This window comes from Ictalurus punctatus, chromosome 19 (assembly GCF_001660625.3).
Source record: "Ictalurus punctatus breed USDA103 chromosome 19, Coco_2.0, whole genome shotgun sequence".
Classification (NCBI taxonomy): Eukaryota; Metazoa; Chordata; class Actinopteri; order Siluriformes; family Ictaluridae; genus Ictalurus; species Ictalurus punctatus.
In genome coordinates, this window is record NC_030434.2 from 21,631,536 (window position 1) to 21,775,714 (window position 144,179).

The 144,179-nt window shown below is 39.4% G+C and overlaps 5 protein-coding genes across 7 annotated transcripts in view; 4 read left to right on the forward strand and 1 right to left on the reverse strand.

Moving 5' to 3' along the window:
- Nucleotides 1–26,489: 26,489 nt before the first annotated feature.
- sult4a1 (sulfotransferase family 4A, member 1) lies at nucleotides 26,490–45,513 on the reverse strand. Of its 2 annotated transcripts, XR_006984108.2 has the most exons (8): nucleotides 45,204–45,504; nucleotides 40,703–40,833; nucleotides 39,315–39,395; nucleotides 39,091–39,217; nucleotides 38,467–38,561; nucleotides 35,949–36,087; nucleotides 33,046–33,183; nucleotides 26,490–30,471 (listed from the first exon to the last, which is right to left on the reverse strand). XR_006984108.2 is itself a non-coding variant. In NM_001201179.1 (7 exon segments), coding segments are annotated over 7 exon segments (855 nt in total). In that variant the 5' UTR covers nucleotides 45,373–45,513; the 3' UTR covers nucleotides 30,199–30,358.
- Nucleotides 45,514–48,618: 3,105 nt separating this feature from the next.
- Nucleotides 48,619–63,481, forward strand: pnpla3 (patatin-like phospholipase domain containing 3). The gene is made up of 9 exons (XM_017493703.2): nucleotides 48,619–48,896; nucleotides 50,681–50,913; nucleotides 51,310–51,375; nucleotides 55,527–55,736; nucleotides 56,128–56,188; nucleotides 58,468–58,647; nucleotides 58,863–58,995; nucleotides 61,493–61,594; nucleotides 62,888–63,481. Exons 1-9 carry the CDS (start codon nucleotides 48,710–48,712, stop codon nucleotides 63,099–63,101), a joined length of 1,386 nt encoding a protein of 461 aa, XP_017349192.1. The 5' UTR covers nucleotides 48,619–48,709; the 3' UTR covers nucleotides 63,102–63,481.
- A 1,462-nt stretch (nucleotides 63,482–64,943) lies between these two features.
- Nucleotides 64,944–90,121, forward strand: ttll12 (tubulin tyrosine ligase-like family, member 12). Its single transcript, XM_017494798.3, has 14 exons — nucleotides 64,944–65,140; nucleotides 65,331–65,470; nucleotides 67,964–68,162; nucleotides 71,655–71,814; nucleotides 73,189–73,322; nucleotides 74,906–74,982; nucleotides 76,434–76,550; nucleotides 76,703–76,900; nucleotides 76,997–77,108; nucleotides 79,191–79,342; nucleotides 82,917–82,998; nucleotides 83,622–83,690; nucleotides 88,992–89,130; nucleotides 89,898–90,121. Exons 1-14 carry the CDS (start codon nucleotides 65,009–65,011, stop codon nucleotides 90,047–90,049), a joined length of 1,863 nt encoding a protein of 620 aa, XP_017350287.1. The 5' UTR covers nucleotides 64,944–65,008; the 3' UTR covers nucleotides 90,050–90,121.
- Nucleotides 90,122–106,727: 16,606 nt separating this feature from the next.
- Nucleotides 106,728–125,512, forward strand: LOC108279970 (uncharacterized). 2 transcript variants are annotated; one of them, XM_017494668.3, is made up of 3 exons: nucleotides 106,728–106,864; nucleotides 109,725–109,992; nucleotides 120,016–125,512. In XM_017494668.3, exon 3 carries the CDS (start codon nucleotides 120,036–120,038, stop codon nucleotides 125,058–125,060), a length of 5,025 nt encoding a protein of 1,674 aa, XP_017350157.2. In that variant the 5' UTR covers nucleotides 106,728–106,864; nucleotides 109,725–109,992; nucleotides 120,016–120,035; the 3' UTR covers nucleotides 125,061–125,512. The 2 variants fall into 2 exon arrangements, with proteins under 2 accessions (XP_017350157.2, XP_017350158.2); XM_017494669.3 differs by lacking the exon at nucleotides 109,725–109,992.
- A 17,190-nt stretch (nucleotides 125,513–142,702) lies between these two features.
- camk1da (calcium/calmodulin-dependent protein kinase 1Da) overlaps nucleotides 142,703–144,179 on the forward strand; it is an 80,060-nt gene continuing 78,583 nt past the window's right edge. The window contains exon 1 of the mRNA XM_017494447.3: nucleotides 142,703–143,343. Within this exon, the coding sequence (XP_017349936.1) occupies nucleotides 143,249–143,343 (95 nt within the window). The 5' untranslated portion in view covers nucleotides 142,703–143,248. The remainder of the gene's footprint in view (nucleotides 143,344–144,179) is intronic.

A 144,179-nucleotide genomic window follows, 5' to 3' on the forward strand; every position in this document is an offset into this window, starting at 1 on the left:
AACACACTGCCTCCGATGGCTTGCCTTCTTCCTATAGTACATCCTGGTGACATCTCTTCCTCAGGTAAGTGACACACACACACACTGAGCCGTCCACATGATGTAAAAGAAAATGTGATTCATCAGACCAGGCTACCTTCTTCCATTGCTCCATGGTCCAGTTCTGATGCTCACGTGCCCATTGTAGGCACTTACAGTGGTGGACAGGGGGTCAGCATGGGCACGCCGGTGCATTGTGTGTTCTGACACCTTTCTGTCACAGCCAGCATTAACTTTTCAGCAGTTTGTGCTACAGTAGATCTTTCATGGGATCAGACCAGACTGGCTAGCCTTCACTCCCCACACGCATCAGTGAGCCTTGTGCGCCCACGTCCCTGTCACCGGTTCACCAGGTGTCCTTCCTTGGACTACTTTAATCAGATACTAACCACTGTGTACCGGGAACACCCCACAAGACCTGCTGTTTTGGAGATGCTCTGACCAGGTCATCTAGCCATCACAATCTGGCCCTTGTCAAAGTCTCTCAGAACCTTACGCTTGCCCATTCTCCTGCTTCCAGCACGTCAACTTCAAGATCTGACTGTTCACTTGCTGCCTAATAAATATACCCCACCCCTCGACAGGTGGTGCCATCGTAATGAGATAATCAATGTTATTCACTTTGCCTGTCAGTCATTTTAATGTTATGGTTGATCAGTGTATGTGATAACAGGAACTAAGTTGTTTCATGGACATTCCACAACATTAAATATAACTATAAATAGATCAAAAGTATGACATGTTCACAGACAAATTCAAATATGTGATTGTTGGAAAACTGCCACGATTTAAAAAAAAAAAAGGAATAAAAAGCCGTTGTAGGAAATGAATCCACAGTAACCTCAATATAACTCCGTCACTGATTAATTTCCTATAACAGCATGCCCTGTTGTGATTTACTCCTTATTTATACAAGTACAGTGAAATTCTGCAGCAGAGAGAAAGAACAGCTCATACTTTTACTTTCTGTACTTCTTCTCTTATCATTATCACATTTATCACACACACACACACACACACACACACACACACACACACACACACACACACACACACACGCTCACACCCAGACAAAAGCACGCACATTCCAAGAATTTTTTTGTCTTCTGCTGTTTTGATTCAGGTTTAATTGGTTAAATACTCAGGAGGACATGGTGTCATTTTCTCAGTAGCTACACGCAGCACCAGCAGCACATAATCTCCAACTCCTGAGGCTCCATGTGCAGGCTGGAAGACTGACAGTAAACAACAAAATGGAATTTTCCTACATTTCATCCTCACTGATTGCTTTTATATTGCACTGATTATAATGAAACAATAAGGATTTATGACGATGGTGATACTTGAAAACTTCAATCACAGTAATCAGATCTTATACATATTAGTTACAGTGATTTATAACGCAGTGCTGTTGAAGTCTCCAATCTGATTGGTCAGAAGGTGTTGGTTAATGTTCTATAACAACCTACACAGGAACTTGTATGGCCGACATTCCACATAAACTGAAAACTGAATAAAAAAATGATTAATTATTTCATATGGTCGTTATTTTTTTCGTCATATTAACCTCAAGAGAGAGGCTGGTGAGGGAATGACTGTTTACAGCTGCTATAACATATAAGAGAAAACAGGAGCTGACTTGTTTCCCGATCACACCACGACGTTAAACATAACTATAAATGGATTAAAAGTATGACGTGTCAATCATAAGTAAATAAAAACTGGCAAATTCCTGTGGTATAAGAGTAAACAGGACTTCCAGATGTGCAGGCATCCATCACACCAGCGCATAGTTGATTGTTTTCGTATAACATGACACTCCTTTTCCATCCATCATCCATCCATCCATTTTCCATACTGCTTATCCTACACAGGGTCGTGGGGAGCTAGGAGTCTATCCCAGGGGCCTCAGGACACAAGACAAGGGGACACCCTGGATGAGGTGCACAGGGCACATTCACACGCCACGGACAATTTAGAGGTGCCGATCAGCCTACAATGCATGTCTTTGGACTGGGGAAGGAACGGAGGAGGAACCCCCCCAAAGCATGAGGAGCACCTGCAAACTCCGCACACAGGGTAGAGGCAGGATTCAAACTCCCAATCCTGGAGGTGCGAACGTGTTAACCACTAAACCCCCCTGCCCCCCCTAATGCCCATAAGGACATGTCACATTATCTACAAAGAACTGATGTGGCTGTTGGTTTTCATGCAACCAAGCACGAATCCACCTGAGTTCACCTGTTTAATCAGGTGATTGGGCTTCATTTGACTATCAAATGACTATGTTATTGTTTTCATTTCATTCCAGTTATTTTTCTTCCACTATTCGGTTTGTGTGTTTCCCCCATTTCATGTTTTTAATGGTCAGAATGGTAGCAATGGTCCTAACCCTGTTTGAACTTTTCATTCTCTAATTAAAACTCAACAAAGCGTCGTCTGTTATAAGTCAGTGGGCATCTTAAATCGGCACACCGAAATAAAATTAGAGTATGTCAGCAGGGATACAAACTTTTAGGTTTCCTGAAAAACAGCTGCTGTCTCAGTGGTGGTAATATTTAGGCCATGATGTAATATCACTAAATGAAATTAGTTCTGCTTTGCAGATAATGCTAAAACATTTCTTTCTCTCTTTTTTTTTTTTTTTTTTACTATACAACAAACCAAAAGGGGGTGCAAACTTTCGAATTCAAACCCAAGATTTACAACGAAATCTCAGTTGTTTCCATCGTAGTCCCTTTACATAACTCAGAAGGCGGTGAGAACCGTCTGTCCACATTTCAAACCACATTCAGATGGGAAATCAGTTATTAAAACAGTCTAGCTTTGAGACAGGCACGTACCTCCAAATATGTGCCTCTGAGGAAAGCTGAGTGTGTGTGAGTTTGTGAGTGTGTGTGAGTGCGTGAGTGTGTGTGTGTGTGTGTGTGTGTGTGTGTGTGTGTGTAGGCCTCATCCCATCTATCTCTCAGAAGATGTTGTCTTTAGAGTCTGTGTTTGTGGCTTACAGCAGTGAGCAGTTGGGGTTTTTGTGTGTGTGTGTGTGTGTGTGTGTGTGTGTGTGTGTGTGTGTGTGTGAGCCCAGGACTGATTTCTTCTCTCTGAGACCAAGAGCCTGTTCTTGTTCATACACCAGACTCTCTGGACAAACATGCACCAGTAGCACAGATGAACATGAATATGAATATAAATATGTGGGGGAAATGTGCACCTTCTGAGTGTGCTGACACAATGTTATTCCTCTCTCTCTCTCTCTCTCTCTCTCTCTCTCCGTGTATATGGGATATAACAACCGAATATGAATACATTATTCGAAAAGAACAGATCATGTGTTCTCACAAGATATGAAAAGGAGGCACAGGATCGGGATCAGTTTGAGGGTTCACAGGGCGTCTGGTTCAGACTAGAGGACTAGGAGTCTGTGGGACATAACAAAAGATTTTGTATGTGTGGGAGGTTCTGACTTTCATGCACTCGCGAGTGAAGCTCGCATGACAAAGAAAAAACATTTATTAACGTGCATACTGCTGTCAAAAAGGAGAAGCAGTCGGATGTAACGCTGCAATCCATTGTACTCAGAACGCGGATCTCCGAAATGGAAAAGTGCAATGGAAAGGGCATTAAACTTGGGAACTCTGGGCCAAACTCGTGTCAGAACTGCACATGACGTCACAACATTATAGCAGCACACGGTCAATGGTAAACATATTTCCACATATTGCATCATTTTATTTCCTTGATAAAAGTTGATTTTACTTCATATGTTGTTTTTGTGTTGTGAAAAGATGCTTTAACAGCTCTGCAAGTTTAGATTTGTAATATAATTCCATTGATTTCAGCCCAAGTTTACTTTTAAATCCAATAAGACCATTGTGACAGACGAACAAAACATGAACAAAACATTTGCCCTATCGTGTACACCACGGGTGTCCGATCTTATCCACGAAGGGAACCACACCTGATTCCACATGTTTAATCAGTCGATCTTGGCTTTCATTAGACTCAGGCGTGGCTTCTGCTTGGTTGGAATGAAAACCGGACACCCCGTTATACAGCGCATGCAGAAATAAGTCACGTTGAGCTTCTTTATATGTTTATTACATTCAGAGACTAGCCATACAAATGGGCATCCATGTTTTTCCAGGCTGAAGCACTAGAACCTGTTTAGATCAGAACGATCGTCTGCATATAAGCACACATAAACGTAAACGTGAACCAGGAAATCTGATCAGATTTACAAAACAACATGGAACAAACAGGCCCATAATCCAGAAGATGAAGCACAATGCTTGAAGACACACACATGGAAATGGGAAAAAAAAAACTCGCAAAGATATCATTTTTATTAGAAAATATTGTGGACAACTACAAATTAAAATAATAACTGCGACAGTCCTGTGCACATCTGAGGAGGGAGGGAGTGGAGATAGTGGACACCTACAAGTTTCTAAGGGTGCAACTCTATAACAAACTGGACCGGTCAGACAACACTGAGGCCCTCTATAAGAAAGGACAGAGCAGGATGTTCTTTCTGAGGAGGCTCAGGTCCTTTAATGTGTGCACTAGACTGCTACGGATGTTTGTTATCTTCTTTGCTGTGGTGTGCTGAGGAGATGGTATTGGGACTTGTGGGGCCAGCAAACTGAGCAAGCTGGTGAGGAGGTGGGGGATAGAACTGGACACTGTGGAGGAAGTGACTGAGAAGAGACTGAGAGGGAAGCTGAAAGCTATCATGGACAATCCTTCCATCCTCTCTGTGCTGAGCTAAGGAGGCTCAGGAGGCTCAGGACCACATTCAGCCTCAAAACATCTGGAGGGCTCTTCCGTGCCATCAGTCATCAGACTCCACAATGCAACAATACCCAGTACCCCCTACTCCACTGACTGAGTCTCACAGAGACACACACTCAACAGTTAATTGTCATTCCACAGATACAGCACATGAACTCTAGCATATGTATATACACACTGATCTATTTGATTGTTTCTATTATTTCTATTGTATAGATATTTATGGGAATTATTTTCTTTCTTTGATGGTACTCCTCCTACTTGTGCTGCTGTGTCAATCTGATTTTCCCCTACAGGAATCAATAAAGGTACATCTTATCTGATTTTATCTTATCTTGTCTTGTCTTGTTTAATTTAATTTTATTTTATCTTATCTTATCTTATCTTATCTTATCTTGTCTTGTCTTGTCTTATCTTATCTTATCTTATCAGGTCTTATCTTGTCTTGTCTTGTCTTATCTTATCTTGTCTTATCTTATCTGATCTGGTCTTGTCTTATCTTGTCTTGTCTTATCTTGGCTTGTCTTATCTTATCTTATTTTATCTTATCTTATCTTATCTTATTTGGTCTCGTCTTATCTTGTTTTATCTTGTCTTATCTCGTCTTGTCTTGCCTTATCTTATCTTAGACACAGATACAGATTTTAACATTGCATTACACCCCTAATATATACAGCATATCCAAACGGTTGACAGTATTAACTGACTTTTTGTTATTTTATCTATTTTATTTATTTATTTATTTTGTATTTCACAGAATTCTGTAATCTAGTGGCAATTAAAAATGAAAAAGAATCAAAGTACATGTGCAACAATGTTTCTGGATGAGCCCAGATATGCGTTTTCACATGTGCAGCTCATATAATAATCATCCACCCTGCCTAATGTTCGCGTGACTACGCTAATTTAAAATACGCACTTTTGAGGAAACTCGTATTTATGTTTACAAAGAGGGAAAATCATTTATGATGCATTACTCAAGAGGGTCTCCATTTGCATCTTGCCTTTTGAATACATAAAACCCTCATAATTTAATAATACAAATCTGACCCATTTTACATTCAATTACCATACACACAACTTCTTCCAGCTTTACAGCTTTAGAGAAAAAAAATAAAATAAGCTGCTCTGGAAATATGGCTAACTTTTTTTTTTTTTTTTGGCTGGCTTCATTTTAATGGAGTTTTTAGATGATACAAATTAAAATGATGTCCTGCTGCTAGCAGGCTGCCTCCAAACAACATAATTAGCTGGAACATCTAGAAATCAAAATTATTCAGTGTGTTTCTGTTCTTCTGGTGGGGACTAATGAGATACAGGAAAGATGTAAACTATATTTGTGTGGCGAATAATTTCTCCGATGACTCATAAAGCATGCAAAGTGATGATTTTTCCGAGTGCAGTTTGCGCATGTATATGTGTGTGTGTGGGTGTGGGTGTGTGTTGTCTTAAGTACATGGTATATTGTAGAAGAAGGACTGAGCAGTGTCACTGTTGAACCTTAGCGTACATTAACTGTATATTTTAAGAGCCCCTGTGTCTGCTTTACATTCAGGATAATGTTGCTGTCTTTCAGGAAATGCAAGGATGTTGAATTGTGTTGAATTCTCTAATCTGATTGATCAGAAAGTGTTCATTAATTTTCTATAGTAATCATTTCTGTAGTAAAAGGGATCCAATTCCCAGGGATGGTGTACGAGATGTTTATTGATCATTTATGGAAAGAGTCTCCGCTGTCGGCACTTTTTGACGGTCAGTAAGTTTTCTTTAGCGACGACTGTTTATAGCTGTTATAACGACAGGACCTCACTTCCACAACATAAAATGCAACTCAACAGATAAATTAATTGCAAAAAAATAAATAAATAAATGCAATCACTGGAAAATTGCTGTTGCTATAATTTTCTGTTGTGCGTCTTTACTCAAAGCATAACATGCAACATGTTTACTTTTTAGCAGTTGCTGAGAGAAGGTCAGTACAAGTATCAGCGCCTCTCTGAGTGGCCTCAGGACAAAATCTCCTCTACTTTTATCCAAATGTATACGTCCCTCCTGTCAATCAATGGAACAGAGCAGCTTTTACCCACTGGTACTTTTTAAGACACATGTTTCTGACTTTGAGGTGATGATCTGTGCATAGAGCGTTTGAGGAAAATGGCTTCATCTAAACTTCCATCAAAAGTCTAATATCGTAGATATAGTATTTATTACTCATAGTGTAATTAATTCATCTAGTCATTTCAACCACTTTGTCTAATTGGCCTTGTAGTTCATAGATATAGAACCTAAGAAGCCCCAATGAAGACTTCGCACACATCCGGTACTGTCCAAATGAAATAAATGAACTCTTGGATGGGAAAATGCTCATGGCAGCCACTTTCAGGATCTTATCACTCTTAAATGCTGAGAAATATCAAACCATCATTACTGAAGAGACTACTTGATGGATACTTTGGTTTTGAGATGCTTTGCGTTTATTGGTTTTTATCGAAATTCGAGTTTAATATAATATAGGTCAGGGTCAAGTTGAAATCCTATGCACCAGGGGTCATCAACTGATGGACCCTGGAACTGAGCTCTGGAAAACTACAGTAGCAGAACTGATCAGTTGTATGAAAAACCCGGCTGTATTTCAGCGACTCAGCTACTTTCAACGTGAGCCATTGCAGCTTCTGTAGAAGTACCTCTGTTGTGGCCAATCACATGCATTTATGTCAGTTATTTAGTTAGTTAAAATTCATAGGCAGGAACTGTTCATCTGTACACAGGGTTGCAGGGAGCCTGGAGCCTATCCCAAAGGACTCGGGGCACAAGGTGGGGGACAGCCTGGACAACCCAATGCAGGGCACAATCACACACACACAGAAGTTCATCTGTTGATTTCGACGAAGACTGAAGTTTCCAGAACACAAACTGGAACTCGACTTGCTATAATTGGATTATAGATTATAATTGGATTATAGCATCGGCCTCACTCTCACTTCCCAGTGACCACCATGATCCAGTGGCAAGACTGAGTCAAGATGACTGAAGATGGTCCCTGGGCGCAGTGATTTATACACCCATTCATACACTTCGGACACTTTGGAAATGCATGTCTTTGCACTGGGGGAGGAAACCGGAGTACCCAGAGGAAACCCCTACAGCACTGGGAGAACATGCAAACTCCACACACACAGGGCCACGGCGGGAACCGAAGCCCCGACCTTGGATGTGTGAGGCGAACATGCTAACCACTAAACTGCCGTGCGCCCATACCACACACTCACACTCACACACATTCAAACACACAGTCAAACACACACCGGACAATTTGGAAATGCCAATCTGCCTACAATGCATGTCTTTGGACTGCTGGAGGAAAACAGAGTACCCAGAAGAAACCCCCAAAACATGGGAAGAACATGCAAACAAGAATCTAACCCCCAACCCTGGAGGTGTGATGCAAACATGCTAACTACCAGGCCACCATGCCCTCTAGCCCTGAACTAATCACTCATTAATCATTCAGATGTACCTGTCAACATTCAAGTCTGTTTTTTTTTGTATCTGTTTCTCTTTCATGTACTTACGTTTAACTTATACTTACAACATTTCAAAAGAAAAAAAAACTTCTACCTGGTACACATCTCTTCATTTCTCTATAGTCACATATCTGTAAGGGCATAAGATAACTTTTTAGCATCAGACAGCTTTAAGGATCCAAATCTAAACTTTGACAGGTTTGACAGTGAGAATGCGACCTAACGTGCATGACTGTGATCTATCCGCTACTACGTAAAATTTGTATTTATCACAGCAGTTTGTAGCTAGCTTGCATCATCATTACTGTCATGCTAGCAAGCTGTTGCTAGTTAGCCTTAGCTAATGTTCTCCCACGTTCCTTGGTTTGTTGGTACAAGAAGCACTAATCTATAATCAATGACTAAAATCAGTGTCATTTGAGGCAGACATCTTTTTCTTTTGTGAATCTTTCTTCTACTTTAAGAGTTGATACTTTTCTACTTTTTTTCTGAAGTAAAGACTTTGAAGCTGTGCTTCAGCTTTTACCCAAGTATTTATTTGCATGAGTAATTGCACTTTTACTTGAGTAAAGAATTTCAGTACTTTTGCCATCTAAAAACTAGCAACTGTGATGTACATGACTCAGTGTTTCAGACTTACATCATAATGACTTATCATTCGATCCATCACAGCTAATATTAGCCTGCAATTTAGTGACTATCAAGCGGTTTAGCATTGCAAATTGTATAGTGTTCATAATTCAGTAGCTAATTTTTAGGAACATCACATTTATTTATATATTTTACTATATAAGAGGCAAAACAGATCTCTCCAGGTTTCCTGTATCATTAGTGAATACTAGTGAAACTAGGGGGTGAATGGTATTACCATGATCAAGCCCATTTGTTCTTATCTTCTGATGAAACCCTTTCATGGATCTATTCTTTATGCAGTCAAACTTTGACAAAGTCTATATTTTTATAGGCTAGAGTTTACTGGCTGGACGTGACATTGTGGAAGTATTCAAGTAGCAGAGTACAATGAGACTGCAAAAACTAATAGAACCATTCTCAGCCATCTAATCCATGTAAGATCTCTGCTTGGCCAACGAGCCATTCCACGAACAGCGCAAAGTAGACAGGATTTACTGAAGTACTGGCATAGTATGGTGATGTTTCAGCTTCTGACTTTCAGTCATTTGGATTTTCACAATAAATTATTGTTATTGCAACCACAATACTCAACAAAATTAAGCATGACGTCCAAACTTCATTGTTTGTGCATACGGACTGAATTCGATAGTGTTTCAAATGAAAACACTGGTTTCCCAGTGTTTTCGGGGGCAAAGTGGTAAGGTGAATATTTGCTGAATGACACAACTACAACTACAGATAAAGATAGTACTATAACAAAGCAATAAATCAATTAGATAGGAGCTTCTCCTGCCTAACATGATTGAAGTACACCTGTAACACAATGAGCCAAAACTATATGAGCAGTCTGCTCTGCTGGCCATTGAGAGGAAAAATGGCCAAATCACTTGAGAAAACTCTTTGCTGGTGTGACAAGGTAATAGACCACTTCCTTTCCTTAAGAAAGAAAAAGTTATATTCAAGTAACATGACAGCTTGCAGGATAAATAAATTTTTTTGATAAATGTCTGTCCTCTGACTCCTGCTCTGGAGAAATAGATTCTTTCAAGATACAAATACTCCTGTTACGTCTGGATGCAATGTCATGGGTGGACAAATGATAAAGTCACCTGTTTGGGTTTCCCAGAAACCTAATTGACCAGGATGAAAAGTGGTAGATAATGTAATGTAATAACATAATGACAAGCTAGTAGAATAGTACATCAATACAGACAAAGCGAAATGAACATGTATATGAGTTCCCAAGGAACAACTCTGTGTAGCCAAAGGCTCTAATGTAGCACACCATGTTTGCAAATGTATCTGGTTGTAGTCTGAATTGTGTGTTTTATTTTATCCAAAAAAAAAAAAAAAAGTCGGACGGCAACTGGGTCGGCTCTTCATTTATTCTCTGATAACACAAATGAGCAGCCTCTTTGAGTGAATCGCCCTTACACTGTGCTCTCTCCCATTCAATTACAATGCGAAAGGGCAAGAATTCATTCAAGTAACAAATGAAAATAATATAAAACAAAAACCATACCTGATAACACATATAAGCAGCCTCTTTGAGTGAATTGCCCTTACACTGTGCTCTATAAAATAAACATGATGTGCGATGGTCACCATGTGCTATCATTTCCACATTTTAAAACAAAATACAAAAAAAATTACTCAAAAAGGAGGGTAAAACAACAAAAATAATCACACAGGTAAGTAAAATAACATCATACACACAGATTAAAATGAGTATATATGTATATAAATGATGACTTAAATAAAGATGAAACAAGGTGATCGAGAACTCAAAATTAAACCTACCTCTCCCATTAAATTACAATGCGAAAGGGAAGAGGAGGAGCCAAAACAGGAAATTACACAGACCAATGACATCATGACAATTAAAAGGGAAAGTACTCACACAAGTAGACAGCTACATCAGGTATACATTTCCTTTTGTGTAATTCTACACATTAAATTTATGGAATACTTTCCATATCCGTTACACAAATTCAACAAATAGTCAGTAAGTCTTTGGTGAAGGTTTCACCTATAAGGCTGCAGTGTTCTCTCCTTGCATGGCAAGTTTTCCAGGTCAGGGTCGCCATGATTCTTGAGCCAATCCTGGTAACACTGAGTGTAAGGCAGGAATAGACCCTGAATAGGATGCCAGTCCATTGCAGGGCACTGTGCACATACATTCAGACCTAGGGTCAAGTTAGCATAGCAAATCCAACTACTGGCGTGCTTTTGGACAGTGGAGAAAACTGGAGAACCCAGAGGACACTCACACAGACATGGGGACTGTCATGTTGCGGAACGTAATGGAGGTTAGGACGGATGCAAATTCAGATAAGAGCTTTATTAGAGTAGAGATATCCAAAGCAGACAAATCCAAAACGTGAGACAATAGCATGGTCAAAAACAGGCAATGGGTCAGGCGATCGGCAAATGGGCATAAACGAGGCAAAACAGAATCGAAGAACGAGGGCGAGAACAAGATCAAAACTATAACACATGAAACGAGGAACAAACGCTTGGTATATGGAAAATTCATGTAATACTTTGCGACAGACAAATAGACATGAGGGGTTTAAATGACAAACATAATCAAGGGTGAACACAAAACAGCTGAGACTAATGATGACATACAGGAAACAAGCAATGACAATACAAGGGCGGAGACAGGACATAAACCATAATAGATGCACGTGTAGAAAGTAAACAAAGTGAATGTCACTGAACACCCGGAAACGCGCTTGCTCTTCGGAGCGCGCTGCATGCTCCAGCGCTTAGCGCGAGGGGAAATCGTGACAGGACAGGGACAAAAATGCGATCAAGGTGGCAATGCTGCCCACTACACCACCATGATGCATGAGTTTAACATCTAAATTTATTTCCATGGGGGTGTTACCTTAAGATGTCATGAGGGGACAGTGCACAAGGACTTTGTTTGCTGACTTTGCTTTTTTATGACCATACATAGCAATGAGAAAGATAAATAGCATCATCATTGCATAATGAATCCATCATCATTGTGGGTTGAAGAAATATTTTAGTTTTACAAGCATAAACCCATTGGGAGCAGTGCACTAGCACACTACCTACTGTATACTGGAATACTCAATTAATGGCCATACTCATTGCTATGTTCTGTCATACACAGCCCAATATTCTCATATACATCTGGCAAGCCAGCAACTTCATGATCTACATGCACACATTAGCACTCGGAGCACGTTCTGGCCTCTGACGTTCCTCTCCCTTTTGTTAGCACAGAGCTCTGTTGGAGCCAAGGCTAATTACATCGTGCTGTTATGTCGATCTCTTGTTTGATCTCTGGCTCATTGGATTGATTATGAAGACGAGACGAGGCAAGGTGAACTTATGGGTGTGACATTGAGGCTCCATCACCTCATACCTTTCTTGAATAAATATTTGGGTTGCCAAAAAAAAAAATTGAGTGGAGGGTGGAGTGGTGTAGATATAGTTGAAAAGATGTAGTTAGAGGATGGACCTGAGGCTGTTTACCAAGACAACCCCAGAGATGGAGACATCAAAGACCAGCAGTGTACTCTGACACACACAAACATACACCAACCAACTTAGACATTCACATTTACCCGCTTGGCTTGGCCACCACATTTCTGCTTCTGAATATGTCTCTTTGAAATCTCATAATCCCTCGCCTGCCGATGCACTGTGTGTGTGTGCGTGTGTCTTCTCACTTTGTTGGTTCTGCAGTGACTGTGATCGCAGCTGGACTGTCGCATCAGGGTCTGAGAGTCAGTGCGCCTCAGCAAAGGCAATGACCCAATTAACAACAAAGTCAACTCATCGGGTGGCCAAACAAACTGCTTTAACAAGGAACAAAGGAGGTGGGAAGCTGGTCCACTTCCGTTTAGTTGGGAAGATTAAAAAAACAAAACAAAAAAAACTGTTCCTGTTTCCATGGCGAAGACACCCCCGTGCACAGCGTGAGCCAGTGCCTTTGTGTGCTCTACCTTCGCAGGAATTAGTCGTAATTAACAAGGCTACTCACGAGATTATTTTCTGGGCAAACATTTTAATTAAAACTGTTCCCTCTGTCACATGCATGCTATATTTCCACTTAGTGCCAATTTCCCCAACTCTGTCCTCAAAAACAGACAGACAGGAGTCTAGGACCCAGGTGGTGCCAAGCGGAAAGAGAACGGTGGAATGGGAAGACAATGTTTTTTTTTAAATTCGATGTCTTCAGGCCTGCATGATCAGTCTATCTCCTTTCTTACAGGTTCAGTAATATGTTGGTTTGCAGGAGTTGGGAAGTAAGTCCATGATGGGCTTGAAGTTGAGTTATTCCTGATCCATACCACAGGTCAATCGCAACCAAGGATTGTAGATGTCCTAGATTCAGGTCTTCAACAATTATCTTTCTAAATTATCTTGTGGGATCAAGAGTGATGGCTGGTCAAGCATTATATCATGAGGTCTCATTAATGGCACAATTAGAATGATGTGGGATGAATTATTTTTCTATTTGCTCTACAGACATCTCTCATAAGCTGCATGAATCTACAGTCTGGAAAGAAATCAGCTCAAGTCTTGTTCTCTGTACAGGTCCTGGTGGGTCCTGTTATGGCTACTTCCCCCAAATTCTAAAATATTATTAATTTATCTCTTCTTTTTCTGAGCTGGGTTTTCATGCTCATCTGAAATGCGGTGTGAAAGCTCTGACTCGGTAATGCCTGTCTGCTTTATGGCTGATATGATGTTCTCTTTTTCCCAGCTTGACAATACAATACTACAAACCTAAGTAGTCCAGTTTAATTTATGTAACCCCTGAAAAGGGGTCATATTAATGTAGTGTTTAAGGAATAAAAATTTGGGCCTCTGACCTCTGAAGGTGTGCAAGACGTTAGCAACAGATCCTTCAAGTCCTGTAGGTTGTGAGGTGGTACCTCCATGGATGGGATGTGCATAGATGCTCGATCGGATTAACATCTGGGGAATTTCGAGGCCGGGTCAACACCTTGAACTCTTTGTCATGTTCCTCAAAATTGCACTGTGTGTTCTGACACCTTTCTATCATTAACTAGCATTAACTTTTTTAGCAATTTGTGCCACAGTAGATCTTCTGTGGGATCGGACCAGATGTACTAGCCTTCACTCTCCACGTGTATTTATGAGCCTTGGGTGCCCATGACACATCACAGATTGTTCTTCCTTGAACCACTTTTGGTAGGTACCAACCACTGTATACGAGGAAAACCCCACAGGACCTGCTGTTCTGGAGATGCTCTGACCCAGTCGTCTAGCCATCACAATTTGCCCCTTGTCAAAGCACCTCAAATCCTTACACTTGCTCATTTTTCCTGCTTTCAACACTTCACCTTCGAGAACTAACAGTTCACTTGCTGCCTATATATATATATATATCTGTAACCTTCAGACTGTCTTCAGTTAAGACTTTATACAAACACAGCACTTTGCAAGTAAACAGAACCTAATGACTCTCTAAGGCAGTTATTGATGCACAAAGCCCACTTGAATGGCAGCATATCATCAGCTGCAGAGCTGCTGAGAGTTTGGGGCCAGCTGTCGGAGTTTACAGTATTTGTGCTATAAATGTAGACTAATGAGAGACCTGGTTGAGAGCTGAAAGCAATTAGAGGCTGCGGAAATGAATCTGTCACTGCTTATACCCATGAGCCTCGTCAAAAACTCGTCGAGAAAGATTTGACTGCCAGACACAAAGTTAGTAAAAGTCCTTGATGGAAACAAGGGGTTTTTGTTACTTTTAATACATGATAAGGTGCCAATGTCAGGGGGGATGCAAGGGGATGCCATTCCTCCTGGTTGAAAATAATGACAAATCGTAGCAATGTAAAGCTGTCATTTCTTTTTTTTTTTTTCAATCCTCTTTGGATTTGTGTTGTTACTGATGTCTCATTATTGTGAATACCACACCAAGATCTGTTCCTTGTCCTTAAGCTGTCACATTAGTAATGTGTCTGGCTATCAGGCTGCCAGGGTAAAGTTTTGTTTGACAAGTAAAGCATTGTTTTAAAATGGGGTTCATGGCATTTCCAGAATAATTTAATCCATTCGACTAACTAATTATTCTTTTATTTACCTTAAAGCATACTATTCATTAGCTACAGTGATGCTAATAGAAAAGTAGCATACTGAGGAAAATAAGTCTGGAATTGCCAATAGGTCCTGGAGGTTTACATAAAAAAAAAAATAATTTTTCTTTGCTTACATTACTCACAATGCCACTCGACTACCTGCTGATAGTGGTGCAGTGGGATTTACCCTCACTTCATTTCTACTTAAACAGAGTGATGCAGCAGCACTTTAACCTCTTTAGTCTTTCCAGTTCTCTCATCTTCACATCTGTACACTCTGCTCAACTTTCACACTAATACGACCCTTAACGCCATCATGCTCTTCATCTCATACACTGCTAACTAGTCAAGCCATGGCTCCTGTATAGCTATCGTATAAAAGCACTGCATTCTGGAACTTTGAGTCCAACATTTGAGGCACTACTTCTATGTTGGATTTCTCATCAATATGATATTGAACATCACTGGGGACCATGGTGGCTTAGAGGTTAGCATGTTTGCCTCACACCTCCAGGGTTGGGGGTTTGATTCCTGCCTCTGCCCTGTGTACACGGAGCTTGCATGTTCTCCCCGTGCTTCGGGGAGTTCTCCAGTTTCCTCCCCCAGTCAAAAGACATGTGTTGTAGGCTGATTGGCCTCTCTAAATTGTGTGTGTGTGTGTGTGTGTGTGTGTGTGTGATTGTGCCCTGTAATGGGTTGGCACCCCGTCCGGGGTGTGTCCCCCTTGTGCCCTAGTATAGGATCCAGGCTTCCCAATTTAGGATAAGCGGTACAGAAAATGGATGGATGGGTGGATGAACATCACTGGACAGTGGTCAGTTAATAAATAAGCTCTTGCTCTCTTTTTTGATTTTAGGAGCTTTTAGTGAAACTTGTCCCCCTGTGACATCAGTGTGGCACACAGCCACTTACTTCTCATGGGAATAACAAAAATACAGCACCAACAAACATATTAGCACCAGAATTGCTAAGCACATCACAAATATTTCAGTACAAATATATTTAATGTGTTTCATGGTAGAGTTTGTCTTCATGTGCTTCATTAGTATTCAGATTCAGATATACCTCCAATCCTTCCTGTTTTCTGAATTCACCATCCCATTTTATATATATATATATATATATATATATATATATATATATATATATATATATATATATATATATATATATATATATATATATTTAAATTTGACCACTGCTTAGAACCATCCTGGTGCTTTATAATCTATGCCTACTAAACTTTCCCCATGTCTTTATCTTTCTTTCTCACTTTTTTGCATAATTTGTGGTGAGTCTTAAGTCCCTTACAGACCTCATGCTGCTCGATCTGTGCATCGCGGATGTAGTTGAACAGATGGAAGGCTCTGGTCAGTGCCTACAGGTTGACTCTGATCTGTGTGAGCCCTGGGAAGATGAACACATGCTCTCAGCCTCAGCTTGGGTTTCATCTCTCCAATACTCTTACACCTGGAAGTGAAGTGCATGAATAATCACACAATCTCACAAACTAACAACTTTACCACAACAGAGATGGATGAAGATGGAGAGGGAGAATGAGGAGTAGAGATTTTGATAAACTGAGAGTTCTGGAGATATGTTTAAAGCCCAGATCCAGCAGCTTAATCAGTGGAGTAGATGGAAGAATCAAGTGGCTTTAGCTGTGGGTGGGAAGTTGGCAGTAATGGGCAGTGTAAGTGTATCTCGTCCCTCAGGCCTAACCGCACAAGCCTCAAGGAAAGAGGAACAGATACTAAATATACCTTGCTGGCTCCTGGGTAATCACATCATATCCTCGCCCAAAAGAATTCCCGTTTTAATTGAACTCTTATTAGGTCCGCCGCCAAATCGCCGTGAAAATGAGTGTCTCCTCCCAGATGTGCTGTCAGTTGCCACCAACCGCTCAACTCAACCCCCCACCATCAAGTTAGTGCAAAATGAGAAGCAGGCCCCTGTGACTGGGCGATCAAATGACTTGTATAATCGTGCATTTTCACCTCGGCATCGGCATCGCCCAAGGAAGACGATCTCCTTTATTCTTTTTTTTCTTGGACAGGGGAATATGTGTGTTTAGGTGGAGACTGAGGAATTCTTGGTTCTTTGTAATAACACGTTCAATTGTATCCAACAAGCAGAACAATTACAGTTGCATTAAGTAGGCTTGGTGCCTCAGTATGGAAAAAGGAGAAGAAACTAGAGATCTTATGCTTAATTGCTTTCTTTTCTTTTCTCTTTTTTAGGTTGAATAAAAAAGAATTTATTACGATAGATATCAATACGATTTCAGGCCCAAAAGTTTCTGAATTATGAGGTAATTAGAAGTGTGTTAAATTCACCAAGGGGAAAGAGAAGGATATCTTGAACAATTAATGAGCTGAAAGACGAAGATCTCATCTAATCTCTCACTCACTATCGTGTTTCATCCCTTCATCACATGTATTCCCTTTACTCTCGAATTCTCTCGCTTGCTAGATCTCGTAGATGCCAGATTTTCATTAAGTGGTTGTATCCTGGCAGGGTTGAGTCTCCACCTGGCATTTTGCCATGCAGAGTGTCTGCGTGTCTGTTTGTCTTTGTGTGTGCTTGTGTCTTTGTGTAACTGTGTGAATTTGTTGATGGCCATCAGAACTCAAATGCTTCCATGGCTGAAGCTGCGAGTGCCAAGCCAAAGACGTCCATAATTAAACAGGGATCAAGTCTTGAGGTCTCTAAGTGTGAGAATTTGTGAATATGTTGTGTGTAGGTGTTTGTGTGAGTGACACAATCCTATCTGATCAAAACATCAAGGTTATTCTGAATCCGAGGAGAACAAAATAGAGGTCTGGACCCTGTTTTTCACGTTGTAACTTCAGCTATCACTATGAATTAGTCAAGACAAATGTGCATACACACACACCCACACACACAAGTGGAAACAGACACAAAAGGAGAGACCCGTTGTAAGATGTCATCTTCCAGTGATTGATGGCATCTTGGGGTTCAGTACTAAAGTTTTACTGTAGTTTGTATCAAAGTAGTTCAAATAATAGTCCAAATAAAAAGTGTACTGTGTATGTACCTGTATGAACCTTCTGCCTCATCAGACCAATGAAACAACACCCCCTGGGTGATAGGAGATGGAGAACAGTGGCGGATAGTAAACTTCCAGATTGTCGTGAGATACCAAATGCAGAAAGCTTCTTGATATTCCTTGGGACAGCCCACTGGTGGATGGCCTCTACTTCTGTGGAGTTGGTAGTCACCCTTATGATGCTGACAAAGTAGCCCAGGAACTTGATTTTGTGCTGGAGGAGACAGTCTTTGTTAGGGGGGTGGTTGAAGTTGGTGGCTTGGATTGTAGAAAACATGTCCCTGAGGTACCTGAATGCCGCGCTGATACCAGGAGCACCATCTCAGATAGTCTCTTGAAGGTGGCCTTTAGTAAGATGCCAAGACCAGAAAGTTCACCGGCTGCTGTATGTCTGTGGGACAGGCCACTGCTGGCTGCCTCTACCTTCCTGGTGTTGGGAGCCACCTCTCCACTGTTGACGATGTGGCTGAGGAACTTGACTTCTCACTGAAACACACTGCACTTCTTAGGGTTGGTGCTTTGTATTGAGGTGAATACTTCCCTGGAGTAGTTGAATGCCTAATTGACACCAGGGGTATGGATAAGCAGGTCATCCAAGTACACCACACATCTGTCTTACGGCAGGTTGAACAGCACCCACGCCATCAGCCTCTTGAAGGTGGCCGTTAGTAAGAAATCAAGCCCAGAACGCTCCATAGCTGCTTGATGTTCCATGAGGCTGGCCACTTCTAACTTCCTGGGGTCAGGTACCTCCCCTCGACTGCTGATGATGTTGCCCAAGAACCTGCCTTCCCACTTCAGGAGACTTCACTTCTTAGGCTGGAGTCTATGGTTTGTACTTTGAATTGTGCCAAATAGTTTTCCGGGGTGATAGGTTGTCTCATTGACACTGGAGGCTGAGCAGGTCATCCTGAACGAGCAGACCATCCAAGTACTCCTTGCAGCAGTCTATTGGTCATCACCCACTCACTCCATTAGTCTCGCAAAGGTTACTGGGTCATTACAAAGTCCAAATGGCATGACCCTGAACTGCCACAGCCAGGCCCCTAAGGTGAATTCTGTCTTCTCTTTCACCTCTGTAGCAAGGGCTACCTGCTAATAACCACTGTGTAGATCCAGGGAATTGAATCACTTGCAATGTGAAGCAGCATGTAGGAGCCTTTTTGTTTGTATATCACAGCAAATATGAGTACAAATGAAGATTTCTTGATTTATGTAGCTGGAGTTTTTTGGGTGGAGGACCGCAGTGATAAAATCATGATAGAATATTGATAAGTGACGCCTGTGTGAAGAGGAAGTGTCTGTGACGAAGTACTTTATCACTCATTCATGTGTGTGTGTGTGTGTGTGTGTGTGTGTGTGTGTGTGTGTGTGTGTGTGTGTGTGTGTGTGTGTGCGTGTGCGCCTGTGTGTGTTAGCTCATTAGTCATTACCCTAAGCAGCTGTTCACAGAGATGCATGACCGCCCATCTGTAATAAAACTGCAAACATACTCATACACAAAAAGGTCTGTTAGTGATATTTGTGAAGGGAAAGGAATGGAGCCTGAATTTGCAGAGTGAGAAAATGAATAAGAGACAAACATAAAGATAACCAAGCCAAGGGAGGAGAACTGAATAAGAGGGGGAAGTAGAAAGAAAGGAAAAGACAGAGCGCCTCTGAGGGACTAATTTACAATCTAATTTAATTCAATAAATTCCTTAATTATATTATGAGGGGGGAAAAACAAAATGACCTACTTAATATCTGGAATAAATGCAAAGGAAATACATGAGTGTAAACCTCTGGTGCTTGGTAGAACACTCTGACTGACACCGTTAAACAAACCTGAGATACTACAGGCGACTCAAGCCGACTTTAGGACTCTTGTGAGTCATTTCAGTGAGTCATGTCATAGCAGGAAATGGTTTTGTCTTCTGTTCGGCTGCAGATCCTTCACACTGTGTGTTTTTTCTGTGGTGTGGTGAGTTAAACTTGGACTTTTGCCAACAACCTAAGCTGTAAAGGTGCCCAAGGGTCATACAGAAGCTTAAAAAGAGAACAGATGGGGGCAGAGGAAGAACCCCCCCCAGAAAAAAAAAAAAAAAAAACATTCCGCTGTATTTGTGTATTATCCCAGTATGGCGTATCTGACAGTAAACAAGTGCAGTGGCGGTAATAGAATAATGATGTGTGTATCCTCAGGTACTCCTTGTTGACTCGATTGCCCCTGTGATCATAAGGTCAGACCCCCTGTGGATTCATGTAAATGTAATCATATGCATGTTTGAGACCCCCACAAACCCTCACAACTCTTAAAGTCCACTCCAGAACTATGTGTGCCCACCATCAGCTCAAAACATCACTATTGCTCATTTTTGCTCATTTTCCTGACAGGTGCCAACAATTCTGGAGTTGTAGAGGTGTAACTGAGTTAAACTAAGTACGCCAGAAATTCACAAGTTTGAGAAATGCTGCACCAGCAGGATTCTATCATCTATTAGAGCTGGATTATTACGTTATGCTTTTCGGAAGTTGCTCTGGATAAGAGCATCTGCCAAATAAATAAATGTGTTCTAAATAGAAACATGGTGCTGGTCTGAATAATTCATAGCATTGTTATGAAGTTATGAAATGAGTTAACTCTTTCTATTTGTCAACTGCAATATGCGTAAGTGACTAGTATTTTCCTATACGCCACATTGACCCCAGTAAAATACTAAAATGAGTAAATAAATGTATAGAGATCCAGCTACTTTTCCCACAGATGTTCTGGGTGAGCGAGTGACATGACTGAATTGTGACAGCACACTAAGATATTACTTTTTGCAATGCAGTTATCATGAATCGTTAGAGTATGGCTGTAAATAAGACATTAATTTGAATTTGTTATGGGTTTTTTGGGTTTTTTTTTTTTTTTACAGTGGTGCTTCACATTAGCATTTTGTCTCACATCACGGACTCTGAACCCATTCTGAAGACAATCGTCTTTAAACATTGTGTTTTCCGTATTGATTTAATTTGAACAAACCGCGTTGTCAGTTCACGAATCAAACAAGAGGAAGTCAATGTGCAGAACCTCTGACATGGTGGCGTGGCATGAATGAACATATTGAGACTACGATTTAATAAGCAATTTATTAAAACAAGGCATTGTAGATCGTGGTTCTGGAACATCATACTTAATACTTCAATGATTTAATCTGTAAGACCAAAAAGAAATTGTCTGTTCGCTTTGAGCATTCTCTGAAGTGCTACAGGATAATGGTATCTCCATGTCACTGCACCAATGAATTCAGTATGTCTTTGTGTCATTCCAAGATTGAAGTAGATTGAAGTGTAACATTATCAATCATCTCTTTGCTTAGGTTCCTGTGGCCACAGTGGTCTAATTAAATGTATTTCTCGTGGCCTCGATATATTCATTTGTGGTCACCTCAGCAGCTCGGTATAAATTACATTTGTAAAAATCTGCAAAAGTCTGGATCTACTACAGAAGCCATGATTGTTCATGTTTAAAAAAAAAAAAAGAGTTGCTCAATAATTTTTATTTCATATGCTGACTGGTTCTGCAGTATTTTTTCTGCATGCTCAGTTCAATCCACTGAAATGCATTGCTGGGTCCACCGGTTGATGACCAGTGGCATAGAAGCTGGACGTTCACATCCCATTCATCACACAAAATGAATCTTTAACATGAAAATAACTCTTTAACATTTGGATAAGATAAGATACGATAATATTTTATTAATCCCCAGACGGAGAAATTAGGGATGACAAATTGCAATAATGGTAAAACGTATACATACAGTACGCTTGTGTTCATATCGGTCCTCGGTTATGCCATATACGTTAAGATACGTAAAGCATCCTTTCCTGATTAGCATTAAGTTGTTTAAGATTTAAATAATTCCACAGGAAGGTAACATGGGAATTTGTGTTTAGAGATGTGCCACTCGGGGATTATGAAAGCTCTTAACCTTAACACACACTACGCAGTAAGTACACTAAGTCCCTCACACGTATATGTATGCAGACACACACATACACATACACATACACACACACACACACCTATTTTACTCATGCATAATCAAAGCACAGTCTCGTATGGAGTGGCCTACATCCTGAAATGCACTAATCCATTGTGGCTAGTCCCCTAAGAGTCAGTCAAAGTGGGTCTTATAATAGAGCGCATAGCTTTTCATTAACACGTAGCCTGTGTGTGTACGCTGCTAATGGCAGAGTCTGGGCTTTTAACACTGGTGCATTCACAGAGGACTCGGGCAGATGGCTGTTCTGGCACTGACTGACTCCTCTCTGCCATTCAGTAATGCGCCCGCACTGACAAGACAATGCATTAACTCATATTTTACTGTACTACCTGCAGGCAAAGTGCCTCTACCTCTGAGGCTCGCATCCTCTTCGCTTTTCCCTCCCTCTCTATTTGACAAATCGCTGCAATTTATTTTGCATCAGTTCTTTGCATTTTAAATAATTGATCAGTAAGACCTAAAGCACGGCTTTAAAAAAAAAACATTCTGTTCGAGCACAAGACAGATGAGAAGTGGGGGGAAAAGTTAAAGAAAATGCCAATGGCAGCTCATCTCGACGAGCATAAAGAGACTTAAATTAACGGCATCCAAATGTCAGAAAAATAGCAGCTGTTCGTGTGAGAACGCAGGCTCGCCTGTAAAGTAAACTTTCCCCAACTCCCCCTCTCAGTGTCTGGGTGGAGGCAGGGATGAGAATGCCGAGGATATCGTTGTGAAGAGACGGACTGAGGCGAGCAGTCAAACTGTCAGATGGAGGCAGCCAGACGGAACAAAGACAAAGACAATTACGACCGAGCGGCAGGAAAATCTTGTACGTATACGTGTACTCTAACGTTTGGCATGAGGCGCCCGAAAACTATACCGAATATGAATATACGCTCGCTGGCCAATTTAATAGGAACACCTGCACCCCTGCCAATTATCCAGTCAGCCAATCGTTTGTCAGCAGAGCAATGCATAAAATCATGCAGAGCTTCCGTTGGAGTTCAGGATGAAGAAAAAATGCGATCTCGGTGACTTGGCATCGTCGTGAGTGCCAGACGTCGTGGGTTTGAGTATTTCAGAAACTCCTGGGATTTTCATGCACAGCACATTTTCTGTACAAAATGGTGCGAAGAACAAAAAACATCCAGAGAACAGAGGTTCCATGATTGAAAACGCCTTGTTCATGAGAGAGGTCAGAGGAGAATATCCAGACTGGGTTGAGGTAATCTATGGTAACGTTGAGAGCCACTCTTTACCAACCGTGGAGAGCAGACAAACATCTCAGAATGCACAAAACGTTGCACGTTGAGGTGGATGGACTACAACTGCAGAAGACTAAGATCGGGTTCCACTCCTGTCAGCCAGGAACAGGAATCTGATGTAACACTGGGTGTAGGCTTAATGAAACTGGACAGTTGAAGATTGGAAAAAGCCCAGGCGATGTTTAGTGTGTGTATAAGTATGTTCTGACATATAAAACAATACTCTCGGTAACCAACTGTGAAAAATGGAGGATATGATTCCTTTACAAAACACACACACACACACACACTCACACACACACACACACACACACACACACACACACACACACACACACACACACACACAGGTGTAACCTATGTGCAACATTCAATCAATGCGCATTCCAGAAAGGCAAATGGATACAGGAAGCCATGCTGACAGATTGCATACACAAACACACAGTCAGGTTCCACCAGGAAAGAAATCCAGGAATGACTGTTTTGCATCTCACACATCCACATCCTCAGTCTGTCTACAGCACTCCGGAGGGAACACCGAGATACACACAGCGAAATTACAAAGCAATCCTACTGCAGCATGGAAATTAAATGGAGCGAGAGGACAGGAAAAGAAAAACTGACTTTGAATCTCATCCTATGCCTGCTTGGGTTGGAGTATTGTTTCTGCGTGAGTCATTGCGCATTTGGTAGGAAACATTTACACTGCAATATCCATGGTTTCAATTTGGATGATGGAATCAATTTGATGACTGACTCTGTTAATTGATTGATTATGGTAATTAGCTGGATGTGTTAAACATCGCAAACAACAATATATCTATGGCAGCACTACTCCACAACTAGGTCTTGGAATCACTGAGCAGGGTCAGAGAAGAGATTAGGAATGTATCATGATCTTTTACACCATACACCATGATTTAATACCTGAAATATGTCTTTAGAGCTATCACAATCCTTCTCGATATAGCCTTTTCACTTACCCTGCCTTCTACTGCCCTCTAGTGACAGAGAGAGAGAGTTACTTGGCCATTTTAGATATACATAGTTATTAGGATTTGTATTGTATTGCTGTGCATCATGCAGGCTGTTGCATCATGTTATCAGTGTTATCACATTCATTAAACCCCAGTGTTGCTGAATTATCGATTCATTTTCTATAACAGCAGCTCTGACAGGACGTCCGGCTGTAAGGCATAGCACAGGATGATATTAATGCGCTCGTTCTACTATATGTTTATAGTTCATACAGTAAGACCTGTGTGGCAGACGCGCCATGGATTCATCGGATTACGTTTTCTGTAATGACACATTTATTTTGTGCATTTGAACGGAGTCTCCAGTATCAGTGCTTTGTAACCATTAGAGGTAAAACTGTTTTTACGGTGTCTAAGAAATCAGGATGTTAACAACTGTTTATAGCTGCTATAACGTAAGTGATAATAGGAACTAACTTCATGATCTTTCAACATAACTGTAAATGGATTATTTATTTATTTATTTATTTATTTTTTTAAATGATGTGCCATCCTGCAGTAAATAAAAATCCACATTGGCAAATGTGGCTGTTAAACATATACAGAGGCATCCTTCAAAACAACCTATGCGCATGCTTCGAACAAATAACGTAAAACATGAATAAAACCTTGACACTACTTTCATCGGCGTTTCCTGAAGATCATCGGGAGAAAAAAAAAGGGTGTTTTTTTTTTTTTAGTTGCTTTTATTTGCGATTATATTTCAAATAAACAGGGTTGATGATAGGTCAACCATTTACTCAACTTGCTATATTGTGGAATTAAACACACACACACACACACACACACACACATGCAAAAGGCTCAAAGATGTAACTTTATTAATAAACCATCAAACAGGAAGAAAAACAAAAAGAACAATGTACTGAGTGACCCTCCACTCTCACCCAGAGTTTAACCCAGTGGCGTATAGCTATAGCACGGAGTGTGTTGGCCTCAGAGTACACACTAGTACACACCAGTTCTGCGAGATGCTTGGAGTTGTAACTGATAGCAGGGTGTTACTGCAGATGTAACAACACAGCAGCTCCAAGACCGAGGCGTTAGGTCTCACTCTATACTAAAATAAACATATTTAGCGTAATGTTTGTCCTAATATGAGAAGTGCACAAAATGATATTCTTAAACAAAGCTTTCATTAGAAGTGTATATACAGTGGGGCTCATAAATCTGTGACCACTAATGAAAATGTTTCTATGTTGCAACAATTTTCATTACGAATGATATTATTGACAACAACTTGAGTGTAGAGTAGAATCTTAGAAATATTTACATGAATTTTAGAGTTTCTTAATATTTGGTACGTCCCCTTAATGACAGTGTGTACTCGAGCTGGCACGGACTCCACACGTTTGTGTAAAACCTGATGATTTTACGCAAAATTTTAGTCCAAATGAGTTCAGAGTGTCGTCTGAGAGATTAGACATGAGGAAAAGCTGATCTTTGGTCAGATACAAAGCAGTTAACATGGTCAATATCACGAGTTTGCTTCCATTTAAATAGCGACTTAGAACTATAGTGCAGAATCATAAATATTCAGTATCCAAGGTATTGAACATTTACTTTCTTTGTCTTAAATATTTTAAAATTCTAAAACCTTCTGTTTATTTCCAATTTTGAATGAAAACGAAAAGATATCAGTGTGGTTTCAGACGTTTGGACCCCACTGTAGCTAGTTGAAATTATACTGGATTGAAAGTTAAAAAGTCAATCATCCTCAAGCAATGAAAAGTAATTGACTGTAATTTATTCTCTTGGTTTCAGTATGGTCTTACACTTGCTGCTTTATAACTATTCGCATTACTCAACGTGTATAAAAGGTTAGGTTTAGGATTAGGATTTGGGGGTGGGATTAGTGTTCGTACCTTTTCTTACAACTTAATTGTATGAAACTGAACGAGATCCAGTCACATGTTCTCCACCTGAGATCTTGTTCATCTAATGATAGCATTTATATATATATATATATATATATATATATATATATATATATATATATATATATATATATATATATATGAATTATTATGTTGTGGCTACAAGATAAAGAAGTCGTGGCCATGAATAATATAACCATGAGTTCATCTGTTATAGAAGATCATACTTAATACAAGGCCTCCGGTTAAATATTTGGTGGAAATGCTCGTTTAAAATTCCCTTATGGTGATGTGAGCTAGTGTCAAAACGCCAGTGACTCCACAATGTCTTTATTCTTCATTTCAAGCCTGAAGTCTTACTGTGTTTGGGCTCCTGTGACCACACTGATCTAAATCAAGAGATTTCTTTGACTCGCTCATTTTATAATCAGTATTTGCAATGAGTTAAAGTACACTGTGTCCAAAAATGATCTTAACACCTTCTATCCGATGTAAAAAGTCAAGCAGGAGTTGTAGAAATACTAGGATTGTCCCGTTTGACAGAGAAGCACATTAAACTGTGCTCATGGCGCTCGCAGTGATTGTTTGTAACTTTGTTACTTTAAGAATAAACACATCTGTGTATATGTAAATTTCCCTGAACTGTAATTCCACGCACGTTTATTTAATTTTCCATTTGGTATTAAAGTTGTAAAGATCGTTTTCGGACACCTTGCACTCCGTGGCCGCAAAAATGGATCTCCAGAAAATATATGAATTCATGGTCATACCATATTGAGATATCATCAGCATGTCACCTCAGCAACTCTGTTAAAAATTCTTTTTAAAAAAGAGACAAGAATCTGAGAGATTTTCAATAGGTGAAAGGTTTCAATAAAGACGTAAGGTGTTTTTCAGTCAGGATAGAAACTGTGATGATGTCATTAACGGCGTGTGTCGGGGAGCCTCGAGCTCTAAAATGGCGTGATATGAGTGCTGGTATTTTAGTCATCTTTGAGTAGGGACTTTTACATGAAGCTGGCATAATGTGTAATATCTTGCATGATATTAACGAGCTTGACCGAGTGTTTAGAAGAAAAACCACGTATCTATGAATGACACACTATAGTGTAGTGTATTTCTGTGTAAGCTGTCCCACTCTCCAGGGGTGGACAAATCAGATGACTTATCTGAGCTACTCATTTTCTATTCATCACCAGCGGGTTCTTTATTTTCTCCTCTCATTCAACCAACTGAGAAAGAACCATAGCTTCTCAGTCCTGACTTTCACAAAGATGTTTTTATTTGTTGCGTATATTTAAACGCAATGTGCTTCTCGATCCTCGTAACTAGAGCACACACTACTCGATTTTTACTGTTGTGCATGGATGGCAAGCGACCTTTTCAGAACTTAAAAATGAAGTGCCATGTCATTATTTTGACTTCAACTGGACCAAAGAACTGGTTATTTCAAAATATTTTCTTGTAATTTCGGCTTAATATTTCGTTATTTCAAGACATTGTTTTAACTTAAGATCTCGTTATTTTGTTATTTCAACTTGACTCATTATAAAGGCATCATATCAATAGGTATTATATCGTTATTTCAAGTTGTTATGTTATTTCAAGATATGCAATTATTTCTGGATAGCTCATTTGAAGATGTGTTGTTATTTCTTCTTATCTCAGTTCAAGATAATTCGTTATTTCTGGTTATGTCGTTTCAAGATAATTCATTATTTCTGGTTATCTCGTTTCAAAACATGTCGACATTTCTGGTTATCTCGTTTCAAGATATGTTGTTATTTCTGGTTAGCTGATTCTAGATGTTATTTCGAGTTATCTTGTTTCAAGATATATAATTATTTCTGGTTATCTCGTTTCAAAACATGTCGCTATTTCTGGTTATCTCGTTTCAAGATAATTCATTATTTCTGGTTATGTCGTTTCAAGATAATTCATTATTTCTGGTTATCTCGTTTCGAAACATGTCGCTATTTCTGGTTATCTCTTTTCAAGATATGTTGTTATTTCTGGTTATCTCGTTTCAAGATATGTTGTTATTTCTGGTTATCTTGTTTCAAAACATGTCGCTATTTCTGGTTATCTCGTTTCAAGATAATTCATTATTTCTGGTTATCTCATTTCAAAACATGTCGCTATTTCTGGTTATCTCGTTTCAAGATAATTCATTATTTCTGGTTATCTCGTTTCAAAACATGTCGCTATTTCTGGTTATCTCGTTTCAAGATATGTTGTTATTTCTGGTTATCTTGTTTCAAGATATGTTGTTATTTCTGGTTATCTCATTTTAGATGTTATTTTGAGTTATCTTGTTTCAAGATATGTTGATATATCTGGTTATCTCAATGCAAGATGTTATTTCGAGTTATGTTCTTTCAAGATATGTAATTATTTCTGGTTATCTCATTTCAAGATAATTCATTATTTCTGGTCATCTCATTTCAAGATAATTCATTATTTCTGGTCATCTCATTTCAAGATGTTACACCATAATTTTGAGTTATCTCGTTTTAAAATATGTCATTATTTCGAGTTTCAGGATTTGCAGTTATTTAGAGTTCTCAACCTGTTACATCAAGATATTACATTATTATTTCAGGTGATCTAGTTTCAAGATATGTTGTCATTTCGAGTTATCTCGTTTCAAAAAATACCTCATTCCTTAATGAGTTACTCATGAATTCAAGTTAACATATCATTTTGAAATGTTTAAACTCACAATAGAGCAAAATAAAGTATAGCTTAAAGCTGTCGTATAACTTTCCTACTTATAGCCAAAGTGTTGACCAGCGACTTGCTGAAATTTTCTCGAGGTCACAAACAGGATGTCCTACATTGGACACATTCTAAAGAAGGATAATGACTAAGGCTGAGTCATAACCAGCCAGCTAACTAGCATGTCAGCTACAACTTTTTAGCCTAACCAGTTAAATTACTGGGGAATCGAAACCTTTGACTGGGTAGCACACCAGCGCTTTTACTTGCCCAGTGACTCGCTAATCAATTTAATTATTTGTCCACCCCCGCGCTGTCTGTCCTAAACTTTTATACACATGATGGAATTGAACTGGAGATGCTGAACTTGGAGCAGAAAGCATTATCCTGACTCTATCAACACAGAGCTTGCACAATATACCAGGCTGCTGTAAATGATAAAATATTGCTTAAAAGTGTTGATGCCACTCATACGCACACACACACACACACACACACACACACACACACACACACACACACACACTATAAACTGCTAAGTATGCATGCACATGTGTAGAAACATAATCTGTTATGCTGTTCAGTTCAGCAAACATAAACGATATTTATCAGTGTATCAATATTCTCAGAACACAACTAAGAAACAAAGATGATTGACTTTACAAATATTTCAATCTGTCAAAACTTTCAGTGCTAGGACCCACACCTGTGATTGGCTGAATGCGTATACAATATAACATCTTGTCATCAAATGATTTTTTACGAAAAGCTAAGAAATCAAGCAAACGTTGGAAACATTTCCAAACATCTCTCAGACTTTGTAATGAGGTTTTAGTTTATAGAATATAAATGATGTATTTCCCATATTTGATAAATATACATTTCATAAATGGGTACTATAAGAAGAGCTCTATACAATATGTAATGCACCAAGCATTTTACTCACACTTGTCACCAGGCTAAAGCATTAAAGCATTGCTGATGCACTGTATTACACAAAGACGCTGCAAACACACTTGATGATGAAGCTCCGGGCGGAAAATATTTTTACATATCGATTTTGGATCAAATTTACCTTTGCAGTGTTACATGTGCTGATTCGATTCTTCTACCAAGGAGCAACTTTTTTTTTTTTTTTTAAACACATAAGCTAAGTCAGGCTGGAGATGAAATTGGGAAGGAAGGGAAAGGAGGGTGAAGAAGTGGAAGGTGTATAAGGGGCCATTCAAGCAAGTGCAGACAGTGTCAAGCTGAGCAGGTTGGTCTGATTGGTTGAGTCCTGATCGCCATGTGGTTCACTCACAGAACAAAATCAAAGGTAAGATCAGATTTCCCCATCTTCTGTCGGTACACAGCATCAAACTTGTCGTTCATGGACACAGTGAAGATGTCCTTCCACAGGCCCACGCGACCTGAAGCAACATACAGACTGTTAATTAACACACCCTTATATCTTCTACAGTCATCATACTGAATTACACCAAGCTTCACGTAATGAGGACGTAAAGACAGTCTGGTATATACAGTATTATTATAACTATTTATACCACAGTACTGTTGAATTTCGATTCCATCGTTTCGATACACTCTCAGAAAGGATGTGTTAATATCCTACACACTTTTTGTGTTATTACTATTTCAGCGCATGTGTTAAATTATCCAGTAAATGTGTTACAAAAAGAAGAAAAAAATTCACACGAGTGACTAACACAACACGGGTTAAATTACTGTCAATCACTTTGCCTACTGCGGTGCCGACATCATCACTGGCATCAACTCTGAACTCGCCTCAAAGTGAATGTTTGTTGCTTTGAGCTTTTGATTGTGACTGTGGAGTCGGAGTCCTGTGGCGAGGAAACTAAATGAATAATGACCAAATGACCAATGACTAAATGACCAAATGACCAATGACCAAATGACCAATGAACAACGACCAAATGAAGCTTTAATCCCTATTTAGCATTAATGCTGCTGAAAATGCCTGGCCGAGTTTGTGATATTTAAACAGGGAGCTCTAGAAAACGTATTCATTGGAAAACAGTAACTCAGCGAGTGATAATTAACTTTACCTTTCGCTACGGCTTCAACAGTGAATATCATGTACTGCTTCCTCACTGTTGGCGTTGTGCTAGTAGTGTCATGTCTTTATGATGGCTGTGAAATATGGACTGAATTTATTCTATAATTCTCTGGCTCTGCATCATCTCTGAGGCATCTTATCCGAGTTAGGATTAGCTAGCTGGATGCTGTCACCAATCGTAGTAGGAATGAGTGACGCTAACATGAGTTGATAACATTACTTTAGCATACAGCTCACAGTAATGTTAGACATTCCCATGACCTTTTTGAAAGTTAATGATAATGTAGCATTACAGCTATTCACCATGATGTAATACAGAGAGTGGGTTAACGTTAACTACATTTAGCAAGTGGTTTGGACAAGGCGAGCTGTAGTAAACAGCATTAGGAGGATGGGTTAGGGCCGTGTTTCTTCATGCATTCAGTGAATGTCAATGCTGGGTAACAGGTGCAGACAGTCAGTGGCTAACGGAACTTCGCTAGCTCAGAAATGTCGAGGCTAAAAGTTCTTCACAAGTTTAATGTGACAAAAAGAGAGGATGGGAATTACAGTAGGTTGGGATTCTGTAACATAATTTCTCAGTTAAAGCCCAAAGGCATTTTTCCCTACTTTCTAGTGAACAACTAACCAACACTCGTTTTGCTCTTTTACAGCTTTTCAAATGGAAGGGAGTGGAACTCCTGTCTTGCCAGATGGACGGGAGATTTGTAAGAAGATGCACCGACTCTAATTCTTCCATCTGTCAAACGTTTTAATGATTTTAATAAACACCGCCTGAATTTCATGCAATTGTTTGTTTATTTTCTGAGCATTTTAGTAGAATTTTAGCATACATACAAACTGCATTTTAGGATAATTGTATAAAGTATAAAGGGGGAAAAAGTATAAACAACACATCTGGGGCAGTGGTGTCTTGGTGTTTAAGGCTCTGGGTTACTGATCGGAAAGTCGGGGGGTTCAAGCCCCAGCACTGCCAAGCTGCCACTGTTGGGCCCTTGAGCAAGGCCCTTAACCCTCTCTGCTCCAGGGGGCGCTGTATCACAGCTGACCCTGCACTCTGACCCCAACTTCCTAACATGCTGGGGTATGCGAAGAAAAGAATTTCACTGTGCATATGTATATGTGATCAATAAAGACTCATGATCTGTGCTGTTTTTGTGTTATGTTTTAAGACATCTTTGTGTGTAAATGTACTAACACACAGCATGTGTTAAATGTACTAACACGCTGATTGTGTTGAAAGCAAGACAAAATGTGTTGTCCTTAAATAGACACACAGATGTGTTCAAAATGAACACGTGTGCTTTAAGAGTGTAGTAACAACTTGTACAAGGACTTCTATGGCAGACGCTCTACATAAACAGATTAAAAAAACATTAATTGTTTACATGTTTTCTTTGAGAATATGTTGGGGTTTTTTTAATTTATGGTATAAAGTTTTACAGTAAAGTAAAATTAAAGCTGTAGCTTTTAGTTTTCCAGGTTTGAGGACTTTTATGTTTCTCAGTAACATGGCGAGTTAGTAAGGGAATGGCTGTTTATAGCTGCTGTAATGTAAGCGATAACAGGAACTATATTGAACTATTTTTAAGAATAACTGGATAAAAAGTATAAAGTGTCGTTACTGAATTTTAAAAAGTAATCACTGGCAAGTTGCCGAGGCGTAAAAGAAATAAAATACCTCAGAGCATGCTGTTATTGGTCAATAATAAACTTTGAGGTGTTAACAAGCGCTCAGCCACACCCCCCTGTTGATTACTTTCCTGTAGCCCCAGGTCCTTACACAGCAGATTTATTACAAATATCAATAAATATATTGATATTAAAGGCAATAAAGACATTCATACCACTTGTTTGTAAAGAAGAGCCAGGTATTAGTAGGTGTTTCTGTCTCACTCACACTCACCTTGGTTCTCACTTCCCCTGTCTCTCTCGCTCTCTCTCTTTCTCTCTCTCTTTCTCTTTCTCCATGCTCATTGTTTATCTAAGACCCTACTGCATGCTCATCACTTCTCACCATCAAGACACGCAAAGAATCCATGCACTAAAGGAAAAAAAATCAACAAAACATAAAAAACCACAACAACAACAACAAAAACAATACATAATGAAGCAGTAAATGCAAATCAAATCAACAAAATGATCCATTTCAACAAAAATGTTCACAAATAAAGCATGTAATATATGAAATATTGGGTATGGTATTGGGAGGTATTGGGAGGTGGGTAGAGCCGGCAACATTTTTACATTAAAACTACTTATAAAGATAATTACTGAAGTAAGAGTGACAGTAGTAATGTTCATAATGACTTGAGTAAGAGTAGTAAAGTATGCAATGAGAAGATTACTCGCGTAGCAAGTTACTAGTTACTTCGGAGCTGATTAAAATGAAGGGAAAATCCTGGAGCTCAGACTACATGGAGAACTGGAAGTCACACCTCTCCGTGAAAGTCTGTTCCGTTTATACAATATCAAAAATGGGTTCAAGACGAAGCAGCATATCCCAGTCCTGTGATGGGTACAGTGACACAGAACATGTCATTTCCAACACAAAATCTCTATCCTGCCTCCCTCAACACGCTCGCTTCTTCCCCCTCTCCGGGACCGAGCCGCTAAAAAAATGAGTGTTTGCTGCGTCCGCATCGCAAGACTCGTGATCTCAGTACACATGATATAAACTAATTATTAAAACTAAATATATTCATTAAGGTTTAACAGTGATGGAGGAACACCACCGAATGGAAAAGTACATTTCTGTGATTAAAAATGAACTTGAGTATAAGCGTGGCCAGTTAAACCTTCACTGTAAAACCGGATAAGTCCATTTAACTCAAAAAATTTGAGGAAACTAATTACCTCAAACATTTTAAGTTGATAAATCAATTTCTTTAAGCCAAATGCACTTAAATATAACAAAAATGTAACTTTTTGTTTTATTAAATTTAGAATTTTTTGTTATATTTAAGTGTATTTGGCTTATAGAAATTGATTTAGCAACGTAAAAATTTCGAGGCAAATACTTTCCTCAAATTCTTTGAGTTAAATGAACTTATCGGGTTTTACAGTGGACTCTTAAAAGTAATTTTTTTTCCAAAAAGTAACTCCAGTAAATGTAGCGCGTTACTACCCACCTCTGCATATACTGTATAACTATCCCAGTGAACACCAAGACATGTACATTTCCATGGAATGGACGTCAGGGGGACCTCTGGAATTCAGCCAGAGGGAAGGTTTGTAATATATTTTATCTATAAAGATTTAGAGAAGATGAATAGTATATACACTACCGGTCAAAAGTTTGGACACACTCATTTGTTATTTTTATTTTTCCTCCACATCTTAGAATAATAATAATAAAGTCAAAACTCTGGAGTAACACAAATGGGACTATGGGAATTATGTTCTGATATAAATAAATAAATAAATAAATAAATAAATCTAAATAATTGAATATTTTAGCATCTTCAAAGTAGACGTTCTTTTCGCCTAGAATTTCCAGAAATGTGTTCTTGCCGTTTTCTCGACCGATTTCTTGAGGAATTTCCCTGAGATGTTTTTAAAACAGTATTAAAGGAGTTCCCACCTACGCTGGACTCTTATCGGCTGCTTTTCGGAATATTTCGCTCCGAGACGTCCATTTAAAAAAATATTTATTTGTAAATAAAATGTTAGTTTTCTAATGAAAGAAATGAATATGTTGGAATGATATAATCATAAACATAACGATATTTTTTTCTACAACACCAATTTCAAACATTTAATCATATACACCTTCAGATCAAAAGCTTTTTAAGATCATGAGAAACATTTCAGTTGAGTGTCCACAAACTTTTGACCGGTAGTGTATGTATACATTATTGGTGTAGACGACTAATACCAGTCATCAAATCAATGTGGACCAACTAAATTTGAGCAAAAATCCTTAAACTGATGCTTAGTAATAAAAGTCCCTGTTTGTTTTTTATTACTCAGTGCTCACCGGGTAAGAACCATAATCCGAATGTGCAAAAACTAGTAAACTAGAGAGGTTTATTAAAATTTAATAAATACATTTATAAATTAAAGAACCAATTAAAAGCTCAAAATCAAATAAAATTCAAAATGGTGTCTGAATATTGTGTTTTATGATTAAATGAAATCATTTACATCCAGCGTTACACTTTGTCGCCACATGATGGCGCTGAAGAACAAAAACATCAGAGCCTCTGGTTCTTACTGTTTTTATAGTCAACTTTCCGTCACCTTGGAAGAAGCCTCTTAAATAACTTATGGATTGTTCCAGTATGTTCGATGACCCCTTATAGGTTTGACGGATTGAGTTAATATTACCGTAGACCATGTTCTTCTCTTTACGTGCTGCCAGTGGTCTCACACGTGACGAAGGCGTTTCACACTTCTGAATCATGAGGGAATGTGGTCAAGAGCATGTTTAAAACTTTACTTAAATGTTCTGCTTTGGCCTGAAATGCTGAGCTGTTTTCAAATGTGAATGGTAGTGTGGATCCAGGACAGTCTGCAGCTACTGGAAAACCAAATCTGGGAATCTTTGCCCCTTTCTCATACAGCAATAGCTCTGACAGAGTAAATATGATATGACAAAGCAGCAGTATGTACAGCATTCACAGAAACATGTATATATATATATATATATATATATATATATATATATATATATATATATATATATATATATATATATATATATATAAACCTCTGCCCAGATGTCCTTACAGAATCCCATCAAATGTGCCTTAGTCTCTGTCTGTGTGTCTCTCTGTAGGTCTCTCTGTCTGTGTGTCTGTGTCTCACCCCTGCAGATGGACAGAGCCTCTGAGTTACAGCACTGCTCAATAAGCTGATTGCAGCTCTCCACCATGCTCTCCAGCTGAGCCTTATCACACGAGATACCCAGGAACCGTGCCAACTGTTCCACCAGCGTAGCCAGGTCCTGCAGAGAGAGAGACAGAGAGAGAGAGACAAACAGAGTGAGACAGTTTGAGAAGGACAGAGAGACAGAGAGATAGAGAGAGAGAGAGAGAGAGAGAGAGAGAGAGAGAGAATGCGCCAAAAATAGAGAGACAGAGAAAAGTCTGAAACTCTTGGTATAATTCAGTAAGTCACTAGCACATTCATTACTGATCCTACTTAGCCTACGTAATCATACACGCAATATAATTTTAAAATCCGTATACATGTATATTATTTCAGTTTTTCCCCATGGTAAGTTTCTTTTGAATTGTTTTCTCAGGATATATGTTTTATCAAAAACAACACAACAAAACGTCCCAAAAATTCCGAAAATTTCTTTGGTGTCATATCATATCATTCTATGTTACGGTTTTTGAATGTAGCTAGCATTGTATATATGAAAAACCTCTACATTACACATTCATAACATCCTAAACATTCATTAAATAGTAATATTAGCATGAAATATTTGTTGCTCTAACTATAAAATGAAATAAATCTCAGTCACTAAAATGCAAGTGAATATCTGAGGTGTGGGGATCAAGGTCTAGCCAAGAACGTGTGTGTGTGTGTGTGTGTGTGTGTGTGTGTGTGTGTGTGTGTGTGTGTTTTTCTACTGATTAGGTATATGGTATAGATACTGTTATTGTATAGATCAGGTGCTGCACTGTACACTGTGTACACTTGCGTAGTTTTCACTTTGAACTTCTGATTCAACATGTTGGCTTGTTGGTGCGTTTAGAAACTTTAACCTTCTGTTTATGCACAGTCTCCATTTCCACTTCAACTGGGTGCTAAGCAACAAAGATAGACAGACAGACAGACAGACAGACCGACAGATAGACAGACAGACAGACAGACAGACCAATAGATAGACAGACAGATAGATAGATAGACAGACAGACAGATAGATATATAGATAGAAGCACAGACAGACAGAAAGACAGACAGACAGACAGATAGATAGATAGATAGATAGATAGATAGATAGATAGATAGATAGATAGAAGCACAGACAGACAGACAGATAGATAGATAGATAGATAGATAGATAGATAGATAGATAGATAGATAGATAAACAGACAGACAGACAGATAGAACCACAGACAGACAGACAGATAGACAGATAGATAGATAGATAAACAGACAGACAGACAGATAGAAGCACAGACAGACAGACAGACAGACAGATAGATAGATAGATAGATAGATAGATAGAAGCACAGACAGACAGACAGATAGATAGATAGATAAACAGACAGACAGACAGATAGAAGCACAGACAGACAGACAGACAGACAGACAGATAGATAGATAGATAGATAGATAGATAGATAGATAGATAGATAGATAGAAGCACAGACAGACAGACAGATAGATAGATAGATAGATAGATAGATAGATAGATAGATAGATAGATAGATAAACAGACAGACAGATAGAAGCATAGATAGATAGATAGATAGATAGATAGATAGATAGATAGATAGATTTTTTATGCCAGATAGGGTTAGTTTAAAAATACTCCACAGCCACCAAGAACTTGTTTCATAGCAAATAATGAGAATGAAATCTAATAAATGTTCCTCAGATGAAGGCACACTGTAAGTGCTAGAGTGTGTCGATGATGTCCAGAACCATTTCTATGTTACGATACAGTGTATTGAAAAGATTGGGAGAGTGAAAGGGGGATTATGGTGTGGACAACGTCCTTATGTTAGAAATGCGTGACATTATTTCCCACACAAAAGCTGAGGAAAAAACAAAAGAAGAAGACAAATGCGTCTTTCTTTTCCAATACCCGAATGTTTTGGGACAGGTCTCTTGTGTGGTTTTTTTTAGTTAGTTGGGCTGGAACTTTGGCTGAAACCTGGCAACCCTGGTTCATGATATTAGCTCTTCAGTGTTGGGGAAACACACCTGCTGTTTCGAACACTGCTGAACAAAGGTACGTCTTCTGTGTTTGTGTGTTAACACTGGACTTTACTATCATCACTATTACTGTTCCTCCCCATAGATAAATCCCAACAGAGAAACAGCATATTATAAACCTCATTCATAAACATATACCCTCTTATCAACAAAAAAAGGGTTCTCAAGAAAACGTTGATGTATAGAACATCTGAACGTTTTTATTAAGTTATGTTATCTAGTCGATACTAGATATCAGATGCACTAATAGTCTTACAGAGAAATGCCTGTGTGTTTTTCTGCCTATAGGTTTTGTATATTGACCTTTGGAAAGTCCAATAGCACAACAGTGATAAACAACCATGCTGCTCTGTGTGTGTGTGTGTGTGTGTGTGTGTGTGTGTGCGTGTGTCTGTGTATGTGGTAACAGACTTGTAATACATGTACCTTGTACATATCCTCATGTTTTAGAAAGAGGACATTTGAGTCCATGCGATGTTCCCAGAATTCCTGCACATGCTCAAACCAGGAGCCATATCCTACTGCAGAGAGAGAGAGAGAGAGAGAGAGAGAGAGAGAGAGAGAGAGAGAGAATGAGTGAGAATGAGAGAGAGTGAGAGAGAGTGAGAGAGACAGAGAATGAGAGAGAGAGAGAATGAGAATGAGAGAGAGAGCAAGAGAGAGAATGAGAATGAGTGAGAATGAGAGAGAATGAGAGAGAGTGAGAGAGACAGAATGAGAGAGTGAGAGAGAGAGAATGAGAATGAGAGAGAGAGCGAGAGAGAGAGAGAGAGAGAGACAGACAGAGAGAGAATGAGGGAGAATGAGAGAGAGAGGGAGAGAGTGAGAGAGAGAGCGAGAGAGAGAGAGGGAGAGAGGGAGACAGAGAGTGAGGGAGAGAGAGTGAGACAGAGAGTGAGAGAGAGAGAGAGAGTGAGAGAGAGAGAGAGAGAGAGAGAGAGAGAGAGAGAGAGAGAGAGAGAGAGAGAATGTGTATGGTCAGTGTTTTCCTCATTCATTCCTGTGCTTGTTTTGAGTCCATCAGCCGGTTTTGGAGTGTAGCTCACTCACACTTGTCGTTCATAAAGCGGCGACAGAACTCCTGAAAGGTTCCACGGTAGCTCATGGTTCTTAAAGAGCGGTGAAACTGGTAGTAGGAGACCACCAGGTCTTTAGGATTCCTGGCCATGTAGATAACCTGAAGTACATACACACAAACACACACTCACCGGGTCAGTGCAGGACACTAGCATCAGTGTGGACACTTAAGATGGCAAAGCGAGATGTGGTTATACCTTCCCCTCGCCGTTATGCATGGCCGTGGGGAGGAAGCGGTACGGCAGGTGACTTTTGATCAGGCGAGGTGATGTCAGCTCCTGTAAAGTCAAACCAAAAGCAAAACTACGAGTCCATTTTAGCTCGAAATCCTGACACACCGCTTTTACAGCTGAAGCACAGATTCTCTTGCTCTGTGTTACATAAACAAAATGTGTGGTGTAACTGTTTAAAACAACTTAAAAGTTTGCACACCCTTGTTCAATGTGAAAAAGAGTCATTTAATAGTAACACGTTCTGTCTATTTAACTATGAATGCCCTCATAACCTGTTATAATGCATTCATATATACATCATATAAACAATATTATATTTATTTGGAATTACTACATGTACAACATTTTCCTGACAATCTCTTTGCCATTATTCGTTTGTTTAAATAAATAAATAAATAAATAAAAAAACAAGACATATCTTGTAATGCTCTATAAGGCTCTATAAAGGTGCTATATGTGTTATGAATGCTACTTATAGAAACAATTCATAAAGCATAATAACAATAGCTATTATGTCTAATGTATTTTTAGAAGTAATTGTAACGATGTTAATAAAAACGCCATATAAATGCATTATAGCATGATATGAATGTGTTCATTGTGCATCATCACTATGCCACTGTAACCAGTTTAATTTAACCAACAAGACATTTGGTATATTAGGCTTCACAGATGCTCATCATTATTATTATTATTATTATTATTATTATTATTATTATTATTGCCTTTAACCTCTTTTGCATCTGTTCTAACCCTGTCATATGTCATACAATTTCCCCCTTTTTTTTAATCACTGCACTAATCAATGCACTCATGATGGTCTAATCAAATATTTTGGATTTTGCAAAGGCGCATGGTGACTTAGTGGTTAGCATGTTCGCTTCACACCTCCAGGGTTGGGGTTTGATTCCCGCTGCAGCCCTGTGTGTGTGTGTGGAGTTTGCATGTTCTCCCCGTGCTGCGGGGGTTTCCTCCGGGTACTCCGGTTTCCTCCCCCAGTCCAAACACATGCATGGTAGGCTGATTGGCGTGTCTAAAGTTTCCAAAGGGTATGAATTGGTGTGTGAATGTGTATGTGATTGTGCCCTGTAATGGATTGGCACCCTGCCCAGGGTGTAACCCCATTTTGTGCCCCATGCTCCCTGGGATAGGTTCCAGGTTCCCCATGACCCAGTAGGATAAGCGGTACAGAAGATGGATGGATTTTACTTTTTTTTTAAGTTTTGGAGTGCAAGATTTTTTCTTTTTGTTCCTTGTTTTTTTTGCCAGAGTTCATTATTTTGTTTTGGACAAATCCTGTTTAGTAATTTGTGTGTGTGTGTGTGTGTGTGTGTGTGTGTGCACGCACATACCTGAATGATATCTAAGCCAGGCTGAGGATACTCCAACACTGGAAGTTGCTCATCAATATTCATGAGTCCAATTTCATCTGGGTCCACCCCCTGACTCACAAGATACACTACCTCCTGCAGCAGGCTCGTACCTTCGTGACAGAAAAACGTTTTTAGTTTTTTGTTTTTTTAAAAAAGACAACTATATATTAATGTATTCACTATATACAGTTTATTTTACACGTGTCTCAGGAGCAATGTATTTAGACAACATACTAAACAGGAAGCAGCTAACTATTATTATTATGTAAAAAAAAAAAAAAAAAATCTCTGGGATCTGCGTAGACTTAGTCTAACTTGTGTCCTATACACGAGCGTGATGATTTAGCACATATACACTTCACAGTCAAACAAGTTATCTCCTGTTATAGAATACATTATAGAATACATAAACAACTGTTCCCTCACAGGCATTCATGTTTCTTTATTTAATAAGAACTAATTATTTAAAAAATAATAGTTACTAAAACACACACACACACACACACACACACACACACACACACACACACACACAAACTTCTCCATCCCCTTGTCTGAAAACATAGTAGTAAAAGTTACAGGTTTATTGCTGACCTTTACAAAGCACTGACACTGGAGACTCCTTCCATAAATGCTGAATAAACATTTCCATACAGTTTCAAATCAACAATTAATTGTTGTTCTTTATTAAATAACAACACATCACAACAACCATCTGCTTATTATTCGCCCTGTTATGGAATGGTGACACCAGGGGCACCGCTAGACCCTTCTGTTCAATAAACAATAAACTTTCCTATTTGTTGATCGTTATCATTTACATCATTTGAATGATTTAAAACGTGAAGGCTGACTGTAACGCTAGTTGCAGTGAAAATATCCCGTGCATCCTCTTCAATCATAAGCCCCGCCCCCTCCACTGTGCTCCCCCTCCCTTCGCGTTTCCCTGTGGAAACCTCGACTTGCAGTCAGATAATGATTCATAATATGATATTGTAGCTAATGTGAGGTAACTACCAGGCTAACGCTTATCGCTGTGTTAATGAGTAGTGTGTCAATTTGTAGTCATTTGTAATTTGAAGTACTTTTGCAAAGATTCTTGGAGGGCCTGTGCGCCAGTAGTGATCAAACTCTAGAAACGCCCCTGGGTGACACATTCAAGGGTCAAGGTTCCTGCCTTGTGCACAATGCACATCCACTGCAGTGGATGAATGAATGAAATATGTATAGAAATCTGTCCGAGATAAAATTACACCTTTAATAATTACACATCTTTATGCTCTTTGAAGACATGATGCATTCAGTATTCGATAGTAATCAGTACATTCAGTATAATCAGTATAATCAATTCATCTACGTGGGTTCTATTTCAACCCTACTTCCAAACTGCTACAGTGCATTAGCCATAGCCATTTAGTGTGTGCTAACAGCTTCAGTAAATGTGCTCATTTGTGTCTAATGGCTAATGTAGAGGCTTTCTATTTCCCACGCATGACTTCACAGCCATCAACAACAGGACCTATTTTTTCCTCAATGCCACTGTTGTTGTTTTTTTCTCTCTCTTCTTGGATACACACACACACACACGTTCCTAAATTGCAGAAAACTTTAGCTTGAGTAATGGTTTGCTGTAACTGGTGCTGGTGTGAGACAATGAGACAATCAGCTCCATACTCACTGGCAACTGCCATGAAAATGTCTGCACAAATTTCTGTGTTGGTTTGGATGCTTGTTAGGGGTCATTATCTTAACTGCTATCATATTAACGTGCAACGATACCCCTCCCAGCAGTAGAGGATCATATCCCTTGAGTACTAGTACAGTCCCTCGTTCACAACCGCTTTCACTTCCTGGTTCACTCATATACAATCCCATGCAATCTTCAGTGTTTTTTGAGACGTCTTGCCAACTGTCCTTCTTGTGTTGTTTTTGAGTGTTGCTCCTGTTTACCCATATAGATTATAGATTGCCCTTGTGTCTATGCTTGCTATGACTATTTGCATACTGCCCATTGTCTCACTGACTAAGTTGAACTATTGGAAGTTTCTTGAAACACCAGATGGTGCGACTTGGACGCACCCAGGGTCATAGGGTGTATTAGGTTTTCAATCATCATACACCGCCACCTGGGTAACTCAGCCATTAGTGATCAGGCCCCGGTTCGTATCCATGTGGCACACTACACCATCTCTTGATGCATAGCCACCTCAATGCTTTTTCTACATCTTCACTGATGTTCTTATATGTATGCAACCCTCTGATGCCAAGGAGAATGAGTGTCCGATATACAGACCACCCTACAAAGCCCCTGCGGCCCACCTCAACGGGCTCGCACTGGGCCTTCCACCCATGCCTTCTACATTCCTCTACCAGTTTGAGATATATTTGACCGTAAACACAATATAAGTAAGATTGGGATCAGGTGATTTCAGCCCCTCCCTCAGATAGTTTTGTCCTACACAGACTTGCTCTTTATCTTTCTTATTTGGAGTCTCTCAGTCTGTATTTGCCTCTTGCATTCTCTCAGATCAGGTTCTAGCTCGGCTGTAGCTGATCTGTCTGTGGTTATATCGAGGCTGTATCAAAGTCCCCAGAGAAACCAGGCTACCTTCCTTCCTGAGTAATTTTCACATTATATGTGCAAGCAATGAAATAAGTGCTGAGAGTGAACCTCCTTAATGTAGCTGCCACTTCCTGTTTATATCAAGTTGCATATTTCATAATGCGCAAGGTTGATATACAAGATATAGGGGCCTTATACAGACACAATTCCCCAGTGTTTAATTAATCCTACAACATTAAATTGGCTCATACGCTGCATTAGCACTCCTACACTGGAGCCCTTACAGAAAAATCACATACATTTCTCATGTTATCGTCAGGGGGCTTTTTTGTTGTTGTTGTTTTGTTTTGTTTTCACGTGATTAGGTGAGTGGGAAAAACACGGTATACCCTGAAATTGCACGTGAACCCAAGTAAACACAAGCGACAAAATGTGAACCTTGTGATCACATGTTAAAAAGGAATTATAAACATGAGAACATAACATGAAAAATTAATGTGACAATAAATTAAACAGCCAAAAAAATCACGTGAACATAAGTAAATGATGTGTATAAATCACAGGTGAAAATAAATTAATCATGTAAAATCATATGTGAAAATAATCACAGAATTAACGAATCCAGCAAAGATCACATTAGCATGAATTAATCGGGGGTTGGGGGTTTGATTCCCGCCGCAGCCCTGTGTGTGTGGAGTTTGTGCATGTTCTTCCCATGATACCGGGGTTTCCTCCGGGTACTCCGGTTTCCTCCCCCAGTCCGAAGACATGTATGGTAGGCTGATTGGCATGTCCAAAGTGTCCGTAGTGTGTGAATGTGTGTGATTGTGCTCTGCGATGGATTGGCACCCTGTCCAGGGTGTACCCCGCCTCGTGCCCCATGCTCCCTGGGATAGGCTCCAGTAGGCTCCCCGCGACCCAGTAGGATAAGCGGTATAGAAAATGGATGGATGTATGGATCGACCACATGCAACCACAAGATAAAACCACATACACTACATGTGAAAAAAGTGTGAAACATTGTTCACAAACCACGCACATACAAATTCCACATACGAACCATGTGATTAATATTATTATTATTCACGTGACCTTCATAGGATTTTTCTGTAAGGGAACTGTAAACACTTTCATTGTGCATCCAGGCTACATATCGCGGAAATGCTGGGCTTAAACTCCCAGGAGGCTTTGCGCTGAACGGGACCCACCCGAGCTGGCTCAGGTTGTCATATCATCACCGCGCGTCACGCAGACTCTCCGCAGCAGCCCCGCATCTGAGCGCGCGTTCATGACGCACGGCAGGAAAAAAAGAGATGTAAACACTGGACTAGCTTTGGACGGAGTGTGTCATTTCACACAAGCTCTTAATCTTCTCTTCGACTCCTTTTATTTCATCCGAAACGAGTCTCTTGTCTGGTGGAGGGAATAAACTTTCAAATAAAAGTCATTGGTTTTGACTCCAAAGTTTAATGACGCAATTAGTACCTAAGTGTACAAAAAAACACTCTCTCAAATAGTGTATATCAGTCTCGCGTGGAAACAAAAAGAATCAAATGATAAACCAAAACGAATCATTCGATTAAAAACAAACACACAAACAAACAAACAAACAAAAAACAATGTAAGGCTTTTCGCATTATATAGGCCTACTGCGTCAGAAAAAAACCCCAGTAATAGCTGACTATAAATACACACATCTGGACAATATTATGCAAGCAGAATGAAATAAAATGCATTGCTACACACGTGGTTGTTGTTGTTATTGTTGTTGTTGTTGCTGTTTAATTGACTAATTTGATTCCTTATAAACAACAACCCTACAGCATCCACCCATATAAGCAGCACAAGACAGAAGGCATTATAACTCTACTATGAATTCATCCAGCAGCTATTCCAGGACACAGCATGCACACATACCTGATTTCGGGTAAGTAACAATCCATATGTCACTACTTCTGAGGGAGAAGTTGGCGATCTCGTCCATCTTCCCTCGACAAAACGGAGGAAGGCGGACTCCATCATGCTCGAAGTATTTGCTCTCGTACTCTATCGGGGTGCTCGGCGTGTCCACCTCGCTTTCTGCCATCTTCACAGCCAAGGAGTCGGATGTCAATGCAATTAATTCCTTTTGTGTTTATAGAGAAAAAGATGCATTTGAGATCACGTAGCTTAGTCTCGGTTGTGATGGCGAAGACGTGCAGGACTGCAGGCGCCTTGATCTCCAGCCAATCACATGCTCCTGAAGTGATGTAATGCCACGAATCTCTCTCTCTCTCTCTCTCTCTCTCTGCGCTCAGCATCAGCACCAGCCTGAGGGGCGTGGCCTCAGCCGCTCACTGGCTTCAATCCGGAAGTGATGTTCAATTATGACAGAATTGCTCTCCTCTGTTTTGAAAGCTGAAGAACACGTAGATTTAGCTTATCCAGAGTAACCTTTCTCTCTGCCAAGCTGATGAATAGACTGATATCAGACTGTCCTGGTACTGTATGTGCAATATCTCCAACTGTGTCACTTCCTGCATGCAGTGATACAGTTTATTATTATTTTTACTGGCTCAGAGTACATTAATTTTTTTTTAAAGTACTGTATGTGCAATATCTCCAACTATGTCACTTCCTGACTGCATGCATTGTTTACAGCTTATCTTTGGATTTTTTTTATTCTTTTTACTTGCTCAGAGCACTGTCGTGGAAATTAGACACTACATGCAGACTCGTCCTCTGAGGTAAAAAAGTTTATTACAGAAGGATGAATACAGGATAGAAGAATGAGAGCGCTCTGAGGCGCTTGTGCTGAACATCTACTATATATATATGAAGCACACGGCAGGATACACTTATACGTACCGATAAGGAGCAGTGTGAGGCAGGTCAAACAGGCTTTGTTTCAGGGTCGAAGCCTTAAAAGAAGAACATGCTTGTGTCTCTGTAAGTAGATAAACATTCTGTACTAAGCTAAACGTCATGATCTTCTTTATGATGTTATCCTCAGAAGAACATGAACAGAACAAGAACAAAACGGTTACAAAGTAAAAATGAATAATTTCCCTCACAAGCACATTGACATTATCTTGAATGGTCTCTCTTCTGTGTTCACTGTTTACAGTTTGCTACTTTTTGTAATACGTAAGAAGAACTCGTTGATCATTTTTGCACCGTGTCCTCGTAGGAGTGTGCAACTGTAGCACAAGAATTTCATTGTAGTTGCTTAAAGCACTCTTTATGCACAGAAAGAGACAATAAACTTGAATCATGAAACAATACCTTACCTCATATAAATAAGACAAGGCAAGGCACTTTTATTTCTAACTCACATTTTCAAAACAGCCACTGCTGTGCAAAGTGCTGTACAAAATCTAACAAAATTAGACAATAAAATACAAAAACTGACAAGAAAAACACACAAAGTAATAAGATTACATTGATCCAAATGCCAGAGAAAGAACGTTATGTTTTCAGTGAAGTTTTAAAACTATCAACATTGGAAGACAACCGAATGTGTACTGGCAAATAAGAGCAAGAGTACCTCTACTGTATATTGCTTATACAGCATCCATGAGAATGTGCAATCTAAAAATAATCATTGTATAATGAAGCTTGTGCAGATGACAATCTAATCTGGAAGCCATGATTTAATGTTAATGTTAATGTTAAAAAAAACCCTCTTTTTATTTATTTATTTTTTTTTACATAATAGTGACTATACTGTGCACACACCCATTTATTCTAAGCACAGGCTATATAGGAATATAAATCCCTTAACAATGTCTAGACTTAACAGCTGAAAAGAAACCTCCACTCTGAAACACTTTAAATATGTTTAAATTGAAATACGTGCTAAATAGGTGGGTAGTGCTGTATGTTTGTGATTCCTGTGATTAATTAGGTGCACTAATATGATAGTGATATTGTTATTGCTAGCGATAATAGGAGAAAAAAGTTTCACTAATCTCAAACATAAGGGATAACAGTCAGGTTTTGCTCCTAAAAACAAATTGCACAAGAGTTTCTTTTCCCATCATTTTCCAGCAACGTTCAACGTCATATTAATGACGAATCCAACGTGAAAGTAGTGGAGACGCTGGTGCAAATGTTGGGCTGCGATTCAGCTATACGATGCTGAGTTACAGCAGAGACTCTGCTTGGCTCAGAGTGATCTTTCAGATGATGAGTGTGATGGTGTTGATGGTGGCATTAGCATGAAAGTTGAAGCTTTGGAAGCTGATCTGTTTGAGCTGATGCATCGCTCTCTTTAGGTAGATCCCACTACACCATCCGCAGGTACAGTTGTGCTCATAAATTTACGAATAAGCTGTTTCACATAACAGATGTTTACATATAATCCAACAGGCACAATAATAACTGAATTTACACAAATGTACTAGTTCAAAAGTTTACATATGCTCGGTTATTAATACCGTGTGTCGTTACCTGGATAATCAACGACATGATGTGTTTATGTTTTGTGAGAGTTGATCACGAGTCACTTGTTTGTCCCGAGCAGTTAAACTGCCCACTGTTCTTCAGAAAAATCCTCCAGGTCCTGCACATTCTTTACTTTTCCAGCATCTTCTGCATATCTGACCCCTTTCCAGCAGAGTTTATATGATGTTCAGATCCATCTTTTCACACTGAGGACGTCTGAGGGTCTCGTACACGACTATTACAAAAGGTGCAAACGTTCACTGATGCTCAAGAGGACAACACGATACATTAAGAGACAGGGGGGTGTAAACTTTTGAGCAGAATGATCTTTTGTTAAATTGTTATTATTTTGTCTTCTGGGAAACATGTAAACATCTTATGTAGCTTATGAAGGGCAGAAATAAATGAACAAAAATAAGATCTTTAAGCAAAATAATAAATATTTACACCAATCATCCTGTTCAAAAGTTTACACCCCCCTGGCTCTTAATGTATCCTGTTGGCTTCTGTAATGGCAGTGCAAAAACAAAAAAGATTACATGATACAGATTTACATGAAACAATGAACATTTAGGTGTTTTCATCGCCTTAACATAACTGATCCTAATAATATTAAGCTAATGAGTGGCCTGAGTTGTTCTCCAGGATCATATGTGGGCTCTAAGGTGACAAAACCATGGCAACAACAATAAACGCCCCCTACAACATGAGAGTTTTTTTATTCTGATTTGTATCCAATGTGTACATCTGAAACACGTGAAAAGAAATATAAAGCCTGTGATCAAAAGAATCACTCAGCTGTTCACATTACACGTGTTTTTTTCCCTGTAAAAGCTGCTCTGTATGGGGTGATGGGAGGACGGTGGGCGGAGAAAGGGGCTGATCATTGGCGGCTTCCTATTAGCTGAGCGGCTCATAACGCGATATGGACGGAAAGAAAAACAGGTGCAAACCACCGCGTTATTGAGAAGCACGAGCTGGAATCTTCATCTGCGGGGATGTTGGACCTGGGTGCGGGGTGGAACCTGTCGTTCGCCGGTTGCGGGTTTTTAGGGATTTACCACCTCGGGGTGTCCAGCTGCCTCCTGGAGCGCGCGCCTTTCCTCGTCCACCGAGCCAACAAGATTTACGGAGCCTCAGCTGGAGCTCTCAATGCAGCTGTGCTCACCAGCGGTGTATGTTTAGGTATACTGTACACACACACACACACACACACACACACACACACACACACACACACACACACACACATTTTGAAAGAGTAACACATAGGGATCTTCTGCGTCCTTGTTTAAAATCCATTACAGAAACATCACACAAACTTCACACGTGATCAATCACATTTTCACGCTTTAATACATATTTTTGTAAATGTGTACTAATTTTCGTGATTTTCGCATGTTAATGTTTATTTGTTTAATTCTCATTTTAAATGTATTTTCATTTGAATTCTTCACATCCTGTACAGTGCATGTGGAGTTATTGGATGTGATTTTGTTTTCCAGATTCATCCAGATTTTATTTTCACTTGATTTTTCACATGTAGTGCATGTTTTTACTTTTAGCACGTGATGTTCCCCTCATGATCCATTAATGTATATGTTCATCATGTGAAATTACTATTATTATTATTATTATTATTATTATTATTATTATTATTATTATTATTATTTACGTGTTTGCTTTTCCATGCAGGGCATGTGGTTTTATTTTTCCACTTTGTTTTTTTTTTCTCCCACATGATTCCTTTATTTTCACATGTTCATTCATTCATTCATTTTTTTTTTTTTACATATAGCCTATGGGGTTTTTTGGTCCTATTATTGTGGGTAGTTTATCCTTGTGAGTAGCTTATCCTTGTGGGTAGTTTATCCTTGTGAGTAGCTTATCCTTTTGGGTAGTTTTATTGTTGTGGGTAGTTTATCCTTGTTGGTAGTTTATCCTTGTGGGTAGTTTATCCTTGTGAGTAGCTTATCCTTGTGGGTAGTTTATCCTTGTGAGTAGCTTATCCTTGTGGGTAGTTTATCCTTGTGGGTAGTTTATCCTTGTGAGTAGCTTATCCTTGTGGGTAGTTTATCCTTGTGGGTAGTTTATCCTTGTGAGTAGCTTATCCTTGTGGGTAGTTTATCCTTGTGGGTAGTTTATCCTTGTGGGTAGTTTATCCTTGTGAGTAGCTTATCCTTGTGGGTAGTTTATCCTTGTGAGTAGCTTATCCTTGTGGGTAGTTTATCCTTGTGGGTAGTTTATCCTTGTGGGTAGTTTATCCTTGTGAGTAGCTTATCCTTGTGGGTAGTTTATCCTTGTGAGTAGCTTATCCTTGTGGGTAGTTTATCCTTGTGGGTAGTTTATCCTTGTGAGTAGCTTATCCTTGTGGGTAGTTTATCCTTGTGAGTAGCTTATCCTTTTGGGTAGTTTTATTGTTGTGGGTAGTTTATCCTTGTTGGTAGTTTATCCTTGCGGGTAGTTTATCCTTGTGAGTAGCTTATCCTTGTGGGTAGTTTATCCTTGTGGGTAGTTTATTCTTGTGGGTAGTTTATCCTTGTGAGTAGTTTATCCTTGTGGGTAGTTTATCCTTGTGAGTAGCTTATCCTTTTGGGTAGTTTTATTGTTGTGGGTAGTTTATCCTTGTTGGTAGTTTATCCTTGCGGGTAGTTTATCCTTGTGAGTAGCTTATCCTTGTGGATAGTTTATCCTTGTGGGTAGTTTATTCTTGTGGGTAGTTTATCCTTGTGAGTAGCTTATCCTTGTGGGTGGTTTTATTGTTGTGGGTAGTTTATCCTTGTGGGAGTTTTATTGTTGCGGGTAGCTTATCCTTGTGGGTACTTTATCCTTGTGGGTAGTTTATTATTGTGAGTAGCTAATCCTTGTGGGTAGTTTATTGTTGTGGGTAGTTTATCCTTGTAGGTAGTTTATTCCTGTGAGTAGCTTACCTTGTGGGTAGTTTATACTTGTATGTTTTCATGTTGCAGAAAAATGTTGTGGGAACGTGATCGACGTTGCTAAGGAGGCCCGGAAGCGCAACCTTGGCCCTCTGCATCCCACGTTCAACCTAGTCAAAGTGATGCGCTTGGGCCTTCAGCGAGACCTGCCTGAAGACGCACATACACTCGTCAGCGGCAAACTGTGTGTGTCTCTCACACGCGTCAGTGATGGGGAGAACGTGCTAGTCTCTGAGTTTAACTCCAAAGATGAGCTCATTCAGGTGAGGGAGCCTTGTCAGTGGAGACAGAGAGATTTCACTGTGATCATAAAACTTACAGTCGAGTGCAATTTTTTTGTTACCATTAGGACAAAACAAACAGGGCAGAGAAGTTTAATTCTAGTGACAATACATTGAGTATGTTCACTGCAAGTGAAACTATCTTGAATATACAGGTGTATCTTGAACGTATGCAATATTTCTCATTATTCGATTGCAATAAAACGTACAAGAATAATAGGCCTGTTTCTAGACTTTCTAGACTGGAAAAGCTTCCTCTTGTTTATTTATCAGATAATTTTGCCTTATTGCCAGCATTTATTTATTAGTTGAACTTATGTAACATGGATTTTTTTTTTTTTTTTAATGTATCATAATTTTTTTTTCTCTTATTCCCAGGCACTCATCTGTAGCAGTTTCATCCCTGTTTTTTGTGGTCTGTTCCCTCCTGCCTTCCGTGGAGTCGTAAGTGTCAATAGTTGTAGCTAAACTCATTTTAAACCAAAAATAATGCCTTTCATGTTGCATATGATTGCTTACGGTGCTATTACACTCGGCTACTGCCTGAGGATTTATGTGCTTGATATGAGAGCTTTCTGTGTTGGAGAAATGAGTCACTAGGGGTCATGTATCAGGCCACATTACCACGTTTCATTGGCAGGTTTGGATGAGCTTATTATGCTAAGTAGGATTTGTATCTATGGGCTTTTGAGCACAAGAAGTTCTTTAAAAATGATCAAGTCATTTGCATGCCGGTCTCTCAGAGCACTCTGCCCTCCTCCCCGAGTGTGTGTCCTCGCTGTACATTGTGTACTAGAAAGTGCTGGAACACAGCCAAGGTCTTTTTCAGGACTCTGGGTGGGTTGCAGATCGATGTATACAAATAACTCCTCCTTAACTAGGGGTCACATGGGTTCAAAACATCCAACTAGACAGTTTTGAACAAAACCTTGGTATATCTACAGTTGAATGCAAAAGTTTGCACTCACCCTGTAGTTTCTAAAGAAAAAAATATTTTAAGTTCAAAATGAAGCTCATCAACCCTTTAAAAAAATAACAAAAGCAAGAGTTTATTTTTAAACTTCCGTATCTCCGCACATGATTTGACAAAGTCAGTGTATGACAGTTATACCGGAAATAGAGAGTGAATATTACAACTGAGAGGCACGCAAATCTGTTTAGCAGATTTGAAAGACATTAGCGGTATTTAATAAAGGTAATGGAATGGCATACAAGTTATGTAAGGAGTAAAACCCTTGGGGGCATGCTGTTATAGGAAAAGAATCAACACTGGGTGGTGTGATGTGTCTCGATACTGAAGCGGAGCTACTGCGGAGCTAATTTCTAATTACAGCACATGAAAAAATTGTTTTATTCCTCTTGTATCACGACAATTTGGTTATTTCTTTAAAAAAAAAATACACATCCTAATTTTTATCCATTTATGGTTGCATTTAGTGTTGTGGAATGTCCAGGAAACTTGTAAGTTCCTGTTACCGTGTTCTATAAATAATTGTCCTAACGTTTATTTGACGTTATAACAGCTAATGTGACCGTCCTCTATCCTGAAGACTTTCTCATGGCGAAAAACCTAAAGCTACAGCGTTACCTCTGATAACAATAGCACTGGAGACTCCTTTCATAATATCTAAATAAAAGTTTCCTTCCAGACGACTGTTTCTATTTCCTTTATTATTATGATTCAATGATTGTATTATCCACCATACACGACGCTGTGTAAGTTGTTACTACGGAAACGTTATCGTATTATTATAAACCTTGCAGCCAGAACTACTGTCAGAGCTGCTGTTATAGAAAATTAATAAACACCTCCTAGAACGGCCAAGCAGAATTCAGCCATGCTGTGGTATCATAGGGGTATATTTATTTCCCATTCAAAACAGCAAATGTCAATGTTTGCATTTTCACTACTAACATCTTAACATTTAACCTTAATAATGAAGAAACCTAACACTCAGAGTTTTGTTGGCATAAATTAAACTTCATTTAGTCCTAGGGGTGTGCAAACTTTTGTACGAAGCTATAGTAGCTCCAGTGAAGAAGAACAGGTTTCAGTTCTATATCTGGACTTTAGACAGACATTGTTTGATATCAGTGCCATGTTGCGTGCCAACTCCCATGCCAGCATGTCATTATGACCGGTTATACCAAGGAAATAAAATGAGGGTCATTGTTTCTCTCTCTCTCTCTCTCTCTCTCTCACACACACACACACACACACACACACACACTCTCACTCTCACTCACTCTCACACACACACACACACATATACTCTCACTCACACTCACTCACACACACACACTCTCACTCTAACTCACACACACACACACTCTCACTCACTCTCACACACACACACACACACAGTAGCACTTTGGGTTCAGGAGGAAGGGAAGCCGTATTGTTTAGTTTGTATATGTACTGTGTTTTAATAATGACTTTGAAGACTTTCCTGGACTGAAATATGTTTTTCTTCTGCAGCTATCTGAATAACAAGTGAATTTATATTGGTTAAAAGCGAAAATGGAGAAATTCCCTAAAATGATTGTCTAAAAACAACTTCTATTAATTGATATTTATTCATTTATCATGTAATAAACAAATGATACAGCTGAGATCATACATTTATATATGACTTGCAGAATCTGCAAAATGTTAATATTTAAAAAAATAAAATAATTAAGTTGTTTCCATTTTTTAGGAATAAAATGGTATTTAGTTATTTATTTAGTCACATATGTTTACATACAGCGGTGCTTGAATGTTTGTGAACCCTTTAGAATGTTCTATATATCTGCATGAATCAGATCAGATTGTCACATGAGTCCTAAAAGTAGACAAAGAGATCCCAATTAAACAAACGAGACAAAATATTATTCTTGGTTGTTTATTTAATGAGGAAAATAATCCAATATTACATATCTGTGACTGGCAAAAGTATGTGAAACATTAGGGTTAATTTGAAGGTGAAATTAGAATAAAAAAACAACAACATTTATTTAAAGAACAGGGATCTATCAGAGTCTGATCTTGTTTGTGGAAGTGTATCATGGCATGAAGAAAGGAGAATTCTGAGGACCTCAGAAAAAGAGTTGTTGATGCTCATCAGGCTGGAAAAGGTTACAAACCCATCTCTAAAGAGTTTAGACTTCACCATTCCACAGTCAGTTAAATTGTGGTCAAATGGAGGAAATTCAAGACCATTGCTATACTCCCTAGGAGTGATCGACCAACAAAGACCACTCCAAGAGCAAGACACGTAATGGTCCGCAAAGGAACCCAGGATAACTTCTAAGCATCAAAAGTCCTCTCTCAATTTGTCTAATGTTAATGTTCATGGGTCCACCATCAGGAGAACACTGAACAACAATGGTGTGTATGGCAGGGTCGCAAGGAGAAAACTACTGCTCTCCAAAAGAACATTGCTGCTCTTCTGCAGTTTGCTAAAGATCACGTGGGCAAGCCAGAAGGCTATTGGAAAAAATGTTTTGTGGACAGATGAGACCAAAATAGAAATTTGGTTTAAAAGAGAAGCTTTATGTTTGGAGAGAACACTGCATTCCAACATAAGAACCTTATCCCATCTGTGAAACATGGTGGTGGTAGTGTATTGGTTTGCGTCTGTTTTGCTGCATCTGGGCCAGGACGACTCGCCATCATTGATGGAACAATGAATCTGAATTATACCAGCAAATTGTCAAGGAAAATATCAGAACATCTGTCTGTGAACTGAATCTCAAGTGAAAGTGAGTCATGTGGCAAGACAACAACCCTAAACACACGAGTCGTTCTACCAAAGAACGGTTAATAATAACTGAATTTACACAAATGAACCAGTTCAAAAGTTTACACACGCTCGATTATTAATCCCGTGTGTCGTTACCTGAATGATCAGCGACTGTGTTTATGTTCTGTGAGAGTTCTTCATGAGTCCATTGTTTGTCGTGAGCAGTTAAACTGCCTACTGTTCTTCAGAAAAATCCTCCAGGTCCTGCACATTCTTTACTTTTAATCTTCTGCATATTTGACCCCTTTTTTATATAAATGTTGAGATCCATCTTTTCACACTGAGGTCAACCGAGGGACTCGTACACTGTTAACTAAACTATTACAAAAGGTGCAAACATTCACTGATGCCCAAGAAGGCAACACGATACATTAAGAGCCAGGGGGGTGTAAACTTTCGAACAAGATAATCTGTGTAAATTGTTATTATTTTGTCTTCTGGAAAACATGTAAATATTTTATGTAGCTTATTCAGGGCAGTACTAAATTTTTATTAAAATGCCATTTTTATGATCTCTCATATTTTTTTTAATCATGAACATTTTGCAGATTCTGTAAGTCTTGTGTAACATTATGAGCTCAAGTGTAAAAACATCAACAGAATAATTATTACAATACTATGTCTGTATTTATAGCCTCCATTAGCCCTTTTTTGCAGCCACGTGTGTAAAACCGGCTTCTTATCTCCCTGTTGTGATCTTTCCATAAAGCCAAGGCAGGATTATACAGTTAAAAACAAAGCTTTCTACATTGTTTTAGGGGAAATGCATTCAAGTTTAGCACTCTCTCCTTTTTTTCTCTGTCTACACAGAGGTATGTTGATGGTGGGATGAGCAATAATCTGCCCCAGTCTGAGATGAAGAACACCATCTCCATCTCACCATTCTCTGGAGAAAGCGACATTTGCCCCAAGGACAATTCCAGTAGTTTCCACGAACTGCGTTTCACCAACACTAGCATTCAGGTCAACTGGGGAAACGTCTGCAGGCTCAGCAAAGTGTTCTTCCCTCCCGAGCCTACGGTAAGAGTGCCGCAGGAGCCATCCTCCTCTCCCTCGTCCTCCTCTTCCTCCTCCACTCCACTCATCCCTTCACTGTACAGATGCCAGCATGTGCAAAGTGTCCGAGTTACACAAGAGGAAGTTAAAATCCGCATGCTTACGATGGTCTCGGTGTATGAGTAATGCAACCGCGCATGTTTATGTTTAGAACAGAAAACATTTATACATTTTTTTCACTAAAAATGACAAAAATATCTTCAGATTTTTTTTTATAGATTATTCTATATAAGGTATTCCACAAAGAACATCTTCTATTCCACAAAGAATATCTGATATAAAGTTCAGAAAGAAAGAAAAAAACATACAATGATAATAGTAATCTCTGTGCACTGTGTTGTGTCTCTTATTACAGGTAATGGCGGAGCTGTGTCAGCACGGGTATAAAGATGCTCTACGATTCCTCGAGGACAACAGTGAGTCATTTCCTCGAAATGGAAATACATATAAATTGCTTACATGTGAATCCATATACATTTTTAGTGGGAAAATATTTCTTTGTATATTGTTTAACTGTGTATTAGTTAAAAAATTGAAGTAACTTACACACCAACGGGACAGGGCGATAGAGTGTTAAAAAGCTGTCCATTAGAGACTAATCATGAATTATTTCCTAGTTGCAAAGTAAGGAATAAATCACCTGGAGGCATGACGTTATAGGAAAATAACGAGCGATGGTGTGGTGTGATGGAGATCCAACACATCCAACATGGACTGGAGTTAGCGTTCTAGCAGCACATCACAATTTAACAACAATTACAGTTTTGGATTATTTTTTTTTAAAGAATGACACGTCATGCTTCTTAGCTGTTTTATAGCAGTCACCAGCCTCTCTGGTTTTCTCTCTCATGAAGTTAGTAAGACAAAATAAATGGCAGCTTGTCACATTACAGAGAACACCGGAAAGTGCAAACTCCTCCGTCTTGAAGAGTTTCCCATGGAGGAAAACTTGTAACAGAACCTCTGACTATTCAATTCAATTCAGTTTTATTTGTATAGCGCTTTTTACGAGACATTGTCTCAAAGCAGCTTTATAGAAATATATAAACATTGTATACAGATATTAAAAGTGCGAATTTATCCCAAATGAGCGAGCCGGTGGTGAGGAAAAACTCCGTAGGATGTTAAAAGGAAGAAACCTTGAGAGGAACCAGACTCAGAAAGGAACCCGTCCTTACCTGAGTAACAACGGATAGTGTGAAAAAGTTCATTATGGATTTATATGAAGTCTGTAAATAAGACTATTATAAAATGCTAACACTGGAGACTCTTTCCATAAATGTTAAATACACTACTCCTTATTCTTTAAATAAACGTTACTGCTGGCTTATTAACGATTATATGCTTTCCCATGTTAATAGCACATTTAGATGATGTACTGTACAACTACTGTCAGAGCTGTGGTTAGAGAAAATTCAAAAACACCTTCTGACCAATCACAATCGTGAATGTCACATTCGGTGTTCGAACTGTGTCAAAATTCTTGTCGCACCACCACCAAAACCCCTCCCCACTCTCCCACATACCACAACCCCCAAAAATGTGTCTGACCCGTACTAGATAAACTAAGTTAATGTACTAAATAAACATTTCTGTTTTTCAAAATCCTGAAGTCCACTGTGACATGTTCTCCGAAAGCAGTTGAAGTAATTGTTGAACATTTCAAAATAAAATCTCAGGCAACCCATTCTGAATTAAACGACTAGGTCATTTTGAACCTAGCACCTTGAAGGTGTTACTAGATACAAAAGTACATAGTTGTTTAATTCAGAATGGGAGATTTTATTTATTTTTTTGTGTGATAGTGAGCTAACATAGCGTTAGATAAAGAAAGACTACTTGCACATTGTCATGGATATGCAGGAACTAGCCCGGACTACGACTCCCAGCAGCCACTCCTACGTCACATGACTGGTTTCACCTGATTCACTTTTTTGGTTAATCAGCGTGACTATTTAAGTCACACAATTTAAGTCACATTGGTCGTCTTGCGTTCTTTGTCTTTATGTGCGTGCCTTGTTTCCATGTTTATGTTTTGAGTCATGTGTTAGTGTTTTACAGTGCATCACGTTTTCAGAGTTCATGTATTGTGTTTTATTGCGTTTGTGATTAAATTTTTATCTGCACTCGCACCCGTCTTTACGCGCCATATCTGACACACGTTAAAATTGTAGCCTAACAGCTGTTCGGTTCTGAGATAAATTCTTAGTCATTGTCAATAAATTAGGTAACAAGCAATCATAAAGCAAAGTAGAATTATATCTTACCGGCATCGTGAGGTGAAAATGAGGACCCACTCTGCCAGTGTCACTCAGTCGCTGTCTGTAAATTCCTTCAGAAAACATGAGCGTGTTTAGAGTTTTCAGGCGAAATAAAAAAAGGCTCATTTGGATTACTTATGAAACTGCGACAAATAACAGACAATGTCACATCGTGTCAGCGCAATAATTTGACCAAAAAAATCTGGGTTTATGTTCCTAGTATTCTAGTTTCTATGAAACATCAGGGGACCCACCAATTTAATTGTTTTGGTCGTTATTGGTTAATGAGCCCCCCAACACCCCCCCAAATCGAACACTGTTCACATTCAACAGTTCTGTGGTATAGCAATGAATGAAAGGCAGTAGACTAAGACAGTATGTTAGGAAAGATTAAAACTATTCCATTAACACCGATGATATGATGTCAACCTCAGATCTGCTGCAAGCTGAATGTCCAAAAGTAGATCTGGCCCTGACGCAGGACATGCCCACCTGCTGCTGTGTCACTGAGTCGACGCAGGATTGGATGCTGCGAAGACTCCACCTCCTGGGGGAGCACCACTGGTGGTTGGATGAACACCTTGTCAATTACCTTCCCGCACCCATTAAGAAAGGTGATAAATGCTACAACTAGCTTTATAACTCTATTTTTATTTGTACATGTTAAAGATTTTGTTGTATTATATTACGATATACCGTACGTATCACGTTCATGCATAAGCCTTCATGTTAAATGAAAGTCTCTTCTAACGAAATAAGTACTCAGGACTATTGTTGTTTGAGTTAGTTACTAGGTGTGAGAATGAACGTGGCTAAATGTGTGTTGCAGTGTTCTGTGAGGCGTGTAAAGAGAAGCATGGCTTAATGGCTCTGATCACTGGTCTGTTGCCAGTACGTGTGGCTTCCTACATGCTGATGCCCTACACTCTGCCAGTAGAGTCGGCTTACTCGGCGGTCCAGAGGTCTGTACTACTACTGGTAAACTCAGGCAAACTTAACACCGAAATGTAATGCAGTACTGGACTGTTCTGTGCTTCCTTTCTACTTGTTCACCAGGGTCTACTCTTTGCTCACAATTCACAGCAGTCGTTTTTCATGGCCACGCCGCTGTTACTGATATACGTTGCTAGCAGAACACGGCAACAACCACCTTAAGCAGAGTTAAATAAAGTGATCCGTGATGCCCCTGATTGATGAATATTAAGTAGTTTACTCATTTGAGCATCTGTTTCAGTATACCACATAAAACACACTAACATAAATTGTTAGTTTAAATCCCATCATCACCCGTGTTGGGTCCTTGAGCAAGAACCCTTATCCCTCAACTGCTCAGTATCCTGCCTCATAAGTTATAAGTTATAAGTGCCATGGTTATAAAGAGTCTGCCCACCCCTGTTAAAATGGCAGGGTTTTGTGATAATAATTAAATAAATAAATTAAACCAAGATAAATCATATCAGATATTTTTTTTCCCACCCTCAATGTGAAATCATAACGTATATAAAAAAGTGAAAAACAATCAGAAGCATTTTAGGGAAAAATATGAAAAATAAACAAGTTACAATAGACTTGTTGCATAAGTGTGCACATTCAGTGGAACACTGGAACCCTAAACTCATGCTTTGTTGAAGCACGTTTTGAGTTTATTACTCCACTTAGTCTTTTTGGTAAGAGTCTATCAGCGTAGCGCATCTTGACTTGGCAATATTTTCCCACTCTTTCTCGCAAAACTATTCTAGATCAATCAGACTGTAAGGGCATCTCCTGTGCACAGTCCGCTTCAGGTCACCCCACAGAATTTTAGTTGGACTCAGGTCTGGACTCTAGGCCATTCAAAATCATTGATCTATTTTTTGGTTAAGCCATTCCTTTGTTGCTTTGCGTCTCTGTCATGCCGAAAAGTGATATTCCTTTTCATCGTCAGCTTACTAGCAGATACCTGAAGGTTTTGTACTAAAATCGGCTGAAGAAAAGCAGTCCTAAAGCATGATGCTGCCACCACATGTGTATGCTGTTGTTTTTGTGTTGTTGTTTTTTTTTTTTGCACCCAGCAAACCTTTTGGTATTATGGAATGATTATATCTTTTGGAATTGGTCTCATAACGCATGAGAACGCATAGCACTTGACACATACATTTACACTGTAACTGTAAATGTACAAACAATTATAGTTGTAACCTATTGCTCGGTACAGTGGTTGCTATGATTCTTCTACAGTGTACTCAGGATAACATAATATAGAACAATATATAACAAGCAGGTTAATCCTATTAAAATCAACTGTAAATTCTGGATAAGAGATGGTTCATAAGCGAACCTGGAACTAAACTATATTATGTAAGTCAAGTGTGGTTATACAATGTATGTGTTTGCACAAACCCACAGTGGTAGCATTTTAGTGTACCTAATGTAGGAAAATGTAGGCTAGCTTCCTGCTGATGAATATTATATTTAACTATATTAAGATTTTAATATGAATTAATCTGCAGATAGCTAGGTTCTTCCTATCCTAGTACTTCTAGGTACTTCCTAGGGCAGGGGTTCTCAAACTTTTAAAGGGCAAGGCCCCCCAAATAGCATTAACATTTGACCGAGGCCCCCCTTTTGCAAGATGTCTTTAAAACACTTTAAAAATACAGACTTCTGAATATATCCCCCCTTTTTTATTACTAATTACCTCTTTCATCTTTATATTACATTACATTAGGAATGGATTGTGTGTGTGTGTGTGTGTGCGTGTTTGTGTGTGTGGTTGTCTGAGAGTGAGAATCATGTATTTATTTATTTTTCACACCAAATTGTTGAGGCCCCTCGGGCACCCCCTGGCGGTCCCCAAGGAGGCCGCGGCCCCCACTTTGAAAACCACTGGCCTAGGGTATCAAATAATGACTAATACACCCTTAAACACCAACATCATACACATCATACACATGCTCACTACAGTATATGGAATTTACAAGTGTAGAAGCTTTCCTTGGGAGAGAAATAACATAATGTGATAATAGTGTCATCTCAACACTGATCAAAAATACAGTATTTGGACACCTGACTATCACACCTGTACATGCTCTTACCCGACTGGGCAGAGCTTTTACTTGCCTAGTGGGCTAGCTAGTGCATTTTATGGTTTGTCCACCCATGTCTACATCATGTCTCTTCAGTCTGTATTGTACTGCATTAGTCCTGCACTGTTAGAATTTTGGGTTCTGGGTTACTGATCAGAAGGTCGGGGGTTCAAGCCCCAGCGCTGCCAAGCTGCCACTGTGGGGCCCTTGAGCAAGGCCCTTAACTGCTCTCTCTGCTCCAGGGCCGCTGTATCATAGCTGACCCTGCGCTCTGACCCCAACTTCCTGGCATGCTGGTTTATGTGAAGGAAAGAGTTTCACTGTGCATATGTATATGTGACCAATAAAGACTCATTATCATGATCATTACTTTATGTTTTATGCTTTTCTAAAGGTTTGTGGAATGGATTCCAGAGGTGCCTGCTGACACACGCTGGCTTTTTGAGATAGCAGGAAGCGTCTATAGACAGGCCTGGAAAGGAGAATCCTCAAAAGGGTAGGTAAAAGAGAGAACTCCATTAGTTTTTTTTTTTTTTTTTACCAATATCGGAACGCATGTATCATTTTTCACACTCACTTTAATAGTTAGTGATGTTGTGCTGGGAACCAGAGTTTCGAGAAGGTAGGTGAAGCTTGTGTTGTGTTGTTTTCCTGTAGTGATGTCATCAAGAAGCCTTGTTTAGGGATTGTTTTAAGAATGGGTCCAGTTTATCGACGTAAGGAAAGAAGCATTTCTTTAACTCTTTTCACCACTGGCCAAAAAATGTTTTTGGGCGTGCCCAAATGATTAAAAATGTTCAGCGTTGAATTTACTTGCGATGTTACACTCCACAGTAGTGGTTAATGGCTCATATGAAATTAGACACTCATGGCTTTAAGAATTTAAGTTTTCATAAGTATTTATTTTTTTTATTATTATTTTTTTACTAGGTTTAAATTTTATTATTTTATTGTGGAAGTTGTATAATGTGTTTTACTATCAAAAAAACTTTAGTTGTGCTGTCCATTTTATCTCTGTACCAATGTTATTATGGAGTTGTGTGAATTGTTTATTTGTGTTTATATGTATATTTGTGCCCACTGGAGACCTCTAGTGGACATATGAAGCATCAAGAAATAATCCATTTTCAGGATATTTAGCTAAAAAGCTTCAAAAAGCTTTCCCTCATCACTACTTACAGTGATCTTAAAGGAAAACGCCATTATGAAACACATTAAATATATTTATACTGAAATTTTTGTGGTGTCTAGCAATCGGTAGGTGTTGGTAGGTGCTGTATTTTCCTGTGAGAAGTTAGCAGAAATGTGCCAGAGTCACAGAGGGACATGGTTATCGCTAGTGCAGTTACAATAGTGTTTAATAGGAGAGAACAAAAATCAACAATCTGAAACATAAGTGATAACGCTCAGGTTATGCTGTAGGCTCCTAAAAACAAAAGAGCAAGAGCTCACTAAGCATTTTGCAGCAATGTTGAACCTCATCTTTGTGATGTATAGTGGTTCTTACCTGTAGATGGCGCTCCAATAGAAGAAGAACTAGAAGAGGAAGCTTTTATTACAGTACCTGTTCACTTAGTGCTGAATATGAGAAGCAGTAAAAGAGAAAGGTTGAGTTACCCGACCATGTGTATATCGTGTGTTCTTCATATTGTTTTAAAAAAAAATTACGATATTACTGAGAAATCCAATGTAGAAGTAGTGGAGGCGTTGGTGCAAATGCTGGACTCCAGTGTCTGTATCTTGTATTGTTCCTAAATATATTTGTGTTGTGTGTTTGTGTCTTTTCTAGTGGATTTCCATTGCGGCGCTGTGTGACTGGACCACCATCACTGGACCTGCAGCCACCTGACATGCAGCACAACAGACACGCCACTTTTTCTGCCGTTAATTTGCGCGAATACAGCTGGGATTACTCGGGAAGCCCTGAAGACCCAGACAGTCCGTGTACATCTCCTGAACAGATCAACATGTTTGTTGGCTCACAGGACAATTACAAGAGCTGAACGCAAATGGAAGTCTAAAAATGTTGGCGTTTCAGACATCATAAATGTGTGTGAGAGAGACGCGGATTTATGGTGGAGTTTTGGCACAATATCAATTTTCTATTCACCATCTCTAACCAATAACGCTGATCTAAGCTCCCAAGTGCACTTAAAACTAGAGTACATCAAAGTGTCCTGTGAAATAATCAACAAATATTAACAGAATGGTAGCAATTCATGATGGCTGTGACATTTCTACATGCATTTCGAAAGAGAAAACAAGCAACAAATTTTTATCTCAACAGAAATAAGATGTTGGGTAAAAAGTGTTTTCTAAATATATAATTGATTTCTGTGAAACCTAAGTATAATAATATGATTAAAAATATATATCAATTCAACCCCAGAATGATTGGTACCTTTCATGAAATTAAGCAAAACTTTCAATTTTTTGTTATGTTTTTATTATGACCCTGATTATGCTGAATGACATATTTACCTCTTTGTGTATTTTTATATTACCTGACTTGTCAATAACCAGTTTTTATTTCCAGAGTTAGATCAATCAGCTCAGTTAGTAGAAAAATAAACCATTGTTTGGGCAGTGGTGGGCAGTGGTTAAGGCTCTGGGCTGCTTATTAGAAAGTCATGATTTCAAGCCCCAGCATGTTATATAGTGGTTAGCACGCTCGCCTCACACCTCCAGGGTCGGGGGTTCGATTCCCTTGGCCCTGTGTGTGTGCAGAGTTTGCATGTTCTCCACGTGCTGCGGGGGTTTCCTCCGGGTACTCCGGTTTCCTCCACCAGTCCAAAGACATGTATGGAAGGCTGACTGGCATGTCCAAAGTGTCCGTAATGTATGAATGGGTGTGTGAGTGTGTATGTGATTGTTTGCCCTGCGATGGACTGGCACCCTGTCCAGGGTGTCCCCCTCCTTGTGCTCCATGCTAGATGGGATAGGCTCCAGGTTCCCCATGACCCTGTAGGATAAGCTGGATGGATACATGGATGAACTTTTTCCACCTCAGGTGGAACAAGCACAGACATTTTCACTTTCACTCATTACTGTGACTTAACCTTAGACATTAGTCACATATGAGTTGATTAATGCAATTATTGAGTCAAACATTTCCTACATGAGCATGCACTGGTTAAATGCTGATTTAAACACTCCTCTACTGGGAGACACAGGACATTCCTAACTTAGTACATACTTATACCATTTCCCTAGAAATTTAATTAGAAAATACTCTATATCGTCCAGCAAATGCTACCTACTACATTATTCCAATAAGCAGTCACAGAGGGTACAAAACACAGTGAAGTGAAACAAAACACTGTCTGTTAGCAGGAGTGTCAACAGGATTAAATGAGACTGGTAGCAAGCAGCAACACCTGATGGATTAGAACCAATGACTGTGGGAAATGCTTTTGGGTTAATGGGAGACAGGAAATGATCAATAAATTCCTTATATGAGAATTAATTAACCATCTGACTACCAGAATGTTTTGTTTTTTTTGTAAATAATTACACATCAGAAGGAAGTCAAGGCCACCAAACTGAGAAAACGCGTTATTGGGATTAAAGTTCCATAAAGACAATGTGTTCATCATTGATGAATGAACAGATGTCCAGCTAATAAAATGACGTTGCCGTGACGTCATCACGTAGCATCGTTTCCTGATTACTAACGTTTTGTCATAGCAACATAACTACAGACATTGTGACAAGGAGACAATTTAAAGTCCTAGAAATGTGTGACTGAAAGTTGAGGAATGCTTAAAACAATAATAACAACAACAACAATAATAATAATATTAATAATAATAATAATTTGTTCCTATTTCTTTAACCGACGCTCCCATAATGCACTGCGGTACAGCGCTGTGCACGTGTGTTTGTTACGGGAGTCTGAAAACGGAGGAAAATGGAAAACGGGTTTATGAATGAAGTAGATGAGGAGTATAAACTGTTTCTGGCTCTGCACACTGCTGCTTTGAAGGCGGCTCGGATTCCGCCGTTGTACTGGAAAAGTCTGCATTATAAACTAAAACATGAGGTAAAAAACAACAATAACAACAACACAGTTAAAGCTATATACCGGTGTGCGCGAGACAGTGAAGTTAGCGTGAACAGACCGTATAATAAACACGACGGTTCTCATGAATCATGTTTGAATGAAGTGTGTTAAGATTTCGAGCTGTAATAATAACAACACACTGTGACAGGACTGTGTGTTTGTGCTGTAGGTGTTTGATGCCGGAGAGGTGTTTGGTATCATGCGCGTAGAACCGGAAGGTGAGGAAGAAACTTCCAACCCTGGTCGTGAAGATTCGTATCAAGTGATTATAACTCGAGAAAGTGGCCTGCAAGCTTCTGATCCAAACAGGTGAGGGCGCTAAAGTCTCATTTCAGAGCCACCTTTCAACCGGATTACAGCAGCTCTGACATTATTTCCGGTTTATATCAATGCGATATTGTAACTATAGCAACAGCGAGTTCACAGGAGCTTGTATTGAAGGGAAAGTTGTGGTGGAAGTGTGTGGTTTAAAATACTTTACTCTGATTGGTCAGGATGCATAAACATCTCTTTCCGTGTGTATGTGAGTGAGAGACAGCGAGAGAGATTTATTTACACATATGTTCATAACATCTGAGTTTCAAACCACATTTAGATTTTCAATGGAACGGTTTCATTATTACCCTTCAATATATACATAACATTCCTGATGACCTTATTATTTAAACAGTGGGGAGGTGTGTATAGTCTGGAGCACAGTCGTACGCATAGCCTTTCAAAGTATACGTCATTTGATACGTACGTGTACACAGGCGGTCGACGCATGCGCATAACGACAACTTGCACTACCCCTCCTGGCCTAAAAGAGTCAGTACAGAGCAGTAAATCGGGTCTGTTGGTGTGAAGGACGACAACGAAGAAGAATTGCAACAGCATGAAGAACAATGCTTGGGCAATCTCTTGCTACTATTAGCACTCATAAACAAATCCTTATACTCTTTAAGGATAGAATTATACAAATGCAGGTACTTCCTAACCTGCACTCGTTTTCGTCGCTTCTGTTTTTTCTTCAACTACCTTGAGAATCAACGGCCCTGGCTCACTGTTGCCACCTTGTGGAACAACGAAATAGTAGTATTAAATGCGCATGCGCATGTTAGAAAAATCTGGCGGTGCGCGTACAATACGCACGGACTCTACTGATGCCGCAATTTGCATTATGCATAAAAAGTGAAGCATCCTTTCCGCTTAACTCTTAAAGGGGCAAAATCCACCTCCTAATCTTTTGGAAAAATGCAACTTAAATCTGTAGGTGTGTATGTGATGGAAAATGACAAATAAAAGTTAAACTCAGAGGCACACAATACTTTCCCCACTGAAAGTGTTGGAACAGATAGGCTTAAAGTAAATAACACTTAATATTTGTTTGTAGAAGTTGGATGTATGGATTCATATCTGTTGCTTGCAATCGCTGCATGTTAAGAATTTGAGATTTCAGCTGTTCCTCTCCGTGCCTACCTGAACAAAGATGCATCTGGGAAGAACACACACACACTCAAGATTTGTATGCACATTCTTCAGTTTAACAAAAGGAGAGCAGAGTACTTAAACAGGTGAAAGCTAGAGAGGAACAGATGCAGAAAAGATAGACAGGAACAGATGCAGAAAAGCTAGGGAGAAACATGCAGATAACATTTGTAAGGCACAGAAGATGCCCTGGCAATTTGATGGATCTAGAATCTTTTTGAAAGAGAGAGGGGGGAAAATATTGCCAGGTCAAGATGTTCCACACTGATAGACTTTTACCCAAAAAGACTAAGTGGTGTAATATAATAAAAAGGTGCTTCAACAGAGTATTAGTTTAGGGGTGTGCAAACTTATACAGACAGGTTATTGTGACTTTTTTTTTTTTTTTTTTTTTAGTTTTCCTATTTCTCCCTAAAATGTTTGATTGTTTTTAATGTGTATACGTTATAATTTCGCATTAAGGGTGCAAAATGTTCTGACATGATTTATCTTGGTTAAGTTATTATTATTATTATTATTATTATTATTATTTTTAACCTCACAAAAACCTGCCGTTTTAACAGGGGTGTGTAGACTTTTTATATCCATTGTACATAAGCTTCTTGATGACCTTTTGACCTAGACCTGTCACATTTTGCAGTTACAAAAGCCACATACTATTAAATACATGCCCTAATCTGCTTATGGAAGAAATACTGCTAAATTACTGCTACATTTGCTACAATGTAGCAGTACTGCTACAATGCTACATTAAATGATGATCATTTTACACTCGGAAATGAGTTACCACTTTGATTACCAGCCTCATCCACGTCAGGTAACGTTCTCACACGCTCGATAAAATACATGCCTTATTGTCATCTCTTTACTCGATTGGTCACTCACTAATCATGCTAACATCGGTGGAGAAATAATCTCTTGATGATGATGATGACGGCACAGGAGCATCACAAACATTTTGACAGCTGATATCTGATTACAATCTGAGCAAATTGATTAAACCATGGGGTGCATTATGTGAGGAAATAACGCTTAGCTAGCAAAGTTTTAGACCTGTTTAGGACAGACCGACTGTTATGAGGCAAAAAAGCAAGCAAAGATTAAAAACCGTCCTAAGTAAAAAAAAAATTATCTGGCAAGTTTTCCTGACAGCCACACATGTCTCCTACATGTCTTCATGGGAAAATTCAGTACGCTTTTCCCAAATGATTTCGGGACATTAATCATTCTGATGCTCTGTATGAATGAATGAATGGATCGGGCTAGTGATGAGTGGTAAACTATGATGTACCTGTGGTGCAGTGATGGGTTGCTCCTTGTCTGTTTCCCTTGCAGTGTGTACCTGGTGGATCATGCGTGGACGTATCGGGTGGAAAGTGCCAGGCAGCAGCTGATCGAGGTTCCTGGACTGTTGATCCGAATGGCCAGTCTGATGGGACTTCCTTTCCATGGCGAGGCTCCTGATCCAGACATCGTGGACCTGGTCCTGGACAACATGTGGAAGTTTAATCAGACCTATCAGCTGTCTCAGGGGGTACGACATGTCCCAAATTTGAGGGATAAACTAGAAAACAAAACACCTTTTCTACAATTAATAGTACATATTCAGTGTTTCAAAATGTTTCACATGATATTTGTCATAAAATCCCAAAATGCAAGTAATATAGTACAAGCCCCGGAGACCGATGTCGTATAATCCATCAGCTTCTGTCTCAATGTTATTAAAAATTATGAAGCGCTATGAATGTTTTACATAGTGATAATTCATGTTAAAGGGATTCAGTACTAAATAACACAGACGATAAATCCGATAGTTTTGTATACACACCTTGCAGTCAGCTAGCTAGCTTTGAATTCCGCCCCAAAATGTCTTGGTTATTAATTTATTTTTGTAATATTGTTATTGTGTCATTTTTATTATTATTACTAGTGTTAAAGTTAACAGTGTAATTTGGGTAAAACTAATATTTCTGTGAAAATGTAACAATAGTGGGAGCAAGTACAGTGATAAACTTCAAATCTGATGTTCAGATTGAATTGATGTCTCTAAACGTCATGTAAGGGGAAACCCGTAGGTTTAGCTTGAAATATAGTACGGGAATTTCTAAGGAATTATAACAGCCAGTGTCTTATGACTGATCAACTTAATCGCCCAGCGATAAGTTGGCATGGGTGTAGCTGTTAATTCTAGAAGGGTTGTTACTACCATTGGTCACCGGGAATAATATCCTATAAAAGTATAGTCAGTGGATGCTGAAGGGGGTTTCCAAGTCGCACTGGTTTGCTGTAGGTCTGGTCACGTCTTGGGGGACGACTTGGGAAGCCAATCTAGGATGGTGAATGGAGTAATGAGTGGACCAGGTGGTGTCTCGCATACAGATTTCAGAAGAGCACTTAATTCAACGACATGGTTATGGCGGAGTAAAGACTTGTGGAATGAAACTCTCAAAGAAAATGAAAGCTGCAAGCAGCATTTTTGGGGGCCGAGCACCCAAACTCGGTGAGCCGCGCATTCTCAAATGCAGTACAATTGTTGCATAAGCAATCACTGCTGAGATAAGCCTCACTTCCTGTTTGGCGGCTTTGCCAGATTCGTTGACCCATTATGGGCAAACTGTTTGGAGCATGCAAAATTCTTTTAATAACTTTTGTGAGGCTTACTCTGAAGATGACGTGTGCCAAATCTGTTGATTTAACAAAATTTTTAGGAGGAGAAGCAAAAAAACCCAGTAGTTTTTGCATAACTGCAAGATGGCGGAAAATGTAATTAGGAGGAAATTGACGTCATAGGGTACATTTAACTTGTCTCAACCCAGGGATGACTGGCTTTTAAATTTTGGATACACGGTTCAAGTTATGGCCATAAACATACTTCCAAATTTGGCCAAGATTTGACCCGATTGACTTGCTAGAGAGTTGGTAGCACTTGGCCCAAATTTGGTGAGAATGTTCCTTCAACCCTCCTCATTGTACCAAATTTCACAACTTTTTACCAGACTTTTCTATGGGCTGCCATAGACACATTTGCCAGAAGAATAAGAAAAGATATAATAACAGGATAACAAAAACGATTGACTAGAATAACAGTAGGGTGGCTACACACCTTCGGTGCTTGACCCCCCCCCCCCCCCCCCCCAAATAAAATAAAATAAAATAAAAGCAGTGAGGCTAGACGAGGATGGACCAGGCTAGACATGATTCTTCACGTCATGGGTTTTTAACACTTTCTGATTGACCAAACCCCAATGAGATTGTAACCAATCAGACATCGTCTTTAGTTCGGAGTGTAACTGCATTATCCTCCGCTCTTTCTCAGTAAAATTGTAGGCAGGATTGTTTATAATGAGAATATAATGCAAGTTATCAACATGTACTATACACCAGCATTCTGGAAACGCAAAATCCAACCCATACATCGTAAACATGATGTGAATAATGAGATGAATAATGTATTATTTCTGTTTCCATTGGGGAGTTCAGAGGTCTCATTCCAAGCGGAGTCTTCTCCAGCTGTCCCCCTTTGTGAAATTCCCCCTTCCCCCGTGTTAAATCACAGGATTTAATGGTGTCTTTTACAAGTGAGAAACCGGAAGGGTGGACCTCGTGATCTTCACTCGGCTGTTAGTCAAGTTGAGGGACATGGGGTTCTTGACACTGCGAGATTAATCTCAAGGTTTGCTTTCATGAGTCTGGCTCTATTGTGTGACAGTTAGTCTAATCCTCATCTGCATAGCTTCATCTTTAAGTTAGACTTTGTGGCGACATCTTGACAGGATCTTTATTGCCCAAATGGTGCCTTGGTGTGGATCAGGGGTCTTTCATGTAATCCTGTTTATTGCTGTCTCACAGATAGAGACCCATCACTGCCTGGTTTGCTCTGAGGTCATGTCCGGTATTCCAGTTGTAATTATATTAAGCGCTTTGGGGTATTGAGGGGATTCGGAAAGGAATCTGTTATAGGTCAATTATCAACAACTGACATAGAAAAGCTCTCCAATCAAAGTGCAAAAACTTACAGAGACAACCGGTTATAGATGTCAAAAGATCAAACTTTAAGTCAAATAAAGCTGAGACCTCTGCAGATAGTCTGGATCCATACAGTCATTTTATACTGTTTATATTTTTATATTGTCCTGAAACAGTGAACTCAACTAGGCGGGGTTTACCCCTTCTTCCTTTGGAAACAATCAGTCTATTCACCACAATTAATTCCTTCATATGCTGTTTATAATGCCACAAGTCCAGTCAGTTCATTTAAATTAAAAAAAAAAAAAGGTTTTATGTTGCAAGTTTACTCTTTCATCATAATCATTTGTCCAAATGCTGTCTTTGGCCTCTGCATTGTTCTGTTTCAACATCCTTAGCCCTTTACATTGTTAACATTAACTTTTTAACTTGGGCCAAGTCAGCCGTAGAGCTTCACCAGCACAGACATTTCCCACTATTTCACTTTTATGAACATTACTGTGGCATAATCTTATCCACTGGTTACATATAAGTTGGTTAATGCATTTATTGAGTCTAACAGTTCCTACATAAGTATGCAGGTAATATGTCTGAATACTGATTTATTAGTTTTTAATCATGAGGTTAAATACTGGTTTATTATGTTTAATCACGAGGTTAAATACTGATTTAAACGCTCCTCTACGGGATGATGCAGGACATTTCTAACTCAGTACAAAAGTTGTACCATTTACTCGATTAGAAAATACTCTATACAACGCAGTGGTATGATGAAGCGGTTCTACTGTAACTTTACTATTACTAAAACTTCTTCAGCCATATAAGTGATCAGATGATTTTATTAAATCTGTTTCTTTGGATTGTGCATCAGGTCTCTGGGTGAGTTGGTGCTACAGAAATGATGTTCTAGAAGATTAATCAACACTTCTTCTGTCCAATCAGAATCAAGGCTTTAACGGCGCTGTGGTATAAATAGATCATAATGTGAAATCTAATTGTGATTGCATCCTTGATTTCTGTAACAGTTTATTAATAGAGTAGGTGTGTGTGTGTTTTGCAGTCTGCAGAGGAGAAGGTGCCTGTCTGGTACATAATGGATGAGTTTGGTTCCCGTCTGCAGCACTCATCTCAGCCGTCCTGTTGTATGGCTCCTCTGTTCTACGGTCCTCAACAGATCGCATATTCTGTGCTCTGGCCTCTGCAGAATCTGGGGAATGGAGGTACACACACACTCACAATCACACACACACACACTCGCACTCACACATGCTGTTTCTCTCTCACCCACAGACACACTTTTCTTTGTTTTCTGGTTATGGAACAGTGGTCATTAATCTTTCAAAAAGCCTGTTTCTGGTCCCTTTTTTCTCCTTGTGGACTCTGTGTTATTATAATAAATAAATAAATAAATAGATAGATAGATAAATACCTTAGTTCTAGGTGTCATAGGTGTGACACACTAGAGCTGCAGTTAATGGCTGAATCATGATTATCGTAATTATTCATCCAGTTCAGGAATGGAAAACTAAAATGATCTGGGCTTCCTGGATTGAAGGATCCTTTTAAATAAAACACGAAGAAGACTTTTCTTTCAAATTGTACAGGTATACTATGAACCTGTATTAAATATATAAAACATGCCTGCTGCTGCGTGGGGTGTTTTCACACAGCAGTCAAAAATGTCATCAAACCTTTAGCAAAGATTTTATAGAAATGATAGAAACAATCCAAACCCAGAGCCAGTGCTGAATATGATTTTTAAGTGATCATTATAAATGTCTAGGTTAAAACATCAGTCATTTTGTGAGTCACTCTGTGAGTCCAGATCATTTCCTCAGCAGTCATTTGTGTGTCCGATACCAGTTCCGCAACTCGCGTGCCTGCAGCCCGTAGAACACAGACGATTGGTGACTTTCTGCAGTCAAATTGCTTTCTAACTGCATTCAAAATCGGTCATTAGATAATTATATTATGGTGAGTCAAATGGAAACTAAAAGTGTGTGTCGCAGCCCGTTTTATTCTCTTCCTCCAGTAAGTCAGAGTCTAATTACTTTCTCACCGAGGCCCTGTTCAAAACAGTCTTGATGACTCATCGTAATCGAACGCTCGGACCCCTTTCAGAGGCCGTCTGGGAACACGTACAGCCTTTTGTATATCACATTTGTAGAGTGAGCGCAAAGGTGTCTCGATGTTTCCTGCAACAAAAGACCAACTAATCGACTGACTCATTGCCCTAGCTGGAAGATACGTAATCGTTACGAGATCATTTGGAAATGGAGCCGAACAGTAGAGCTCTCCGCTACAAGGCTAACGGATAAACACGATGCTAGAACACCGGAGACGAATGCAGCCGCTTTTAATTGCTTCATTTGTCGTCTAGTCTCTCATTCATTTATAAGTTTTCTTAGCAGACTATGCGTTAAAAAACTTTTGAAGCAGTTCGTACAAGTACATGAGATGATTGAATGATTCAACGTGTGTGTGTGTGTCGTAAGCACTTCAGGAGACCCATCCTCCCTACCCCAAAGTTGAATGATTAGTGCTTCTTGATCTTTCATGAAAGGAAGAGGATTTGATTTCTCGATCTCCTCCAGATGAGGTGACGAGGGATTACTGTTACGGGGAGCCTGATTCACTGGTGAGGAAGTGTCGACTGTTACCATGGTTACCTGCTGACCTGGAAGGAGTGAGCGATGAGACTGTAGAGCCTGCTGACATTTATTACGAGGTTTGTCTACTTATCTAATGGTAACCTGATTACGGGAAACTCGTCGATATGGTGAAGCTCTCTGGAAGGAGTCTCCAGTATCTCGTATTGTCATTATTCGAGTTTACTCGAACAGTTTCCAAAACAATAAGGTTAAAATCTCGGAGACGCAAATCCCTCAGAGGCTCATGATTCTCAAAAAGTTTCTCTGCTCAGCAGCCGTAACCAGTTTCTTGCCAGATGTTTGTTAAAACATGTCCAGCACAACGTTATACGGAACGTTATACGAGCATTCATTCAACATTTCCTATTCCCTCAAAAGAGCAACTGAGTGCATAAGGACCGAGTCTGTTAAACAAGTTTATTACATAATACAAGGAAATAAGGAAGACGCAAAAAAAAAGTAAGTAAAATGTGTTGTTTTTTTTTTTTTTTTTTTTTTAAACACAGTAGGTTAAACAGACCTGAAAGTGAGCAAATTGTATTGGAGACAGATGGAAATAGTGTCTCGCTAACACAGTACGTGTCTCAGATTCTAGATTCTTCCCTAATTTAGGAGGCTCACCATATGGCACCAGGCCTGCAGTGTTTAATGACAGAATGACACAGCAATAGTGTTTAGTTGCAGAGTCCCCTGCTGGGCACTCATGCGAGCACTTAAACACCAGACGTCATGACTTCAGGAGCTCCAGGAAACGTGATAAGGAGAAGACCGCCAAAGAGCAAAGTGATGTGATTAAAGCGAAATCCTGCACGGACCGTGTATATTCCAGCGTCCTGATCTTGCCTTTAAAAGCTCCTGGATCATTCCTTGTAAAATACATAAAGACATGCATGATAGGTGATCATTCAGCACATGCAGCTTTCTACTCTGTCAGGAGGATTGAAAGTGTTGTTCGGTCCCTCGTCAGATCAAGACTTGACCTCTGACACTCGCTCTTGGCTGAACTTCTGATCATAAGAGATGAAAGCACTATTCACAGATATGAAGAGTCGGTGTAAGTCATCAAATTCATTTGACAGGCGTATGTTATTGTTTAATGATCATAGATTAGACATGAGAGCACCATTTACATGCACACATATATACATTTATATAACCCCAAGCATCCCGCCAAAGGTATGTCCCATAAGAGATTTCACATGATAGCACTATTCACACAAACACACACACTGGAATAAGTCAGTGGTTCACTGTTGGACCCTTGAGCAAGGCCCTAAACCCTCAACTGCTCAGATGTATAAATTAAATAAATGTAAGTCGCCCTGGATAAGGGCGTTTGCCAAATGCCGTAAATGTAAATGTCATACCCTTAACTATAATAAAAGCACTTATTTACTTATATATATGTACAGACTCTTGTTTCTGGTTGTGCCTTAACCTTATGTCTTTAAACTCCGGTGAGACTCAATTATCGTGACGATATTAATCTATATCTATATCAACACCTTCTAGCTAATCAGGTTCAATAATTCAACTCTGACGTAAATATAATTCCTATAACAATAATAATGTTATCTTTATTATAGATCATATTTTAATGGTGATTTTTTTATGACATTCTCTTTATGCCTCTCGTTTCTTTAATGTCTTTTTATTTTAGACCATTTTACAGGAGAACAAAGAGAAGCTCCCAGTAGAAATCCAAGCCTACAGCGTGCCTGATGGGAAAGTACTAAAGTGGGTAATATTTCCATACTCTCAACTGTCACTACTGTATGCATATTGTGCTTGCTTTTTTTGAGATGTGTTGTATATGAAAAACACAAGAAATAAACACGAGGGACACCGAGGATAAGTAGTAAGTAACTTTATTGGGAATTCACAGGACTGACTGGGCTGGTGGGTCGGTAATCTGTGGGTGAGGAAAACGGAAGGTAAAGGTGAGGAGGGGTACGTCCTGGGGACGTGGGATAGCCAGCTGAGGCATACGGGGGAGAGTACTCAGGACTGGTAGGTGAGAAAGTGGGAGAGTGATCAGAGCCCAGGGCAGAGAAGGCCACGTCATCATCGGTCTGATAGCTGTAGGGAAAGTCAGGCAGAGGGTCTGTCTGTGTAGAGGCGTCGACACACATTTGCTGGGCGGTTTCTATATCTGAGAGGTGGGGAGAACCCTGCATGTCCAGAGGGGGTGCGAAGAACTTCGAGTAGCATAATGATGTCAGCAGTGAGAGGCGCAAGCTGATAGCGAGTGTTCCGATCCAAATCCAGCCTCTCCAGTAAAGGAGATAAGAAGTGACGGGCACCTTGGACACAACACTTTAAGATTAAGTTTAAGATTAACATTAAGATCTATTATTCACAATGAAACCTAGGAACTGGGGAGTACAGACAGAGAGAGAGAGAGAGACACACACACACACACACACACACACACACAAACACACAGAGAGGCCTATGCAGCCACACATGGATGGAATGCAGAATATTATGAGGATTATAAAGGATAATAAAAGGAGTATAAGGATATTATAAGGTATAGAGTAAAGTAAAGGGGGGAAAAATACTTGCAAGCATTATAAACAGAAATGAAGAATAAATATGAAAGAAACTTACTCATAATGTGTGTGAAGGTGTGGAGAATCCTCTTCTCACGAAAAGCCAGTCAGGAGTGACACAGACAAAGGTCAGGTTATTTTTTTAAGGATGAAATGAGACGGGACCATTTTAAGGGTATCGGGACTGTGCTACGCCCAGTAGATAACTGTCCTTGGGAATGGCGAGGGCTGCAAGATAACTGTCTATGAGATCAGCAGACTCCGTGGGAACAAGGCCTCTCAAAATTGTTGATTAATTAATAATACCTTAAGGAAATGATATAAAAGGCGGGGTTGTAATGTATGTTGCATAATATATGGTTATATGTTTAAGCATATGTTATAATATGTCATATATATTGACCTCTACTTTTAAAAAGCATAAGCATGTTTTATCAAAAATAATGTGGATATGTTTTTATTTAGGCTACTTTCTAACCTTTCTTTGGTGTCTGCTTGCAAGTCGCACGGCAGTAAAAACAGTCAGTCTATTTGTCAGAGAGTCAATCTAATTAGATGATTACACATATACTTTATTATCGTAATGCACACTCATGTCTAGACTGGTATTTTGTGTGTGTGTGTGTAAAACAGGGTCTACACAGAGATGAAGCAAGTTTCGGACCATCTGAAACATCCACAGTTCCACTTCACCGAACTTGAGGATGAAGCCGATGTTCTATGGATGTATTCTCACATCCGTGATTATAAGTATGTGTGTCAATTATATATACAAGTGTAGTTGGAGGAAAAGTTAATGTATACCCACTCGGTTCATCCTCATGACCGAGTGAAGACAAATACTAAGAAAATGTGTTTTCTTGTTTGTTTGTTTTTTTAACGACGCATTGTTTTGCCGTTAGGAAGCTGAGTGAGGAGCGACCTCACGTCCTGCTGAACCAGTTCCCCTGTGAGACAATCTTAACCACAAAGGACTGCCTGGCATCAGTGGCCCGGAGGGCAATGCAAGGAGGACATGCGCCACTGTGGCTTCCCATGACCTTTAATCTTCAGACAGAGCTCCCCCAGTTTATCAAACATTACCTGCAGAGGCAGGAGAGGTCAGCTGTCTGGTTGTATTTAATACTGACTCATCAGGACCAGACTTCCAGCTTCAAATGTGTGAGAAGTGTATTTGTTCTCTGTTGGTTTCTCAGAGGAGAAGATAATCACTGGATCTGTAAGCCCTGGAATCTGGCCAGAGGTTTGGATACACACATCACTAACAACCTCGACTACATCATTCGACAGAGGGAAAGCACCCCGAAGGTACGCATGTTTGCAGTGTTTAAAAGTAAATAAATAAATAAAAATAAAACGTAAATTCTTAGTCCTAATGATCCACCATCCAAGTAATAAGTAGTTAGCGGTGGTCCTGGGATGGTCAGTGAAGGTGTCGTATAAATCCTACAAGAAATGTACAGTTGTACTCCGATCTTGCAGCAAATGGAAAAGACAGCATTTGGATTAGGAAACGATTTTTTTTGGATTTGGAAATGTTTATATATAAAGAGCCTTTTTGTTATTATCGATTTTATTATATTATACTTTATAATGTATGTTACAGAGATATACCTGGTCCATTCACGTCATATGTTTGTAGGTCAAAGGTCATCACAGTTGTTATGTATATGTCAAAGTTTAATGATGAAATGCTTCACTTGAAAATCTTAATGTGTTTTGAAACCCAGAAGTGAAAACATATGAGTAAGGGAATGTGCCCCCACCCCCCACACACACACTTACACGCCCAAACATATAGACAAACACCCATCCCTCCCACACCACACACACACACACACACCCTAAGAAAAAGAAATCTGACCCATCTGTCAACAAATGATGAAACTGACTGGTGCATATCCACCGGGATAACCATCATCCGTGCAGTGACGGGAAAACTGTTGGACAGAATTATCGATCAAGACAACTGCCATGGCTGCACGACTAATCACCCGAGTCGACTCCAACACACGTGCTTGTTCGATCCGGGCGGTTACGATCTGCACACGAATGCGTGGGGCGAATGTGTGGATCAGGTGGTAGAGCGGGTTGTTCACTAATCGTAGGGTTGGCGGTTCGATTCCCGGCCCACGTGACTCCACATGCCGAAGTGTCCTTGGGCAAGACACTGCACCGCAAGTTAGCTCCTTGCATGGCAGCTCTGCTACCACTGGTGTGAGTGAGTGTGTGAATGGGTGAATGAGACACAGTGTAAAGCGCTTTGGATAAAAGCGCTATATAACTGCACCATTTACCACACAAACACCTACAGATTGGTGAAAAAAGAGTTTAAATGATGTTGGTTGAAATACACAGTGGCTAGAGGTCTGAAATTGTATGGTCAAACACACTCCATCCCTGGAAAAAGGTATTCAAGGTACCGCTGTTAGGATTTGTGACTCTATATTCCAAGAGGAGCCCTTAGAGAACCGTTAGGATTTGTGAATTTATATCCCGGGACGAGCCCCCAGAGAACCGTTAGGATTTGAGAACCTATATCCCGAGACAAGCCCCCAGAAAACTGTTAGGATTTGAGAATCGATATCCCGGTACGAGCCCCCAGAGAACCGTTATGATTGGAAAATAGATCATCTCAGGGTTGTGATGTTAGGAAAAGAGAAAGAGAGCATACACGAGAAAGACGATGCCCTCGCCCTGCCACACACTTCCCACACCAAATGACACACAGGCACACAAAGTTCAGATAGCAGTCTATCTCATTTATTCCTAGAAAGGCAGAGTATACATCATGCCTGACACACAACAGAGAATGGCTTAACTATTGATTGGCTAGGTAGAAGGGGATATTTGAATGAAACAGGAAGGTATAAAATGTGTGCAAATGGTTTTCGTTGAGATAAAGGAATGCACAAGTGTTGGAATGCACAGATGTTCACAGTAAACTCCTCAATCACTGAAGCCACCATCTGCTACTGGCAATATGAGCCTCACATCAAAACTGTTCTGAACGAGGTTAAAGAAAACTAATCGTGTATTATGTATCGTAACCTGTGTAACAGATATGTGTGTTTTCAAAATTGCTTACAAAGGAAAATGTTGATATCGCTAAAATCTTTGTTTGCCTGATTGAAAATTGAATGCATAAAAGTGTAAACCTTGCTTACGTCATAAGGATTCTGAGATTTCAAAAAAATCTTAATCTGTCTTAATCTATATTGGTGATCGTTCTTGTCTTGACACTCCAAAATGCCTGAACGATTGATGAAGGATATATATTGTACGCCGTCAGACCCGGAGTCGTATGGTGGCGTTGAGAGTTTGCAAAGAGCTATTGTCGAAAAAATGGTTAAGTAATAGTTTCTAAGTGTGTGTGTTTGTGTGTCTCAGGTGGTGTGTAAGTACTTGGAGGACCCCGTGTTGTTTGCACGAGAGGAGGTTGGTCTGGTGAAGTTTGACATCCGTTACATGGTGCTGCTGCGCTCCGTGCAGCCTCTGAGACTCTACGCTTACAACGTCTTCTGGCTCCGTTTCGCCAACAGGTCACACACACACTCGTCTGCTCGGTCTCAGCAGTGCTGTTAGATTCTCAGTTCCGATTGGTCAGAAACTGTGATGTATGTCTTGTAACAGCAGCTCTGGGTATAATTCAAATGACAGGTTTATATTAACACCAGCATTCTGATGCATTATCGTTTCTATAGTAGCAGCTGTGGTGGAAATTCACCCTTTCGAGAAGTTACTACCAACACCTGAATGTGTGCAAGCAAATATTTATTTCATCAAAGTATTTATTCTCGACTCCGGGTAGCCACTCCTTCTTTATCTCATAGTGTTACCAAGGGTTCTCAAGTTTTGCATGAACATACATAGAGGCACACATGGATTATTCATCATCTAGAGAACGAAGCTTGCTAGGAAGCTGGGGTCAGAGTGCAGGGTCAGCCATAATATGGCGCTCCTGGAGCAAATGAGGTTAAGTGCCTTTCTCAAGGCCGCAGCTGTGGTGGTGCTGGGGCTTCAACTCCCGTCCTTCTAATCAGTAACCCAGAGCTTTACTGTTGAGCCGCCACTGCCCCAAAACATCATGGTCTTCCTTCACATAATAGTTGTTTTTTCTCTCTTATCTGTTGAAGAAAGGGAGGCCGAAACTGCAAGGGTTGCCAATTAAGATTCCTCTATCGCTTATATCTCTGCTGTGTGATAACAGTATAAAGCAAGTCTGTTGCCAGACTAACACACACACACACACACATCCTTGGGAATTAGCACGAACACAGCATTTGAACAGATACACAAGTTTATAAAAATCACCAGCTTACACGGGGTATGGCAAGAGCGTCATGTAATCTAAACCTAAAAATAATACACAGATCTAAAAAAAAACAAACAAACAAACAAACAAACATATTATTTATCAAAGAAAAAAAGAATCTCATTTTTATGGTAAAGCTTTCTGTAAGGAGTCGTTTATGTAACTTTTTGGAAGGAGTCTCCGGTGTTAGTGCTTCGTAACAAAGAGAGACAAACATTCATTTTTACACCATAGGAAACTCAAATATGGATGACTTTGCAGTTTCTTTGTAGCATGCCAAACTGCAGTTTTCTGTCTTCCTAACTTAAGAAGAAAGTTTCACCGACATTCCACAATTTTAAACATAACTACAAACGGATACTGTGGTACGTGATGAAGAAGCGCTAGCTTGTGATGTGCAGTTATTGGAAAATAAATCAACTTTAGGAAGGTAACGGTCCACTCTATTGTAATTTTCATTATTTTCCTGTAACAGCACGTCGCTAAGTGTTTTATTCCTTACTTTTTTTGCCATTAAGTTGTTTTGGATGTGTACGCTAAAATATTTTTTTTGTGATGAGTTTCTGCTAGCATGTGAAAAAGTATCCTGATTTCTTCTGGTTTTGTATATAGCTCATTCTAAATAATTTTAAATCTTTGAAAGAAATACAACATAATACGAAGGCAACCTGAGTAAACACAATACAGTTTATATATATATATATATATATATATATTTTTTTTTATTATTTTATTGGAGCAAAAAATTTTTTATCCAACATCTATCACCAATGTGAAAAACTAATTGCCCTCTTAAACTTAAAATCTGGTTGTGTCACCTTTAGCAGCAATAACTAAAACCAAACGCTTCCGATAACTGGAGATCAGACTTTCACTTACTTCTAGGACTAGGACTTATTCCTACGCTTTGGATCATTGTCTTGCTGCGTAATCCAGCTGCGCTCGAGTTTCAACTTACAGACTGAAACCGGACATTCTCCTTTAGGATTTTCTGGTAGAGAGCAGCACATCCAACCAAAAATGACACACACACACACACACACATCCAACCAAAAATGACACACACACACACACACACACACGCATCCAACCAAAAATGACACGCACACATCCAACCAAAAATGACACACACGCACACACATCCAACCAAAAATGACACACACACATCCAACCAAAAATGACACACACACATCCAACCAAAAATGACACACACGCACACACATCCAACCAAAAATGACACACACGCATCCAACCAAAAATGACACACACACACGCATCCAACCAAAAATGACACACACACACACAACCAACCAAAAATCACACACACACACACACAACCAACCAAAAATCACACACACACACACAACCAACCAAAAATCACACACACACACACACCCAACCAAAAATGACACACTTCCAGCCAAAAATGACACACACACACACACACACACACATCCAACCAAAAATGACACACACACACACGCATCCAACCAAAAATGACACACACACACACGCATCCAACCAAAAATCACACACACACACACACCCAACCAAAAATGACACACTTCCAGCCAAAAATCACACACACACACATCCAACCAAAAATTACACGCACACGTTCTTATAGAATGTATTCATACATAGTATGGTCATGTGCATTCCACACACACACATGCACACACACATCCAACCAAACATATGACATGCATCTGTAAGAAAAGGTGTATCAAATGGTCGTTATTGGTTATACCCTGACTTTTGCTCCAAGAAAAAAAAAACCCAAGATGTTAGTTTGACAATTTTTCCTGTTCATAATTATGCCAATTAAGTACATCACACTTAAATTCCTTTTAAATAATGTGAAAAAAGTGTGTGTGGAATGCACGTGACCATACTATGTATGAATACATTCTATGTGAAAGTGTGTGTGTGTGTGTGTGTGTGTGTGTGTGTGTGTGTGTGTGTGTGTCAGTCATATTTTTGGTTGTGTGTGTGGAATGCACCAAAACCGGATTTAAATTTACTACTGATATGCATCATTAACTACGCCTGTCCAGATAATGACATTGGTGATGACCTTTGCTGTACAACACTCAGCATAATTATATTTGATGATGATGACCTTTGACCTGCCAAGATAATTGTAATTGCTGATAACCTTTGACCTAGACCTGTCAAAACCAATTAGTGATATGGACGATACAAACTCTTACCTCATGCCCACGGTTAAATACGGTGGTGTCTCTTTAATGATTTGGGGCTGTTTTGGGGGCTGATTTTCAGGTATTATAGGAGAAGACTCAGAGCTGTTATCTTGGCAGAAGGGTGCCAATAATTGTTGCACACCTATATTTAACAAAGATATTTTTGATAAACCTGTGTTTTGTTTGCAATTATTTGATGTCCATGACAGCAGAGTATTTTTGTGAAATTTTTTAAACAAAAGGTTAAACAATAAAGACAATTTTTCACAGACTCTTTTGCTCATATTTACCAAGGGTGCCAATATTACTGGAGCACAGTGTCTGATTTCTTCTATACACACTTCCATACAGAATTATTATATACTGTATTTATAAATGTTTGTTTTTTTTGGAAGAATTCTAATGAATATATCTGATTGTTTTGGGAGGTTTTCTTTGCCTTAATATTTATTATTCCTTCGAACAAAGCTGCCGGCTGTGAAAAAACAAAAGATGATTTGTTATTCTAAATGTGCAACCTTGTAAATCCCCCCCCCCCCCCCCTCTCTCTCTCTCTCTCTCTCTCTCTCTCTTTGCTCTTTCTCTATGCTCCTCCAGGCCGTTCTCTCTGGATCATTTTGATGATTATCAAAAGCACTACACGGTGATGAACTATGCTGAAGGTGTTCAGTTGAAACAGGTGAGAGCACAAACCTGTTCCATATATTTTTTTATGACCTACCTTAGAGTGTTTCATGTTGTATGTGAAAAGAAAGAACATGTGTTTGCAATGTGTGTGGTGTCTGGAATACATATGGCCGTACCATGTGTGGTAACGTTTGTGTCAGGAATGTATGTGATCCAGATTTAACATAACTATATATATATATATATATATATATATGACCTAGACCTACCTCAGAGTGTTGGAAAGAACATGTGTGCAACGTGTGTGGGTGCGTGCTATTTCTCTCGTGCGCGCGTGTGCACTCATTGTTTCAGAATGCTGTGTCTGCACCTGTGCTTAATTACAGACCAACTATTTAGGATTATTTATAGCTAATAATTACTGCATGTTGAATATAATTACTTCCTTAAAACAGAGCATCTGAAACATTTAGGCCTCGTTGGCCTAGACCCGGCAATCTAATTAAAAGTTTTTAATTAACAGTTATTCAATCTCATGATGAGAAATATTAGGTAAGATTTTTTTATTATGCACTTCTCAGTTGCTAATATACATGTCTGTTGACCTGGTTATCAGTTGATGTCAGTAGTAATATTCTGGAGATTATTACATTTTTCTCTGTCTGGTTCTTAAAGGTTCACTATGACGAGTTCATGCCTATGTTTGAAAAGCAGTATGCAGAATATCCATGGAAAGAGGTGGAGGTGAGTCTCAGAATTAAAAAAAAAAAAAAAGACAGACACAAAAGAGTGTTTTAAAGACATAAAAACCCTGAAGAATGTCTTTTTATTAATTTTTTATAAACATTACAGGGTTCGTACAAGGAGCTTGAAGTGCTTGAATTTGGCGTTTTGCGATTGAAGTACTGAAAAATCTTTTAAAATAGCCATTTTTATGTAGTGGTACTGTTAAAAAAAAATAAATAAATAATAAAATTTTAAAAAGGATGCGGATGTCGAAGATCTCGGTGAAGAATTACTTTATCGCAGTGACAAAGTACATGAAGCACTTCAGGTTCGTCAGAGTCAAAGTGAACCCCGAACAATACCAGCACAGACATTTTATACTGTCTTTCAAACCAGGTTTTCAGTATGGAATGTAAATGAAGTTTCATTCTAAATGTAAATTAAGGACAGGATTTGATGCGATCACTTTCCGTTCTCACAGTACAGATGTTACAGGTGTGACCCACAGGTGGTGAGGTGATGGGACTATCGAGACGGATGTCTTTCTGAATACTAACTACAGACACATAGCCCCTTTGTTCAGGGATGGTTCTTGATGTCTCACTAACGCTCCCATACTAGATCTGTGTGAATGTCACTTTAAGGGGTATTATACACACATTGCTGAGTCCCGCCAGAGCCATATGTGTGTGGCATTTGCATGTTCTCCCTGGACACCCTGGACTGGCACCCTGTCCAGGGTGTACCCCACCTCGTGCCTGATGCTTCCTGGGATAGGCTCCAGGTTTCCCATGACCCTGAAAAGGAGTAAACGGTAGAAGATGGATGGATGGATGCTGAGACTGAGATCAGTTGTCCCTTTTGATAATTCTGTGTTTTTTGGGGAACAAGATTATCCCAACACAGTTTGGGGTTTAATCTGCTGTGAGGCAGTCTGTAATCTCCAACAAAGCAGTAAATACAAAATAGCTAAATAAATGTAGTGTTTTCATCCGTTCACTCAAAATATGACTCCCCGCTGCAGGATGGGTGAGTGACTGGAGTATGCTGTAGTTTACGTTGTTTCTCGGGGTTTCAATAGACCAAGTGGGATCTAAGAAAGGCAGTGTTACTGTACTCTAGAAACCCTTAGTGAATCCACAGAAAGACTCTGTCAGTCAGCTGTAGCATACAGTGGAATAGTCAATAATCCTGAGAGGGTACTAGATGATAAGGGACTTTAGACCAGTGGTTCTCAAACTTTTTCAGCATGAGGCTCCCTTTGTGTAGGGTGCATGTCTTTGTGGCCCACTAAACTTGTCAAATTTCCATAATTTAGTTTTTTTTCCACGTGGCTCTTCTGTATTAAGTTTCTCAGCTAAGAGACTGCGTCCTCTGGACCAAAGGTTCACCGTTCTAGAGCAGTGGTTCTCAAACTGGGGGTCATGGCCCCCTGGGAGGCTGCCAGATGGTGTCGGGGGGGGGATTTCTAGATTTTCTACGTACCCCCCGGCACCATCTGGCAGCCCACCTGGCAGTTCTTTAGTACTCTTAGAACTCCCTCTCGCACATGGTCTTTGCTGATGTGCAAAATCTAAAATCTCTCCAGTCCAACTCAAAAATTTCAGAGGCAAGGGGTTGTTTGTCAAAAGTAATCAAACTTTATTTAAGTCAAATACAGCTGAGCTCTCTGCAGAAGTCTGAATCATACAATCACGACACAGGCTTTTATACTGTCCTGAAACAGTGAGCTCCTGTAGGTGGAGTTTACCCCTTTTATTTCTATGGAAGCAACCTGACTTTTTCGCCACAATTAATTTCTTATGGTTAGATTCTGTTTATAATTGTGACGCAAGTCCAATCAGTTATTTTTTTTTTTTGTTAAAGTTTTTATTCTTACAAAGTTTACAACATAATCATATGTCCAAATGATGTTTTTGGCTTCCGTGTTGATCTGTTTCAACATCTTTAAGGGCATTTCACATTGAGTGTGATTATACGATGTGAATGTACGACGCGATGACTCTCTTGAATCGAAACAATAGATCCCTGTGGAGCTATTCACACCGGGCGCGATCCTTCTCAGTGGTCAAAGACGATAGGCCGATCAGCTGAATGGTGGGCTGCGCCACCTAGTGTGCAGGTGTAAAATGCATTCTCGGTCAGCGCCACCTATCGTGCAGGTGTGAATTAGCCGAAGGTAAGAGACCGTTTTCACGTTTGGTGTGAAAGCACCGTTCCTCAGTGTGAAAGGCCAAGCCATCCTTAGGGCTTAAGCATAAGCATAGACATTCCCGGCTGATGCACTTCTGTGAATACTTCTTTGTCACGTCTTATCCACTGCTTATTGAGTAGAATATTTCCTACATGAGCATGCACTTAATGCTGATTTATTACTTGGCTGCTTTTAATCATGGGGTTAAATGGTGATTTAAACGCTCCTCTACTGGATGATACAGGATTTGTCTAGCTCAGTACATACTTATACAATTTACTTGATTTAGAAAATACTCTATACTGGCACGAACTCAGGAGTATCAACAGCAGTTTTAAAACTATTAAACTCCGATTCACTCAAAATCTGTGACATAAGTTGGGTGAGTTCAATTAGAGGCATGCCATAGAGTCTGAGGAAACGTTCGCACATGCCGATGGCAAATTCTGAGCGAGTCTCTCTATTGCCTCAGCGCCAAGGGCTTTGATGACTGTTTGCACCTGGACAATAGGAAATCCAGAGGGAACATTTTCAAAATGATTCAACCCCCTGAATAGAATCCCTCACAACAGCATAAATATGCAAAACAGGTGTTGTCTCAAGCACACCTGAGGTGAGTAATCAAGGGCTTCATTAGTTGCAGCAGGTGCGCTTGAGCTGGAACACATGAAATACCTGAACTGGCTAGGGGTAGAAAATGCATGAAGTACCTGGACGGGGCAGAAAAAGGAGAGCAAGCAGATTTGTGAGAAGGCAGGTCGTGAAACACACTCGAGTGACTGCAGAAGACCTGCAGCGAGACTTGGTGTAACAGACACTGAGGTTTCAGTGAGCACAGTAAGGCGTGTACTAAACGCAGAAGGTTTCCATGCCAGAACTCCAAGACATTTAGCACTACTGACCCAAAAGCACAAGAAAAGTCGCTCAAAATCATATAAATAAGAGACAGAAGTTTGGGGATTCTGTTCTGTGGAGCGATGAAACAAAACTTTTCTGCACGATGGATCAGCAGTATGGCTGGAGGAAGAAGAATGAAGAAAGAACACTCTGTCCACAGTCAAGCATTTGTGGTGGATTGGTGATGCTCTGGGGCTGCTCTGCATCCTCTGGAACTGGAAACCTGCAGCGTGCGGAAGGTGAAATGAATTCATTGAAGTATCAGGAAATCCTAGGAATTAACTGTGGTGAATAGACTGGTTGTTTCCAAAAGGAAGAAGCGGTAAACCCTGCCTAGTTGAGCACACTGTTTAAGGAGAGTATAAAAGCCTGTGTCACGACTGTATGGATCCAGACTATCTGCAGAGGTCTCAGCTTTATTTGACTTAAATAAAGTTTGATCTTTTGACATCTATAACCACTTGTCTGTAAGGTTTTTTAAATTCGATTGGAGAGATTCTCTACAACATCAGGGCCCAGGTCTGACAGTACTGCTGCAGCAGGTCCAGGTTCTGCTGTAGACCTTGGACACTGGGGACAGCAGGACCAGGTCCTCTACATACAGCAGGAATTTGACCTCTGAGTCGTGTAGAGAGAGACCGGGTGCTGCTGAGCGAGCTAAAATGGAGGTCAATTTGTTTATATATATTAAATAGTGTTGGGCTTAGGCAGCAACCCTGTCTCACTCCACGCTCCTGAGGGAAGAATTTGGTTCTTTCGTTGCCAATTTTAATTCTGCACTTGTTTGTGTACATGGATTTGATATTATCATATGTTTTATAATATGTTTTTGAGCCAAGATATCAGAGAAATAACCTACACTCAGAATCAAGTTCAAGCTACCCTTCCATCTCTCTCTCTCTCTCTCTCTCTCTCTCTCTCTCTCTCTCTCTCTCTCTCTCTCTCTCTCTCCCATACACACACTCCCTCTCCCTCTCCCTCCTGTGCTCCCTCTCTCTCTCCCTCCCACGCTCCTTCTCTCTCTCTCCCACGCTCCTTCTTTCTTCTGTGCTCCCCCTCTCTCTCTCTCTCTCTCTCTCTCTCTCTCTCTCTCTCTCTCTCTCTCTCTCTCTCTCTCTCTCTCCTGTGCTCCCTCTCTCTCCCCCTCCTGTGCTCCCTCTCTCTCCCACCCCCCCACTGTGCTCCCTCTCTCTTTTTCCCACACTCCCTCTCTCTCTCCCTACTGTGCTCCCTCTCTCTCTCTCTCCCACACTCCCCTCTCTCTATCTCTCTCTCTCCCTACTGTGCTCCCTCTCTCTCTCTTTCTCTCTCCCACACCCCCCCCCCCCTTCAGAGAAACAGAAAAATGTGTAAATGGAGAACAGATTTATTGGGAATGCAAATATGACACGATGATAATGAATATGCTAATTAGCCCATGACATCATCTAGCAACATTTAGCAACTTTCCACTGAAAGTTGTTGGCAATAGTGCTCCTGTCACTCACCTGGAGTATACTGACTTTATGGTGAAGACAGAGCAATGCCTGGGAAATGCAGATTTAGTCCAGCAAGGCTGGAAAAGGCACCATATAATTTTTTTTATTATTATTTATTTTTGGAATTTAAAAATAAAGAATATGTTTGAATGACATCTCTTGTGTGGGGCACTGTGGCTTATCACGTTATCATGTTTGCCTCACACCTCCAGGGCTTGCCTGGTCTCCCCGTGCTTCAGGGGTTTCTTCCCCCAGTCCAAAGATATACGTTGTAGGCTGATTGACATCTCTAAATTGTCCGTACTGTGTGAATGTCTGTGTGAATGGGTGTGTGATGGGTTGGCACCATGTCCAGGGTGTCCCCCGCCTCATGCTCTGGGTCCCCTGGGATAGGCTCCAGGCACCAGGCTCCCTGAGACTCTGTGTGGCATTACAGAAGCATTACAGAAAATAGATGGATGAATGTACACCTCTTGTCCTTGAAAAAAAAAAATAGTGCTTGAAAAGTCCTTGAAAATCCTGGAATTTCATTATGAAGGATCTGTACAAACCCTGTTATAAATGTGTGGGTGTTTTTGTTGTTGTTTTTTTAAAAGAAAATTTATCACTATATAGTTATATCTGTATATTGCCCAGTCCTACTACACTGTTACTGTATTTCTAAAATGAAATAAGATGCACAGCAACTGCATTTGAAAAGCTGCCAAAAACTAATGTGTGTGTGTGTGTGTGTGTGTGTGTCCACGTCAGAGGGATATCTTCAAGGCATTTGCAGAGCTCTTTCAGGCAGCGTCCTCCCGTCCTGCACCATACGGGATCTGTTCGTATCCGTCCTCCAGAGCGATATACGCCATCGACCTGATGCTGAAATGGGAACAGTCAGAAGGAGGTGTTACACGAACGTTACACTCCACTCATTTACTCGTCCTCACCCGTTAGATCAGCGCGCTCTGCTTTCCTTCAGCTTCACTTGCAAAGGAGAGAGAACGTGGAAAAGAGAAGAAAGAGAAAGAGGGAAAGAAACGAAGAGAGGGCGAAGGAAAAAATGAGTCCGAAGGGATGTGAGAGAGGCCAAATGATAAGAGAAAGGATAAGGAAAAGTGTGGGGAGAGAGGGGGAGACAGGAAACCAAAGAAAACGCCTCCTCAACTCATAATGCCTACTCAGAAAGTCAGGGCCGGACTCCTCGACCCCCGGGTTCAGCTAGTGATGTCCAATCAATATGGCTGCTCATATGGAATAATCCTCAGTCGAAGTATAATCCAACCATGTATAATCGATCCATAAAATATTAGAGAAATAAGGACAAACTGGTGTAACTCTAGCTTGTAGAAAATCACTGCGCACACATTCCTCACTCATGGTTTGTAGCTTCTTTCTCCCAGCTTGTTGACGTAGTTTAAAAGAATGTCCTCTGTATCTTTTTTGCTAGCTTGGTATTTGTTATTTCTAAAGTTTTTATCTTTTTTGCTGAGAAGATTCCATGACACTCGCAGCATCACCAGTAAACAAAGTAGCATTTCTTTATCCTTATATTGAACTTCACTGTATACACAGGTATTTGCTTTGTATATATGTATATACGCTGTATTTTGATATATTTGTGAATCCAGATTGTTTGGAAGTGTTTTATATCATGTGATCTTTGCCTCTCAGGAACTCGAGTAATCCAGCCTCAGATTCTGGAGGTGAATTTTAATCCGGACTGCGCCCGGGCCTGCCTGTACCACCCCGACTTCTATAACCACATGTTCCAGACGCTGTTCCTGGATCAGGCTGATCAGTGTCCTGTCACGCAGATCGTGTAACTCCTCTAGCTCTCGGCACACGCTGGACTTTGTTACTCTTAAGGGAAATAAAGATGATGTGATTCTTCAGAATGATGTTGACTGAGTGTTTACAGCTTCGATACTAGTATACAGTCGTTGAACCTAATCCATACTGACTAAACAGCGGCCTATTCTGATCTATACACAGCACCGTGAAGTTAAATTCTGTGAATCTACACTGGAGGAAAAAAAACCCTACAATATCAGGTTATTGTCCTTTTGAAAGGTTTAAAGAAAACGTGAAATATAGATTAGTAGCATTTTGATCAATAAAGGCGTGCTTTCTGATTGCATGAGAATTAAAGTAGCAGTATTTCATGAAAAAAAAAAAAACCCTGATGATAATATTTCAAGAATAAAATCATAATATTACAAGGACGAACTCTCAAAGTTACAAGTAAAAAAAACTGAATATTTTGAGAATAGTTTGTTTTTCTGTACAACAAAGGAACTGTAATTGACTTTGCATTTTCTGCAGGAAACTGATCTCTAGTGATGTGTCTGAGGTTTTAACGATGATATGTTGGTAAAGAGTGAGACGCCTGGTGAGCCACACGACTTTTGTCAGTCTCACACGTGGCTCGCGAGCTATAGATTCGCGACCACCAAGTTAAACCGTCTCCAAAGATCTGAAGTATCTTGAAGAATGACAATTTCTGAGTGTCGGAGTGTTGTAAAGAGAACACACCATGCTTTATTATACCGTATATTATTATTTTTTTATTATTATGACCACATATGAAATCCCCCCCCCCCCAACCCCCCAACATTTCACCTTGACTACATTTTAAATGTCATCATTTTTTTTAGACATACAGTTACATCCAGCAGAAGCTTCAACACATTATTACTTTCCCAAAATATCTTTGGGGGGGGATTTGAGCAAGTGTGCGTAAGGAATGAGATCATTAGAGCCATTTAGAGGTTCTGGAGTTGGCATGGTGTTACAGAGCATGTGTGTGCATGTGAGTGAGCGTGCGTGAGAAAGGGATGAGATCCAGTCAGTCCAGTTCATTTTTTTTTTTTTTTTTTTTTTTTACAGGTTTTATTCTTACAGTGTTTACTATTTCTACATAGCAATGGCATGATAAGCATACTGGGCCAAAGTTTTACACACAAACACAAAATGACAGTTAGGCAGCTGCATCTACAGCAGCCACTCCTGTGGGCAGTGTGTGTGTGTGAGAGAGAGAGAGAGAGAGAGAGATGTGTGAGAAACACTGGCCAAAAAATGTTTCCTTGTGCATCTAGATCTCATCACATCACCACCATACAGTATGTTCATGTCTTGGGGAAAAGCGTGCAAACAGGGATACAAACAGTGACTTTCACTAAAAAGAGTGAATAGAGTTGCAAGCTGTGCGTAATTGTCCCTAAACTGTGAATAAGAATCATTTTAAGCAGGAATTTTGGTCAAATCTTTGGCTTTTTATGAGCGCAACCAGTGAAAGGTCGATAGTGCCTGTGATGGGTGATGACCTTTGACCTGTCGATTTGACTGTTAGTAAAACATGCCTCTGTACCATCTGGTATCCGCACTGTGACGTATCAGATGATGGGAAGCTCATGTGACTAGTGTGGAAGAGACGTGTCAAACAGATAAGACTCTCCGGTCAAAAGGGTTATGAGTTGTACTATAGAATATAAAGTGTCATCTAATATGTATAACCAACATTTAGACTTATCTAAATCCATAGTACACTTGTTGATCAAGTTATATTCTAAGTGTGTATGGAGTTAGACACACACACACACACACACACACACACATCCAACCAAAAATATGACACACACAAACACACAAGTTCTTTCTCATAGAATGTATTCATACATCGTACGGTCTATAAAGAGTAATCAATGTGTGTACCTACAAAGTTTACTAAAGTCATCTAAAGACCCACCTCTTCTGTGAACACCTATCAATAAATATATTTCCAATGGGCGCACGGTGACTTAGTGGTTCGCCTCACACCTCCAGGGTCGGGGGTTCGATTCCCACCGTGGCCCTGTGTGTGTGGATTTTGCATGTTCTCCCCGTGCTGCGGGGGTTTCCTCCGGGTACTCCAGTTTCCTGTGTGGATGTGTGTATGTGATCGTGCCCTGCGATGGATTGGCACCCTGTCCAGGGTGTACCCCACCTTGTGCCCCATGCTCCCTGGGATAGGCTCCAGGTTTCCCCGCGACCCTGAAAGGATTAAGCGGTATAGAAGATGGATGGATGGATGGATGGATGGATATTTCTAATGAGGCTATTCACATGAAATTTTCACCAGAGATCAGTATTAACTCAAGAAATCCGCAAATATAAAGAATGTGTATGGGAATAGATCAGACTGGAGTTATGTATGTGTAGGACTATAATTATTAATCATTAACTTAGATATAATAATCTTGCTGACCTTATTATTTTCAGAATTCTGTGTAATAATAACAACACGGTGTAGTGAAACCTGGTTCTTGGAGAAATTTGTTGCTCTGATGTGATATATGTGTTGTGGTGTTCTGCTGTTTCTCCATTTACGTCTGTAGCCCTCTGGTGGAAATAAATCCATTCTAACATTGTAGTTCAAATATGTTCCCATAAGAGATTACACATGAAGGCACCATTCCCACGCACACACACACACACACATTTCCTGTCTATTTCTCCGCACAGCTGTCTAGCTCATCTAGTTTACATTTATCCTGCACAGAATCACATAAAGCTCTTATTCTAGCTTGATTCATTTTCTCGGCCATTTTATATAAAATAACATCAATATTTCTATGCCATCTATCAATTCTCCTCTGAGTATCTCTCAGAGCTACCTTAGTCCAATCATTTCAGTTTTTGCTTTGTGCTTTCTCCTTCAGTCCCCGACAAGATCCAAATCCTTGAGCTCCTCTTCTAGTCTTATCAGTTTTTCTTCTCTTCCCTTTCTTGGATGATCTCTGCGACGAGCTCTTCTTGCCTTGCGGCTCAAGTCTTTGTGCTGTGCACATAAAGTCCAGTAAAGTTACAGAGTGAGAGGCGATCTGAGTTTTCTCATCCTGGCGCTTGGGGCCTGTGGATACTACAACACCCTCTCCAGGAAACACATCATCCCTCGATCTCAAAGGTATAACGGGTATCTTTACATCACAATTTTCATAAAGTCAGTATTCAGGTAATGGCAAGGAACAAGTATTGGCTTCCAACACCAGAGAGAGAAGATAGTATATTTCGTATGCTAATAAAAATCACTAATTGGTTTTAGGTCAAAGGTCATCATCATCAAATATAATGATCTTGACAGGTCAAAGGTCATCATCATCAAATATAATCAGGTTAAATCCGGTTCTGGTGCGATCCCACGCACACACACAAGTTCTTTCCTTTCACATAGATTGTGAAACACTCATGAGTCAGGCCTAGGTGAAAAAGGTTAATGATAATTATTGCTGCATGTTCATTCCAATAGTTTTCTGGTGCAATTCCATACACACACACACACACACACGTACACTGCCATTAGGTATTGCTGGAAAGGGTATATTTTGGTTGGTCTGTAAGAACTCTTTCCACCCTAAAGGCCTCCGTTCGTCGGATACTCGATGAGGGGCCGTGAGATTTTTAAGCAAATCCACCATGTGAGATCCTTTGATAGTGTTTCCTTTAAAAATAAATTCACCGCTATCGTTCCACAAAGCACCGGCTTTGCAAAGTTTTTCCATGGCACCTCTTGGCAAAGAACTCTCTGAGGGTCTGAAAAAAGAATTGTTGCTCTACGTAAAGATGGCCTAGGGTGTAAGAAGATTGCCAAGACCCTGACACTGAGCTGCAGCACGGTGGCCAAGACCATACAGCGGTTTAACAGGACAGGTTCCACTCAGAACAGGCCTCGCTATGTTCGACCAAAGAAGTTGAGTGCACGTGCTCAGCGTCATATCCAGAGGTGTCTTTGGGAAATAGACGTATGAGTGCTGCCAGCATTGCTGCAGAGGTTGAGGGGGTGGGGGGTCAGCCTGTCAGTGCTCAGACCATACGCCGCACACTGCATCACATTGGTCTGCATGGCTGTCGTCCCAGAAGGAAGCCTCTTCTAAAGATGATGCACAAGAAAGCCTGCAAACAGTTTGCTGAAGACAAGCAGACATTTTGCAGTTTGCTGAAGGTATTTATTCATTTAACAGACGCTTTTATCCAAAGCGACTTACAAATGAAAGAATACAAGCAGAGCGATCTATCAAGCAGAGAACAATACAAGTAGTGCTACCATACAAGATCTTTTAATTGAGCTCTAGAAGAAAGCAGTAACTTAATGAAATGAAGTCTTGATAACTTCAAGTCATTAATGTCAAGTCCCCTCCCATACCTATTTAACATGTCTGGACAAATTCAGACAGTTAAGACTATGTAGTGTAATCTAATTTCATGTATTGATACATTTTTTATCTATTTTTTAATCTTTTGTTATTCGCACATAAAGCCTTCTACCTCCATTAACAGTCAGTTTGCTCTTTGAGCAGAATTAGCAGTCTTTGGACTGTGGATAGTTCTATGACAGAGATAAAAGTAATAGACGCAGAGTGTTTCTTTTTTGTCTATATTGCTCATTTCATTCAGTGCTTCAACGTCTATAAATCCTGCAGAGATGTTACTATGAGGTTTGTATTGTAAATCACACTGGATTTTAGTTACTGCTGTTATACAACTTAAAGGCAGTCATTTTTCCTGGTTTTAAAGGCTGTGTTCTGCTGGAGAAAATCTAAATGGAGCAACGTAATTTTAAAAATGATTCTCAACTTAACAACTTGTGTTCATAATTATGGTAATTAAGAACACAACACTTAAATTACTTTTAAATAATGTGAAAAAAAAGTGTGTGTGTGTGTGTCATATTTTTGGTTGGTTGTGTACGGAAATTCATTATTAATCATTTACTTATTTTTTCACCAGCCCTATGTGTGTGTGAGTGTGTGTGTGTGTGTGTGTGTGTGTGTCTGTGTGTGCCATAATTTGTTTGGATGTGTGTGTCTGCGTGTCTTATTTTTGGTTGGATGTGTGTGTGCTTTTTATAGACAGGGTCGTATGCATGCGAGTGTCTGTGTCTGTGTGTGGAATACATCGGAACGGGGTTTTACGGGGGTGACCTTTGACCTAGGCCTGACTCTCGTATGCATGTTTGCAACACGTGTGGGTGTTCGGAATACACATGACTATACTATGTATGAGAACATTTTCGTCTGTGTGTGTCTGGAATGCATGGGAACCGGATTTAACATAACTGTTTTTTATGATGCAAACATAAATATATTTTATGACCTAGACCTACCTCGGGGTGTTTCATATGCTATGTGAAAGGAAGAACATGTGTGCAACGTGTGTGTGTGTGTGTGTGTGTGTGTGTGTGGAATACACATGACCATACTATGTATGCAAACATAAATATCTTTTACGACCTCGACCTACCTCGGAGTGTTTCACAAAAGGAAAGAACATCTGTGTTTATCTGGAATGCATGGGAACCGAATTTAACATAACTATTTTTTATGATGCCAACATAAATATGTCAACATAAATATATTTTATAATGATGACCCTTTGACCTGTCAGGGTCATTACTTTTTATGATCTTAGACCTGTACATAGAGAGTAATAATATGTATCTTTTTTTACCTTTGACCTAGACTGGTCAAAATAAGGTTACAATATATACAAATTATTCCTCTCTCTCCCATATTAGGAGATTACTTCCTGTTTTAACAGCTGTCTGAAGATTATATATAGTTGAATGGAAGTTGTGAGTTTTTGCCAAGAACTTGCGTGGTGAAGATTTGCGCCATGGTTTTGCTCTTGTGCCACTCAAGCCCTACGGGGCTGGAAACCTGTCATGTCTGTCTGTCTGTCTTTACGTGTGCCTAACATTATGCATCTATCATCCTTGTGATGAGTCGCTCATGTTTTTATGTCTTCATGTACGCCTAACTTATGCATTTATCATCTTAGTGATGAGTTGCATTTATGATGAGCATTTATTATGAGATGCTTCTGTAAAAGTGTCTGTATGTCCCTATATCCTATATACTTATGTAAACATAATTACTCTCAATTATCATCCGAGTGATGAGACGCCTATGTTACATATTGTTATTTTGAATCAATAAACCGAAGCCTCATGGTGGGCGATTCGAATACACTTCAAATAACTAGTAATGACTCCTGATTGAGTCATAGGCGAATTTTTCTTTCGTTCTTTTATTATTTTCTTCCCGCTCCACAAGACCGGCTTCCTACACGGAAGGTTCCGAGCCCAGAGGTCCGGGACTCCGCCTGATAAGGTGAGCATTACCTTATCATTACTGAGCATTAGCTAAAGTCTGTAAGGCAAGCATATAACTGGGATTATATATAAGAATCTCTTTTTGGGGGAATCTGAAATACAGTACTCAGGCTACCCAGGTTCCCTGGAAGGTTAACAATAAACAGTGTCTCTCATAAAATATGTGAAACCATTTGTTATAAAAAAAAAAAAAGTAATGCTCCTCTGTGTATTTTCTTGTCAATATACAAATCCCACTTCAAACAAGTTTCTGTGTGTGTGTGTGTTCTTTTCATAATCATGTATGTGTGTGTTCTTTTGACCACCCATGAGGCCCCTCTGCTCTCGCCCACCGCACACACACATGCTGTACAAACAGTATACTGTAGAAAGGTCATATAGAACATAGAGAAATCTCATTGGGAATTAAGTCACCTTTCACGGTGCCTTTTATTCTGATCACAACCAGACAGTTATATTGTGTCTGGAGTTTAGTCTTTGTTTAGACTTTTTTGATGCTGAAGAAGCAAAAATCTAAGGATCCCTTCACCTTCAGACTAATGATTTGCCATTTCTGAACACGATGCTTGAAAAGAAACACGTATAACGAACGTGAAAAGGTAGAAAGGGGTTCTATGAATTAGTTAATGGGTATCTCTCTCTCTCTCTCTTTATATCGCTATTACGCCAGTGCTTAAACAGATACATAGCAGACAAATATACATATAGACAGTTTTATTTTGTACACGCATACCAACTTAATCTTCACCTATCATCGTTCCCTGTTAACCAAATCTGTCACCACCCAATAAAACAGTTTAAGTCACTAACCAAAGTAAGTATACAAACTGACGCTATAATAAAAGAACAAAAACAGTGAACCTTTCTTAAAGAAATTCCTAAATGCTCTGACCTAATATAATGATGACGATAGGTCAAAGGGTCAAAATCATCATAATTAAATATAATGATGACGACAGGTCGAAGGGTCGTGATAATCACTTATAATTATCTTAAATCCGGTTCCGATGTATTCCAGATGTATTCCAGACACACGCACACACAAGTTGTTTCCTTTCCCATAGATTGTGATACGCTCATGAGGTAGGCCTAGGTCAAAAAGGTCGATGATAATTATTGCTGCATGTTCATAGCTATAGCTTTCACACGCATATAACCCCCGCCCCTCCCTGCTTAGGTTGTTAGTTGTTTTCCTGAAGTAGGCCTAGGTCAAAAAAGGTCTATGATAATTATTGCAGCATGTTCATAGCTATAGCTTTCACACGCATATAACCCCCGCCCCTCCCTGCTTAGGTTGTTAGTTGTTTTCCTGAAGGCCTAGGTCAAAAAAGGTCAATGATAATTATTGATGCATGTTCATTCCTATAGCTTTTCCTATAGCTCCGAAGCACACACACACAAACAGACACAGACACACACACACCACACGCACACACATACACACACACACACAAACGCTCACACATACATAAGGATGATGAAAAATAAGTAAATGATTAATAATGAATTTCATCACACATCCAACGAAAAATATGACTCACACACACACAACACGCACACACACACCCAACCAAAAATATCTCACACACACACACACACACACACACACACACACACACACACACACACACACACACACACACACATACATAAGGCTGATGAAAATAAGTAAATGATTAATAATGAATTTCTGTACACATCCAACCAAAAATATGACGCGCGCACACACACACACACACACACACACACACACACACACACACACACACACACATAACCTGTCCAATCAGAACAAAAGAAAATAAAATTGCTCCATCCGGTAGGTGACGTTATAAGCACCGTAAGTTTATAGAAGAAGACGGCCTCACCCACCCTCTAGGTTTAAAAATACTCTGTACTTCGAAGATCGTGCGTGAGCTTACAACATGTCTGCTGCTTGTCCTGATGCACCGAAACATAGTGGTTTTAGGTATTCACATAGTGAAATACCTCACTATTTTTTGGGAAGATTACAAAAAAATTTAGAGCATGAAAAGATTCAATATTGGGTAATGTCAAACGGATGTACAGCCAGATTTTTTTTCAGTGCAGAAAAAGGAACCGTTGTGCTTTTCAAGTTTTCAATCCCGGGTCACATCCACTGGAGCTGCGCTACTGAGAGCGTAACTTTTAACGAGTGTGACTGGAAAAAGTTCCGAAAATGGTGCAAGGATTTTGACTACATTATTAGAATGGACAACGCTGATCCGATCGATCTTTCAAATTGTACAGCTCGAGTCTAGCGTATGTGGTAGTGAAATTTCCGATGAATACATTAGCGTTCAGCGGTTTAATCAGTCTCTCGTCTGTGCAACGCCACTGCACCATCGCCACCTTCTCATTCAAAAAAGAGAACTGACTCACATTATAAATATCGGAGAACATGAACTGTAAAAACTCGGTAGCATCGCGAATTAAGGTCGTGTTTGATCTGTCAGGTCTTTGACACATCTTACCCCACAACGAGTTTAGTGCGAGTTTAGCCACGGATCTTTTGGTAGGATTAACGGTGATAGATTTCGGATCCAACGTGATCCCTTCGTTCTCCTTATACATTCCTGACACAAACGTTACCATACATGGTACGGCCATATGTATTTATCTGTGACTTTCAGGTTCTTATTGCCCTTTTTCCTGGTCTTGTTTTCATTCTTCTTTCTCCCTTACCTTCTGTGTGTGTGTGTGTCCATAGATCTATAGATAGCTCCCTGCTTTTGCCACATTCCCTTCCTTTTTTGGTGATCGATTTATTACTTAATGCTGTGTGTTATTTTGGCTACTAGTAACCAGGTGCACATGTCCCATGTAGGGTGAATGCCTACTTTTCATGCCTCTCTTATCTCTGTTTTTGGTATGCAGCTCACAACGCGGGACTTGGTTTCCTATTCGCTGCCCTAGAGAGACTGGAGGGCTTTGATCTCAACACTAGATACCAGCTGTCTCACCTATTTGCAGACCTTGCTCTCTTGGTTGACGTCCTACGCACTCCGTCTACAACGTCTACCTTTCCTCCTCCTTTGCGGTATCGGCTTAGCCCAGCTGCTATCCTTGTCGATGCCTCCACTCAGACGGGTCCTGTCGCCGACACACCTTCTTTGTACTCTGCTGATGACTATGAGGCAATGGAGAACATGGATTCCCCCAGTTCGGAGTATTCCGATGACCCGTTGAGTCCAATTCCCTCTCCAGGGCATACCCCTTACCATCAGTCTTTTTCTCCCTCTTATTCCCCTGCCAGTCCCTCTTACTCTCCTACCAGCCCCCCTTATTCCCAATAAATGCGGTAGTTTACTTTTCCTCTGTCTCCTGTGGTTATTTTCTTGCTTTCCATATTTAGTATACCAAATTAGTTACAACAACACCCACACACGTTGCACACATGTTCTTTCTAACACTCTGAGGTAGGTCATAAAAATATATATAGTTATGTTAGATCGGGTTCCCAGCTATTCCTGACACAAACGTTACCACACATGGTACGGCCATATGTATTCCAGACACCACACACGTTGCAAACACATGTTCTTTCTAACGCTCTGAGGTAGGTCATAAAAATATATATTTATGTTAAATCGGGTTCCCATACATTCCAGACACTGTAGGCATTGTAACAGATAGTTGCAGAGTTTCTTCTGTGTTTTAACCACAACGTCTTAACCATTATTTTAACACTGAGACACACGACTCCCTTTAATTCATTAACAAAAACATTTGTAAGAATTCTGGTCAGCAAAACCCCCAAAAGAACACCTGTGTGTGTCTCTCTCTCACACACACACACCCACACACACCCACATGGTCACCAGAGGTCATAAATGTAGTGCTGGGACATGGGATGTCAAAGCATAGACAAAAGCTTATGTTTTTAGCGACAGTTCTGTGTAAGTATCCTCACTGGCGAACCATTTTCTGAAATCTTGTTTATAGTTTAAACAAAATGCACGATTCTTTTAAAACACGGTCTTTAAAAAAAGTTTTTTTCACCCTTAAAATAACCTGGTTAGAAGGTAGGATATGTAATACATATTTTCATTTTCTTCAGACATATTGTCACTTCAGTCTCCACAACGAATGGTTTTGACCTGTCTTTCAGTAAAAGAGAACAACGACATCATACAGCCTTGAAGGACTGTAGAAATGTTTTACACATCACAGTGTTTTTCTCAACAACCTAGCCAATAAATCGTTCAATTATTTCACAAACCTCAGTCTGTTCATCTCTTGACAGAAGGATTACACATAGATCATACACATAGGGTACACAGGTATACGCTACACATGCATAACATGTCCAAAATTCTAATACATCTACCACATTCAGTCACCAGGTCTAGTATTTTCTGATAGATTAGTTACACGAACTGATAATTACGACAGAAGTAATTTCAGAAACAAAGATTCACTTAAACCACAAATGTACACATTGGTAGGGATCGTTAAACCCTGAAACACACGACTCATCCCTTATTTCATTAACATAAACACACTGTAAGCAGTCTGGTCAGCAAACCCCCAGGAAACACATGACTCACTCTCTCTCTCTCTCTCTCTCTCTCTCTCTCTCTCTCTCTCTCTCTCTCTTCTCTCTCTCTCTCTCTCTTTCTAACACACCCACACACACGCACGCACACCCCCACACCCACATACACACACACTTCAGACACTGTCACCAGAGCTCATAAATGTAAAATTTACACTATCTACAGAACTGTCACCCCGGGAAAACACATGTGTAGGAGAGTGTGTATGGGCCTACAAGACATCGCCCGAAAAATGTGTCTTCTAGTTTAAACAAAACTCTCGATTCTTTTAAGCAACACTTTAAACATTTCACATCCTAAAGGGTTAGGTTTAGAAGGCATGTAATACGCGCGTTTCTTATAAAACACCGTCTTTAAAACGTTTACCTCCTGAAGGGACCTATTTAGAAGGTATGTAAAAACTTTTTTTTTTTTTTTTTTTTTTTTTTTTTTTACATTTCTTCGGGTATATCAATGTTTTAGAGTATTTATTTCAGTAAATTTTTATTCAAAGTCATGCCATTTTCTCAAAACTGCAATCAATAAAGTTTCATTTATTTCACAAGCTTACATTCTGCTCATTTATGTTCACGTTCAACCATCATGTATTTTCTAACAGCGGCGCTATACAAAGCAAACCCCCACAATCTAAATTTAATGTGTGGTTGCAAGATAAAAATTCTAATTTATTGAATTCATTAAATATTTAAAGTTGTACACATTATTTTGATGAGTTGTGTTGACATAATAATGTTGATAATATTGTGTGTAATTTCTGCATTAATTGATTTAAAACAAAATCTACGTTGTAGTACATTTACATTTATTCATTTAACAGAGTGTTAGAGGACCTGTGGACTGAACAAATACAAAGGACATTACAGTGTGAGCATCATTTCACTTACAATTAAATTCTACTAAAGCAGTGAATTTGGGACACGTTCTCAATAGTGATATGACCAGCAGTGGACTCGTGTATAGGCTACACCTGCTAATACAGTTGATGGACTATTTTTGCACTACTACACGTAGCTAATGCTAGTCATATTTAGCAGTGTAATTTGAAAATCTACTCTTTAGTTTACCGTAGCAGTGGATAAGAAGGAAAAGGTTTCATCTGACAAATCTGCTCGTCTAGAGAGGGATTTTCATTTGTGCTATAGGAAAGAAAAGCATGATTACATTTCTGCTTATTCATGTAAACCATGTAAAATTTTATGTTATGACTTACGTGTAGAGCTCAGATTCAAAAGGCTTCGATCAGATGTCTCGGAAATTTCATCGTCAGAAATTATGACGGCACTGTTATCTACAAACAGTAAAGCAAATAAAACATACTTCTAGTACCTTAACAGTTCCCCTTCTAGCTCGCTACACAGATCTAAGAGACAAAATTGTATTACCTTGTAGACTCGCATTCGTTTGATACGTTATCCTATACACTAGAATCAGACGAGCTTAGTTCGGTCTTGCTCTGTAATATAAGTGTATTGAACACTAAATTTAGATATAGTAGCGTACCCGTTTACATAATGACCAGATAAGGATGATGATTGTTGTATTCAGAAAGAATAGTTTTAGATTTATATCAATATCAATATCAAATGGATAATTACATAAACATTGCATTTCAATTTATAATGAACTATTTCAATTGTTTAAAATACATCTTCTTACCTGCTGAGAAATCCATGGTGTCTGGAAGTTTTGAAGGATAGAGTCTGGAAATTCTGTCGATCCCTTCGAACTATTCGACTCTTTGCTGATTTTTCCAATTTTCCAACTAACGAAGTGTTCGCTTTTATAGACAGGTTCGTATATGTGTGTGTGTGTGTGTCAATAATTATCATAGACCTTTTTGACCAAGGCCTGACTCAGGGAAAACAACCAACAACCTGATGGGGGGGATAGTGGGTTGAGTTGGTATTCATGGGAAAGCTATATGGTAAAGAACATGCAACAATAATTATGATCTCTTTGTGATCGGGTGTGTCGTCACCGGTTGATACCGAAACACAGTGCAGCGAAATCTGGTTCTATTCACATTTTCAAGCGTGCTATACAGTAAAGGGATAAAATCTGTACCTCGACCAGATTCAAGTGTATAATCAATCTGTCCAAAGTTTTCCAATAAATCAGTCTTTGCTTCGAAGAATTCACGCCACACTGCGCAGATCCGTTGTAGTTCGATGTCTTGTTGAATGTCGGTTTCCGAGATGATCTCCTCTTGGTCTTCTATTGCATCACTCGTATCTATAAGTCACAGAACATGTGAAAGAGCTTTTATTTATTTATTTTTTGTGCTGTGTAAATAGAAGGTAAATATACTACAACTCACCTGAAATATCTCCGTCGTAATCACTGTTAGTCACGTTTCCCTCAAATTCTGCATATGATACAAACAATGTTATATTCACGTATGAAAGACTTTTACACCATGAAACATTCATAATTTTATGTTATGACTTACGTGTGGAGCTCAGATTCAAAAGGCCATGAGTGGTTGTTTCGGGAATCTCATCATCAGAAATAATCACCAAGCTGTCTATAAAACAGTAAAACATACTTTTAATAACTTAACATTCCCATTTTAGATCACTACATAGATCTAAGAGACAAATTTTAATTACCTATACACTAGAATCAGATGAGCTTAACTCGGTCTTGCACTGTGATATAAATGTAATGAATATTTACATTTTAGATAAAGTATCGTACCAGATTACATAATGACCAGATAAGGATGATGATTTTTGTACTCAGAAAGATTAGTTCTGAGTTTATATCAATATCATTGCCTACTGGATAATTACATAAACAATGTATTTCAATTTATATTTAACTATTAATTGATTAAAATACAAATTTTTACCTGCCGAGAAATCCATGGTGTCTGGAAGTAGTGAAGGATAGACTCTGGAAATTCTGTTGAACTTTGCCGATGTTCAAACTTTCGAAGTGTTTGATTCTGGAAGTAGTGAAGAATAGACTCTGGAAATTCGGTCGAACCTTTTCCGATGTTAAAACTTTCGAAGTGCTCGACTTTATGAACAGGTTCGTATGCATGCTAGTGTGTGTGTGGGGTGTGTTTGTGCTCGGGAATGTATCGGAACTGGGTTTTACGTTGTTGACCTTTTGACCTAGGCCTGACTCAGAGTGCTTCATATTCTACGTGAAAGGAAAAGATCGTGTGTCCCGGGACCGAGAACTTGAAAAGCAAAACAGTTCCTTTTTCTGCATCGAAAAAAACCCCCGGCTGTACATCCGTTTGACATTACCCAATATTGAATCTTTTCATGTTCTAACATTTTTTCTATTCTTCCCAAAAAAGGGTGAGCTTTTTTCGGCGCGTTAGGACAAACATCGATTGTAAGATCGCACACGTTGTTCTAAGTACAGAGTATTATAAAACCTAGAGGGATGCTCGACTTTTATAAGCAGGTTCGTATGCATGCGTTTGTCTGTACGTGCACGTGTGTGTGTGTGTGTGTGTGTGTCATATTTTCGTTTGGATGTGGGATACACATGGCCGTACCATGTATGGTAACGTTTCTGTCACGAATGGATGTGAACCAGATTTAACATAACTATATATATTTTTATGACCTACCTCAGAGAGTTTCATATTCTATGTGAAAAGAAAGAACATGTGTGTGCAACTTGTGTGGGTGGAAAACACATGGCCGTACCATGTATGGTAACGAATGGATGTGAACCCGATTTAACATAACTATATATATTTTTATGACCTACCACAGAGTGTTAGAAGGACCATGTGTGCAACGTGTGTGGGGCGGAAAACACATGGCCGTACCAGGTATTCGAACATATGTGACTGGAATGCATGGGAAACCAGATTTAACATAACTATATATATATTTTATGACCTACCGCAGAGTGTTAGAAAGAACATGTGTGCAACGTGTGTGGGGTGGAAAACACATGGCCGCACCATGTATGGTAACGAATGGATGTGATCCAGATTTAACATAACTATAAATATTTTTATGATCTTGACCTTTGATCTAGATATAGAGAGTTGTGTATGAGAATGTGTATCTTTTTGACCTTTGACCTATACCTGTCAAAACTAAGGTTACATTATATACAAACAATTTCTCTCTCATACACGTATCATAGCTAACCATTTGATACACTTTCTTACATCATCCAGATTCAGGAGAACACAGAGGGCCATAAATCATAGAGTCATCAATCAATCATTTTGACAGTTTGACAGTAAGTGTATGATATTACTACTACAGCGTTATGTGAACAGCTGTGTGGGAACACACCAGATTCGGTTTTAAAGTAAACATGTACTACCGATATTAATCATTTACCTATGACCTTATTATTTATCAGTGTTATGTGAACAGCTGTGTGGGAACACACCAGATTCGGTTTTAAAGTAAACATGTACTACCGATATTAACCATTTACCTATGACCTTATTATTTATCAGTGTTATGTGAACAGCTGTGTGGGAACACACCAGATTCGGTTTTAAAGTAAACATGTACTACCGATATTAATCATTTACCTATGACCTTATTATTTATCAGTGTTATGTGAACAGGTGTGTGGGAACACACCAGATTGGACTTATTCATATGTAGGAACACACAGCTGTCAAGATAAGTTTGATTCGATTGATCTACACTAACGGTCAAAAAAATGTTTTTTTTTCTCTGGAATAACACAAATGTAACTATGGGAATTATGCTGTGATAAAAAAAAATCCAAAATAAAAATCAATTTAAAAAATCTAATAAAAAAATTAAAATAATTTAGCATTTTAGCATCTTGAAAGTAGACGCCCTTTTCACTTAGAATTTCCAGAAATGTATTGTTGGCGTTTTCTCGACAGATTTATTGAGGAATTTCCCTGAGATACTTTTTAAACAGTATTAAAGGAGTTCCCACCGACACTCGACTCTTATCGGCTGTTTTGGAATATTTCTCTCTGAGTCGTCGGTTTTAAAAAATGTATTTTTTGTAAATGAAATGTTCGTTTTCGAATGAAAGAAATGAACAGGTCTGCATGATTATATATTTGTCTACAACACAGATTTCAAACATTTAATCATACACCTTCAGATGAAAAACTTTTACACGGTAGTGTACGTGAAAAAACCCATAACATTATTAATCATTAACCTACACCTGTCAAGATAAGAATGATTGATGATGGCCTTTGAACTACACCTGTCAAGATAAAGTTCGATGAAAGATACAAGCCAAACCAATATTTGATTTAGAGCACTAGTAATCTGGATTTGGTAATCTTGAAAGGTTTGGATCTGGATCTGGTAATGTAATCCAATGATACTAACAGGTATCCCATTCCTACTAAAAGGTTTTGAACAACACATACTGAAGGTTTGATCCAGATCAAAAGCCAGATTGGATTACATGATCTAATCTGATTTCAGAATCCTTTATTTCTTTTTAAGATTAGATCCAATCCTAGCCGAAATCAGCTTACTTCTGAACAGCTGGGACCAGGAGGTTGCTCATGTGAACCACTACTGCTAGAGAGAACCCGAACTATAATCAAGCAGCTGTCTATATTGTATATGTTATGTACCTGTAACCTGATTACTTTGGGGTTTTTTTTTTTGATGTCACTGTAACAGATTACAGTTAACAGATTTTTGTTTCCTGATTGCGTAACGCTGTTACATGTATTCGGTTACTCCACAAGCCTGTTCCTGGGTGATATCACATATCAGTCTTCTTTCCCCACCCCACACCAAGAAGGGGGAAGAACCATTGTGGCTCCTTGGAGTGGGCGGTGCTTAAACCCTGACCATAAGGAGTTTAAATTCAGAAGTCATCAGAAGTCAGAGAGAGAGAGAGAGAGACAATATGGATCATACAAACTGGATTACATACTAACCAACTGAATGCTGGAGCTTTTGAGGACATCTGTAAGTATCCATTTTGTGTCAAAAGATAATAATAATAATGAGCTGTTTATTGTGTTTACAATAATTAGTTGGGTTTTATTTATTTATTTATTTATTTATTTATTTTTGTACCTGGACACAGTGTAAACTGTCTTAAAATTGATCACTTTATTAGTATATGCAAACGTGTGTAGGTCTGGTGATGAGAGAAACTGTGTGGGGCTAGTGTTAGTGATAGTGTTTATGATAGTGTTAGTGTTTATGTTAGTGTTTATGTTATTGTTACTGTTTATTAGTAAGTGACTGAATAAAACATCGGAGCGTTTTTCAACTCGGTGTGAAAGGAATTCCGGTTCTTTTCAGTGAATCAAGATCATTTGACTCGGCTCAGAAAAAGAATCGACTCTTCCTGCTCCTAAGCAGCCGATTTCTATTGTTCAGTTCAAACATAAATCTTTTACAGTCTAAATATTTTCTTTCGGACTTTTACATAAAAATCTTTCTCTACATTCGAATTAACAAAATAATGTTACCTTGCATTGCATAAAAAAAATCTATTTAAAACTTGGTAAAAAACAAACAAACAAACAAACAAAAAACAGCTTGCCACTATAAATGTGCAGTAACATCCACAGTAAGCAGTTTGCTATTGTTCCAGCTGTCTGTGCTTTACTTCCATAAATAAATTAAGTACACATAAGTAAGTGTGTGTGTGTGTGTGTGTGTGTGTGTGTGTGTGTATATATATATATATATATATATATATATATATATATATATATATATATATATATATATATATATATGTATATGTATGTATGTATGTATGTATGTATAATATATATGTGTATAATATATATGTGTATAATATTTCTCTACCAAAAAGTCTAAACTATTAGTTAAATGACCTAGCAAGAAGGAAGGACTGAGGGAGAAATATGACTCTTAAAATAACATTCTCCGTAGGGGGGAGGGGATAAGAATCATGCAACAAGAACATAAGCCTTTAATCTTTTCTTGTTGTTGATGAGCCACTTGCACTTCTGATGAGCAATCTGTAGTAACCAGCTGTGAGGAGCCGGGATTGAAGAGCTTGCTGTGATGTGTACAAGCCTCTTCTGTTGTTGTTGAAATTAGGAGACTTAGCAGGTGTGAATTCACAGTAACACCTTTTGTGAGTACAGCTCTCGGAAGGTGCACATCTAAAGATACCTGTTATCATCTAAACCCATTCTGTCCTTTTTATTCATACCCTGTTGTCTGGTGTTACTGGTGGGCTGATTGTAGGCGTATCCTTATAAACATGTTCTCTCTAAAATGATTATTGGTAGAAGATCAGTCAATTTTCAGCGTCCAAGAAAACGATACTTGCAAGACAGTTTGTTCTGACTGGAGCAGAGAGTTCCGATTTATTAACAGCAACAGTATTATCTTCCTCGAATGTATTCAGATCACAAGCAGGCATAACCTCCCTAAACCGATCCACACAGAATACATTTTTCAAGGGCTACTGCACAGCATGTCTCCACCTAGCTTCTGTATCTCAAGCTGGATATGAACGCATTTATTTACAAATCATTGTGTGAAGACAAGTTTGTGTAAATTTATATAGAAATAGACTCACTAATGTGAACCTCAATTGATAGGCTTCAAATAAAATAATTAACTATGATTTTTACAGTTTTATTATATATATATATATATATATATTTACAGTGTTAGTTATTTCAACTGTGCACACAATTTAGATGACCAGCTGTTCAATCAGGACAAAATAAAGGCAGTTGTTATGGAATATTTTAATCAAAGTATAAATCGCATACACTTCCTCCCCATAGGACCTCTCTGTAATGTTAACTGAGTTTTTCTGTGCCATACCTTTCGTATTACTTTAGGAAGTTATGTGTGTGGAAATATTCCAAGAATCAACAGTATTCCACATCCAGAGAGGTAATGTATTTGGGGAGAAAATGGGCAGGAAGTGTGTGTGTGTGTGTGTGTGTGTGTGTGTGTGTGTGTGTGTGTGTGTGTGTGTGTGTGTGTGTGTGTGTGTGTGTTCAAACCACATTTTAGATTTTCAGTTGCATAGTTTATGACTATTATCCAATAATAAGCTTAGTTCTTACTCACCCTGCTTTAAAAATGTAGCACAGCCTCCTCCCCTCTCTCTTCTATCATGTCTTACTGCCACATAATCATATAAAATAAAATCTAATTGAGTTAACTATGTCTCTTGTACACACACGATCTCTGGTTTTTCTCTCCTACTAGCAACAAATTGCTTAACGTCTTGTCCGTTAGCCAATAAACTTCTTTAATTCCATTGCCAAAATTCACATTAATAATTTCACCCAAACGCATGAAGTCTCTCGACGTGCTTGCATCCTTAGCTCATCATTTATTTCCTCCAACTTCAGTCCCATCATGTCCAAATGATGTTCTGCTGCTTTCACGATCACCTGAATCCTTTCTCTTTTTGATTTTATTTCAAACGTCGCATTTATTACTCCTGCAATGGAAGTGACCAGTTTCTTCGTCTCTATCCATGCGTTCCTCGTTATCTTGCTGTTCATTTACTTTTCCTTGCTCTTTATTCCCTCTTCTCTCCTTATTCTGCCTTTTCTGTCCAGGCACCTTAACTGCATCAGCATATGATAGCTTATCTGTTGCACCTCCACATTATTTATTTATTTATTTATTTATTTATTTTTAAGTACCTCACATCCCCAGTACGCTACGCTGTGATTTCCTCCCACTTTGTTTTTTTTTTTTTTTTTTTAATTTTTTTTTTTTTGATGTAACTGTAACAGATTACAGTTAACAGTTTTTTGGGGGGCTTTTTGTATCCTGATTGCGTCACGCTGTTACATGTATCCTGTAGCTCTCCATGCCTGTTCCTGGGTGATATCTGATACCACGTATCACGCTTCTTTCCCCACCCCAAGATGAGGATGCACAAGGGGGAAGAACCATTGTGGCTCCTTGGAGTGGACGAGGCTTAAACCTTGACCATGAGGAGTTTAAATTCCAACACCAGAAGTCATACTCTGCATATGTGTGCATCAGTGTGTGTGTGTGTGTGCGTGCATGGATCATACAAACTGGATTACATACTAACCAACTGAATGCTGGAGCCTTTGAGGGCATCTGTAAGTATCCATTTTGTGTCACAAGATAATAATAATAATAATAATGAGCGGGTGTTTACAATAATTAATTGTTTTTTGTTGTTGTTTTGTTTTTGTACCTGGACGCAGTGTAAACTGTCTTAAAATCTCTTTATTAGTATATGCAAATGTGTGCAGGTCTGGTGATGAGAGAAACTGTGTGGGGCTAGTGTTAGTGTTCGTGTTAGTGTATATGTTAGTGTTAGTGTTTGTGTTTATGTTAGTAAGTGGCTCACTGGTTCTGCACAGCTCTTACTTGAGGAGTAAATATTTTTTCAGTCAAAGTGTTGAATTGGACAAGAGAGAAATTGGATTGTTTTTAGTAGCATTATAATATCATTTCCTGTTTTCCCAGCATCTTATTTAAGATGTAGGTGTGTTTTTTATTGTCTCACTGTTGTGATTATTAGGTACTTTCCGCTATTTGTAGAGAACTGAAAAGACTCAAATTCACACGAGTCACTCGATTCCGTCTGAATGATCCAGCATCAACAAGGTTGTGTAACGTCTACTGCGATTTTAAAGAAAATAAATGCTTCGTCTAGTTTATATACGGAATTCATTTGACTGAATAAAACATCGGAGCGTTTTTCAACTCGGTGTGAAAGGAATTCCGGTTCTTTTCAGTGAATCAAGATCATTTGATTCGGCTCAGAAAAAGAATCGACTCTTCCTGCTCCTAAGCAGCCGATTTCTATTGTTCAGTTCAAACATAAATCTTTTGCAGTTTAAATATTTTCTTTCGGACTTTTACATAAAAATCTTTCTCTACATTCGAATTAACAAAATAATGTTACCTTGCATTGCATAAAAAAATCTATTTAAAACTTGGTTAAAAAAAAAAAACAGCTTGCCACTATAAATGTGCAGTAACATCCACAGTAAGCAGTTTGCCATTGTTCCTGCTGTCTGTGCTTTATTTCCATAAATAAATTAAGTAGACATAAGTAAGTGTGTGTGTGTGTGTGTGTGTGTGTGTGTATATATATATATATATATATATATATATATATATATATATACATATATGTATATTTATATATATATATATATATATATATATATATATTTATATATATATATATATATATATATATAATGTGTATAATATATATGTGTATAATATTTCTCTACCAAAAAGTCTAAACTATTAGTTAAATGACCTAGCAAGAAGGAAGGACTGAGGGAGAAATATGACTCTTAAAATAACATTCTCCTTAGGGGGGAGGGGATAAGAATCATGCAACAAGAACATAAGACTTTAATCTTTTCTTGTTGTTGATGAGCCACTTGCACTTCTGATGAGCAATCTGTAGTAACCAGCTGTGAGGAGCCGGGATTGAAGAGCTTGCTGTGATGTGTACAAGCCTCTTCTGTTGTTGTTGAAATTAGGAGACTTAGCAGGTGTGAATTCACAGTAACACCTTTTGTGAGTACAGCTCTCGGAAGGTGCACATCTAAAGATACCTGTTATCATCTAAACCCATTCTGTCCTTTTTATTCATACCCTGTTGTCTGGTGTTACTGATGGGCTGATTGTAGGCGTATCCTTATAAACATGTTCTCTCTAAAATGATTATTGGTAGAAGATCAGTCAATTTTCAGCGTCCAAGAAAACGATACTTGCAAGACAGTTTGTTCTGACTGGAGCAGAGAGTTCCGATTTATTAACAGCAACAGTATTATCTTCCTCGAATGTATTCAGATCACAAGCAGGCATAACCTCCCTAAACCGATCCACACAGAATACATTTTTCAAGGGCTACTGCACAGCATGTCTCCACCTAGCTTCTGTATCTCAAGCTGGATATGAATGCATTTATTTACAAATCATTGTGTGAAGACAAGTTTGTGTAAATTTATATAGAAATAGACTCACTAATGTGAACCTCAATTGATGGGCTACAAATAAAATAATTAGCATAACTATGATTTTATATACAGTTATATTTATGTCAATTGTGCACACAATTTAAATGACTAGCTGATCAATTAGGACAAAATAAAGGCAGGCGTTATGGAATATTTTAATCAAAGTATAATTCGCTCATGTGTAACCAATGTATAAGGTGTGAAAGTTATCAACACATGATTAATCAAAGAAATGCGTTAATCCCTTAAAACTGATGCTTAAGAGTGTAACTGCAGGATTTTCTACTCCTCCTTCCTACATTGACCCAGCTAGCGCACAGATAATGTTAAACCATACGGTTAGTCAACAAGTTAGGGAAGCCGAAACCAAATTTAATGAAACACTTGGCTGAATACCTAATGCAGGTTTTTTTTTAATGTTGTCTTGCTTTTCAAATAAAAAATCAATCACAAAACTACAATTTATAAACGTTTATTTAACACTGAATATTCTTTAATCATTCAGTGAACGTTATTTTAACAAAGCACAGTATAACTTACAATGAATAAATTTGTAAAATACAAATATTTTTATTTGACCATTTTTGAGCCCCTCTTTTTGAATAGCCTATATTAGGCCTATAACTGACTGCTGAAAGAATGTACCGTCCTCTGTAGGTCTACAACAAAAATGTGCATTGAAAAGAGTGCAAAAAAAGTGGATGAACCCACAACAAATGAATGATCGTCCTAGACGTAGCCTACTTCTTCAGGAAAAGTGGCAGCTTCTTCTATATGAAAAGTAGCTTCTCTGCTTTCACACATGAAAGTCAGTTCCTCTTCTCATCGAGGACATGAGATTCAGCGCTAAACAGTCTCTCGCTGTCTGTGCTTGTGCATGGAGCAGACTAGTACTCTGGGAGGAGGAACTTTCCTTTCCGCCATGTCTTTCTCATACTCTGCACACCGTTCTGGGTGTCTTGATTTTAAATGATAAATTAAACTTGTTGTTCTGTAACTCCTTTCAAATGCACCCTCTCTAGACAATTCAGCAGAGCAGTGTCCGCAAACAGCCATTTTTGCGTCTTTCTCGGACACTCTAAAAAGCTTCCACACTGCCGACATGTTCGCTGCATTTGTTAAGCGTGCCTTTCACTCTACGCTGGTTGCTATTTGATCGCGTCATCAAAAACGTCATTGTCCGGCTGAATAATTCCGGTTGCTGAACATTCGGTTCATCCCTACAAAATGTGCCATGAACATGCAATTTGCACCAAGGATCCACTGGTTACAATATCCTTATACATTTCATGCATGTTCATCTTATCTGCCTCTATCCAATCACAGTCCTCCAAATCTATCCCAGCTGCGTAAGTTCCCATCATTGAAAGGAGGTCTTAGGTTTGTCCACTTAGCACTGCTCAGACTTTTCCATTATCTTCACATTGGTTTGCTTTCTACGTCATCGTTTACGTCATTACAATGAGGAGTCTATAACGCGACCCCATTACCATCTCCTCTTTATTTACTCTTGAGACTTCCACCATGGGTGGGTGAACATTCTAACATTATCTGCGCTATACTGTGTACCTTTGGACCCCTATGTTTACTCTGTTTCATGGTCAGATACCTCCAACCCTGAACTTCCCAAGGTGGGTAATGCATTTGCCCAGACCTCCTGTTTATTCTGAACATGGGACTCAAAGTCCTCCACTCTCTGCTTATCTAAGTGTACTCAAGGTACTCAGTGGCCCTGGTGCCCAGTGTGATGTAAATGTAAAACCTAAAGGTCCTTTCACACTGAGGAACGGTGTTTTCACACAGAACGCAAAAACGATTGATCGTCGTCAGCTAATTCACGCCCGTACGATAGGTGTCGCTGAGAGAGAATGCATTTTATGCCTGCACACTAGGTGGCGCAGCCCACTATTCAGCTGATCGGCCTGTCGTCTTTGACCACAGAGAAGAAGAATCACGTAACTGTTGGTGCGTAGCACCGCAACACAAACTGTTCAGATGTAACAGTTAGTATGAATGTAATAATGTGAAATATAATGCAATAACACAGGAGTGGGACAAAATCCGAGTTTAATGCCCAAGACCAGCCCAGGTTTTTCGTGGTGGAAGAACTTGATAAATGAAGTGACAGTTCAGTTCTTACTATCATGTTATATTTATTACTGACACGTTTTAACAAGAACATAAAAATAAATCACAAATGACATACTGAGTATTGTTTTCTGATACAAAAATTCCAACTGTAACATTATGGAAAAAAAAAATATTTGTTTGTATTCAAACAAATACGAAGTATTTCAGAAGGAGATTCTTTGGCAGCTACCTTGTGCCATGGAATGTGACAAATTATATTTAATTTCTCCATGGTACGTGTTGGATAAAATTTATGATGGGAAACAAGCATGGGCAAATATAAAGGTTTATTGAGAAAAGGGTTGACCTAGGTTAAGAAACGGGGCTCGTGGGATAATAGTCAGGGGAATATGAAAATAGAGGATACTGACTACATTGACATGGACAGCAGTTATCTAGTTATTGACCTTATTCTGAATAAGACAGTATTCTGATTGTTTACATGAGTCGCTTTTAGAATACTTTCATGTTCCTGTTTTACATGTTATAGAACGTAGTTCGATTAACAGTACACGTCATTACGTCACCACGCCACGCAGTCCGACGTCCCGTCCAGAATCTCACGAATCGACATACAGTTCGTCTTTGTTATGGTACCGTATACAGTTTTGGGTGTTTTTATTTTTTTTAAAAATTACGAACGCTTCAAGTGCAGTTAATTATTTGTCATGCTGTACATGCAAATAGACGACTGCTTGAAGCCGTGGGCTGTGTCCCAAACCGCGTACTTACCTTCTATGTAGTAGCCAAGATGCATGTATTTCGCCTACTATTGGCCTATAGTAGCTAAGCGCTCTCTTGTTTGCCGTCAAACGGTTGAGCGCTGCCGTGTGTGTACGTGTCCTGTCGCAAAATGCGATGAAAACTCCCACACGACGTTAATAGTGTGATTAAGGTGTTTACATGTCTGTAACTCACGTCGATAATGCGACTAAAACAGGAGTACTCCACACGTCTTAATTCCATTTGTGTTTACTTCAGGTATGACCTTAATCGGATTAAGGTAATTAAAAATCGCTGTTTACATGCTAGTTTCTTAATCAGAGTATTGTCTTAATTGGGTTAATATCGGATTATTGTTGTCCATGTAAACGTACTGACTGAGAGTGTGGTGGAGAGGCCGGCGAATATTCCAGGCTGCTCTGGGAATACAGCGTGGGACTGAGAGAATCAGAATCAGGGCTAAAGCCAAGGTCAACCCCAGAAATAGCCATGTCTTCATCAGAAGGATCCCCAGACGAAAAAAAAAACGATGCTGTCTCTGTTTGAGTAGAAGCACCTGTAGGAAATTATGTAGAAATTTAGAGTAATAAAATATAAAGAATTGAAACCTCATCTGACATCAACCAGGGTTGATGATCTTTGACCTTACATCTAGTCACAGAAGCAGAAAACATGAAGGCTGTTAAAAATGCAAGCCTAAAAATCAAAGCACATAGAGCAAACATGAGAGTACACTGTATAGGAATAGCTGATGTGGACAAATCACTCACCCATGGTACAGGCACTGAAGGGAATTCTCTTATATCATGTATTCTCTTATATTATGAACTGCTATTAAGACACCTTAGATACGGGGAATTCTGTGTTATAGTTTCTGTTTGTGTGTCTCTGTGCTATCAAATACCTATGATGAATGTATTCACTTAATTACCTCTTCTGAATAAGCTGATCAACTGCTATCCTTTATTATAGCTGACACATGTGTTCTCTATATCTTGAAAAGACTTATTATTGTAGTGTGCTGTGTGTTTTGTCTACATCCTTCTAGCACCTGCACAAGTAGAAACCCGCCCACGCAATGTTGTTATCTATGTGTATAAATACTTCTGTTCTAGACTACATAAACTGGAAGTCTCTGTGAACAGCATGTGTGTCAGTGTGTATGTTCATTTAGACTCTCCAGGCACCTGGATACTCTGTGGTAAACCGCACTTCCTAGCTCATAGCAGCACAGAAATAAGAGTTAAGAGAAATAAAAGGCTGTAAGGCTGACCGAGGACTGAAAGACATAATTCAGACACAGTGGGAGAATGTAAAACTCGTCCTTGGTAGAAGGCATCGAGGGTAAGTAAAGATTAAGCAAAATGGTAGAGAACATATAGGCAAATAGTGACGTTCACTGGAGGGAAAAGTAAACCAAGAGAAACACAATGGTTCATCTACAGATGCATTAATTGGAAAAACTTGGGGCCTGTTAGAAGTAATGGGAAATGATGTAACTAGGTTATGTGTGGAAGATTGTGATTGGATGCACCCAAAAGGGAACTGTGAATGATTGGTTAAAGTTAGATATGGTGCCATGCCTGAAATGTATATAAAGAGCATTGTAACCGACGGTGCTTTGCTGCAAGCTACATCTCCATGTAGTGTGTATCCCTGGGACCAGTTCGGGTTATTTTCTGTCTTGCTGATAAACCTTCTTCATCCGAATCCAGTCTTCGTGAGTTCTGCTGTGTTATTTCTCCTAAGAAGAAGTCAGGGTACACTCTCCCACACACAGAGGAAGCCACACTAAAGTTAGGCATTACATGAAGTGCTACAACACACACGCACACACAGGATCAAATATAAGGAATAGATGTTTATCATAAATAATGATAAGAAGAAGACAATAGCAATGATTGCAGAAAGCAAGTCAAATGTATGCACTCACCCATAGTGAACAGGAACGGGAGATTGAAGAAAAAAGTCAAGGTCTTCACGCGTTGATGACCAAAATGATCATGCCTTAGGGAGCCGATGAGGTTTTTATAACAGGGAAAATGAAAACAGACGAACATAAGGGAACGGGGGAAAAACTTAAAAGAGAAACGTAACGGGCATGAGAAAAAAACTGAAACATAAACATATTGCGCTGGGAAAAACAGCAGCGCCTCCGGGCCCATTTAGTTGCCGAATGGGGGGGGGGGGGGGGGGGGGTTACTTTATATGTGAACATCATTTACAGTATTGTGCAAAAGTTTTAGGCACCCTACTTTTTTTTTTTTAGCACAAACTTTGTTATGGATTTTTTTTTTATCTTATGACTTCTACATTATCGAGTCAGTACAAAAACATTTGAGATTTCCAAACATTAGTTTTCCAGCACAAAATGAAATGTTAGTAAATGGTCTGCGCTTATATAGCGCTCTTTTTTTAACCTTAGCAGTTCCAAAGCGCTTTACACTGGTTCTCATTTACCCATTCACACACCAATGGTAGCAGATGTGCCATGCAAGGCGCTAGCTTCAGCGTCTTGCCCAAGGACACTTCGGCATGTGGAGTCGTGTGGGGTGGGAATCGAACCGCCAACCCTACGGTTAGCAGGTTGAATAGCGGACCCTACGGTTAGCAAGTTGATTAGCGGAGCCTACGGTTAGCAGGTTGATTAGCAGAGCCTACGGTTAGCAGGTTGATTAGCGGACCCTACGTTCAGCAGGTTGAATAGCGGACCCTACGGTTAGCAGGTTGATCAGCGGAGTCTACGGTTAGCAGGTTGATTAGCAGAGCCTACGGTTAGCAGGTTGATTAGCGGACCCTACGTTCAGCAGGTTGATTAGCGGACCCTACGGTTAGCAGGTTGATCAGCGGAGTCTACGGTTAGCAGGTTGATTGACCCGCTCTACCACCTGAGCCACAGCCACCCTATGTTACCGAAAAATGTTTTTATGTAAGTAATGAAAGCAGTATATTACATAAGAGACCACTTTTCAGACAAAAAACACAATGAAGGCTGCTGGGTTTTGCTGCAAAAATAAGAAGCGAGTGCGACAGTCAAAGTCTCCAGAAGAACCGTGTCTGGATCTGCAAAATGCTCAATAAAACTTAACAGCTTATTTCCTTATAAAACTACACAAACTGTACCAGACTATTTCATTTTTTTCATTTACTACTGTTTACGGTATTTTTTTAAAAATGTAGAAACATTTAATTTCAAAGCATTGTCAAAACATTTAAAGGCATCTTTGCAGCATTCCTTTGCATGTACCTAAAACTTTTGCACAGTACTGTAAGCTTTTAACATGTTGGATGTGGGAACACTCATTACTACTTAATGTACAATCTGTATTTTTAGAGAATGTCCATATTATTGTCTGCCTCTTTTGTTGTAGGAACTTATGTTAATCAGCCTTATCCTCTATGCTGCGTGTTTATGAAGTGATCGTGACCCAGATGCCATGGCAAAAAGATACATTAACATCATACACAGAGTATCCACTACATTATACATTGCATTGCTGAGGATTGTCAAAAGAGACCCAGAGATAGTAGCAGTAGTAGAAATAGCATAACATACATTAGATATTAGTATATAATTTTATATATAAGTTTATATTCAAGAAAACTTCCATTGTTTTGAACATAATTATAAATAAGGATCCTGTGGGAGTGAATCTCTGACACAATGCACACACGAGGGAAATAGGAAAAAGTTTTGATCAATGTTTAAGGGGGAAAATGGGCATAAGAACTAATATCGATTATAAGACAGGGCTGGTAGGAAAATAATCTGTGGGAGTATCGGGGGTGTAGTCAGGAGGATCAGTAGAACTGTCAGTCTGCGTCGCTGGACTATTAGGCATGGAAATGTCATCAGATAGGCCTTCAATGGAAGACATAGCAGTATAATTGGCAGTCTCAGTCTGAGTAGATTCCACAGTATCAGCTGGTACAATGTGATAAAATAACGGCGGGGGAAAGTCCAGAGGAATAGAAGAACAAATTAATCTTTCAAAAAGAGCCATTAGGTCCACTGATAGATGGGCTCACTGATGACTTAAATACTGGTCTAGGCCTGTAAAATTGAGCAAATGCTGGAAAGGAGAAGGAGGGCGCTGGCCAGAAAAAGAACGAGAGAGGCATCAGTGCACTATATATGTGAGATGATAAGTCATTATTTTATGTTAATACATTAACATAACGTGACACAATAGCATAACCATCACGCATGCATAATACGTTTAAAAAGCATTATGATACTCGTGCTCAATATACTTAGTAAACCTAGGATAGGACAATATATGCCAATAATAAAATGTGTAACTTACCAATAATGAAGAAATGACAAAAATATCCAACAATATCTAATGCAACAGAGCAGTTAGGTCTTCACAGCACGAGCGTCAGAAGGGAATGCCAGAAGGCAGCTAGGGGGATTTTTTTTTTTTTTAATATGCAAGGAAAAGGAAACTGGAAGATAAGGGGATTGCAAATAACTGGATATGGTTTTAAAGGGAATTTCCAAATGGAATATAAGGGGATTTTGATAAAGGCATGACGAAACATAATGGGGAAATTTTAGAAGAATGGGAGGAAATAAAAAGGGGTCTATACCGGAGATATAAGACTGTATAAATAGTGAAGGGAGAGCTGAATAAGATCGGATCACTTTGGGAAGTCTCAGTCTTTGGATCTCATGTTGGCTGTTGGACAATAAACTGGATTTTTGCTTTTCGCATCCACCGTGTTCTTGACCTTTTTATTTCTAACTTTTTGAGTTTGACTGATTTTGAGGAAAGGCACTGAGCACCCCAAGTCATTTTTAAGTACAACAATGCTTGATTAAAGACCTTTGTAATTTAGTCCAATAAAGCAGGGGACTGCGGATGAAAATGAGCTATTTAGCCAAATTGTAAATGGTCCCCTTTCAAATAAAGAAATAAACTTTAAAACAACAACAACAAAAAAGTGTGTTATGTAAGGCCAGACAAAAACCATTTCATGCTGTGGAACATCCATTAGAACAGTTGCTTCCTGTTATCACTTATGTTATAGTAGCTATGAGCTTACTCTCTGTCGTTCTCTCTCTGGACAAAAGTACACTGCTTGACATGTTATGAACAAAACAGAAAGTGCAAACGTCTCCATCCTGAAGACTTTCAGGGCTACTGACAGAACTGCTGTGTTAGATAAGTAATCCATAACTTCTAATTAGATCATTTCAAATGTGCTGGGGTGTAAATTTAAATTACTATGCATTACTCCATTTATTTATGTTCTATGGCATTTTCTTTTCTTTAGGGACAGTCAGAATCTACCTCATGAGAATCTCATCACTGCAGAACCAGGGGAGAATGAGATCATCTATCCCGATGCAAGCATACGCTCAGACGCCACCTGTTGGACTTCAACTGCACGCTCCACAACAGACTTCCTGTAACAGGGTGCCTAGCCCTACAGCGCAGGGGCTATTATTATATTACGCACAACAAAGTGTGTCAAATCAACAAAACAATCATCAAAGTAATCAACAGTCTCATGTGTTATGGAACGGCCAGTCTTCCTCCCAGCCTGTTTCAAGTTCATGTAATTTGCAGTCGAGACCTAGGCCTCAAACGTGGTTTACCGACTCGCAGAATGGGTTGCTTCTCAGAAGTTCAACTTGTGTGGGAAGTTCTTTACCAAATGGACAGGTTGCACCATTGCCAGCTGCTCAGCATGGACCCTCCACTCAAAACCTCAGCCATCATCCCCAGACCTTGAATAGACATACTGTTCCTCAGCAGAACTATAATATGCCACACTTGCACAACGTCAGTAATACAAATGTTCCTTGGTTCCCTTCGAATTATAGCAATCCAAGTTCTGCAACTGAACAGAATAAGCTGACGCATCAGTCAGTTCTACCTCAGTACCAGTCTCTGAATGAACATCATAACAGAATGCAGATTGCGCATCAACCTGCAGCTCAGCCGCAACAAACAGATCGGTCTGCTCAGATTCTGCACAATCAGGCACAGCAGAAAATTCACAATAATCAAGCTCAGATAACAGGAGGAAAAGGAAATGGTGCTTTATATAACTCTGTTAACCACTTCCCTGCTACTTCACAAAGACTCATCACTCCATCCCAGCCTTCAAACTACAGTCAGCAGACTGGTCAGAGCCACGCAAGCTATAACGGGAATCACGCTCAGCATTCATCACAAATCCAGCATCAGCCTTCGCCATACAGAACAGAGACCAATTCTTCCGGTTACGGTCATTTAAAACACAGCGAGAACAAGCATCAAAATTTACAGTCACACCCATCCCCACCATACCCAGAGCAGAGGAGAAAGCAGAGGAAAAATCAAAGTTCAGCATTAAGGTTACCCCAGGACAATTTCCAGGACCAGACTTCACTCCAACAATGCAACACTACACTAGATTCTGGCCATCAAAGCCAGACATGCCATCCTACTGTGTCTGCCATTCAAGGCAACACATGGCCACAAGAATCAAATGATGCAAGCGCTGGACTCCCTAGGTCCTCACAAGTTACAATATCTTCAGACACTCCTACCAGAGGAGTACCACCACTCAAGCTAATAAATTGTCTGGTAGGGAAATACAAGGCACCTGCTCAAAGGCATGTCACTAATCCTCTGCCGTGCCTCAAGGCCAGCTTTACCACCCAGGGGCAAACACCCAGTCACATTACACCTAATGCAAGCTACCCTCAGACACCAGAATCTACCCCATGCTGTAGTGCACTTGCAACCCTTCACAGTAAAATACTCCAAAGGATCAGCAGTAAGCAGACATCTGTCAAAAGAACAGCCATCTTAAAAGAGAACGAACATGCCCTTGGTAATCAGTTGAAAGCACCACATGGTCAAAGCTTTGAAGGGATGCAGAACAGAAGATTGCAGTTAGACTCGAACATCGAGAGAAAAGATGAACAAAACGGCAATAACTGTCATGGAGAGGTGCAGTACGGTGAGGATGTAGCTGAGTCTCTAGAGCTGGTAAGGGCACTGCAGAAAATGTATCGACAATTCCACAAAGCAGTAGCTGTAGTTCCACCCATTTCTCAGCAGCCCCCCAGTCCAGAAAAAAATGATCATGTCCCCACAAGCGCCGATGACAGCCTGCCTTTCAAGATCGATGCTGTCTGTACTCTTGTTAAGGAGGGCAAGAATGTGGAGCAAGAGTCAAATGCACCAAGTCTGCCCAAAGAGACCATCAAGGAATTACTGCAGTTGTTTTCAATACCAGACCCCGAGACACAGGAACCTAACAAACCTGAAGATGGATCTACAGTTGACAGCCTAATACCTGACACTCAAAGCACAGACATTCCTCAGTCTCAAATTGACTCTTCCACATCTCAAGACCCTGTTTGCTCTACTGTCTTGACCTCAAAAAGTGCAGAGGATCACAACGAAGTCCAAACTGGTCAGTCAAATGGCAACATGTTTGATGTGTCCAAGATACAAGTGCTTAATTTTACCCCGAAGAAATTTATTGAGTTTGTGAAGATTTTAGAAAACACAACAGAAGGAAGTGTAAAAGAGCCAGTGGCAGATGTTAAGAAGTGTCTCTTGGATCTCTATTGGGACGGAAGCGTAATAAACCTTGTTAAACAAATACAAACAGTCACTGAAGAGATATCTGGCTTCTCTACTGAAGTGTCCATAAAAGAAATGCAGACAGCAGTTTTTCACTACCTTAAACCTGAACTGTTAATGATGCTGGAACATGGTTACCACATTCTGAAAGATGACACAAACTTACCAGCTGAGGACTTTACGTCGTCATGGTTGAACATCGATGGACAGCCTGCTGATGTAGACAGTGTTCTTTCGGAACCAATTTTGGACTTTAACTTTACCGATTATGCTTTACACGGAAGTTTCAACGCACTTGATATTTATTCCGAGTTTGAACCTTCTACAAAGGTGATCCCTCCAACAACTGACTGCCAGGATGACCAGATGATTAACAAAGAGCTTGCAAACACACAGGTATGTGAAAGTAAATCCACCGATAAAGTCTCCAGCACACAAGAAGCATCAAAGAAGCAAGAAGATGAAAACCTTGAGAAACATCAGCAGCAAGATGTAAATATGAATCCTGAAGAATCTGTAGATGCAAATGAAATAGCAGACACACTGACTGAGAGCGAAACCGAATGCGAACAAGTCTGCGGAGATGCAAGTGAGAATATCACTTCCTCTGAAATGGTTGAACAGAGCTATCTTTCTAATGATGATTCCAGCAATGACTCCCAATTAATTGAACTCTCACTTTTGTCATCTGATGATGCTAGAACCATTTTTAAGGAATACTCTGGTTCTGATTTACAAAAAGAGCCATGCCAAGATGAAGCAAAGGGTTCCACCACCTCAGACAATAAGTCTAATGAGTTCTGCAATTCAACCAATCAAATCAAATTTACTTGCCCTCATGTGACCTACATCGACTGGAATGGTGACGATTTCTGTCCCAGGTGCTGGGAAGAAACTCCTTTGCTGGATCTAGATCTGGAAGAAGCTCTGTTCAGCCCAAAGGCGTTTAGTTCTACTCCTAATAAAGAAGATCATCATAATCACAGCTGTAGTCCACAATGTGGAAAGCCAGATTCAAATTGTACTGTATTGTCAGAGGGTAGCAGCATAGCTGACTCATCTACTCCAAAGGTATTTGAAGGGACCATCTCCGAACCAGACCCTAATCCATGTAATGCAGTAGAAAGCTGTACTCCACTGTCTGGTAAATCACCAGTTGAAGAACTACATTCACCCGTGTGCACTGAAAGTGTTAGCTTCACTATGCCAGTTGAAGAACAAGTCTGTGAGACCAACAGTTCAAAGGGCCCAAAGTTACCCAAGGCTCTGTCGTATGCACAAAACCTAGTCATTGCAGAGCAGACCAAAACCCCAAGAGATGAAGTTTCTCCACCTAAAAGTCTACCATGCAAAAAGTTCAAGCTAACCAAAACTACAGCAATACCTCCTGAAGATGACCTTTTCACTGCTGGTATTGTGACCACAAAAGCTAGTACCCCAAAACCACATTCAAATGATCTTGATGTTACTCCAGCTGAAGGTGACCAGAATTGTAAAGATGAAAGGAAAGAAAGAGGAGAAGTAAGAAGGTCTCCAATCAAGCTGAAAATGAATGCTCAGTGTACACAATCTGGTACACCAGACCCAAATGTGAATGTATCCTCAGAGACTAGCAGTGTCTCTTCAAATCCTTCAACCTATGGAGTTAATATGAGTATCACAGAACCAGACCCTAATCTAGGTGATTCAGTACAGAACTCTAACTCACCATCTGCTAAATCACCAGATAAAGAAGCACATAGACTAGTAGGTTCAGAGATCGTCAGGGTCACTTTGTCAGTTGAACAAGTTTGTGAGGCAAATATTTGGTCAAGAGCAGAGTTATCCAAGACTCCCGCACAAAACATTGAACAGAAAAGGCCAGTCATTCTGTCACATACCAAAACATCTAGAGAAAAAAATTCTCCACCAAGATATCCTCCATGTAAAAGGGTAAAGGTTACCAATACTGTATCAATACATGCTGAAGATGACCTTTTCGCCCCTGATATTGTGGTCAAAAAAGCTAGCTCCCCAATACAACATCCAAGTGACCCTACTGTTACTCCTGCTAAAAATAACCAGTATTGCAAATATGAAAGGAAGGAAAGAGGAGAAGAAAGAAAGTCTCCAATCATGTTGAAACTTCAACGTATGCAACATTCTGGCCCAACCAAAACAGATTCACATGGGAAATGGTACAAGCCATCTGTTACGTCCCAAATGCCAAATGTTACACCTCAGCCGAAAAGTTCAGATCCAAACAAAGAGGAAGAACTTGGTAAGACAAAACAAACTGGACAGAACAAAGAAAAGCTGAGATTTTCGCTGTATGGATTCAGTAATGGCAACAGGAACAGAATCGTCCATCAATGCTCCAGGACAAAGTCGTCCACAGCTCCTGCTTACGTCACAATCTCAAACAGCCTTGAAACTGCACAGAGCTACACGGATGCACCTTCGGCTAAGCAAAAGGTCTATAGCCAGTGGAGTAGCACATTTGTGGAAACAAAAAAGGATACCTCTTCACATAAGAAGCATCAAAAACCTGTGAAAGCAGATCTGAAATCCAGGACACCAGCACTCAAAAGACTTGTTCAAGACAGATTCGCTATGAAAGAGAAGCAATCCACAAAGGATCTGAGGCATAAACAAAGTGCTGAAGATTTTATTGTTGAACAAGAAGCCAAAAGGTCGAAGTGTAACACTGCTGATGAAAACTTGGACACACAAACTACAATGGTTCTTATGTAGTATGTTCGAAAATACACTTGTACTATATAATAAATAACTATATAAATAATCATTGCTTATAAACTCTTTTTATGGTAAATCTGTGTCAAAGTGTCAAATCTGGATTATTTCAGTGCTGAATCCATACTCTGCTCGTTTCTTTTCTTTCACTAGTAATTGCTAGTGAAAGAGAAGGCTCTCTCTTTCTATGTCTTTTTTTTTTATTTTTATCTCTTTCCAATTCCAGTGATATAACCTACTTTAACGGTTGTTTTGTTTAGCTGATAATATATTGTGTTGTCAATTTAATTCACCACTTTTTTTTAGTGGTTTTATGAATGCTAAAATATTGTTTTGCTCTATGAGCTGGGAGCTTGATAACTGTGGAACTTTTTTTTTTACCTTTTTATATTGTTGAGGTTTTACAATTTATTATTTGTATTTTTTATAATAAAGTTTTGTATGAAAATGTTGCCATGTTACTGGACGAATTAGTTATGACAAGCAATACTCTACAATTGTTTGAACAAATTATGAACACAGAGGTGTTCAAAGTTGTTTGTACAGCGGGGAGAAATAAGTATTGAATGTGTCAACATTTTTTTTTCAGTAAATATATTTCCAATGAGGCTATTCACATGAAATTTTCACCAGACATCAGTATTAACTCAAGAAATCCAGAAATTTAAAGAATTCACAACATTAAACTCCATAAATAAAGTTATGTGTAATAAAGTGGTATTACATGGGAAAAAAAGTATTGAATACTCTAAGAAAAAGCAGTTCTCCAATGCAAGGAACCATCTGTAAGTAATTATACCCCCATCTGTGAAAATTAATATCAGCTGGGTTAGTAAATTGATGGTCTATAAAAAGGCTTTTTGTTACCAAGGTGTCATAGAAAAAACATCTCATGATGGGTAAAAGCAAAGAGCTCTCCCAAGACCTTCGCAACCTTATTGTTGCAAAACATATTAATACAGATACAGACGTATTTCTAAACTTCTGAATCCTCCAGTAAGCACCACTGGAGCCATCAAACATCACTCCGTCATCAACCGGCCATGCACAGGAGCTCCTCGCAAAATTTCTGACCAGGGAGTCAGATGAATAGTCAGAAGAGTAGCCCAAGAGCCAAGGGCCACTCAGAAAGAGCTCCAGAAACACTTGGAGGCAGCAGGTGCCATCGTCATAGAGAAAACAATAGGCAATGCACTACACTGCTCACGCTCACCCCGCAAGACTCCATTACTAAAGAAAAGGCATGTTGAAGCTTGTTTAAAGTTTGCTACAACTCCTTTGGACAAGCCTATGAAATACTGGGAGAGTGTAGTCTGGTCAGACGAGAGCAAAATGTAACTTTTTGTCTGTCACACACCATGTCTGCAGAAGAAATGACACTGCACATCACCCTAAAAACACTACAACAGTGAAGTTTGGAGGTGGAAGCATCACGGTGTGGGGCTGTTTTTCATCGCATGTTACTGGCAGACTTCATATAACTGAAGGAACGATGAATGGAGCCCTTTACCGGGAGATTCTTGAGAAGAATCCGCTGCCATCCACCAGGATGATGAAGATGAGACGTGGGTGGAGCTTCCAGCAGGACAACGATCTAAAGCTTACAGCAAAAGAGAAGAGCAAGAAAAGAAAGAGCAGAGGAAAAGGCCAGAAGAATGAGGGATCATCGGGGAATGTTGATCACAGAGGACTACAACACGATACTGCAATATCTGAGTTCCCCACAGATCGCTCTAGCTGCAATGGCTAATCAACTCTGGAAATGCCATAGGGATGTTCAGAAACCGATAAGAAAAGTCATAAAAATAAGTAGAGTATTAAGGACTAAAATGTATATAGAGGATATTGCTGTTAATAAAGCGACCAGCAAAAGTCTGTTCACTGAGCAAAAAAAAAACACTTCCTGACCCACATGAATATGAACTTGATCTACGCCAGGCTATTACGTACATGACACCTGAATAAGTATAGAAAGTTAACATAGATGCTGATTTGCTTCTGCTTGTATATGTGTGATAAAGAAGAAGCGCAAGGTGTTAAAACAACAAGGGTTGGAAATGTCTTTGGCTTCCTTATTTTATACCAGTATCTTAAAAACACAGAGGTTTAAATGTCACTGAGGCCTAATGACGCCTGAAGGTAGATACAACAGGATATTGTGGGTTAGCCTAACATCTTGTGCTCAGTGACTGACAGGGTTTGAAATGCTCTCGTGAAAGTATGTTGTATGCTATTTTGAAAAATGAACGTGTAACCTCTGACTCATATTCTGAATTGATGTGATGACAGCTGACACTAAAGTTCCTATTTATAAAAATCGGGATCCAATGTGCCGGCTGAAATTTATATAATATGTCTGAATATGTTCATTCTTCGCCAAGATTTCCCTGGTCAAGATCTACGCGTGGTGAAGATATTCTTAACGGCTGTATTGTTAACTGTTATCCTGTTTGAAACTTGCTATTCTGTAATAAAGCGAATCCTCTTAAGTGGAGATTTGTAAACTCAGGAAATGACTAGTGAGTCCTCTTTTTCTATGATAGACTAAGAATAGAGTTTCTTATTTTCTTAACAATACAGCCGTTAAGAATATCTAATGGCAGAAACCACGGATAACCACGGAAATCTTGGCAAAGAATGAACACATTCAAATATATGATATACATTTGAGCAGACACATTGGATCCCGATTTTTATAAATATAAATTTTAGTGTCAACAATCGCTTTGCTTGTATTTCCTCATTTGTAAGTCGCTTTGGATAAAAGCGTCTGCTACATGACTAAATGTAAATGTAATGTAACTGTCATCTCATCAATTCAGAATATGAGTCAGAGGTTACACGTTCATTTTTCAAAATAGCATACAACATACTTTCACGAGAGCATTTCAAACCCTGTCAGTCACTGAGCACAAGATGTTAGGCTAACCCACAATATCCTGTTGTATCTACCTTCAGGCGTCATTAGGCCTCAGTGACATTTAAACCTCTGTGTTTTTAAGATACTGGTTTAAAATAAGGAAGACAAAGACATTTCCAACCCTTGTTGTTTTAACACCTTGCGCTTCTTCTTTATCACACATATACAAGCAGAAGCAAATCAGCATCTATGTTAACTTTCTATACTTATTCAGGTGTCATGTTAGATCAAGTTCATATTCATGTGGGTCAGGAAGTGTTTTTTTTTTGCTCAGTGAACAGACTTTTGCTGGTCGCTTTATTAACAGCAATATCCTCTATATACATTTTAGTCCTTAATACTCTACTTATTTTTATGACTTTTCTTATCGGTTTCTGAACATCCCTATGGCATTTCCAGAGTTGATTAGCCATTGCAGCTAGAGCGATCTGTGGGGAACTCAGACCTGCAGGATTTTAAACAAATATTTATTACATAGCCTACTTTCCAAACAAGATACTTTAATGATTTAAAAAAAAAACACCTTTTTTAAAAGATGGTGTTTTAAAAGAATCGTGCGTTTTGTTTCAACTATAAACAAGTTTTTGGAAAATGGTTTCGCCAGCGAGGATACTTACACAGAACTGTTGCTAAATACACAAGCTTTTGTCTATGCTTTGACATCCCATGTCCCCACTGGCTGACAGTCGAGTCGTGTAAATTTATACACTATAAATTTAACACCTTGCGCTTCTTTATCACACATATACAAGCAGAAGCATATCAGCATCTATTTTAACTTTCTATACTTATTCAGGTGTCTTATTATTAATACGTAATATTATATACACTATAAGCCAAAGTTATAGAAGCAGTCGAGTTATTTTTAAAGGTTCCAAAATATTTGCACAGTTAAGGCATATGATCTGATCTATATTATATATACGTACCTTAGATAATGCCTCTCTGAGGGCCATGTTGGAATGTTCCCAAGTCAAAGTACTGTAGAACTCCTCAGCATTAGATCACCTCATCATACTCTTTCCGTACCATCGTGCTCTTTGCCTGAAAAAGCAATTCACATTCTATGTCAGAACATAATTGACAGTTGGGGGTCTAATTCTAAAATCACCAGATACCAAATGTACAACAGTTTTGTCTCGCTGCCATCACAAAAAAAATGTCTAAACCTTAAGTAACGTAGTCACGGAGGGTGTGTACATTTGTACATTTGTACACTCTACATTCATGGTGGGGATCCTTATAGACTGTGGAACAGAAATGTACTCAGTGTGTCTCCACCGATTGATTTCACATTGCACTACAACCATTCTTCTTTTTTACCATTATGGACGAATCACCCGTTTCTTTTAAAACATCATCTTTTAATGTTTTTTCCACCTCGTAAATAAACCTTCGGACTTAAGACACGATCTTTGGAAACAACGACGTCTTTACACTGTCTTCATGAAGAAATTGTCAAACTAACATCTTGGGGTTTTTTTTTCTCGGAGCAAAAGTCAGAGCCTCTCTCATTTCAACAGGTCCTCTTGTTGGTGAATACACAGCATTCCTCTAGGGGTATTAGGATTTCTTGGAGCAGACATTGTAACAGATAGTTGCAGAGTTTCTTCTGTATAACTACAACATAACTACAACATCTTAAGCATTATTTAAGCACTGAGACGCTCGACTCTCTCCTTAATTCGTTAACATAAGCACATTTGTAAGCATTCTAGTCAGCGAAACCCCCAGAAAACACGTCTCTATCTCACACAGACAGACAGCTGCCAGGAAAGATCACACATTCATGTCAAACAGTGTTACAGAGGTGAGAAATTCACACCACTCGACTGTCAGCCAGTGGGGACATGGGATGTCAAAGCATAGACACAAGCTTGTGTATTTAACACAAGCTTGTGTAACAGTCCTGTGTAAGTATCCTCGCTGGCGAACCATTTTCCGGAAACTTGTTTATAGTTGAAACAAAACGCACGATTCTTTTAAAACACCATCTTTTGAAAAAGGTGTGTTTTGAAAATATGAAAAATGAAAATATGTATTACATAGCCTACTTTCCAAACAAGGTACTTTAAGGGTAAAAAAAACACACCTTTTTTAACCCTTAAAGTACCTTGTTTGGAAAGTAGGCTATGTAATACATATTTTCATTTTCTTCAGACATATTGTCACTTCAGTCTCCACAACGAATAACACCGATGGTTTTGGTCGTTATTTCAGTAAAAGAGAATAACGTCCTCATACAGCCTTGAAGGACTGTAGAAACGTTTCACACATCAGTGTTTTTCTCAACAACGTAGGCAATAAATGTTATCTGTTCATTTCTTGACAGAAGCATTACACAAATCATACACCTAGGGAGCTACACATACATAAATTGTCCACAATTCTAATACATCTACCACGTTCAGTATTCAGTATTTTCTCGTAGATTGGTTATACAAACTGATACTTAGCACAGAAGTAATTTCAGAAACAGAGATTCGCTTAAAACACAAATGTACACATTGGTAGGGATCGTAAAACCCTGAAACACACGACTCATCCCTTAATTCATTAACATAAACACACTGTAAGCATTCTCGTGAGCAAACCTCCAGGAAACACATGACCTTATCTCTACAAGGAAAGGAAGGACACAACCCAGACATACAGGTGCCAAAATGACCCACTGATACAGTCGATAGGGTTACCCCCACCCCTGTCATAAAGTAAGTGTCCTCCCACAAAACTCTTGGTCAGGAAAAACACAAAGGGTCATAAATTAAGACACTACTTTGATTGACAGTTTGACAGAAAGTGTCTGTCGTGAAACACGTCTATGGGCGGGGTTTAGAGAGCGAGAGAGAGAGAGAAAGGGGTGTGTCTGAAACACGTATGTATGGGTGGGGTTTAGAGAGAGAGAGAGAGAGAGAGAGATAGGTGATTCGGTTTTAACATCATTAATGCTTTAACCCAGCGAATGGAAGACATCTCGGGAAAACGTATCTTCTAGTTTAAACAATACGGCGATTCTTTTATCCAACACTTTAACATTTTTACCTCAGAAGGATCTTTGTTTAGAAGTCATGTAATACACGCGATTCTTTATTAAACAGCTCTTTTAATCTTTTTACCTCCTAAAGGTTTATGTTTAGAAGGTATGTAATATGTGTGATTCTTTTAAACAGATTTTTTAAAAAAAAAACGCTTTACCTTCTAAACTTTTTATTCAAAGGCAAACCAGGACTCCCTAAAAACGTAATCAACATTTGTTTTAATTTATTTCACAAAGCAAATGTTCTACTCATATATGTACACATTCATCATATACGTACACAAACATCATGCTTTTTCTAACCATGTGTTTACACAAAACGAAATAGCCCCACAGAGTAAACACAAACACATACCTAATATTAAACACTGATACGCTTTTCAGACGTATTTCACACCCCAAAAAAAACAGACTCATTAACATAAACACCTTTGTTGGGGGGCTACTCCCCCACACACCCCTCTCCAACACTGCCCAGACACACAGGGGCCAGATTGACCCACTGATACAGTCGACAGGGTTACCCTCACCCCGGTCATAAATTATGTTACCTACAGAAATGGCGGCCAGAGAAGCACAAAGGGTCATAAATCAGCACACACTACTTTGATTGACAGTTTGACAGAAAGTGTATGATATAACTACTGTATGTGTGTGTGTGTGTGTCATATTTTGTTTGGATGTGTATGGAAATTCATTATTTATTATTTCATTAGCCTTATGTATGTGTGTGTGTGTGTGTGTGTGTGTGTGTGTGTGTGTGTGTGTGTGTGTGTGTGGAATTGCACTGGAAAGCTATAGGAATAAAACATGAACAATAATTATCATTAACCTTTTGACCTAGGCCTAACTCGGGAAAGCAAATAACGACCTAAACAGGGGATATGCTTGGGAAAGCTATCGGTATGAACAAGCAGCAATAATTATCATTAACCTTTTGACCTAGGCCTGACTCATGAGTGTTTCACAATCTATGTGAAAGGAAAGAACTTGTGTGTGTGCGTGGGATTGCATCGGAACCGGATTTAACCTAATTATATCAAAGCCAATTAGTGATTTTTGGTAGCATACAAAATATACAAACTATCTTCCCTCTCACAGGGTGTGATATTGTGCATAGAGGCCAGACAGACAGGAATATTTGAAATGATATGTGACGTTTTGCAATGATGGACATGATTCATATGAAAAGCAAGTAGATGAAACAGTTTGGAACAGTAGCTGATGATACTCAATATTCTTGCAAATTTCTTGCAGTTGTAATGATGATGATGATGATGATGATGATGAACATCAACACTCGTTTGGTGGAGTTTGGTGGATGATAATGATCATTTATTTATCACATATACAATACAGCACAGTGAAATTCTTTTCTTTGCATACTCCAGCATGTTAGGAAGCTGGGGTCAGAACGCAGGGTCAGCCATTATGCAGTGCCTATGGAGCGGAGAGGATATATATATATATATATATATATATATATATATATATATATATATATATATATATATATATATATATATATATATATATGTGTGTGTGTGTGTGTGTGTGTGTGTATGTGTGTGTGTGTGTAAAGTGTGCACTGAGATAGACTAATCGGCTCAGGACTCAACTTCCTTACGCCTCAGGATTACTTGTTGATCACCAGATGAAGAAAATAAGAAACTCTATTCTTAGTCTATCATAGAAAAAGAGGACTCACTAGTCATTTCCTGAGTTTACAAATCTCCACTTAAGAGGATTCGGTTTCTTACAGAATAACAAGTTTCAAACAGGATAACAGTTAACAATACAGCCGTTAAGAATATCTTCACCACGCGTAGATCTTGACCAGGGAAATCTTGGCGAAGAATGAACATATTCAGACATATTATATAAATTTCAGCCGGCACATTGGATCCCGATTTTTATAAATAGGAACTTTAGTGTCAGCTGTCATCCCATCAATTCAGAATATGAGTCAGAGGTTACACGTTCATTTTTCAAAATAGCATACAACATACTTTCACGAGAGCATTTCAAACCCTGTCAGTCACTGAGCACAAGATGTTAGGCTAACCCACAATATCCTGTTGTATCTACCTTCAGGCGTCATTAGGCCTCAGTGACATTTAAACCTCTGTGTTTTTAAGATACTGGTTTAAAATAAGGAAGCCAAAGACATTTCCAACCCTTGTTGTTTTAACCTTATCTGTTTCTGAACACCCCTATGGCATTTTCCCGAGTTGATTAGAGCGATCTGTTGGGAACTCAGATATTGCAGGATCGTGTGGTAGTCCTCTGTGAACAGCATCCCCCTCATCCTTTTCCTCTGCTCTTTCTTTTCTTGCTCTTCTCTTGTCTTTTGGGGATCTTTTCGCTGTATGAGATGTCAGACTGACCTCCGACGGAGGCTTTAGTAAAATTCAGGAAGACGTCACCAAGAGTTAAAGTTTTGGCTCTGGGTGTAATGTGTCCGATTGGTGAGATAGGAGATACAATGCAACGGGATAAGGTATGGGTTGAGAACTCCATATCAGAATTAGGGCCATCTACAACAATGCACCACATAAGTAACCTTGTCCTAATAAAACCTTTTTTTTTAAAAATTCAACTGACAGAGCCTGGTTTGTTTTTAGATTGAAAAGATTAGTACTTTGCCTAGAGATCAGTTCACTGTTTCAGAAAAGTATATAAGGGCATATGTGTGTTTGCATAATTCAGACTTTCTGCAGACTGTCTCACTTTATTTGCTTTAAATAATGTTTCATTTCTTTTGACATCCATAACTCCTGGTCTCTGGAAGTTTTTTGACTTTGGTTGGAGGGATTTTTCCACAACATTATCAGCACTAGGATAATATTTCTCTTGCTGAAGCACAACCCTGCATTAACAAGAACGAGTTCAGTCTAGTCAGTTAAAAGTGTGAACACGCTCTCATGTAGTTCAGCTTGGGTTTTAGGTAGATAAAATAATAAGCATGTTATGGATCATCCTTTATTCAGCAGACAGACAGAGTTATTCATTAACAGTTAAGCTTGTTTGAGTACCCTGTACCTGTCGTGGCGAACAAGCTTTGCAGCCTAACAAAAAACTTCAGAGACAGCGGGTTAGAAGATGTCAAAAAGTAAATAAACTTTATTGAAACAATAAAGTGAGACAGTCTGCAGAAGGTCTGAATTATACACACACAAACATCTCTTTATATACCTTTCTGAAGCAGTAAAATTATCCCTTTCACCTTTTCTTTCTAGAAACAAACCAATCTCCATTACCTTAACTAATTATTCATATCCATATGATACCTTATATTTGTGGCGCATGAGTTGTCCGTTGTATTTTCTTTAAAAGTTTTACCAGACCAGGGTTTTTTACTTTGTCCCATAATTCACGCTATAGTCTCAGCCTGGTACTCTTCCTCGTCGTAGTCTTATCTTTTATTTTGACACTGATTTGCAAGCTGAAAGGGCTTTGTTTGGAAACACAGTTCTGGTATGTGTCTAAGTGCGTTTTTTTATTGCCATAGAGTGAGACTGGTTTAGACAAACACAAGGTTCTTAATGTACACACTTAGAATGTCACTTGTTAGAAAGTGTTTTATAGTTTTAAATGATACCTGCTGTTCAGAGAGGTACGGGCTGACACAGAAAACAATTAGGCCTACTGTTCAGTAAGACCCAGATTTCATCCAACTCAACACACTTAGAATATAACTTGATCAACAAGTGTACTATGGGTTTAGATACTGCTTCTAAGTAATAATTCTAACTGTTGGTCATAAATATTAGATTATACTTTATTAACATATCCAAACATTAGTAAACTTTGTAGGTACACACATTGATTAAGAAAAACATAAATTCCAATAAATTCCAATAAAACCATAAACTCCTTTAAGCATTCATGTAAGTTTTTTTGTTTCATGCTTTGTAGGGTTAAATTGTAGGGTTAAAGTGTGTGTGTGTGTGTGTGTGTGTGTGTGTGTGTGTGTGCGTGTGTGTGTGTGTGTGTGTGTGTGTGTGTGTGTGGTAATACAGGAGTAATACAGGTTGTTGTTTTTTTTACATCATTCACATGGATTTGCTGATGGTCAGGATTGCGTGATGCTAACTGAATATCAGACCAGACAGTGTTTCAGTCAAAGTCAGTTTCTAAGTCAGGATAGTGCCTTCTTGATATAAGGGAAGAGGTTTCAAGTACAAATCTATAAATATCAGAGACCAGACATCTAGAGGTCTTTCAGCATGTGAATGCTTTATGGAGCAAATGTCAGTGGTTGATGGCATGCACCCAAAGATCTGCCCTGAGCTGCAGATAAAAATGTAAGGTTGTTGCTGACTTTAAGGTCTTGATATTACCGCTGACCACTAACATATGAATATCTCAGTCTTTCCATGGAGTGAAAGTAACTGGCCTACCTCCAGTATTTACATTTATGGCATTTGGCAGGCGGCCATATACAGTATGGCCGCCTGCCATATAATGTATAATGTATACATTTATACAACTGAGCATTTGAGGGTTAAGGGCCTTGCTCAGGGCCTGAACATTGGCAGCTTGGCATTGGCAGTGCTGGGGTTTGAACTCACGACCTCCCGATTACTACCCCAACGTCAATATACAACATTTTGTTGTTAAAAATGGAGAGCTGTGATGCCGTACATATAGACCTACACCTGAACTCTGAGCCCATCCCCATACGTGCACTAACTGAGTGATACGCATAGCTGACACTGCTTGATTGAGATATTTGCATTGATGATATATTGCACTCTCCATCTTTTCCACTAATGCAAACCAGGACACGTGCATGAGGGTTCAACTAAGCAATCAGAGGCCTTGTTGTGATTGACCAATAATATAATTCAAAGTTTGGGACTGCCATGTAGGTCAGTGGTTAAGATGTTGGATTATTGCTTGGCTGGTTGTGAGCTCAAATCCCAGCACTGCCAAGCTGCCCCTGCTGGGCCCTTGGACAAGGCCATTGGTCTGCACTTATAGTGAGCTTGTTCTAAATGTCTTTGGATGTTCCTGAATTTAGTTTGTTTCAGTAACCAGCAGGGGGAGATAGCAGAAGCGCTAATAGAGCTTACAAAATTCATTCCAGGCTAAATACTCATTTTAACAATGGATACCCAGACTTGTAGCGAGTTAGGTAGATGTGACCATTCATTAAGTTCTTATAGAAGCTTGTGTTACAGTTTAATTATGCATAATGCTAAGATTTAGGGGGGTGTCAAAACCTCCTGCGGGACGAATACCTGCTTATTTAACTGAAATAATGTTAAAGACTGTAGGAAATTATGTAAGAATTTGGCTAAAAGTGAATTGAAATGTAGAATAAGAAACATTATCCTATGGCTGGGGAAAAAGCAACTTAGAAAAGACGTGTCTGTACAGTTGTGCAAAGAGGGGCCCCTTGATGAAGCTTATTCATTAGATTAATCATATTTATTTTGACAGGTCTAGGTCAAAAGGTCATCACCAACGACACTAGACAGACGGAGTTAAAGATATCTATCGTTGCATATTCTTTTCTATAGATTAATCATTGATTTTGACAGGTCTAGGTCAAAAGGTCATCACCAACATCATTGGACAGACGTAGTGAACTTTAAATCCGGTTCTGGTGCGCACACACACACACACACACACACACACACACACACACACAGAAGATACCCCTGACCAATCAGAACAAAAGATACCTGTTTAAATATTTAGGACATAGCTAATTGATTATTATCAGTAGTAAACTTTAAATCCGGTTCTGGTGCATTCCCGCACACACAAACACACAAGTTCTTTCACATAGAATGTATTCATACATAGTATGATCATGTGCATTCCACACACACACACACACACACACACACACACACACACACAGGGACACACGCATGCATACGACCCTGTCTATAAAAAGCACACACACTCCCAACCAAAAATATGACACACACAGACACACACACACCCAACCAAAAATATGACACACACACACACACACACACACACACACACACACACACACACACACACACACACACACACTTTCTTTTCACATTATTTAAAAGTAATTTAAGTGTTATGTTCTTAATTACCATAATTATGAACACAAGTTGTTAAGTTGAGAATCATTTTTAAAATTACATTGCTCCATTTAGATTTTCTCCAGCAGAACACAGCCTTTAAAACCAGGAAAAATGACTGCCTTTAAGTTGTATAACAGCAGTAACTAAAATCCAGTGTGATTTACAATACAGCAGATGATGTAAACTATGGATCTGATCCACTGTCATTTGGGAACAAAGATCAAGCTGAATTTTCTCAACATAAATGTTGTGTGTAGTTTGTTTTCAGATTGTCTAGACGTACGTCACACGTCTGATGAACGAGATTTCCTCTCCCGTGCTGTAATGATGGCTGGAAACTAGGACTTAATGGCATATACTGTAGAAAGGTCATATAGAACATAGAGAAATCTCATTGGGAATTAAGTCACCTTTCACGTTGCCTTTTATTCTGATCACAACCAGACAGTTATATTGTGTCTGGAGTTTAGTCTTTGTTTAGAATTTTTTGATGCTGAAGAAGCAAAAATCTAAGGATCCCTTCACCTTCAGACTAATGATTTGCCATTTCTGAACACGATGCTTGAAAAGAAACACGTATAACGAACGTGAAAAGGTAGAAAGGGGTTCTATGAATTAGTTAATGGGTATCTCTCTCTCTCTCTTTATATCGCTATTACGGCAGTGCTTAAACAGATACATAGCAGACAAATATACATATAGACAGTTTTATTTTGTACACGCATACCAACTTAATCTTCACCTATCATCGTTCCCTGTTAACCAAATCTGTCACCATCCAATAAAACAGTTTAAGTCACTAACCAAAGTAAGTATATAAATTGAACTTGATTGACTGATTGGTCAGGGGTATCTTCTGTGTGTGTGTGTGTGTGTGTGTGTGTGTGTACGCACCATAACCGGATTTAAAGTTTACTACTGATATGTATCTTTAACTACGTCTGTCCAATGACGTTGGTGATGACCTTTTGACCTAGACCTGTCAAAATAAATATGATTGATGATAATGATCATGACCTTTGACCTAGACCTGTCAAAAATAAGGTTACAATATATACAAACTATCGCTCTCACATACACACACACACACACACACAAACACACACTTAAGGCCTCATGCAAGATGCGCTATCGCACATCTGCGACAGTAAATTTTGTTAGGAAAACACGTCAAATGGCCTCGGACAAAGACACAAACTGAGGAAAAAGCAGCCAAGGAACTCACACACACATAGTTACAAAATCTAATGAGCCTTTATTGGCAAACGCTACTTCTTTGCAGAGTATGGTTTCACGTGGGCTTTGGGGGGGGGGGGGGGGGGGGAGTGTCCGTTTATTAACTATTTAAGGACATAGTTTTATAGTTTAAGTTTGTGAGCTAGCAGGGTCAGTGTAGGTATAAAGAGTAAATTATCCTACAAGACCTGATTTAAATGCAGATAAGGCTCCAAATTCCTCAGTTAAGGTTAAAAGATGAGCTTTTGAAGTGTGTTGAATTAAAAAAAATGTTTTAACTAATATGTCATCTAGATATAGTGGTGCTACGTGGTGCAGTCTATCATGGATAGAGATGCGTCATGAGCTGAGCTAAAGTTTCAAGGAATAAGGCAAAGAGTCCTGGGCTTAAGGGGCAACCTTGAAGCAACGGTCCAAAGATAATGAACAAGGGAGAGCTGTTAGGACCATTGCTGAGAGGTCGAAATAGAGTACTTTTATCATATGAATGTAACTCTCACCAAGCTTCATAGCTTCCAGAACGGTCGACAAGCAAGGGCTGTCAAAAACTTTCACGAAACCTAGAGATAAATCTGTAACTGGAAATTTAATATCAGGGTCATTGCTGATTATGTAGAGCAGCTACATAATGTTATCTACGGCGACATGACGTCCGGTAAAACCGGTGGCTCGGAGTGAACCACGAATGACATCTTGTAGGTGTCTGGAGAGGAGTTTGATTTAAATTTTAAGGAGATTTCCATGGGCCGGTAGCTGCTGCAGACAGGAGGGTCTTTATCCCTGGAAAGACAACTCCTCTCTATAGGAAAATGAATCACTGAACATAAAGATCCCATAAAGACTTCCATTCTCTCACCATCACCCTTGATGTTAATAAAACATGCACACACGCGCACACACACACACACACACACACACACACACACACACACACACACACACACACACACACACACACAGAAACTAGAAAGTGCTCTGAAACTCCTCTGTCCTGGACAAAAACTTACTTGACTGTTACACTGACACTGGAGGCCCCTTCCATCAATGTTAACTTCACCATATCAACTTCATCGTCATAGAAACAATTATATTTTTCTTTGGTAGCATAGATTTGTAAATATGTTTGTTATTAGATTATGTGCAGCGTCCACCATACAAGAATGAGTTGTTACTATGGAAACAGTAACTTTAAAATGAGTGAATGAATATAAACCTACGATTTGAAGGACATGGGGTATTACAGGAAGTACAAGAGCACCACCTTGTGGTATAATAGGACACAGTAGACGAATATTTGATTTGCTTTTAGGACACATAAAGGCATCAACCGTACTGGCTTCATATTTGCTTTATAGTTCCTGACACTCAAAGGATTTTGTTAAAATACTACAATGTTGAATTTTAAAAACACGATAGACCTCTTAGTGATGGGACTTGAGATGACTTCTTTCACACCCTTGTGCCATTGCATGTACCAAAAAAAAGACAACTCTGACTTTACGATTTGCTAGTCCAGCCACTAGATGGCGCCAAATAACCATCACATGTGTTTTATAGTGTTTCTTATCATTATTATATAGTTATCATATATCTCCTGTATAGTTTAAGTATTTTTCAGATAGTGTCCTTGAGTTAAATGCCACTTCTTTTCATATTAGCCTTCTTCTGTGTATATTGTTTACATCACACTGTGTTTATGGCAAAATATCAAGTAACATAATAGGCATGTGCCATCCATTTCCATTTTCTATTGGATCCTGGAGCCTATCCCAGGGAGCCTGGGGCACAAGGCGGGGTACACCCTGGATGGGGTGCCATCCATCGCAGGGCACAATCGCACACCCATTCATACAATATGGACACTTTGGACATGTCTTTTGCATGTCTTGGACTGGGGGAGGAAACCGGAGTACCCAGAGGAAACCCCCGCAACACAGGGAGAAACATACAAACTCCACCCACAGTGGTGGGAATCGAACCCCCAACCTTGAGGGTGTGACGCAAACGTGCTAACCACTATTCAAGTTACATTTACTGTTGTGGAATGTCCACAAGACAAGCTAATTCCTGTTATCACTTACATTTAACCAGCTATAACAGTCGCTCTCTCGCCAGCCTCCATTTTGTTTTCTCTCTCATGACGTTATTAAGACAAAAAAAAAAAAAAAAAAAAACAAAGCTTGTCATGTTACTGAGAAAACTTTCAAGTGGCGGGAAACTTACTGGCACCAGAGACTCCTTCCATCAACATGTTTTTATTACAACATATTTTTATTATTACTAGCCTTACACTAAATAAGACGTCTGCCATACAAGTCCCTGTGAATTAGCCGTTACTATAGAAGCAGTAATATATTAGAAATAGAGAAAATTACAACAAATATGAAATTAATCAACACCCTTTGACCTGTCAGAAAGAATCGACAATTCTACAGCGCTGTGGAATAGGAACATTGCTGCATTGTGCTGTTTTGTTATATAAGGGTGTGAATACAGTTTCCTGGACAAAAAAAGGAGGCAGAGAGAGAGATGGAATGGGACAGACATGAATTAATTATTTTTTCTTTAAGTTTTTGTTTTTGTGGGCTGGGGGTGTAATGTAACAGGAAGTGGAGGAGGTGAATGTGCAAATCAAATCAAAACGCTGAACAGATTTGCTGACTCAGAGTGGGCTGAGAGAAAAGGGGGCGGGGCTCTTTCCTGTGTGGAGAAACTGCAGTAGTTTGCAACTGGAATACTCATGAGCATGGTACACTACAGCAGTGGTGCACATCCCCCCCCCCACACACACACACACACACACACACAATGAGATCACAGACCGCCCTGCAGTAGGCCTATTGCAGGTGTCAGGTATGTAAAACAGGCCTGAAAGCTAAATGTGTCCTGTGCAGTACAAGCATGTCCTTGTCTTGTTTGTAGGACATCCCTTCTCCCTTCTCAAAATAAAAAGCACAGTTCGCACTGATATATTTTTAGCCACCAGATGTAGCTAAAGTCTTTCATTCCGTCTTCATTCATGTCTTGGGTCTCTCAGTGATCTCAGAATAATTGAGCATAATGATCAATGCAGGGACTTGGAGCGAGGTGGCAAAAAGGTATGAGCTCACACTAAGGAGTGGTGAAAGATCTGATTTGTTTCTTGATGCAAAATGAATGGTCACCTAAATTCAATTCAATTTTATTTGCATAGTCTTTTGACTACAGACATCCCTATAGAGATCCCTAATGAGCAAACAAGAGGCGACAGCGCAGTGTACAGGTGTAGAAGAGTAAAGATAGACAGTACTGTGTGTGTAGAAAGGATGTTCAGATTGTGAATAAGAGGCCTGTATATACACCTGTGTATCTTTATGAATACAGCAGCAGCTCTTAAGCCTAAATAATGTTTAAATGAACCTGAGCTAGATATGGTTCATGAAGTGATTTATGAGACTGCTAAGATACATGACTACAACATATTTGTGTAATATTGGGCATCATGATGGTGCAGTGGGTAGCGCCGTGTCCTCACAGTGCCAGGGATTCCTGTTCGAGCCTGAACTCGAGTTACTGTCGGTGTGAAGTTTCCCTTATTGTCTCCATGTGGGGTTCCTCTGGGTTTTCCAGTTTCCCCCTCAAAACATGCCAGTATGTGGATTGGCGACTTTAAAAATGCCTCTAGCTGTGAATGTAGTGAGAATACCCACAATGCATTGCAATATATGCGCAGGCACAGAATACCCACAATGCATTACAATACATGTGCTTACATAATACCCACAATGCATTACAATATATGCACAGGAACGGAATACCCACAATGCATTACAATATATGTGCTTACAGAATACCCACAATGCATTACAATATATGCACAGGAACGGAATACCCACAATGCATTACAATATATGCACAGGAACGGAATACCCACAATGCATTACAATATATGCACAGGAACGGAATACCCACAATGCATTACAATATATGCACAGGAACGGAATACCCACAGTGCATTACAATATATGCGCAGGTACAGAATACCCACAATGCATTACAATATATGCGCAGGTACAGAATACCCACAATGCATTACAATATATGCGCAGGAACGGAATACCCACAATGCATTACAATATATGCGCAGGTACAGAATACCCACAATGCATTACAATATATGCACAGGAACGGATGGGTATTCAATACCCACAATGCACCTGCCCTAGTAGGTCACCAGGACATTTCGTACAATATTTAGTTTGCGCTGCGAAAGTCACGTGATCATCGTGACTGGTGTTTTGTGTGTTGGTGGCTCGTGCTGTTATATGCCAGCGTGCACTCGTTAACGTTTTGGCGCAGTGCGAATCATCAGTGCCGTTCAATCCCACGCGCTCTCCGCCCTTCTCTCCCGCCGTGTGACTGAATCTCCCTCATCGCCATATCAACCGCTGGCACACAGTCAGCGCGCGGGCGCGTGAACAAGTCTCTTAATATACGATCTCTAGTTTTCAGTTCCGTTACGGGGAGAGCCCCCCCCTCTAACTCAATAGAGCACGCTCGAATAAGAATTACGTCAAAGCGTTTGAGCCGGTGCAGGTGCAGCAAGGAAGGCACGAGCACTAGGGAAACGCGCGCGTGCTTCTGTCTTGTCTTGTCATCTCATCTCATCTCATCTCATCTCTTGCTCTCTTCCACACACACACACACACACGCGCGCGTGCGCGCGCTTACACGGAGAGGGGAAAAAGGAGTCGGGTAGCACAAACGACACACAAGAAAGAGAGCTCGCGTTTCACGGTTTTCATGCATGCGCGTGCTAGTGATCCACAGGCGTACATATAAAGCGAAGCGTGGGAAAGCGCGGTTTTCTCCGGGGACCTCTCAGAGTCACAGGCAGCTGCTGTAAGCAGACTCATCTGCGCTCTTCCCGGTTTCCGCCATGGCTCAGGAGAACGGAGAGACCGCCAAGGACTCTTGGAAAAAGCAAGTGGACGACATCAAGCAAATGTTTGAATTCAAGGAGATCCTCGGCACGTGAGTAACTTTCTCTCTCTCTCTTTCTTTCAGGACAATAGATCTAAAAAAATTTTTAAAAAAAAGACAACAAGAGCGCGAGCTGCCTGTAAACGGCGCGACACACACACACACATCTGTGTATATAAAACACACACAGAGAGAGAGAGAGAGAGAGAGAGAGAGAGAGAGAGAGCGAGCTCTGACCACGCCAAGTTTGTCGGTGATGTTTACGAAACGAAATGCGCTACTGCTACTTGCAAAGCACGACTTGTGTTTTGCTGGTAAACAAAACAAAGCACACGACATGACATGCTTCCGCTAGGCGTGATGGCCAGGAGGGAAATAAAAGCTGTGCAGTAAACTGCTTTGTGATCTTACTATCACATCTCTATTCCACCCAATGTCGTGTTTACCATGAAGGAGGGAGGATATGGTGCAAGATCTCATACCGTGATACTTCATCTTCACGATACACAGTGTTCAGTATCGCCAACATGTTACCTGAGGCAGGAAGCAATGATGACTTTTACTGTATATTAAAATAATCATGAAATCTGCATCATGCAATAATGAAAACGTGACCGAAGCGTGCTCTTCATAGGAAAATAACCGACACGTGGGGAAAAAAAAAAAAGTATTAATTTCCTAGAACAGCACATCATGAAGTGTTTTATTCCTCTTCTACCACAGCAGTCTGCCAACAGGTACACAATGGAATTCCTTCATGAATTAAATGAATTAAACATGATGATTTTTATCCCTTTATAGTTACTTTTAATGTTAACTTGTCTCGTGATGCAACGTTATATCACTTGTGTTAGATCACTTCTGCCTGTTGTTCCCTCCCCTTTTCT

Coding starts and splice junctions, on each gene's coding strand:
- pnpla3 (XM_017493703.2), top strand. CDS start 48,710: ATGTTGGACCTGGGTGCGGGGTGGAACCTGTCGTTCGCCGGTTGCGGG. Junction 51,376..55,526: donor CTCCTGCCTTCCGTGGAGTC/GTAAGTGTCAAT, acceptor CTGTCTACACAG/AGGTATGTTGATGGTGGGAT. Junction 58,996..61,492: donor GCTTACTCGGCGGTCCAGAG/GTCTGTACTACT, acceptor GCTTTTCTAAAG/GTTTGTGGAATGGATTCCAG.
- ttll12 (XM_017494798.3), top strand. CDS start 65,009: ATGGAAAACGGGTTTATGAATGAAGTAGATGAGGAGTATAAACTGTTT. Junction 82,999..83,621: donor AAGGTGTTCAGTTGAAACAG/GTGAGAGCACAA, acceptor TGGTTCTTAAAG/GTTCACTATGACGAGTTCAT. Junction 83,691..88,991: donor ATCCATGGAAAGAGGTGGAG/GTGAGTCTCAGA, acceptor TGTCCACGTCAG/AGGGATATCTTCAAGGCATT.
- LOC108279970 (XM_017494668.3), top strand. CDS start 120,036: ATGAGAATCTCATCACTGCAGAACCAGGGGAGAATGAGATCATCTATC.